Source organism: Cervus elaphus, chromosome 19, assembly GCF_910594005.1.
Source record: "Cervus elaphus chromosome 19, mCerEla1.1, whole genome shotgun sequence".
Classification (NCBI taxonomy): domain Eukaryota; kingdom Metazoa; phylum Chordata; class Mammalia; order Artiodactyla; family Cervidae; genus Cervus; species Cervus elaphus.
This window is the reverse complement of record NC_057833.1, coordinates 77,642,494-77,779,430: the sequence shown is the minus strand read 5'-3', so window position 1 is coordinate 77,779,430 and position 136,937 is coordinate 77,642,494. Positions and strand designations below refer to the sequence as shown.

The 136,937-nt window shown below is 44.9% G+C and overlaps 1 protein-coding gene and 1 long non-coding RNA gene across 2 annotated transcripts; one reads left to right on the top strand and one right to left on the bottom strand.

Annotated features, from left to right (window-relative positions):
* Positions 1 to 50,330: 50,330 nt before the first annotated feature.
* LOC122676065 lies at positions 50,331 to 64,598 on the bottom strand. Its single transcript, XR_006335409.1, has 3 exons — positions 64,491 to 64,598; positions 64,250 to 64,251; positions 50,331 to 50,370 (listed from the first exon to the last, which is right to left on the bottom strand). It is a non-coding gene; the product is annotated as an uncharacterized LOC122676065 (long non-coding RNA).
* PCP4 (Purkinje cell protein 4) lies at positions 55,143 to 120,512 on the top strand. Its single transcript, XM_043875372.1, has 3 exons — positions 55,143 to 55,239; positions 85,285 to 85,336; positions 120,101 to 120,512. The coding sequence occupies exons 1-3, from the start codon at positions 55,231 to 55,233 to the stop codon at positions 120,226 to 120,228; spliced, it is 189 nt and encodes a 62-aa protein (XP_043731307.1). The 5' UTR covers positions 55,143 to 55,230; the 3' UTR covers positions 120,229 to 120,512.
* The last annotated feature ends 16,425 nt before the right edge of the window (positions 120,513 to 136,937 follow it).

The following is a 136,937-nucleotide window of genomic DNA, read 5'->3' as shown; positions in this document are numbered from 1 at the left end:
TTCTGCTGGGTGTCACAAACCTTCAGTCTGTAAATGCAATATCTATGAAGCACAATAAAGCAAAGCATAATAAAATGATGTGTATCTGTATACTATCATGATATAAAATACTTTTTTTTATCTTAAATTACAGTCAGCCCCTACCCTGGACCCTCTTCTATGAATTGATGACTAACTCAAGGGAGATTTGCTGGCACAACATGGGACTGTGTTCTGCTCTGTACCTGTTCTGAATGGCTGGTTCCCATATATTATCCATTCTGATTGGTTGATGTACTTACAAATATCCTTTCTGATTGGGTGGTTCCCATGCACTATGCATTCTGATTTGTTGGTGTACCTAGACTAATTATTCTGATTGGTTGGCTCATCTACCCTGTCCATTCTGATTGGGTGGCTTTCCTGCTTTCAGTTCAGTTCAGTTGGGTTGCTCAGTCATGTCTGACCGTTTGCAGACCCCATGGACTGCAGCACTGCCATGCTTCCCTGTCCATCACCAACTCCTGGAGCTTGCTCAAACTCATGTCCATTGAGTCGGTGATGCCATCCTACCATCTCATTTTGTCATCCCCTTCTCATCCTGCCTTCAGTCTTTCAGGTTGTCAAATACTTTGAATATCACCACTACTTAGAAGATCCTGAAAAAAATACCTCTTATAAGACTGTGTCCCTAATGTGAGGGAATTGGTCACCTATGTTCTTGAAGGGTGAAACTAAAAGTGCAAAATTTCAGAAAGCCATGAATATTGCTATATCACTTTCCTGAGAGTCCTTTTAATGAGAAAATTAAATGTTTTTAATGAGAAACATTAATTGCCAATACAACTGCTTAAAAATGAGACTCTTGTTTATTATCAAGACTTCTTTACTTCCTGTCAACATGATTCTGTCTCCCGCCTCCATCCCTGAATGAGAAAGAATAAAGACCAGAGTGTTCAGGAGACCCTTTAAGCAGAGCTGTTTGATGAGTAAATTCTGTATTTTCCACTTCATGGTTTGCTTTCCTTAAATTGCCACAGAATTTGGATCCTGGGACAAGGCAAATATTATGTCATTTACGCCTTTTGTAGCCTCTACAGAATCTAGCATTCTGTAGGCATTGAGTAAATACTGACATCAAATAGGTCAATATTGAGAAAGATAGTATATGGACATCTAATGAATACTTGCCATCTGTCTTCTATAAGAATCATATTCTTGTGTTTATTTTAGGAGTTGGGGGGGTGTTGCATGTAGAATACAATTGAACTTTAAGTTTTAAACTCTGGAGAATGATGCCAAATGATCTCCATAGAAATCTCTCCAACTTGCTACATGCTTGGTGAATCAGTCTATAATATTTTTTTCATTCATTAGATTCTGGGAAGTTTTCCTATATTATGAGTAAACAGGCTCTAATAGTAGCTTATTCCGTGAGTTAGCTTTCTCAAAGGGATCTTTGGCTAGTTTATTTAAAAAAAATATTTGTTTATTTATTTGGCTGTGTTCAGTCTTAATTGCAGCATAGGGGATCTAGTTCCCTGACTGGGAAGGAAACCCAGGTACCCTGCATTGGGAGTATGGAGTCTCAGCCACTGGACTACCAGGGAAGTACCCTGGCTAGTTGTTATTTTACAAGAGGTATGAACATTTTACAAACGGAACTATCTAGAGTTGACCTATCCAATACCATAGACACATGTGGCTATTTGCATTTAAATTATTTGAAATTAAATGAGATATGATTGATTTCCTCAAACCCAGTGGCCACATGTCAAGTGCTCAATACCATGTGTGGCTAGTGGCTGCTATGTCCGACATGTAGGTTACAGATTTCATTGCTGCAGAAAGCTTCTTGGATAGTGCTGACCTAGAACTATCTACTTGGAAATGACCTTGGTGTGTCAAGGATGGGCTGTTTTACACAAACACGCAGTCTGTGTTTGCTCTCAGTGTTATGTCTGTGTACTTGCCAGCTTCTATTTAGGAATCCTGCAAACCCCAGGGCAGCTCTCAACTGATAATGGGATTTTGCTGATGTGATAAACCTCTCTCACCCCTGCAATGCACAGAGCTGAAGCAGGCTTGGGGGAAGGGGTGAGGGAAGTTAAAGCATCGTATCCAAGGACGTTTCTCTGAAAGATACATATGCCTCTCTGCCAATGAAAGACCAATGAAGCTACAGATGCATTTAAACAAGTGTCCCTCAAAGCCTTGAGTCACAAAATGATACCCAGGGAGACCACACCTGCCCATCCTTTCAGGTTCTTTGACATTGGTTACACTGTCAGATTCCAAGCCTGCCCCAAGGAGTTAAGGATTTTCCTTTGTTTACTTAGGGCTTCCCTGGTGGCTCAGCTGGTAAAGTAGGACTCAAATCATTCAGGAAATCAGCCTTGAATATTCATTGGAAGGACTGATGCTGAAGTTGAAGTGCCAATATTTTGGTCAGCTGATGCGAAGAACGGACTTATCAGAGAAGACTCTGATGCTGGGTAAGACTGAGGGCAGGAGGAGAAGGGGATGACAGAGTATGAGATGGTTGGATGGCATCACTGATTCAATGGACATGCGTTTTAAGTAAACTCAGGAAGAGAGTGAAGGACAAGGAAGCCTGGTGTGCTGCAGTTTGTGGGGTCACAAAGAGTCAGATATGACTTAATGACTAAACAACAACAGCAACATGCCCTTTGGGAAGAACATGTGTCCTGTGCAAAGACGGAGGACAGTCCTCTTTGTGGGTGGACTGACCCAGGTGAGACGCAGATGAGAATGTGGGTCTCAGACGGAGGAAGAGATAGGCTATTCCAGGGGAAGGGGTTCGGCCAGGTAGAATGGGATAGATGGTGATCCAGCAGACCCTTGCAGGACATTTAGGTCACCATCCACAGGACTGATGGGGCACGAGAGGTGGCCAGGCCTGCACAGAGAAGGCCCCTGACAGTTGCTGGGCCACAGGTAGAGGGACACAGCCAAGCCATGGACAACTGTCTGGGAGGGAGTCAGGTAACAGACACTGTCTCCTCACTCTGCTGCTCACCGAGCCCGACCAGAGCCAGGACTCCAGAGAGCTTGCTAATGGCATCCACGCAGGATGGAGAGGGGTGAGTGTGGCTGATGGATGGGAAGGGCAGGGAGAAGACTCCTGATGACATTTAGGGAACAGAAATTGAGGCATCGAGAATGTGCTTGTGATGTCACAGGGAAAGATGTTGAGCCTGGCAGGGTTCCACTTCTTCTTGGGGTGAATCCATTTACCCCAAGAGGACACATATTGGAGGAAAGGAATTTGGCTGCATTGAACTTTAGTGGGTTTTATCTTTGGTGATGCGTCAGTAGAACAAAGGGGTTGAACGGTGAACCCCTGAAGTCCCTTCTGGAGATGCCCACCTCCCCACTCCCCTGACCTGTGCTCACCAGACATGGTCCACTTCTTAGGACCGAGGTCACCCTGCTCCGAGTGCGTGCAGACTTTCCTTATCCCTACAGCGTTTGGAAGGAGCCTCGTTCCCCTGCAGTTGGTAAATATTTAATTCTCACCCTGCACAGCCTGTAAATCATGCCACAGGCGGCGGCCTCAGGTGAGGCTCACGCTGTAACACTTATGAAGCAGGTGCTCTGGCTTCTTAACTTGGGAAAGGCAGAATTTGAGGCAGCAGTCTGGGTCCAGAGCTGAAACAACCCCACAATCGTCTTCTTTTGTTGAGTGAGACACATTATTTCTAAGACTATAATGAGATTCTGACCCTGTGGGCTGGTGGGAAGATTTGTGAGAATCATCGCTCACCCTATGGCTTCAGACGGAGCGGTTCGTGCCTGGCCTCATAATCATACTGGGTTGACAAAGCAGACAATTTATAAGATTCTAGTAACGTCTATGGGGGATGTATTGATGTATTGATTATGTTTCTCTACAGAAACCTTAAGAATGTAGGATGTTTCACAGAGTAACTTAATTTAGCAACTCTTGGTAATGCTCCAGTTTCATGGCTAATAAAGTCTAAGGTAGTTCAAAGAATAACAATGATTGTCTAAATCAAAAACCAATTTAAAAAATTACAGTTGATCTAGTTTTGTTTCACTCAGAATGGACAAATTGGACTGAACTAAAAGGCCGTGTAGTCAGCCTGGAGGCTTAGAGCAGCCTCTTCACAGTTGTGCTGTGTGTGTGTGTGTGCTGTGTTTGTGTGTTTATTTGTATGGTGTGTATGTGTGTGTGCTGTTTTTGTATATGTGAATGTATCTGTTTGTGTTCTGTGTTTGTGCATGTGAGTGTGTGATGTGTGTGTGCTGTGTTTGTGTTTTGTATGGTGTGTATGTATATGTGCTCCTGAGTCAAGTTCAGCTGCTGCTAAGTTCTATATGGCCCATGAACTAAGGATGGTTTTTGCATTTTTAAATGGTTGAACAAAATCAAAAGAAGAATAATGTTTTATGAGGTGAAAACTATGTGCAATTCAAATGTCAGTGTCCACAAGCGGGGTTTTATCAGAAGCCAGTCGACGTGGATGTGTTTTCTGGGGCTATATTCAGGCCTGATGACAGAGTTGAAAAGAGCTGTGACCGAGACCACTCGGCCCGCAGAGACCGACACAGTCGCTCTGTGGTCCTCTGAATCAGCAGTGTGCTGACCTACCTCCACACAAGGACACTTTCCTGGGTTGTGTCAGTGAGTCCTCGCTTAGTCCAGCGTGGTTCCAATGAGCCAAGTGAAGTCACAAGATACAGTCACAGACAGACCCGTGTGCCTTCTGACCCCAGGCCTTTCAGGCTCCAGGGAAGGTTCTCTGCCTGCTGTGTGTGCTGGGCGACTCTCCCCTGCCTCTCCATCGCTCTTAGGATGAAATCTCAAACCCTGCCATGGCCTCCGAGGCCCAGCGGGGTATTCCCCCAACCCTCCCTGGCCAGGCATCACTCTCCACATTGGTCACTTCAGTGCAGAAGGTACCACAGGGATCTATGGGTCCACCCACTCCAGGGCCTTGTACCTGCTTGGATCATCCACTCCCCCCTTCCTTCACTTTATGCGACTCCAGCTGATCCTTCAGCTTCTCTTTGGTGAGGCCTCTGGACACTTCTGCACTGTTAGTTGGTGACTCTGGCTGCTGTGGTTCCAGGTGGGAGCTGGCCACACAGAAAGATGCCTGCATTTCGGGAGGTGGACATGAAGGCCCAGTGACGACACACGAGGAAGTCCAGGTGCCTTTGGCCTTCACCCCTGCCGAGGTTGGCCTGCTGCCAGCCCTTCTGGCTTGCCCATGACCTTTTCCCCTGCTTCTCTGGGTCCTGGCAGGTGCGTGAAGCTCTGCAGGGAAGGTTGCTGGCTTCTGCAGGGCACCTGTGTCGTTGGGGTGCTCGAGCTGAGAGAAAGGCTGTGTTTCTTCCCAGGTTCTAGTTCATGTGGCTGCTGACTATCGCTTCTCATCTCACTCCTCTGCTGTGGCCCGACTGCAGGGGCCATGCTCACCCGGGCTTCTCAGCTTCCCCTCACAGGCCCTGCCTAGGGCCTCTTTTCTGACCCTCCAACCCTCCCCTTCTGGGCCTTTCCTTCCCCAGCATGTCTGTGATGTGGGAGGTGGAATTCTGATGATTAATCCTTTATTCTGATGTTTGAGAATCTCTTGGACTGCAAGATCAAACCAGTCCATCCTAAAGGAAATCAGTCCTGGATATTCATTGGAAGGACTGATGCTGAAGCTGAAGCTCCAATCCTTTGGCCACCTGATGCGAAGAGTCGACTAATTGGAAAAGACCCTGATGCTGGGAAAGATTGAGGGCGGGAGAAGAAGCGGGTGACAGGACGAGATAGTTAGCATCATTGACTAAACGGACATGAATCTGAGCAAACTCCAAAAGATAGCGAAGGACAGGGAAGCCTGGCATGCTGCAGTCCAAAGGGTCACAGAATTGGACCCAACTGAGCGACCGAACAACAGCATTCTGTAACAGAGCTTCCTGCTTCCTTGATGGAACTCTGACTCCTTCCCTGCTGGGTTAATGCCTCGACACAATTAATATGTCACCTTCGCTGTCTCCTTCATTGCACTAATGACGTAATTGTATGATTAATTACTGACTGGCTACTCGCCCACTAAATTCCATGAAGGTGGGCTGGCTCCTTACCCACCAGCTGCCTATGGCCCTGGAGTTGTTCCTATCAGGGCAGGCATGTTCCACGTGGTGGATACACTCCTGCAAAATGAATGCTTCATTTCAGAAGCAGCGTGGGCACATGGAAATGGGCTTTGCTCTTCTGCTGTGGCTCACCTTGTTTTCAGAACCTCCAGGCCCTCCAGGCCCATTTTGACTAATGCATGTTAGTGGCCACTCTCTCTTCCTTGGCTCACCTGGTCCCGCAGTATCTCCAGTCAAGGGGACATAGGCACCGAACTGTGGCTCAAAGAAATCGCTGTGATTTATTTTCTTTTGGGGGAGTCATTACTGAGTTAAATTTTCCCTTTTTTGGAGACTAAAAAGTGAAAGTGAAAAGTGAAGTCACTCAGTCGTGTCCGACTCTTTGTGACCCCATGGACTATAGCCTACCAGGCTCCTCCCTTCATGGGATTCTCCAGGCAAGAGTACTGGAGTGGGGTGCCATTTCCTTCTCCAGGGAATCATCCCAACTCAGGAATCGAACCCGGGTCTCCTGCAGTGCAGGCAGACGCTTTAACCTCTGAGCCACTAGGGAAGACTAGAGGCCTCCAGAAGCCTGGTGCAGGGGAAACAGCCTGCAAAGAAGCGACTGCAGAGGGTATGGAGAGAAGGGAACCTTCCTACACTGTTGGTGGGAATGTAAATTGGTGCATCCACCATGGAGAACAGTATGGAGGTGCCTTAAGAAACTAAAATTAGAGGTTCCTTAAAAAACTAAAAATAAAGTTGCCACATGATGCAGCATTCCTGCTGCTGGGCATATATCCAGGGATTAATTTAACCTGAGCCTATTTTTCACTATAAATATCTCACAATAAATACAATAATAAAGTATATTTATCATGCATGTAAAGTACATTGACTTCTCTATAAACACAGTTACCTTGACAATCAACAGAAGATTAAAGTTGGTTTAGGGAGGAGCTTCCTCAAGACTTGTTCGCCATTCTGGAAAAGTGCATCCCAATAGCACCGCTATTCTGAGTATTTGAGTTGCTCATACAGTGCCCAGGGATCCGTCTGGATTTATAGCTGCTGCATCCTGGTAATTCTCAGCGTGGACTCAGGGATCTGATGACTTCATATGTCTTCTGGTTTAGTTCTGTGTTTGTGTGCTCAGTCATGTCTGATTTTTTGCGATTCGGTGGACTGTAGCCCACCAGGCTCCTCTGTCCATGGGGATTCTTCAGGCAAGAATACTGGAGTGGGTTGCCATTTCCTCCTCCAGGAGACCTTCCCAACCCAGGGATTGAACCCATGTCTCCTGCACTGCAGGCAGATTCTTTACCTGCTGAGCCACTGGGGGGTCCTACCAGGCCTTATTTCTATAGTCTTATAAATGACTTCCCTTTTATATCACCTTAATTAGTTAAAAATTTATCTGATTAAAGTATAGTTGATTTACAACGTTGTGTTAATCTCTGCGATACAGCAGAGTTGTTCAGTTATACATATACACACATTCTTTTCCATTGTGGTTTATCACAGGATATTGAAAATAGTTCCCTGTGCTATACAGTAGGACCTCATTGTTTATCCATTCTATATATAACAATTTGCATCTGCTAATCCCAAACGCCCAATCCATCCCTCCCTGCTCCTTAGTAAGCACAAGGCTGTCCTCTACATCTGTGAGTCTATTTCATAGATAAGTTCATGTGTGTCATATTTTAGATTCCACATGTAATATCATTTGATATTTGTCTTTGACTTCACTTAGTATGATAATCTCTAGGTCCATCCATGTGGCTGCAAATGGCATTATTTCATTCTTTTTTATGACTGAATAGTATTCCATTGTATACATACCACACCTTTATGCATTCATCTGTCGATGGACATTTAGATTGCTATCATGTCTTGGTTATTGTGAATAGTGCTGCTATGAACATAAAAGTGCATGTATCTTTTTGTTTTTTTCTTTTTAACTTATTTTTTAATTGAAGGATAATTGCTTTACAGAATTTTGTTGTTTTCTGTCAAACCTCAACATGAATCAGCCATAGGTATACATATGTCCCCGACCTTTTGAACTTCCCTCCCATCTTCCTCCCCATTCCACACTTCTAGGTTGATACAGAGCCCCTGTGTGAGTTTCCTGAGACACAGCAAATTCCCGTTGGCTATCTATTTTACACATAGGAATGTAAGTTTCCGTGTTACTCTTTCCATACATCTCACCCTCTCCTCCCCTCTCCCCATGTCCATAAGTCTATTCTGTATGTCTGTTTCTCAATTACTGCCCTGTAAATAAATTCTGAAGTACCATTTTTTAGATTCTGTATATGTGCATTAGAATATGATATTTATCTTTCTCTTTCTGACTTACTTCATTCTGTATAATAGGTTCTAGGTTCATCCACCTCATCAGAACTGACTCGAAGGTGTTTCTTTTTATGGCTGAGTAATATTCCATCATGTATATGTACCACAACTGCTTTATCCATTCATCTATCTAGGTTACTTCCATGTTCTAGCTGTTGTAAATAGTGCTGCAATGAACAATGGGATACATGTATCTTTTTTAATTTTGGTTCCCTTTTTCATAATTTTTCAGTTATGCCTAGGAGTGGGATTGCTGGGTCATATGGTGGTTTTATTTCTAGTTTTTTAAGGAATCTCCATATAGTCTTCCCTAGTGGCTGTATCCATTTCATCTCTTCCCATCTGTCATTTTTCTTAACTGTTTACATTCTCCTTGGAATAATTTTGAGTGTTGGAGAATTATCAGGGATATCAGAGCCTCATGGTATTTATAGTTCTGGGCTTGATGTTTCTTGTTTGTGAAGCTTATTTCTTCTGGTGCTGAATTCAGTATTTACATGCAGCAAACACATCACTTAAAATTGTATGTGGGTCCCACTTCTGCCTAGGGTGGAGAAAGCTGGAAAGAACATCACTCAGACTTTCTGGAGAAGAAGCCAGATAAGTTTTTCCTGAACTCATCTTAGGGGCAATCGAGTAGCCTCAATTTCAAGGGGCGAAGTTCTTCCCTCCAGTCACAAGTACTGCCTCAGAACAGAGATGAAGTCACTCCTGTCATCAGAGTGTTCCAAAGAAGTCAGCAAAATTTTTAATTAATTGCTACAAACCTAGTGTGGACTAACATGGCAGCAAAGAGACCCCTAGACTTAATGGGACTTGGACCCACCCCCAGACTCTCTCCTATGGAACTCCATCAGAACTCTCCAGGCAGACTGGGTTAGGCTGGAGAGAGCCCAGTTGGTGATGCAGGCCTGCAGACTATATTAGATACCATTGCAGGGGCAGAGTGAGGGGAGGGGAGCAGTAAACCCCACCCTAAAGCCTGACCCATCACTTGAAGCCTTAAACCGATGTGTTCAGTTGCTCAGTCACGCCCAACTCTTTGTGACCCCATACCATAGCTCGCCAGGCTCCTCTGTCTGTAGGGTTTTCCAGGCAAGAATACTGGAGCAGGTTGCCATTCCCTTCTCCAGATAGGAAAGGAGGCAATGGGGTTTGTAGCCTCCAAGATGCAGGTACACAACGATTGATGCTGAAGGAAGGAAAGAAGTCAGACCCTCTACCTGGAGAGACAGCTCCTCTACCTGGGAGTTGTTGTTCAGTCACTAAGATGTGTCTGACTCTTTGTGGCTCTGTGGACTGCAGCATGCCAGACTTCCCTGTCCTCTACTATCTCCAGGAGTTTGCTCAAGCTCATGTCCATTGAGATGGATGGAGAGAGCACTGGCCCAGCATCCTACACTGACACCACTAGCATCTCCTGTCGCTGGGGAGGGCAGGGAGTGCTCTTGTAGGACTCATTGGAGATATAGAGCAGCTGGACCTTCACAGGAAGGAGGTTCAGGGATACCCGCAAAGCTCCACCCTCAAGTCCCAAGCCCAAAGGACGATCTGAGGCTGATGCTGGGCTGGGCGATGAAGACACTCAATCACACCTGCCAGCCCAGCAGGGACAGGGAGCAGGGGAGGGAGCAAGAGCTCCCAGAAGCTCGGGAAACTCAGAGAGGCAGGTGTGCAGGGTCGGGTGAAAGCTGAGGACAGGGCCTGAACACAGAGGAAAACCTTTCTGCACTTCAGCTCCTACCTGAGCGCAGAGCATCTTAGGGATTATCAAGTCTTTGGTTCCTTCAAGGTGATGGGATCAGTCAGCTTGGTCTGCCATAACAGAGTACCACCGACTTGGTGGCTTAGAACTACAGACCTTTATTTTCTCACAGGTGTCAATGGGGATGGTTTCTCCCGGGGCCTCTCTCCTTGGCTTGCAGATGGCTTTCTTCTGGTTGTGCCCTCAGATGGTCTTTGTTCTGTGCAGGAGCATCCCTGGCACCTCTTCTTCTTCTTCTTCTAAGGACACCAGTCAGGTTGGATTAGAGTCCACTCTTGTGACTTCATTTAACCTTTATTACCTCTTTCAGATGCTTCCCTGGTGACTCAGATGATAAAGAATCTGCCTGCAAGGCAGGAGATGCAGGAGACATGAATTTGAACCCTGGGTTGGGAAGATCCCCTGGAGGAGGAAACGGTAACCCACTCCAGTATTCTTACCTCGGGAATCCCTTGGACAGGGGAGCCTGGTGGGCTATAGTCTGTGGGATCACAGAGTTGGACATGCATCAGTGACAAGGACGCATACACACACACAAACCTGTAAAAGTCCCATCTCCAAGTGCAGTTGTGTTCTGATTTACTGGGGGTTAGGGCTTCCTTTGTAGCTCAGTCGGTAAAGACTCTCCCTGAAATGCAGGAGACCCGGGTCTGATCCCTGAGTTGGGAAGATCCCCTGGAAAAGGAAATGGCAACCCACTCCAGTATCCTTGCCTGGAAAATCTCATGGACAAAGGAGCCTGGTGGGCTGCAGTCCATGGGGTTGCAAAGAGTCGGGCACGACTGAGCGACTAACACTAGGGCTTCCTCAAATCGGTTTTTTTTTGGGGGGGGGAGGAACAAATCAGTTCATAACGGTAACAATAACTGAGAAAACCCAAAGCCAGTTCAATCCCAGAGCTACTTGATCCTTCATCTTTTAAAAAAAAAAGCACCTACCATTATAACTGTTTTTCTTGTTGCTGTACAATCTTTGAGTTGCCATGTTTAATGGCTACATAACATTTCTTTTTCTGGCTTTGTCATTCTTACGTCCTTTACTGTTGTTGCACACTTTAGGTTAGTTCTGTATATTTTCTTGCAAGGAAAATTCTCTATGTACATGTTTTCACATAATTTGGAATCATTCCTTTGGATAGATTCTGTGCTCAGTCGCTTCAGCAATGTCCAACTCTTTGCAACTTATGGGCTGTAGCCCTCCACGCTCCTGTGTCTATAGGGTTCTCCAGGCAAGAATACTGGAGCGGGTTGCCAGTGACCTCCTCCAGGGATAGATTCTAAAAAGATACATTATAGTATCAAAGGGCATGATGCCTCTCATGGATGAATTGTGTCTTCTTCAAAATTCTTGTGTTGGAGCCTTGACCCTAACATGATGGTATTTGGAGGTGGGGCCTTTGGGAGCTAATTAGGGTTAAATGAGGTTGTAGGGTGGGGCCCTAATCTGATGGATTGGTGTCCTTAGAGGAGGAGAAGACACCAGAGAACGCTCTCACTCTGAGCACACCTGGCAGAGGAAGGGCCGCAGGAGAATAGGGTGAGAAGGCAGCCATCTGCAAGCCAGGAGGAGCGGTCACCAGGAATCACATTTCCTGGCACTTTGATCTTGGACTTCTGTTACCAGCCAGGGTTCTTCACCTTTCCCAATTGGTAGAAATTGACTAGAGGCCGCACAAGAAATTCAGGCAGGGCTTTGCTGGGGTCTCTGCTGCAGCAGGGAGGAACGAGAACAAACCACAGTTTCCCTTGCTTGTTCTCTCCCTGGGAGGGGGGTGGCAAGCTTGTTTCTTACACCCGGTGAGGGTAGAGGTTTGTTCAAGGATCAGGCTGCAGGGGTGGCTTAGGGGTCTGCCCACTCCTTAGGTGGTGTCCAGAGCAAGGGGCACACACAGTACTTTGCTTTTGCTCTGGGCTTTTTAAAAGTAGCAGTGTGGTTTTTTGGTCTCTTTGTGTCTTTAAGGTACAGAATTTGCCCCAACTGTGCATACACATGGCTATTTTTAATCCCAGAGAGCTTTCTTTTATTTTGTTCTCCACGAGAGGTATGTCCAGGTGCAAACACTGCCGCACTGCTGCAAAGGGTCCCAGGTCCCAGCCTGTCTCACTTGCAGCCTCTAGAACTGGGAGAAAATAAATTTCTGTGGTAAGGGCCACCCCTTCTGTGGTCTAGTGTATGCAGACTGAGCAGACTATTACAGTCCCTTTGTACATATGCACTACTTACCTGCAAGGGTCCCAGTTCACATTAAAAGTCATCTGCTTTTCTTTTTTTTTCTTTTTATTATATATATTTTTCCATTTATTTTTATTAGTTGGAGGCTAACTACTTTACAATATTGTAGTGGTTTTTGCCATACATTGACATGAATCAGCCATGGATTTATATGTATTCCCCATCCCAATCCCCCCTCCCACCTCCTTCCCCACCCCATTCCTCTGGGTCTTCCCAGTGCATCAGCCCTGAGCATTTGTCTCATGCATCCAACCTGGGCTGGCGATCTGTTTCACCCTTGATAATATACATGTTTTGATGCTGTTCTCTAAAAACATCCCACCCTTGCCTCCTCCCACAGAGTCCAAAAGTCTGTTCTGTACATCCGTGTCTCTTTTTCTGTTTTGCATATAGGGTTATCATTACCATCTTTCTAAATTCCATATATATGCATTAGTATACTGTATTGGTCTTTGTCTTTCTGGCTTACTTCACTCTGTATAAGGGGCTCCAGTTTCATCCATCTCATTAGAACTGATTCAAGTGAATTCTTTTTAACGGCTGAGTAATATTCCATGGTGTATATGTACCAACAGCTTCCTTATCCATTCATCTGCTGGTGCGCATCTAGGTTGCTCCCATGTCCTGGCTATTATAAACAGTGCTGCGATGAACATTGGGGTACACGTGTCTCTTTTGGATCTGGTTTCCTCAGTGTGTATGCCCAGGAGTGGGATTGCTGGGTCATATGGCAGTTCTATTTCCAGTTTTTTAAGGAATCTCCACACTGTTCTCCATAGGTGCTGTACTAGTTTGCACTCCCACCAACAGTGTATCATCTGCTTTTCTTATGACTATTTACAGAAACTTTTCTTCTGAATGGACTTTTCTGTCATCTGTAAACCTAAGATATTCAAATAAACTTTCCTCCTTTAAATAATTTTTGGAAATCTGTGTCAGATCCTGACACTGATATTCCATAATTCACAATTATAAAATTTGTATCTTTAAGTTTACCAATAACAAAGTCATACCCTAATTCTGATATTTATTTCTCCCCTTGTTTTAGATTATCCCTTTTACATACCAGGAAACAAAAAGATGACCAAATGAACAAATAACAAAAACAAGAAACCCCAAACACCCCCAACCAAACACTCTAGAGTTATAGGAATTCATCCTTAAACTCTATAAATATCTTTTAAAATAGACATTTTCCAAAGTATATTTTTATTTCTTAATAATAAAGGACTATTATTTAAATACTTGTTGCTATGACATGATTTGTGTTCATTCAAAAAATAGGGGAAAACTTTGGTAAAACATTTTTCTGCCATGTGAATCAGCAAACATGGTAAGCAAGAGATATATAAAATTTACAAATGAATAGTTGAGGGGGGATTTATTTAGCATCCCTGAGTGATCTGACTTTTGAGATAAACCCTTGGCTTGCTCTTAGACTTCTCTGGGACTACAAAATTATCCCGCTAATGGAGGACCAAATTTGCTTCAGAACCTTTAATTTGCTATCTTTAATTGAAGTTGAAGAGTCAGTCAATAAGCATTCATTGATTTTTCCAAGGCTGCTTAGGACACAAAGAATGAGATACTGTCCACATCAAATTTTCAACTCACTGGCTTGTCAAAGTCTTGTTTTAAGGTTGGCTGCTGCTTATGATGGTCTCCTTGTGGACCTGCATTTTGGCTCTCATAAGCGCTAATATTACCTAAAAGACAGAAACATCTTTGCCTTTTGGGTCTGTCTACTTTATATTTTTTCAAAGAATGGCTATAATGCAGATGTACAGGCCAGGACTTTTCAAGGAATTAGGGAAATTATCAGATAATCCAATATTGTCACTTAAAATTGGCTCATAAATTCAGTTAACTAAAAAAAAAAAAAATCAGTTAATTCCTCACCCAGTTTCTTGACTACACGAAACTGATGGGGAGAAGGATAGAGTTTTAGCTTAAATCTCTTCCACAGCCAAAGAAGGTGATTCTAGGAGTCAGGAGTTAGGGAGTGGGGAGAGGGAGGCAGGGGAGGGGAAGCGAATATGTAGGTATGGATGTCGCCAGGCAATGCAGGAGACCCCGGGTCACCATGTAGGGCAATGGACTGCCAATCTTATTACTTTTCATTGTGCATACAGATGATTATATCATAACTGCACTGGATCTAAAACAGACCTGCCACATGGTCCTGTGAGGTTATCCTCTCAGGGTTTATTTGAAATAAACTTTGTGAACATGGGCTTCCCTGATAGTTCAGTTGGTCAAGAACCCACCTGCAGTGCGGGAGACCCCAGTTTGATTCCTGAGATGGGAAGATCCGCTGGAGAAGGGATAGGCTACCCACTCCAGTATTCTTAGGCTTCCTTTGTGGCTCAGCTGGTAAAGAATCCACCTGCAATGTGGGAGACCTGGATTCGATCCCTGGGGTAGGAAGATCCCCTGGAAAAGGGAAATGCTACCCATTCCAGTATTCTGGTCTGGAGAATTCCATGGACTGTAGGGTCCATGGGGTCGCCGAGTTGGACATGACTGAGCGACTTTCACTTTCACTTTCATGCATGCATGCTAAGTCACTTCAGCTGTGTCTCACCCTTTGTGACCCTATGGCCTATAGCCCTCCAAGCTCTTCTGTCCATGGGATTCTCCAGGCAAGAACACGGGAGTGGGATATTCAGGGGATCTTCCTGACCCAGGGATTGAACCCGCATCTCTTAGGTCGTCTGCTTTGGCAGGCAGGTTCTTTACCACTAGCTCCACCTGGGAACCCAGTCTCAACTATAAAGCCAGCCGAGGTGCTGCTGAGCTAGAAGGGCCAGACTGGGAGCTCCTTGGAGGAACCCCTGGAAAGACCCCTCTCCCTGAAGGACAGGAGGTTGCAGCTCTCATTCCCCTACTCCATCCCCATGATGGGAGGGTTAGTTTTTTCCTCCTCCTCTCCCAGCTTCTGAGAAGACCCTGAAGCACAAACAGGAAAAGATAAAAAGTGACTGCCTGACTCAGGAGGAGTGGGGGCTGCAAAGCACAGGATGAGTCAGAGGGCTCCCCTAACTCCTCAGATGGGTGGACAGTGGGTTGAGGGACTGGGACACAGGCACTGGAAGGCATCTATGCCAAGGAGCCGCATCTCCCTTTTCCTGTTGATTGACTGACTTCACAATCAAAGACATGAAGATCAGGGAGGAGGAGAGGAGGAGGACTTGGAAAATCTCAGATTTGATGAATACATCTCTGATCCCCAGAGTTGAACACTAAGTCTTTCTGCCTTTTTGGCAAACTGCCAAGGAATTGTGCAGAGCTTGCAGCTACTCTTTGATTGTGATAGTTCTGAGGAAACAAATGAATGAAGATGCCCCCAAGGGTATTGATGAACATGCTTCCCTTGTCACTGAGACACAAATGGTTCTCTCCAAGGCCCATGGGAGTAACTAGACCCAAAAATGAATGAATGAGACAGGCTTTAAACTTGCTTATCTTTTCAGGGTCAACGTGGGCAGCTGGAAGAGCCACCTGCAAAATGCAAAATGCTAATCTCTTCTCTGAAAAATGCATGACTCTAAGCTTCAATGACCAAATGGAAGACTGTGGTGAGAGCTCATTGGCTACAGTTGGTCTTGTGTTGGGTTATCACCAGTGTACTCTTTTTTAAAAAATATTTATTTATTTGGCTTCTTCAGGTCTTAGTTTTGGCACAGAGGATCTTTGATCTTTGTGGCATGTGGGATCTAGTTCCCTGAAAGTGAAAGTGTTAGTCACTAAATTGTGTCTGATTCTTTGCGACTGCATGGACTGTAGCCCACCAGGCTCCATGTCCATGGAATTCTCCAGGCAAAAATACTGGAGTGGGTAGCCATTCCCTTCTCCAGGGGATCTTCCTGACCCTGGGATTGAACCCAGGTCTCCTGCATTGCAGGCAGACTCTTTACTGTCTGAACCACCAGGGAAGCCCCTACTAGGGCTCAAACCCAGTCTCTTGCATTGGGAGCACAGGGTCTTAGCCACTTGACCACCAGGGAAGTCCCAGTATAAATCTACTCTTGAGTTTTTATTTCATCAAGATAAAAATAGTTAACATCTGTCTGAATGTGACACTACATTGCATAAAGATGTGATTGATGCTCTCTTAAAAGATTAAAGCAGAACAGACTGAAGAAGTGAGAGACTAAATAATGTAGTATCTATTGTGTAAACATTTGAATGAATGTTTTAAAAAGTGAGATGTTAGCCTCATTACCAAGTAGCAAGGTTGTGAGTGAGGACAGTTGACTTTGGGAAATGGGGGCTGGAAGATTTTGCTGTTGTGTCAAATGGCAATAAGTGCTTTGGAAAAAAATGTATCTCAAGGGCTTTTCACATTTAGGAAGAGATAATAATCACAGTGGGGATCAAGGATGGCTGAACTGGGACTCCAAAGATGACTCAGGTATGGAACTGTGGCCAACAGTCCATCACACACGTTTTCCAGAGAACACGTCATTTAAGCAATCTAGGAGAAGGCAATGGCACCCCACTCCAGTACTCTTGCCTGGAAAATCCCAAGGACAGAGGAGCCTGGTAGGCTGCAGTCCATGGGGTCGTGAAGAGTCGGACATAGCTGAGCGAATTCACTTTTACTTTTCAGTTTTATGCAATGGAGAAGGAAATGGCAACCCATTCCAGTGTTCTTGCCTGGAGGATCCCAGGGATGGGGGAGCCTGGTGGGCTGCCGACTGTGGGGTCACACAGAGTCGGACACGACTGAAGTGACTTAGCAGACAGAGTTGTTGTTAGAGGGTAGGGGAGTTGTTGTCAACGTTAATAATGTTGAATGAATGAACAGAGAGATGGTATATGAAGTGAGGAAGCCCAAGGGAAGGCTGGACATAGTCAAGGAAGTGGTGGGTTGTGTACTGATGCATGGTGGGAGTGGGGAGGGCTCCCAGGGGAGAGAAGTTGCAGGAAGAGGAAGAAGCATTGCTCATGGACCTGGATGTGGCCCAAGAGATGCTCTGGAAGCAGACACATGGTCTAGGATGAGCCGGTTCCTATGAGAAACAGGATAAAACTTGGCATGGACAGGGTGGGAAACGTTACCAAGGACCCACCCTTGGGCCTGGTCTTCCATGATTTGTGGGGCATGGAGATCTTCTCAGGGAGAGCTTTTGTATGGCCAGATTCTCTTCGGGGGACATTGACCATGAATCATCTTCCATTCTGTAATGGAAGGTGCTGAGTTTTACCTCCCATTTTCTTGGTAGTAAGGTTACTCACTGGTGACCTGAGCAGAATCTGTGTGGTCAGAGTCCCTGCAGCCCCATCTAAGGGCACAGCTCCTGGTTCCTGCTGGAGGAGCTGCCTCTCCTGTGCTCATGTCTCCTTGAAATATTTAAGGAGACTTCCCCTCCCCAGAGTCCTGGCCCATGGATGGAATTAGAGCTGTTTAGTCACCTTCTCCTGAAAGGCCATCAGAGATCATGTCATCGCTTCATATGTTCATCTCATTTAGATCAGCCTCCACCAGCAGGCTAAGCCTTTAAGGTGGTCTGTTTTTTCCCTGTCTGATTTGTGTCCTGTAAGTTTCTTTATATCCCTTAATAGGGTTCAGTCTCCTATCCCTTCCTTACCACTCAGAACCTTTCTCTGTGTCCTCTGGAATCAAGTCTGTCACCCACAAAATTCCCTGATGCCTCATCTCTTCTCAGAAAATTCCTTTCTTTCTAAGAATGAGATCTGCTCTCCCCTAAGGACACTGGAGTCCTTGCAGTGTCCGTTTCTTCTCCCATTCCCCATGGAGCACAGGCTGGGAGGTGGGATAGCCTCCTTTCTGCTTCTCATTGTTTCTTCCTGACCATTTTCTCCCTACTTTCTTAAAAACTTCTGGTCTTTTGAGGTAACTGCCATTACCATGTATATTAATCTTGGATTTTTCCAGAAAAGCAGAACCAATGAATATATTTGTATATTTATATCTCCTATAGTAAAATGTATTATCATAATATAACATTATATATATTCAATATTTAATGTTTTATTTTAAATATATAGCATATATTTACTATATATATATATATACATATACACACACACTAAAATTTACTATATATATATATTCTAAAATACTTATGTATATTTACTATAAGGAATTTGCTTACACCATTGTGGAGGCTGAGAAGTTCTAAGATCTGCAGTAGGAGAACTGCAGACCCAGGAGAAGTGAGGGTGAAGTTCTAGTTTAAGTTCGAAGGCATGAGAACCAGGAGAGCTGCAAGATCCTGTCTGGATTTGAGTCTGAAGGTGAGAGGAAATGGCTGCTCCAGCTCAAAGACAATGAGGTAGAGGGAAGGGATTCTTTCTTACTCAGCATTTTAAGCTGTTCAGACACTCAGCAGATTAGATGAGGCCCACCCACAGTGGAGAGCAACTTGCTTTACATCTAACTGCTCATTCAAAATTTTCCTCACTTTCTCACACATACACTTATTTCTCCTGTCCTATTAGATATATATGTATTAATTGAAGATTCAAGGGATTAGATCTGATAGACAGAGGGCCTGAAGAACTATAGATGGAGGTTTGTGACATTGTACAGGAGGCAGTGATCAAGGCCATCCCAAAGGAAAAAGAAATGCAAAAAGGCAAAATGGTTGTCTGAGGAGGCCTTTCAAATAGCTGTGAATAGAAGAGACACAAAAGGCGAAGGAGAAAAGGAAAGATAAGAAAGCCTTCCTCAGTGATCAATGCAAAGAAATAGAGGAAAACAATGGAATGGGAAGACTAGAGATCTCTTCAAGAAAGTTAGAGATATCAAGGGAACACTTCATGCACAAATGGGCACAATAAAGGACAGAGATGGTATGGACCTAACAGAAGCAGAAGATATTAAGAAGAGGTGGCAAGAATACATGGAAGAACTATACAAAATTATTCTTCATGACCCAGATAATCACGATGATGTGGTCACTCACCTAGACCCATACATCCTGGAATGTGAAGTAAAGTGGGCCTTAGGAAGCATCACTATGAACAAAGCTAGTGGAGGTGATGGAATTCCGGTTGAGCTATTTCAAATCTTAAAAGATGATGCTGTGACAGTGCTGCACTCAATATGCCAGCAAATTTGTTAAACTCAGCAGTGACTGCGGGACTGGAAAAGGTCAGTTTTCATTCCAATCCCAAAGAGAGGCAATGCCAAAGAATGCTCAAACTACTGCACAATTGCACTCATCTCACACACTAGTAAAGTAATGCTCAAAATTCTTCAAGCCAGGCTTCAACAGTAAGTGAACTGTGAACTTCCAGATGTTCAAGCTGGATTTAGAAAAGGCAGAGGAACCAGAGATAAAATTGCGAACATTCATCGGGTTATCAAAAAAAAGTGAGAGAATTTCAGAAAAACATCTATTTCTGCTTTATTGACTACACCAAAGCCTTTGACTGTGTGGATCACAACAAACTGTGGAAAATTCTGAAAGAGATGTGAATACCAGGCCACCTGATCTGCCTCCTGAGAAATCTGTATGCAGGTCAAGAAGCAACAGTTAGAACTGGACATGGAACAACAGACTGGTTCCAAATCAGGAAACGAGGACTTCAAGGCTGTATACTGTCACCCTGCTTATTCAACTTATATGCAGAGTACATCATGAGAAATGCTGGGCTGGAGGAAGCACAAGCTGGAATCAAGATTGTCAGGAGAAATATTGTAAGAACGCTGCGACAAGACGAAGAGAGCGCCGGAGTATCAAGAGGCTTTTACTGGGCAATCGCTCCCGGGCAGAAAGCGGGAGTCTGCAACCTGCGGGAAGCGGGGGTGACACCTATATACCCTGGAGGATACGGAAGTGGCGGGACCAGGGTGCTGATTGGACTTCTTGGTCCCGTGTCGGTTTTTGATTGGCTGGAATCTTGGCGCCTTCGCGTCCATCAGTCTGCCTGGCAACGGGCTGTTGATTGGTGGATGTCTGTCCCTGGGACTTATCTGGGACTTTTCGGTGGGGGCTTTTCTGTCAGCATTTTCCGGCTGGCGCTTTCCCGCCTACGGTCAGCGTGACCTTTCAAATATCAGTAACCTCAGATATGCAGATGATACCACCCTTATGGCAGAAAGCGAAGTAGAACTAAAGAGCCTCTTGATGAAAAGTCAAAGAAGAGAATGAAAAAGTTGGCTTAAAGCTCAACATTCAGAAAACTAAGATCATGGCATCTGGTCCCATCACTTCATGGCAAATAGATGCGGAGACAGTGGAAACAGTGGCTGACTTTATTTTTGGGGGGCTCCAAAATCACTGCAGATGGTGACTGCAGCCATGAAATTAAAAGACACTTGCTCCTTGGAAGAAAAGTTATGAGCAACCTAGACAGCATATTGAAAAGCGGAGACATTACTTTGCCAACAAAGGTCCATCTAGTCAAAGCTATGGTTTTTCCAGTAGTCATGTACAGATGTGAGAGTTGGACTATAAAGGAAACTGAGCACCGAACAATTGATGCTTTTGGACTGTGGTGTTGGAGAAGGCTCTTGAAAGTCCCTTGGACAGCAAGGAGATCCAACCATCCATCCTAAAGGAAATCTGTCCCGAATATTCATTGGAAAGACTGATGCTGAAGCTGAAACTCCAATACTTTGGCTATCTGATGAGAAGAACTGACTCATTGGAAAAGACCCTGATGCTGGGAAAGATTGAAGGCAAGAGGAGAGGGAGATGACAGAGGATGAGATGGTTGGATGGCATCACCGACTCAACGCACATGAATTTGAGTAAGCTCTGGGAGCTGGTGATGGACAGGGAAGCCTGACATGCTGCAGTCCATGGGGTCACAAAGAGTCGGACACGACTGAGAGACTGAATGAACTGAACTGATTAATTGAAGTAGAGTTGATTTACAGTGTTGTGTTAATTTCTGCTGTACAGAAAAATTATACATATTATATATACATATATAGGTGTATATATATATATAGTTGTTGTTTAGTTGCTCAGTGTCTGACTCTTTGCAACCCCATGGACTGTAGCCTGCCAGGCTCCTCCATCTATGGCATTTTCTGGGCAAGAATACCGGAGTAGGTTGCCATTTCCTTCTCCAGGGGATCTTCCTGACCCAGGGATTGAACCTGTGTCTCCTGCATCTCCTGAATTGCAGGTAGATTCTTTATTGCTGAGACACTGGGGAAGTCCTATATACTTAAAAACAAAAAAAAAAATCTCATCTAAAAACACTCTCAGAAACACGCCCTGAATAATGTTTAACCAAATGTCTGAGCCAAGGGGTGCTTTATTGTATGTTGACACATAAAATCAGCCATCACACCACACTTCCTTCTCACTATCCTTCTTGTTCACTGAAGGTTTGAACACTTAGCTCTTTCTTATTATCTGGGAAACTGTAGAAAAGATATTTTTACATTTTTATACAGAGTTTTTTGAACAAATTTCACTGAAATTTGGGACCTGTGCTAAAGATCAACGCTTGGAAGATGAAGGGTGATGAGAAAGTGAAAGACTTTCCTGAGAGAGCTGCCTCCCTGGAGGGGTGTGTTTATTTCAAGGTGGGGTGAGAATTGGGACCTTTGCTTGTCCCTGGGTTCTAAGGTTGGAGACATTCACTTCCTCTCCTCCTCGGAGTCATTTATTTACATTCCAAAGAAAGAATTCAGGACACATTCCAATGTGAGTTTATTTCCCTAGGGAGTGACAAAGATCTTCTCCTTAACCATTTTTATTTAGACTCCTGCACCTTCTAGATCCATCTGTGCCCTTCCTTCTAGGAGCCAGTTTTGGCAAGCAACTTGCTAAGTTATTTTAACCAGAAGCCCCCCGCCTTGACATATGATCAGATTCCTCATCTTCTACTGTCCCCCAGATAATGCCTGATCATCCAGACTGCCTTCAGAAAGAGTCCTGAGAGGTTAATTTATTCAGAGCTCCCCTGGCCCCTGATGCTTCCTTTTAGTCATTATCCCTCCACTGCCTGTACCTGCTCCTTGGCTGTGACCCCCAATTGCCCGTGCTGTACTCGGAGTTGAGCCTGGTACTGAGATCTCCCTTTTTGTAATAGTTCTGAATAAAATCTGTCTTACCACTTTCCTGTCCAGCTCTTCTTACCTCTGAAAATTTAATTCTAAGCATATTCCTTTCAAACACCACATTTCTTATCTTTACTTGCTTGAGTGCTATGTCCACAATGCTGAGTCTATACTGGGGCCATCCATTTATTTGTCCTCCTTTTTCACTGAGCATTACTCTTTTTTAAAAACCCAGTTTAGAGTTCTTGGTCCTTAGCCATAATTACTCCCTTGTGAACACCCTCAGCTCTTGGCCCTTCTTGGCTTTGCTTGGCAAAACTCCAGCCTTGGCTAAAGTAAATTTTCTGACTCTAACACCTGCTTCCAAGCAACCAAATGTGTGAGAAACAATTGTCAGCAGTGACAACTGGTCCCGCTTTGAATTCATGACATAACCTCACTAAATCCCTCAACGCTACCCTGCTACCCTGTTACTTCCTCTGGTCAATTCTTTCTGTCACATCCAGAGAGAACTATGTCATACTTGCGCCCCCCTCCTTGAAACTGCTGATATCTTTCTGCTTCAGTCAGTTTTTACTGTATAACAAGCGAGTACAAAGTCCCCATGGCACACAGCAGTAAGAATCTGTGATTGCACCTACCAATCTCTGGATCAGCTTGGTTGCTCATTCCATGTGTCTCTTTTTGTTCCAGAGGACCAGGAAACATTTTTTTCATAACAATGGAAGAAGCAAAGAGATCAGGTCCAGCTGGGCAAGGTCATTTCACTGTTCTGTTCACCTCACATTCACTCAAGTTGCATTGGCCAAAGTAAGTCACAATGTGATGGGAAAGTCTATTCCTCAGATAAGGGGTCTCCCCTGGTGGCTGAGATGGTAAAGAATCCACCTGCCAATGTGGGAGACTCAGGTTTGATCCCTGGGTCAGGAAGATCCCCCAGAGAAGGGAATGGCTGCCCACTCTAGAAATTCCATGGACAGAGGAGCCTGGCAGGCTACAGCCCATGGGATCACAGAGAGTCAGACATGACTGAGGACTAACACACACACTCCTCAGATGGAGCTGTTGGGGGAAGTAAATATTTGCTGAAGGATAATCACTCCCAGTTGATGATCTTGCTTTGTTTCACAGAACAGTCAAAAGAGAACTGCCTTGTATTTCCCCCAGTGAGTTGCCAGCCCAGCAGTAGCCTCTGCCTGACTCATGCCCTTGGCCTTCTTTCTTGTGATAAAGGGTCTGCTGTGTCTAAACCCAGCCTCTCCAAGATGCCCTGGATCCTCTCTATTCTGGCTATGGTGGGTGGCTTCCCTGCACCATCAATTTTTCCTTTTCTCCTGGATCATCCCCAACAGCAGACATGCTGACTGGCTCCCACACCGAAACATTGTCCTGCTTTGATTTGTTTCATCCCACTCTTGTCTCCAGCTCAACTTGCTGATCTTTATAGCAAAACTCCTCAAAAGAGTTGCCCAAATTACAGTTCTCACTGTCTCACTTTCTGATTCCAACAAGCTGTTATCTTCCATGTTAAGATCATGGTGGTCAAGGTCACCAACAACCACCATCTTCTCAAATCTAATGGACACTTGCAGCCTTCACCTTGCTGGACCAGCTGGTGGGATTTGGTACATTGCTTACTTCCTCCTTGAAGTCTCTCATTTGGTTTCCATGAGGCTCCCTTCTCGTCCTCCTGCTTTACTAACTCCTCTTCCCATGGTGTTTCTTATTTGTTGTTTACAATTCTTCTCTTTTTGTGATGTCTAAATGTTGGTTCATTTTGGACTGAGCTTTTGATTTCCTTCTGTGTCTACAATTGCTCCCTAGGTAGTTCACATTTCTCATAGTCTTGTGGCTTTAAAAGACATGTATAAGTTGATTGTTCCACATTTTTGTATTTGTCCTTGACTTTCCCCCTAAGCTTCAGACTTGTTATCCAATTTATTACATGGCATCTCTCTTAGATATTGAATAGACACCTAAATCTACCCATCAGTATTAGATTTTTTCCTAAGCCCACTGCTTCCCATTTAAGTAAGTGATGCCACCTAGAGTCAGGCCATCTGGTTTTGGTTCTCCTCTTCACATCTTTCTTCCATTGTATTGTTGGAAATATCTTTCAACTATATCTGGAATCCACCTATTGTGACCACCTCTGTGATTGAAAGAATAATGGCTCCTCTTCAAAGATGTCCATGCTCTAATCTCCAGAACACATGGACGTCACCTTACATGGCAACAGGGACTGTGTAAATGTGATTAAATTTGCAGACCCTGGATGGAAGATTATTTTAGATTATCTGGCAACCCAATCTAGCCATGTGAGTCCTTACAATTGGAAGAGGGAGGTAAAAGGGGGTAAGAAAGATGTGATGTGAGAAAGACTTAACCACAGTTGCTGGCTTTGAAAATGAAGAGAGGCCATGAGCTGAAATATGTAGCAGCTTCTAGAAGTTGGGCACAGCCCTCATTTTACAGCCTGAAGGAAACAGAGACCTTGGTTCTTTAGCCACAAGGAAGTAAATTCTGACGACTTAATTGAACAGGAAATAATTTCTTCACTAGAGCCTGCAGAGAGGAATGAAATGCTGCTAATACCTTGGTATTTGCATCATTAGACTATATAGGACTTCTGACCTAAGGGACAGTGAGGTAATAAATTAGTGTAGTTTTAAGGCACTAAGTTTATGGTAACTTGTCACAGAAGCAGTAGAAAACTAATGTGACCTCTCCTAGAAATCTATCCAGAGAAAAACATGATCAGAAAAGATATTAATACACACACCTCAATGTTCACTGCAGCACTGTTTATAATAGCCAAGACATGGGAGCAACCTAAATGCCCACCAACAGAAGAATGAGTAAAGAAGATGTGTGTGTGCGTGTTCAGTCACGTCCGACTCTTTTGTGACCTTATGGGTTGTAACCTGCCAGGTTCCTTTGTCCATGGGATTTCCCAGGCAAGAACACCGGAGTGGGTTGCCATTTCCAACAATAGAATATTATTCAGCCATTAGAAAGAATGAAATAATGCCATTTGCAGCAACATGGATAGACCTGGAGATGATCATACTAAGTGAAGGAAGTCAGACAGAGAAGGATAAATATCATATGACATCCCTTATATGTGGAATCTAAAAAGGAATAATACAAGTGAACTTATTTACAAAACAGAAAGAGACCCACAGACTTAGAAACTGAACTTAATTACGGTTGCCAGGGATAGTTATGGAGTTCGGGATGGACATGTACACACAGCCATATTTAAAACGAATAACCAACAAGGACCTACTGTCTAGCACAGGGAACTCTGATCAATGTTATGTGACGGCCTGGGTGGGAGGGAGTTTGGGGGAGAATGGATGCATGTTCGGGTATGGCTGAGTCCCTTTGCTATTCACCTGAAACCATCACAGCATTGTTAATTGGCCATACCTCAGTACAAAATAAAAAGTTAAAAAAAAAAAAAAAAAAGAAAACTGGGACTTTCCAGGAGTCTGGTGGTTGAGACTCTGAGTTTCCAATGCAGGGAATACAGGTTCGATTCCTTGATCGGGGAACTAAGAGCGCACATGCTGTGCAGTGCAGCCAAATAAAAAAAAAAAAAAAAGAAAACTAATACAATCTTTGTTACTATCACCCTATCAGAGGCACCACCATCCAGTTGCTTCCACTTTGCAAAATAACCAAAGTAATATTTTAAAATAGAAACCAGGTCATGCCATTATCCTGCTCCAAAGCCATTCTTCTGCTCTAAAATCTTCTCAACACATTTAGGAAAAATCCAAATTGTTTGTCATGACATACATATCTCTACATATCTGATGCCATGTAACTTAAGAATCTTGAATTCTTTCATGCTTCTTCTTTCTCATTTTGCTCCAAACACACTCATCCCGCAATTTTTAAAACAGACCAGGATCATCCCTGCCTCAGAGATTTTATCCTTGCAGTAACTTTTCTTTTAAATCTTTGCTCTTTTCCCAGGTATTCACCAGGTTTGTCCCTGCATTTTATCCGGTTCAGTGCCAACAAGGCACCTGCATGGGCAGGACTCTTGCTTGGTCGGGTCTGTAATCATCCCATCTTCCACTCCTGCCACCTCTGCTTCTTCACCTGTTATATTCTTTTTGACAGCATTTGTTGATATTCAAAATGAGTTTTATAGTCTCATTCCTTTGCTGGTTTATTGCTTGTCTCTGCCACTAGAAAATAAACTTCACAAGGGGTCACAAAAGTTTGTCTTGCATGTTGCTGTTTTGTGCTTTGCTGGATAGAACACTTCTGGCACATAATAAAGGCTCAGCATATTTTTGTGATGACTTAGAAGGGTGGCATGGCGGGGTGGGAGGAAGCTTCAAGAGAAGGTATATGTTTATACTTACGGCTGATTCATGTTGTGCAGCAGAAGCTAACACAACATTGCAAAGTAATTATACTCTAATAAAGATAAAATAAAACACACAAACAAAAAAGAAAAAAAAAACCTTAAAAAGAGTAAAGGGCAGATTGCAGCTAGGCATCTGAGGCTTTGATTCAGTGAATTCATCTCATCTGCACCTCAGATGCTCAAAGAGGGAATGGAGATAGAAGCTCTCAACTTCTACATGATTACTTCTTTACCAGACGGGTCGGCATGTCAGTGGGCTTGCTGGGTGAAGGGTCTCCCATCCAAGTACTAACCAGGCCCGACCCTGCTTAGCTTCCGAGATCAGGTGAGATCGGGCGTGTTCAGGGTGTTATGGCCGTAAACAAGGTGAAGGGTCTCTGAAGAGCTTGGAAGGCAGTGGAGCTGGACTGGGCTAGCATGTTGCTTGTGTCTCAAAACAGATTCAGAGCCCAAGGGAAAAGGCAAACAGGCAGAGCATCTGATGTGGCTCATCAGCTGCTGTTTCAGAATTTGGGGACTCAGAGTTGCAAGAGGTTATAGTATTTTGCTTGCTTCTTTAGTTTTCTGCTGAACATACATAGTTTTTGAATATAATGATGACAGGAAGAAGGTTCTCTTCTCCTCCCACATACAGAATGATCTGCTACCATGCTGTTACAGCCTGAGGGAGAGGTCACAGAGCATGACCTGCCAACTCAGTCACACATCTAGCATCTCTCATTTTTGATGATGTTACTCAAGTGCTGAGATATCAGAACATGTGATATTAAAAAAAGGCTTACTCATAGAACAACTTCTTCATCTACAGAGATTAGTCCTTGGGTCCACCTGACCCACAGAGCTCCTCCAAATCACCGTGTGCTTCCTCCCACGCATGTTTTAGGACCCAGCTGACACAGCAAGACTCAAGCTTCTGTAGCTCCTTCTTTTACATCATGAGTCTTCTAGGTAGTTTTGACCAAGTGTTTCTTTTTTTTTTTTTTTAACTATGATTCAAAAATAGAAATTTCCATTTTTAAAATTAAAAGATACTTTGTTCTGGTCAAGTTCCTCTGCTGGTACCCATTTCCTGGATGAAGTAACATTTTGGAGTGCAAGTTAACTTTAGAATTTCCATCTGTAGCAACCTACAGCTTAGGAGTCACATGGAGCTGCACAGGAGGCATGCTCTGTGATGGCTAATGACACATCCTCTCATTCACTAAAGCTTACTCTGTGCCAAGCTCTGTGCGAATAATAGCACTTTATAATCATAGTCCTTCCTCCTCAGGTCTCCTTTGATCCAGTCCAGCTTCTCTCCCCAGCACAGCAGGGAAACAGCTCATGGCAAGGTCACCAATGACCCCCATCTTGTCAGGATCCAAGAGATCCACATGGCTCCCCTCACAGGTCCTCTTGGTGGTATTCGATCCAGTTGACCACTTCATTCTCCTGAAACTCTTTCTTCTCTGGTTTCCAAAATGATTCATTCTCTTGATTTCCACCTCCCTCAAATTGCCTTCGTTAATGCTGATTTTTACCAGATGACATGTTGGCGAACTCCTGGTGGTTGGCCTTCCTTCTTCCTTCATTTGAATTTTCCCCTTAGGTGGTTTGTTATGGTCCTATGACTTTTAAGACCATCTAAATGCTAATGACTTCCAAGTTATGTTCATCCCTGAATTCTTCCTTGAGCTCTAGCCTCATATATGCAACTGCCCCCTTGACATCTCTATTTCAATATCTTTTAGGCATCTAGACCAAAAAATCTGAAACAGAACTTTTGATCCCTCATTATAATAAGAAAAAAAAAAAACTAGAACTAATCCTTGATTCTTCCTTTTCCATTATTGACACATCCAAATCCATCATCAACTCCTGTCAGATCTACCTCCATAAGGTACTTCCCCAAACTATCTACTTGGTTTGTCCCCACAGGTCCCATGCTGGTCCAACCACTTAATGGTTTCTTGGAGTTGATGAAGTCAAAATGAATTAGAAATCATCACTATCTTTGAAGAAGTTGCAGATGAATAAATGAATGATCATAATAGTGTTTAGTAAGGGCTGTTTGTCATGGGCAAACACAGGGAATCTTCTTGGGCATATATTAAATCAGGTACGTCTTGGACTCTATAGCGTGAGTCTAATAGGATGAGAAACGCTGGGCTGGAAGAAGCACAAGCTGGAATCAAGATTGCCAGAAGAAATATCAATAACCTCAGATATGCAGATGGCACCACCCTTATGGCAGAAAGTGAAGAGGAACTAAAAAGCCTCTTGATGAAAGTGAAAGAGGAGAGTGAAAAAGTTGGCTTAAAGCTCAACATTCAGAAAACTAAGATCATGGCATCTGGTCCCATCACTTCATGGAAAACAGATGGAAAGACAGTGGAAACAGTGTCAGACTTTATTTTGGGGGGCTCCAAAATCACTGCAGATGGTGACTGCAGCCATGAAATTAAAAGATGCTTACTCCTTGAAAGGAAAGTTATGACCAACCTAGATAGCATATTGAAAAGCAGAGACATTACTTGGCCAACAAAGGTCTGTCTGGTCAAGGCTATGGTTTTTCCAGTGGTCATGTATGGATGTGAGAGTTGGACTGTGAAGAAAGCTGAGCACCGAAAAATTGATGCTTTTGAACTGTGGTGTTGGAGAAGACTCTTGAGAGTCCCTTGGACTGCAAGGAGATCCAACCAGTCCATCCTGAAGGAGATCAGTCCTGGGTGTTCATTGGAAGGACTGATGCTGAAGCTGAAACTCCAATACTTTGGCCACCTCATGCGGAGAGTTGACTCATCTGAAAACACCCTGATGCTGGGAGGGATTTGGGGCAAGAGGAGAAGGGGACGACAGAGGAGGAGATGGCTGGATGACATCACTGATGGGCATGAGTTTGAGTAAACTCCAGGAGTTGGTGATGGACAGGGAGGCCTGGCGTGCTGCGATTCATGAGGTCGCAAAGAGTCGGACACGACTGAGTGACTGAACTGAACTGAACTGAACTGAATAGGAGAATGTTAGATAATCATAGATGAGAACCAGAACAAAGGGTATTTGCAGTCTTCATCCTAAAGGCATCAACTTCCCATAGATTCTTCAGCTACAAAATGGTACAGAAAGTGTAGCATGCACTTCACCAAGTGAACTAGAGTAGAGACTACTCAATCTAAATTTTTCTTGAGCACTTATACTGTATGCCTAATGCTGGGCTAAGGCAAGGTCAGAAAAATGCTCCTTTGATCTCCTCCATGTCTGCCTTGTATGAATGTTCACCTCCTAGTGCAGCACTGGTAAAAATATGGCATATTGCACCCATGGTGTCTGTTGCATCACTAAGGGATGGTGGTCTTTTTCATCTTTGCATATGGTACCCGTGGCTCCAGGCAGACACTACCAGCCAATAGGAGTTGGTGTTGGAAACTAAACCCATTTGCTATTTGTTTGCTTCAGGTCTCTGCGTATAGGAAATTTAGGGGGTCTATTAGTGTCTGCTGTTTGGAGGGAAGAGAAATTGGGGGATAGGGAGTGACATCAGAGAGCCTGTCCTCTTGGGCTTAGATCATGGTAAGTCAAGACTCCTATCTCTTTTGTTTTTCTTTCTGAGTTTATAATTTCTCTGTTTTCATACTATGTTTTGAGAGTAAAAAATTCAGTGTGCTTACCCCTGAAAAGAAAAATTATTGGAAGGCAGGCTTTGATTTGCTTGATGAGCTCACACATTTGTTGGTGTCTTGTTCATCTTTCTATTCCAAGCTCCCTCCTGTCACAGCACCTGAGACATGAGAAGTGTTCAGAGAATGTGAGCTGGATGAATGACTGAGTTGATAGGAGGCCGGAGTCTGGAGCCTCCCTATTTGGTGAAATAACCGATGACCAGTCAAGGAGGAAGACTCTGAGACACAATGACTCCTCTGTGGGAACCAACATGTATTCATTCAGTAAATATTTATCCTTTACTTTTCTAGTTATTAGAAATAAATAGATTATTTATTTCATCTGATTATGGTTCCTTTACAATGTTGTGTCTGTTCCTGCTGTATAGCAAAGTGAATCAGCGATGTGTATATGTATATCCCCTCTTTTTTGCATTTCTTTTCCATTTAGATCACTACAGAGCACTGAGTACAGTTCCCTGGCTTGAAACTCAATATTAAAAAGACTAAGATCATGGCATCAGGTCTTACCACTTTATGGCAAACAGAAGGGGAAAAAGTGGAAACAGTGACAGATTTTATTTTCCTGGGCACCAAAATCACTGCGGATGGTGACTGAAACCATGAAATTAAAAGACACTTGCTCCTTGGAAGGAAAGCTATGACAAACCTAGGCAGCATATTAAAAAGCAGAGATATCACAACAACAAGTGTATATATGTCAATCCCAGTATCCCAATTTATCCCATCCTCCTTCTTCCCTTGGTATCCATACATTTCCCCCTCTACATCTGTGTCTCTATTTCTGCTTTGCAGATAAGTTCATCTGTATCATTTTTATAAATTCCACATATAAGCAATATTGTATGAATAAAGGTTAATCTTTTAGGCTAGCAGCATGATCCCCAGTCCCTTGGAACTTCCAGTCCAGTTGGGGAGACAGACAAACAAACACATAATTATAAACTGATTAATCAGGAAGGATGCAGCTTCGACGGTTCCAGAATCGGCTGGTGTGGAGGTGGGTGGAGCTCTGCACTCCGTCACTCACCCTGCCATCCTCCGAGCCGTGTCACAGGTGCCCGGTGGGAAGAGCCCAGGGGCGCAGTGAGCAGGTGCTCAGTAGAGGCGCTGGATTCTGAATGTAAACTCCATGAGTGAGAGACCTGCTCTCTAACAGGCTCCGTTGGCACAGCCAGCGGTGAGAGTTAGTGTACTTTCTGACACCATGAAAATTTTATCTTCCCAGGCTTCAGTTCCAAAGAGGCAATACACTAAATATTTAAGAGTGCCCCAAATTAAAAGTGACAGACAGACCCAAAGAAGTCTCCTACTTTGTAATGATAAAAATTAGCATAACGTCTACACCATAAAAATGTACACTTACAGGCTTTATCGGTTTTCATTTTATGGTGGCTTAGCTAAATCTGAGCCCTCAGAGGGTTTTTTAAAGTTTTGTAAAAATAATGACTTCATTCTCTTCTTTTTAAAGCTTTAATTTATTTTCTCCTTCTTATGAAGTGATGGTCCAGTCTCCAAATCCTCCTAAGGCTTTGGAATGCTTATTTGGTTTGATAGGCTTCCTTTCTTGAGGGTTCATCTCTCTGCAGAATATAAAATTTGAGCCCTAAAATAAAACCGCAAAAATCAAGCAGTTAAAAAAAACTGCTAGAAAATCAAGCAGTTAAAAAAACAGTTAGAGCCTGTATTCTCTTTACTAACACATTCCATTAAGTATTTGGAGGATACTGCAAAGAAGACCGCATAAAGCCCTCTCTACCAATATGCACTGGAAGGACTGATGCTAAAGCTGAAGCTCCAATACTCTGGCCACTTGATGTGAAGAGCCAACACATTGGAAAAGACCCTGATGCTGGGAAAGATTGAGGACAGGAGGCGAAGGGTCGACAGAGGATGAGATGGTTGGATGGCATCACCGACTCAGTGGACACGAGTAAACTCTGGGAGATGGTGAAGGACAGGGAAGCCTGGTGTGTTGCAGTCCATGGGGATCACAAAGAGTTAGACACAACTTAGTGACTAAAGAACAGCAACTGTCAATAAGGATATCATAGAGACCAAAATGTTTAAAGATTTTGTGTTAGTAACCCTCCATTCTCATGACCATAATATTGATTTCAAAAAAAGAAATCAGCATTGTTAGTTTTCCACCTGCTGTTGTATAGTCTTCTCTTATTTTTCCTCCCTGGTCTCTGAGGTCTGTGGCTCCTTTCCTGTGTCATTGGCTTTGAACGGTGTTTCCCAAATTTTCCTCTCGGAGTTCTCTTTGCAGAAGAGAGAGAGATGTGTCCCTGAGCTTCTGGGGGATAACCCAGAAGGGCTTGCCAAAAGCACAACATTTTGGGGTAATCTCCTATTTTATCTTGTTGCATGGCATGCAGGATCTTAGTTTCCTGACCAGGGATCAAATTTGTGCCCCTGCAGTGGAAACATGGAGTCTTAACCACTGGACCACCAGGGAAGTCCCTGTAATCTATTATAGTTTCCCATCTACCCCTTTGATTTACATTCTTACCTTATTCCCACTTGTTTTACTATAAAAATGTGTATTTCCCCAAACTTGCAAGTCACATTGATGTTTTCGGATATTTTATCGAGCACACGTGCCCTACAGCTGTGTGGGTGGGGGTGGGGGTACTCAGCCCGGATGAGATGCATAGTATCTGGGGATGAGTTTTAGCACCAGGTGTACTGAGCGCTCCATTCAACAGGGTGAGGCCCAGACTCTGGCTTTCTCTTGTCACCCCAAGAAACTAGCAACAGTTTGCCCTGGTAGTTTTTTCAGTCTCCTCCTGCATCTCCAAATACCTTATCCTTCCTGAGGTCTCCATTGCTACCCCAGTTAGAGGCAGAATCTCCCTTTCCTTCACATCCATGTGGCAAAAGCAAAACAGAACAAAATGAAAGGAGGAGACAGAATTAGATGGCAAATGATGGAACTAGGAAATCCTTATTTGGCAATTATCACTCTAAAGAAATCAGGTGAAAGTCATGGGATGAAAAATTACAGGGCTATAGGATAGACACAAAGACTCAGAATAACACTCCTTGGTTATTCATTAATTGCAAGGGGAAACTTCCCTTCACAGCCCTGGCATCCATCAGCATCAGTGTCATGGGAGGAGCTGACATCATGGGCTCTTGCTCTGATGCAATAAGAAGGGCAGAGCATCAAATATTTAGCTTTTCAGTCGGATTTATTTTAACCTGAATCTAACATTGGGGACACAGTCAGATTCAATCAGGCTGTAGGACAGTCAGCAAAACAATTGGCCTGAACTCAAAAAAGATGCTGCCAACAAAAACCAAAAATAAAAACATAGACAAAGGCTCTGTTCTAGGTGGAGGGTGGATAGAGAGGCACAAAGATTAAATACGCTGCATAATCCTTGACAGGGTCTTGAACTCCTGAGACATTTGAATATGGATTATATATTTGATGCTATTATCAGTATTAAATTTCTTGGATGTTACAATGAGAGTCAAGTTATGGGGGAAAATATCCTTTTCTTTAGAAGAAATATTTGGGGATAAAAGATTTGGGAATGAAATATTATGAAGACTTCAACTTTGTTTTTTTTTTTTTTTAAAGCTGTTAAGTATTAACCCTATTTATTTTTGTTTTATCTTTTTAAAAAATTTTAATTGAAGAATAATTGCTATACAATACTGTGCTGGTTTCTGCCATACATCAACGTGAATCAGTCACAGGTATACATAGGTCCCCTCCTTCTTGAACCTCCCTCCCACCTCCTACCTCAACTTACTTTCAAGTGATAGATAAATAAGTAGGGGGAGAGAGAGAGCAGGAGAGGGAGAGAGGGAACGCCAGAGTTGGAAAGATTTAATTGGTGAAATGGGGTCCAAGGTGTATGTTGTAATCTTTGACTTTTTCTGTAAGTTTGAAGTATTTCTTGCTTCTGCACACACACAAAAAAAATCCACATAGCAATGTCCATCTATAAGTGTCATTTGGCAATTTTAATCTTGTACTCTAGTCATTTGTGGGTGTTCTATTGTCTCTAATGAAAAGTTGACTTTCCTAGAATGAAGACCCAACTCGTACATTCTATAGGCAACTCAGTTCAGTTCAGTTCAGTCACTCAGTCGTGTCCAACTCTTTGCGACCCCATGAATTGCAGCACACCAGGCCTCCCTGTCCATCACCAACTCCTGGAGTTTACTCAAACTCATGTCCATCGAGTCGGTGATGCCATCCAGCCATCTCATCCTCTGTCGTTCCCTTCTCCTCCTGCCCCCAATCCCTCCCAGCATCAGGGTCTTTTCCAAAGAGTCACCTCTTCGCATGAGGTGGCCAAAGTACTGGAGTTTCAGCTTCAGCATCAGTCCTTCCAATGAGCACCCAGGACTGATCTCCTTCAGGATGGACTGGTTGAATCTCCTTGCGGTCCAAGGGACTCTCAAGAGTCTTCTCCAACACCACAGTTCAAAAGCATCAATTCTTCGGCACTCTATAGGCAACTACTGAGGCTAATTCATGGCTTTCCACACCATGTGTGTTCAGTACATATCATATCACTTACATGAGTGTAGCACACTAATTCCTTGAAGACTGAATGAACGAATGCACCTCTCGGCCACCCATCCTAGAGCAGTGCAATAGTCTCTGTTGGAGGGTTATGAAGATCTCGTGAGTGCTTCCAGGATGCAAGCCCCACATTTAGGACGCTAGACTTCTTGGCCTTGAAAGCCTGACCTTTTATCTATACAAGATGATAGGATGTCTGTCTGTGTGTGTGTGTGTGTGTATGTGTGTCTTGTGTGAGGGAGCTGTCCAAATAATTTGAGAGCTTTGCAATAAAAATGCTTTTATGATAGAGGAGGATGGTATGCAAAGTTACAGATGATAAAGTTTTTATGAAGTGATGTTTTAAGGATATAGGGCATGAACAATAGAAAGGAAGTACGCACTGAAGTCACACTTTTCAGATGGTATATGTATATATCTCCAAGGTCTGAGAATGCTGTGTTTTATCTCACATTCGTTTGATTTGGGAAGCCCTGGTTTATCTTCCAGAGGGTCTCAGAATTGGGGAAGAGAGGCTGTAAGGCTTCACATGGCCGTGACCATGTTTCACTGAAGCCGTAATGGATGGAGATGCAGGCGGAGTTTCTTCACTGAAAGGTCAGGTGGATTTCAGGAGATGCTCCCTTCCCCTGAAGAGGTTGGTCTTTCTTCATTCAGTGTGGTCCCTTCCTGAGGCTTGGATTCTGAGAGACGCCAGATTGATCTGGATGCTGGTGAAGAAGACTGCTGTTACTGAGGCCATGAGGGGAGGGTCAGCACTGTCCAGGGGGTGCACAAGAAAGCAGACTCCCCACCTCTGGTTCAGTCTGACCACCAGCCAGATGGGCAGTTGACTGCCTTCCTAGCTCACCTGTAAAGCCAGCACCCCACCAAGGTAAGTGCTGTTTCTTCTTGGTGACAACGTAGTTGGTCTCACCCAGTGACGTCACGTCACTCCTATTACAGGACCTCCTCATGGCTTCTTGCAAAAAAATGAGCTCTGGCATCACCGTGCTCAAGTTTGTCTGGCTTCTTCCCAGGACCAGCTTCCATCACAGGTGCCTCCTTGCTGGCTGTGAATAAGTCTCTCTTTGCTCACAAGGAGGAGGACGCAGCTCCAGTAAGATAGTTTTACCTCCAAATCTTCCCCCGTGATTGTGCAGTGGCAGCTGCAGGGGATATAAAAAAGCGACACCGTAGCCCCACACTATGTACCACTGTTTGTTTCTGTTTTTCCATTTTGATTCCATTTTGAACTGTTGGTTCTACTTTGGGATGTGGAGAGAGTGCTCCCTTCTCTGCCCTCTTTGTAAACATGACGGGGAGGGGCAGATGGATGTAATTCCACAAATCACACTGTTGTCTCTCTCATTCTGGGTCCCACTGTGTCCCAATGACTGACCTAGATGAAAGTTAAATTTTCCTTTATATTAATTTATTTGAATAGGAACTCCATTTGCATGACTTGAACATCAAAGTAATACAAAAGTGTACACTGACACGTCTCCACTCAACCTACCTCCTACCCATCCTCTGCCCTCCACTTGCCCTTGATGGTCATTCTCCACCCTCTGCTCTCTGCTCAGCCTGGAGGCTGCCCATGTAGCACACTCATCAGCTTCTCTGCTCTGTTTAGCCAGCGGGAGATGGTGACACAGTCTCCTGAAATGTTGGCCCTGGTGGTTGACTTCCTCTGCTGCTTTGTTAATTGTGTCTACAGTTGGGTACACCATCTCAACAGTAAGCCCTTGTCTGTTAAACCCATCTGAGTGAATCAAGAGCTTGTGGTCAGACCCAAACTGACTGAAGGAGGAGAGGCAGGGCTCAGAGGGGTCACTTGGCTCTCTTAAAGTCACACAGCTTACTTGTGGAGCAGAGTTCTGATATGAACTGGATGTTTGTGTCCACCCTTATCCCTAATTCACATGTTGAAGCCCTAACCTGTGATATGATGGTATTGGGAAGTGGGGCTTTGGGGAGGTGATTATGGTTAGAGGGCTTCCTTGGTGGTTTAGTCTGCCTTCAATGCAGGAGACTCAGGTTCGATTCCTGGGCCAGGAAGATTCCCTGGAGAAGGCAATGGCAACCCACTCCAGAATTCTTGCCTGGAGGAGCCCATGGTCAGAGGAGCCTGGCTGGATATCATCCATTGTGTTGCAAAGAGTTGGACATGACTGAGCCAATACACTTTTAAGGTCATAAGAGTGAGGCTCTGTGATGGGATTCAGTTCAGTTCAGTTCAGTTGCTCAGTTGTGTCTGACTGTTTGTGACCCCATGAATCGCAGCACACCAGACCTCCCTGTCCACCACCAAATCCCGGAGTTCACCCAAACCCATGTCCGTTGAGTCAGTGATGCCATCCAACCATCTCATCCTCTGTTGTCCCTTTCTCTTCCTGCCCTCAATCTTTCCCAGCATCAGGGTCTTTTCAAATGAGTCAGCTCTTCGCATCAGGTGGCCAAAGTATTGGAGTTTCAGCTTCAGCATCAGTCCTTCCAATGAACAGTCAGGACTGATCTCCTTTAGGATGGACTGGTTGGATCTCCTTGCAGTCCAAGGGACTCTCAAGAGTCTTCTCTAACACCACAGTTCGAAAGCATCAAATCTTTGGCACTCAGTTTTCTTTAGGAAGAGGGAGAGACAAGAGAGTTCTCTCTCCACAGGTGTGCTCTGAGTAAAGGCCGTGTGAGGGCTAAGAAGGTGCCCCTGCAAGCCAGGAAGCAGTTCTCACCAGGCATAAATCTGCCTGCACCTGATCTGAGACTTCCAGCCTCCAGGCTGTGATGGATCAGTGTCCACTGTTTAAGCCCGCCAGTCTGTGGTATTTTGTTAAGGTGGCCACAGTGACTGAAACAATCCTGAAAGTCAGGAGGCCCTGTGTGTTTGCCTGACTTAGGAAACTCTGACTTCCTGAGAAGGGCATTGGGGTCAACAGGGGCTTGGGGTTCAACATGAGATGCTCTGGAATCAGGAAAAAGCCTGGGGCCTGGTGGTGGCTCTGTGGATATGTGAGGGCCTTGGCCAGAGGACGCAGGGCAGAGTCCTGGAGGAGGTGGCGATGGGGGAGGTGGACAGGACACTCAGGCAGCTGGCAAGGTGAGGGGGCTGCTCCACGCTGAAGGACCCGCTCATGGGTGCACACATTTCTCTTCCTTCCAAGGGAAGGAAGCGTCTTTGACCCCAGTGGGTGGCTGTCCTCTGGCTTCACCTTTGCAAAGCTTCCTCCTCAGTCCTTTGGTCTGTAAAGCTTGAGCCCTGGGGAGTCCTCAGTTCTGTAACCTCAAATTGTGCTGCAGGTCCAGCGGAGGAGCTAAAAAATGACCTACATTGAGGTCTAGCAAGTGAAAAAGATGTTTTTGCTATATTCAACCCAGGTTCTAATTTATTCATGGTGTGGATGGCCTCTCAGCATGTTGCCATTTGACAGGGCTCCATCAGCTTCATTGGAGAAGGCAATGGCACCCCACTCCAGTACTCTTGCCTGGAAAATCCCATGGATGGAGGAGCTTGGTAGGCTACAGTCCATCGGGTTGCTAAGAGTCGGACACGACTGAACGACTTCAATTTCCATTTTCACTTTCATGCATTGGAGAAGGAAATGGCAACCCACTCCAGTGTTCTTGCCTGGAGAATCCCAGGGACGGGGGAGCCTGGTGGGCTGCCGTCTATGGGGTCGCACAGAGTCAGACAGGACTGAATCGACTTAGCAGCAGCAGCAGCAGCTTCATAGGAGGGACTGGAAGTCTTTGACCTCTTTGTCTCCCTGCCCCCACCAACTTTCCATTCTCAGTGGCTGATTTACTCTATCAAATAAATGTTACCAGTTCGATTTTTCTTCCCAGGAAAGAAAGGAAGAAAAGAAAGGACTGGATCTGAAAAAATGGGCAGAATATCTCCGAAGGAGATTTTAGAGAGAAAAAAAAATTAACTCACAAATGTAAATAACTGGAAGAGCAGTAGAGAAGCAACACTCTCCCCTGGGTAGCCCTGCCACGTGAGGTCTGTAAGGTGATGAGAGAAGAGCTGGCCTTGTGTTCCTACCTGGGAAGGTTTTTCTTTGAGCTCTAATAAGTTGGATGGCATCACTGATTCAATGGATAGGCACTTGGGCAAACTGCATAGTGAGGGACGGGGAGGCCTGGCGTGCTACAGTCCATGGGGTCATGGAGAGTTGGACACAAGTGAGGGGCTGAACAACAGCAATGACAACTTCTTTATTTTTATTTATTGGCTGTGCTGGGTCTTCATTAGGTGCAGTGAGCCTGCTTCTTACTGAAGTGGCTCCTTTTGTTTGGAGCACAGGCTCTAGGGCATGTGGGCTTCAGTTGTTGCAGCATGGGGACTCAGTAGTCACAGCATGGGGACTCAGTAGTCACAGCATGGGGACTCAGTAGTTTTGGCTCCCGGGCGCTAGAGCTGTGTAGGGCACAGTAGCTGTGGTGAACGGGCTTAGTTGCTCCTCGGCATGTGGGATCTTCCCGGACCGGGGGTTAAACCCTTGTCTCCTGCAATGGCAGGTAGATTCTTCACCACTGAGCCCCCAAGGACAGCCCTCTAGCAACTTCTGACTGTGGAGCTGACTGTGTGGCCTTCCTAGCTGCATACAGAAAGCCAAGCTCTATGGGGAGCAAAGCAGGAATAAACTTTAGAAAAGAACAGTCTGGAAGGGAGTCTAGGTGGGGACCAGCTTCCTAAGGTGACCAGCCCACCAACAGCTTCCCTTTCTGCTGGGCCGGGGAGTGGTGCCCTTCCTCCTGAAGTTTTCGACAATGGAGCTGTTAAGAGCCTCATGATCTATGGCCTGAGCTAGCGGGGCACCACAGTGGGGTCTTTAAATCTCCAGCCCTCCACCAGGAGCTGGGAACAGCTGCCCTGGCACCCAGGTTTCCTGAAGCCAGAAGGAAAAAGTGGAGGCAGAGATATACTTTATCATCACCCCTTTTCTAAAAGGCAAGAAATAATTATTGAGGTCTTTTTTAAACACATTAATTCCCTTGTCTGAATAGAGATTGAAATTTGTTAACCGATAATTAATGTCTTTTTTACCTTTTAATTAAAAGTTAACTGCCAGTGGAAAGTGCCAAGAAACATTCTCTCGCTGTACCCAGGCAATTTATGCTCTTGGATTTTCCTGACCTGCCGGTTAGTTGGAGGGCCAGAAGGTGGCATTTGTATGCAAGTGATTAGGGACTTGGGGAGCTTGAGAAAAAAGATATTTCTTTTATGCAAACTGATGTGAAAGGTAAGGCTGAGACGATTAAAAATGAAGATCATCTCCCGATCCAGTCCCTTCGGCTACAATCCCAGCCCCGCTTGTCTGATTCTGGAGGGGAGAAGGCTTTATTTTGTCTTGCTGGGGCTGACTGCTGAGTCACCACAGATAATAGCTTCCTCCAGTATCTTCCATAAACGGAGGGCAGCTGGCCACCACGCTCTATGGCTCCGCTGGGATGCCGCCTCCTTGTCTCTCTTCTGAGTGTCATGAGCTGTCACAGATGGCATTTAACTACAATTTCCCCAAAGGGCACTTTCTTCCCACCACTGTTTATAGCTTCATGGGTTGTATTCTGTCCAAGGCTGGGGGGTGGGGCACAAAGTCCTTACCTAGAAGTAACTTTTTAATTGTATTTTGCACAATCCAAGATTAATTCGCATCCTTGTAGGATTTCTATGTATCATTTATCGAGCTCTTGTAATGTGCCAGGCATGGTACTAAAACTCTGCGATGTTGGCCTGAACCCTAGGAAATTGCAGATATCCAACTCCGCTTGCCAATGCAGGAGATATGGGTTTGATCCCTGGGTCGGGAAGATCCCCTGGAGTAGGAAACAGCAATGCACTCTAGTATTCTTTCCTGGGAAACCCCAAGGACAGAGAAGCCCAGCAGGCTATAGCCCATGGAGTGGCAAAAGATTCGGACGTGATTTAGCAACTAAACAACAACTGAAATTGACCTACAAAACTAGACATTTCCCATGGTTTAATCTAATACTTAATTGCACTTAATTCTCACAATAAGTCTACAGGGAGGTATCATTAAATTGATTTTTTGGATGATGTGAAACCAAGGTTCAGGGAGGTGAGTGTATTTGCTTAATTTTGCAGAACCAGGAGGCTGGCAGAGACTGCTGTCTTATGCTAAATAGCTTGCAGTATTCTGCACCTTATTCTGGGGCTTGGGGACCATATCGGGTGTTTCAAGAAGTTTGGACTAAAATTCAGTGCTTTTCAATAGCATGCAGTGCTGTCCTCTGAGAAGGCATTTAAAACAAAATTTCAGAGTCACGGTGATGGGGGAGGTGTCCCTTTGGCATTTACTGGGTGGGCCAGGGGTGCTAAGCATCCTATAAGGAGTGGGGTGGTCCTGACCCACATCAGTCATTCTGTTCCAAGGGCCAGTTGCTTCCTCCATAGGAACATGGGCTGGGGTAAACCCCAGGTTTCTTTGGCAATAGAACCCAATCATTCTGAGTCTTCAAAGGGAGTGTTTCTTTCTGTGCATAGCTGATGAGCTGTCTGAGCACCCCCTTAGGATGCGCTGGTCCTGTCAGGCCCAGGGTGGGCTCCTGGGGAACATGATTCTGGTATGTGACTGCATCCTAGGCATAGCTGGTTCATCCAGGGGTGGACACCTAGCCAGACTGATTCTGGGAATACATGTACAGACAGAGACCACATGCAGCTGGGACCACTGCACATGAACCTGGGCTTGCAGTGGTCGTCTTCCATCCACATGGGCCTTCAGCAGCCAAGAAGCTCATTTTTTCCCCTTGAAATCCTTCTTTGAAATTAGTCTTGGTATTTGTCTGGAAATAGATCCAGTATTCACCTATTTGTCAAGTGGCTAATTTTAACAAAAAGGACAAGCATAATTATAATTGGACAACAATTCAGAGTAAGAGCATGAATATTTTCCACATCAAGTGACTATGATCTGTGGGTGTTTTTCATCTCATTGATTTTATTGTGGGCACTGAGAGCACCTCTTTTCCTTGTATTTCAATTGTTACCTCTTAAGAATCCAGCTTAATTATCTTCAAGGTTTTATCTTCATAAAAGCCACTAAACTGCTTGGAAATAATACTTTCAGCATTATATGTGAAAGAATTCTATCCTCAGACACTGAAAGTAATGATGACAGCAAAAGACATCTACACGATGCTTCTTTTCTTTTCATAATTATAAGTATTAGATCCCATCATTATGAAAAATAATATACTTAATTTATTTTTAAAAATGGATTGTACCTGTTACATAATGGGAAAGAGATTCTCAGCTCATCAGTCACTGGGGGAAATTCTTTGAGATATGAGAATTTTCTGGAGCTTTTTTTCTGGAGTTGACTTTCAAGGTGAATTGTCAGGATTTCAGATAACTTCCGGTGTTTTGGGACTGAGCCCAGCTCCTGCAGAGGGCCTGGCTTCACTCCAGGTCTTGATGTGGGTTATTCATGTCTGAATCTACTTCATTCATGATCCCAAACCTCACCATGGCAGCAACATGTAGGAAACAATAGGGAACCAAGATAGATGGGTCACTTCAATTCTCTGAACCTTATGAGTTTTTTTTTCGTATTTAAAATGGGCTAATTATGCCTAGATCAAAGTGGGATTAAATGTCATCAGGCAGGTGAATGTGCTTTGGAAATGAAAATAAGGCGTCTGGCAGCTGAAACCTTGGCAATCTGACCTCTCTGTGATGCTGAGAGGTCATCAGGGTGTAACCATAGAGCAGAAACACAGGCATCCATTGCTTGACTTCTGGTTTTCATGCTGATGCTGTCCCTTTGGATTTGTGGGGCTTACGTCTGAAAAGCAAGCAGATGAGGACAAGGGCAATGCACACAGACTCTGAAGATGAGCAGGCAGGCTGCCAAGGCCCCTAAGCCAAGGCAGAGTCCCACAGTGGTGACCTGAGGCTTTGGAGAGGACCAACCCGCATTGAACCAACACCCGCTGGCTCTGTTCAGTGGGCTGTGCTCAGCGGTGGCAAGCCTCACCTTTCTATTCTTGGATGCCACTTACCTAGTGAGGATGTGGTGAGAAGTGAATGAGATTGTGTGTAGGAGAGCTGGTCATTTATTACCTGCTTCCTGGAACAAGCTGCCACTCCCACTCTGGCCCAGGGTAAATCAGGGATGGGGGTGTCTGGCGGCTGTGTGAGTGGGGATAAAATGGTCCCTTTATCTCTCTGGGGGATGTGTCAGAGATGTGTCTGCTCCGGACATGCACTCTAGTTTTCTTGATTTCTCGATGCGAGTGACCCTAGCTCCTGCCTGGCTCCAGTGATAACCACTGACCCATGCCCTGGATGGCCACAATGGTTAGTAACTGAAGATGCATTCCTGGGGAGTGTTCTTTGGGTCAGCTCTCAGGCAGCCAGTGCTAATGCCCAAGAAATCCCTCCTGGGCAACCCCTTAGCTCAGCCCAGTTCTCATCTGTAAGGATCCTCCACGAATAACAGGACAATCCAGTGTCTCAGAAGCTGCAACTTTTCCTCGTTAGACCAAAGTCCAGAATTGCCTCCTTTCTCTACCTGGCTGCCTGACTCCAAGGTCCTGATTTCGCTGGCCCTGCCTAACTCCCCTCACTTGAGGCACGATGCATTTACACATAATCTCCAATCATTTCCATTCCTTGGCTCTGGACCTCTTTCCCTCTCCTCTGGCACCCAGTGATTCTTTAGGGGACCTTCTGGGGAAACTTCACTTGCTTCTTCCTCCTGTATCTTGACTCTGCCCTCCCTCCAGCCTCTCCTGGTCTTTGGTCCTCCCCAAGACAAACTTTACACAAGGTGAGAGCCATCTTCCTCCTCATTGCTAGGGGTCCTCCCTTCTTCCAGGGGTAAGTCCCTTCCTGTAGCCATTCATCAGGTCTCTCTGTCTCTACCCACACTAGACTGGTATCCTGCCATGTTTCTGGCTGCTCTTTCAATAGTTCAAGTACTTCAAGAAGTTTTAGATAGTTTTCCATGGCCCTAGGGATCAAAGGATGCACAGGCTCTGGAAGAATTACGTGTCCCCAGAGATCTTATTGATATTGAAGAACTGATGCTTTTGAACTGTGGTGTTGGGGAAGACTCTTGAGAATCCCTTGGAATGCAAGGAGATCCAACCAGTCAATCCTAAAGGAAATCAGTCCAGAATATTCATTGGAAGGACTGATGCTGAAGCTGAAACTCCAATACTTTGCCACCTGATGCGAAGAACTGACTCATTGGAAAAGACCCTGATGCTGGGAAAGATTGAAGGCAGGAGGAGAAGGGGAAGACAGAGGATGAGATGGTTGGATAGCATTACTGACTGGATGGACATGAGTTTGAGTAAGCTCTGGGAGTTGGTGATGGACAGGGAAGCCTGACATGCTGCAGTCCATGGGGTCACAAAGAGTCAGTCACAACTGAGTGACTGAACAACAACAAGAGATCTTATTAAAGGCATTGCTATTACTGTTAAAAAATATGTGTTTATGGGAGAGTGTGCAGCAAGCTCGGGAGTGGCTATAAACGACATTCTGGCCTTTAGACTATTCAGGCCAAAATAGAGCCATAGAATAGAATGTTATCATTCAAAAAAACAACAAAATTCTGTAAAGCAATTTTCCTTCAATTAAAAAATAAATAAATTAAAAAAATAGTTTTGCTTTGTAGGCACCTGTTTGCAAAAGCTATTTTTCATCGGATGAATGAAACCTTTTATTCTGGTTAATTTCTTTACGTAATGAAAATGACCTTGCCTTCTGAGATCCAAGTATATGGTGGCATTCATGCATTTTTTAAGCTTCCTTCTCCACAATTATGCCTCAGTCAGAATATCTCATTTATGAGCTTAGTGACCCTGTGGCCACTCTGGTGGAAACATTGCCTCCACTCCTGCAGCTGCTTAACTAGAGAATTAAATTTTTCTAAAGACTTTATTTCACTGAATTTAACTGACTGAGATTTTTTTTTTTTCTAATTTTTGCTGTATCAGTATTAAGTTCTTTGGTGTGATTCAGTATTTGGAATTATTTAAAGCAAGGGCTTATATTAAATGGAGTGAACTTATCATTTTTAATGCTAATGTTTCGCAGTCTTGAAACGATTAAAACGGCAGGAAGGTTTTGCAGAGGTCAAGTGTGAATATCATTTTTGTGTTCATTTTGAAAGATTTTAGCACAATTACCTGTCATCTATTGACATATACATTAGGCCCAGTGAGTGGGCACCATATATAATTCTTCCATGACCCATTTAAATGGTGTTCAGTTTAGGTGGTACCTCTGGGAATATGTTATGATTGTGTACTTTCTGTCTTCCCTTTTCTCCAGCCCGTACCCTTGACACAGACAGACAGACAGACACACACACACACACACCCAATATCTTTATTTTATTGGTTGGACCAACACAACCCTGGTACAAGGAATGTACTCTATTGAGTTTTGAGGGGCTGAGACAGTGGGGTCCACAATTTTATACACTCAAGAAGAAAAACCATGATCAAATTTAAAAATTTTACTACCGTATAAACTATTCGTTTTCTCAAGGGCAAATAGTTGAATGGTCTGAATACAGGGAATTGAAAGAATGGCTGAATAGTAACAATGAAGTGACCTATTCCCTGGTATTTAATTTCTGGATCACTTGGGGTTTCTCATGGAGACACTGTGTGAGATGCAAGACCCATTTCATCCCGCGTGACTCATGAGGATGTCTCCCAGGTACCCTCGTGACCATGGGCTGATCATGTAGTATTCACAAATCCTCCTAACTTCTCACCCCTGACAGACATTTCCCCGACCCCAGTGAATCTAGGCCTGTTATCGTATTTTGGACACTCAGCACAGAGATTTCCGACTGGGCCAGCTCCCAGCCCCAGGTGAGTCTGCTTTCTCCCACTGCCCCCAGCTCTTGTGTGTCAGGCTGTACCTGTAAGCAGACTCTGAGGTGGAGGTTAGAATCCTCACAGGGTGATGGGGTATGACAGGTGTCCTGTTACCACAGCCATGTGGAAATTGTGACTAATGTTTGCCCTACCACATTGCTAAGCAGAGGATGCTGCAGTCATCAGCTCCCACAGCCACGCCATCGGTGAGCCCTGAGGGGACTCAGGATGAAGATAAACCGGTTGCCAAGCCCTCACCCCTGGCAGTCACCCTGACTGTGCACCCTAAGGGGATTCAAGATGGAGAAAAGCAAGATGCTGGCTCTAGATATTTAAAGTGAAAAGCGAAAAGTGTTAGTTACTCCGCCATGTCTGACTCTTTGCGACCCCAGGGGCTGTAGCCCGCCAGCCTCCTCTGTCCATTGAATTATCCTGGCAAGAATATTGGAGTGGGTTGCCATTCCTTTCTCCAGGGGATTTTCCGGACCCAGGGATCAAATCTGGGTCTCCTGCATTACAGGTGGATTTTTTTTTTTTTTAACCATCTGAGCCGCCTGGGAATCCCCCTAGATATTTAAGGTGCACACGAAAGGAGTGATCTCCATGAGCCTACACTCTTGCATGTTCCCATACATACAAGAGTGCTAAAGTTATCAGCCTGAGGTGTTATCTTTACTGAGCAGTCATCTTTTGATGTTCTGACTACCTGGTCTTTGTAGCAAAAACTCCTATATATCCTGGTTTTCCCCGTTACCTCTTCAGAGCAGTCCCTCAGAGCTATCTGAGATGCTGTGTCCCAGGCTTAAATGCTCAGCTTTGCTTGCCATGTAAAACGTAATTCTCAGTTTTTAGGTTGTGCACTTTTTTTTGGTCCGCAGAGTGAAGGCCAGGGTAGGACTGGAGTGGAGGATGTGGGCTGTGACTCCAGCAGACTCACAGGAAGTTTCAGAGCTGGGATGGAGGACCCTGGAGAATGGTCCCGAATCGGGCAAGGGGTCCAGGCCTTTGTCAGTTGTGGACGTGTCGTTAGAACAGCACTGTGTCTTGGGGTGAGGCAGCTCCCCTGGGCTGAGGGCAGGCTCCCAGGGGACTGAGGGCAGGGCTGGGTTCATCACCATCGTTGACACTCAGCAGCTGGGGAGTGAGACCAGTACTGGGAGGGCAGGGGTCTGAGGGCAGCCGCCCGAGCATCTTCCACAGAGAGAACCTCTGCCGTGGTCCAAGTCTGCCTGGATTTTCATGCTATAGGACCATGCAAAGGGTGGCTTAAACAGCAGACGTTTATCGTCTCACAGTCTGGAGGCTGGAAGTCCAAGGTCAAAGTGCCTGCAGGCTCAGTGCCTCCAGGGACCTCTCTCTTTGGCAAGTAGATGGCCATCCCCTCCCCATGCCGTCACGTGGCTGTCCCTCTGGATGTGTCTGTGTCCTGACCTCCTCTTCTCATAAGGACACCAGCCTCATTGGGCTAAGGTCTATCTATATGACTTCATTTTGCCTTCATCATCTCATTAAATGCCCCACCTCCGAAATATGTGGTGGGAGTAAGAGGTGGGTGGGGAGCACAATTTAGGCTGTAACACCAGGCAAGTGGGCTGGCTCTGCAGAACCACTGACGTGAAATTTCGAGGACAGTGTCTGGAGAGTGAACTGGGGGAGCTCACCTGTGGAGGAAGGAAAGACAGGGGAACTAATTAAGGGCTGAACAAAGCACAATTCCGAAAGTTGTCACTGTCGGCCTTAGAGAAAGGGCTCTTTGAACATAAATACCTACTGACCTTTCCAACAAAGAGTGAGCTGTGGGGGGTGGCACACCGGCTCTGGGAGCCTTCCAGGAGGCTTCACCCTGGGGGCTGACTCGCACATTTAATTGGGCGAAAAGGGACTGCAGGTTGTAAGATGACCTTTTCGTCTGTAAGCAGGGAGTGACTTAGACCTTGAGAATACTAGTGGCTGCAGGTGAGGTTGCGGCAATTGAAACTAGAAGATGAGATGACAGAGGTCCATGGAACCGTGGCCGAAGGACTCAATGCGTACCAATCCCATTCCCCTAGAATCTCCCTTTTCTCCTTCTCAGGGAGCCTTTGTAAGGAAAGAGTGACCTCATCAAGGGTCAGGCAGGGTGGAAGTTTGGATGAGTAAACTCACGTTATTTCAAGTGAGACTGAGAGACACAGGGCGGGTGGAAGGGAAGGGAAAGCACAGACAACAAACCTGCAAGGCCAGATGGCAGCCGTGTGACATTTGCTAAAACACTGGAAGACCACGACCAAATATTTCCATTAATCTATTTTTTTTCTTTAAAAAGGCAGTAAAACACAGGTCATGAAGGTTTACAACAGATTAGTTATGCCAGCAATTTATTTATTTATATTTGTTTATAGTAAGTTATAACTTGTTGGTTATCTATTTTATTTTTTAATTAAACTTTTTATTTATATTGGAGTATAGCCAATTATGGGCTTCCTTGATGGCTCAGACAGTAAAGAATCTACCTACAATGTGGGAGACCCAGGTTCCATCCCTGGGTTGGAAAGATCCCCTGGAGAAGGAAATGGAAACCCACTCTAGTATTCTTGCCTGGGAAATCTCATGGACAGAGGAGCCTGGAGGGCTATGGTCCGTGGGGCTGCAAAAGAACTGCACATGACTTAGGACTAAATAACAACCACAAAAACTCAAGGAGAGACTAACTTTTTGCAAGCAGCACATACATGAATGAAGCATCACGATTAAGAAATGCTTCCAGGAGAGGTTTGTCGAATAAGGTTGCATTTCCACACTTGTAAATACAACAGATCAAAGGCAAGAGGAGAAGGGGCTGAGAGAGGATGAAACAGTTGGATAGCATCACCGACTCGATGGACATGAGTTTGAGCAAGCTCTGGGAGTTGGTGATGGACAGGGAAGCCTGGCGTGCTGCAGTCCACGGGGCCACAAAGAGTTGGACAAGATTGAGCGACAGAACTGACTGAGATACAACCAGGATAACCTCCTGGTTCTGGACCACATGACATCTAGAGGTTGGAGATAGGTGGACTCTGTAGGAGGGATTGTTAATAAAATTGAAGGCAGTAGGAAACAAGGTGGGCGATTGAAGACTGGAGCCCACTAAGGCCTCCCATTAAGGTGGAGATGCTCAGACTCTCGGTTGGGGACCTCTAGTCACCAAGGGACCATAGTTGGCTTGTAGTTGGGGAGCAGTAAAGGCAGAAGGAAGGGGGCAAACCAGTCACTGTTGCTCCATCAGAGTGGCACATTTCCTGTCTGTCCTGAAACTTTCCATGGTTAGGGATTAGGACAAAGCTGTGACTGCAGATGGTGGCCACCAAAAGCCACGAAGGATGAAGAGGCAGAGAAGCGAAGGAGGAGAAATGAAAGAGGAGATGGATTTTCTTAAAGTCGTCACACCTCCTGCCATTGTATGCCAATGATGCGTTGGGTATGAAAGTCTGATGAAAAGCCTTAGGTCATCAATATATAGTCTCCCTATAAATAAGCCCAAAGGAAGATTTGAAAGATTGCCTGGCCCAACTCTGCACCTTCAGGCAGGCCCATGCTTCCAAGAAAATGAAAATAATCTGTCCATATTATATATTTTTTCATAAATTGCAGAACCACATGTCTGTATTTTAATTCAGCAAGGCTGAAGAATTCCCTCAGATCTAATATATGAAGCTGTAGATCTAATTCTCCTGAAGTTCTTTCAAAATTTATTTCCCTGCTCAATATATTTAGTGTATATATTTTTGCTTAGGTTGGCAGATGTGAGGTTTTAATATTTCTATATTACTAGCGCAGGAAATGAGACGCTGAGGAATGTGGAGGCTTGGCCAAGGTCATAAGGCAAACAATTGCTCACATCAAGGATTAAAGTTCTAAGCTTCTGTTTCCTGGCTCCATCTACCATGTAATATGGTGTTTGGTTGACCTAAGGAGAGTCATTGGATAGGGATGTGTTGAAGCTATTTAAATAAGATTGTTATTAATACATGTAAGAGTCAGCAACGACTATGCACATCCTAACAGGCGATAGGAGAAGTAGAGGCAGGTGGTAAGAGTGAGCCTGAGAAGTCAGGAAGGAGTGAGTGAAATGTGTGTGTGTGTGTCCTCTCACTGCTTCAAGCAGTGATTCTCAAACTTGGCTGCTCATCAGAACTACATTATTGATGTTCAGTCACTCAGTCATGTCCAAATCTTTGTAACCCCATGGACTGCAGCATGCCAGGCTTTCCTGTCCTTCACTATCTCCTTGAATTTGCTCAAACTCATATCCATTGAGTTGGTGATGCCATCCAACCATTGCATCCTCTGTTGCCCCCTTCTGCTGCCTTCAGTCTTTCCTAGCATCAGGGTCTGTTCCGATGAGTCGGCTTTTCACATCAGGTGGCCAAAGTATTGGAGCTTTAGCTTCAGCATCAGTCCTTCCAATGAATATTCAGGGTTGATTTCCTTTAGGATTGACTGGTTTGATCTCCTTGCAGTCTGAGGGGCTCTCAAGAGTCTTCTCTAGCACTACAATTTGAAAGCATCACTTCTTTAGTACTCAGTCTTTTTTATCGTCCAAGACCATACATTTATTATCTATTACCCTTGTCCTGGGGGAGTCCAAGACAAGAGTCATGGAGTCTTTGCCATCCTTGGTCTTATGGCTGATTGTATTGGGGTGCCACAGCCCCAAGAGCATAGATGCGGCTGGCTGGGAGTTGTGGTCCAAGAGCCCATCTAGGGACGTGATGGAGGAGCACTCAGTGCCAGGGTGCTCATGGAGCTGGCCAGTGAGCATGATCAAGATGTGTGGGTTGCACCCTCAGATGTGTCCTGTGTCACTCGTGGGCACTGACTTCTTACGGATGGCTTAATTTTCCCTCTGTGGCCACATTCAGCATCTGCCTTGTGTCTTCTTAAACAGACACAACCTCACAACTCATTAACAAGAGATAACTATTTTTCTAAAGATGCCCTGGGGAAACAGTGGTGGTGGTGGTGGTTTAGTCGCCAAGTGGTGTCTGACTCTTGTGACCCCATGGACTGTTGCCTGCCAGGTTCCTTTGTCCACTGCATTCTCCAGGCAAGAATACTGGAGCGGGTTGCCATTTTCTTCTCCAGCCCTGGGGAAATGAATAGTGTTAAATTGTGTGCCATGTCCACACAATGAAACTCCCCATAAGGTTCTTCTAGCCATTCCTGGAGAGTCTTCCCCAGGTGCTTGTTAGGTCATCCATGTACTTGGTTGAATCATCATAACAACGTACCGCCGGGTGGGAGGCTTAACCAATAGAAAGTTGTTTTCTCTCAGTTATGGAGCCTGGCAGTCTGAGATCAAGGTGTGGGCAGGGCTTGTGTCTCCTGAGGCCTCTCTCCTTGGCTTGTAGATAGCCATCTTCTCCCTGTGTCTTCCTCTCTGAAATGGGACCAGGTCTAAATTTCCTCTTCTTATAAGGCACCAGTCCTGTTGGACTTGAGCCCACCCATATGATCTCAATTTGCCTTAGTTACCTCTTTCAAGACCCTATCTCCAAGTATAGTCACATTCAGAAGTACAAGAGGTTAGGATCTTAATATATGAATTTTGTGTCTTTGCTTAATTACTAAGTCGTGTCCGACTCTTTGTGACCCCATGGAATGTAACCTGCCAGGCTCCTCTGTCCATGGGATTCTCCAGGCAAGAAAACTGGAGTGGGTTGCCATTTCTTCTGCCAGGGGATCTTCCTGACCCAGGGATCAAAACCACATTTCTTACATCTCCTTCATTGACAGGTGGATTCTTTACCACTGTGCCACCTGGGGAGCCATGAATTTTGGGGGGATACAATTCAGCCTATAACATCATTCATCCTCTCTTTCAGTTCAGTTCAGTTCAGTCACTCAGTCATATCTGACTCTTTGTGACCCCATGAACCGCAGCATGCCGGGCCTCCCTGTCCATCACCAATTCCCGGAGTTTACCCAAACTCATGTCCATTGAGTCAGTGATGCCATCCAACCATCTCATCCTCTGTTGTCCTCTTCTCCTTCTGCCCTCAATCTGTCCCAGCATCAGGGTCTTTTCCAATGAGTCAGCTCTTCGCATCAGGTGGCCAGAGTATTGGAGTTTCAGCTTCAACATCAGTCCTTCCAATGAACACCCAGGACAGATCTCCTTTAGGATGGACTGGTTGGATCTCCTTGCTGTCCAAGGGACTCTCAAGAGTCTTCTCCAACACCGTAATCCCCTCTCTGGTTTGTCCCAAACAGTTGTAGGTTCTACTCAGTAAAGCCACAGCCCACAGTCTGGGCACCACAAATCCTAGCCCCTCTTCTTGAAAGCTGCAGCAACGACGTACTCACTGCTTCTCCAACCCCAAGCTCTTGCGCTTCTGTATGTGTTTCTGCACTAGAGCCAGGGCAGCAGAACACAGGTTGGTCCTCCGTGGCCCTTCTCTTGTCCCCTCTGTCTGCGCACAGCCTGCAAAACACGGGACCCGCCAAGACTGCCACTGGGGGAGCTCCCCTCCCCATCCAGGCACCGGGTGCTCAGAATTCCCACCCACTGAGGCGTCCCTGCAGAGGGTGTGGTTCTGCACCTCAAGGGGAGGACGGAGCCCTGCCCTCCCTCCTCCAGTCGGCGGTGCATCAGTGGGCAGCACTGCGGACCTGGTTCTTGACCTTGACCCTCCTCTTCCCAACTCACCTTCCTAAGCCCCTGAGGAGTCCTAAAAGCAACCTGCCTGGGTTCTCCCATGTGTGAAATTAGGGACAGAATTTTGAGGAGTATGCTGTCAGAATGGACTGGCAGGCAGATGCTTTGAGAGCTTGAAAAGTGCTTCGTGTGGTTAGGATATGTATGTATATGCTTAATTTATACATTAAACCCATTTATCTTGCTCTGTGAAATAGAAATTATTATAATGAATGTACCAATTTTCCCACTGAAAGGGGACTTTTTATAGACACAGTTCCCACGTAAAGTGACCATAAATGAAGAAGGTGGGTTCACAAGCCATAGAAGACTCCTGCTTCTTTCTTTGTTGTAGTCTTGCTCACTGGTGTTCACAAGGCTCAGATGAGGGCTCGGACCCAGTGCTTCTGTGTCAGCCTCCTTGGGCAGCCTGTGCTTGATGGTTCTGAAGTTTCCATCCAGCACTCACACTGCTCATTGTATTTATCTGTTCTGTTTTCATCTTGAAATGTGCATTCTGGCTCCAACTCTCTGCAAAAACCATGTACAGGCCTCTTCTTAGATGGTGACCAGAGGGGTTCTGTTCTCTCCTTTTACCTCACTTTTATTCTTTGATATGAAGCTCATCAACCCTCTTCTTGGGAACTGGGGAGCTGCCAGCAGAGCCAGGACCAAAGTGACCCAATCCTGGTGCCCAGGGCACACAATTTAAGGAGGCAACAGCTTTCAGGTTTGAGCAAGTGCAGCGCTGGCATTTGCAGAAACCTGAGAGTGAGTGCCTCCTTAAATCTTGTACCTGCCCTGCAGTCGCCACTTTTTACTTCCTTCTCCAAACTCAGAAAGTAGCTTCTGTGGATCCAGCTGGTGGGGATTCAAACAGTAGGTCACCCAACTATTCCTAGGTCCCCCTAGGGTATCTGCATTTCAGGTCTCTGCTATGAGGCAGAGTTGGGGGGACCTCACCCCCAAGCAGTCACTGTGGGTCATCCCCAGGCAGTGAGTAAGGATGATCGGGGAAGAACTTGGAGAGGATTAGGGTTTACATGATTGTTGGGGTGGAGAGGATGGGGTGCCTGGTGGGAACAGAAAGCCTGGAGAAGGAGGGCATACAGGTGGTATGAAAGCCCTCTGGGGTGTCAGGTGAAAGAGGGAGGGGCTGTGGAGGGGCATGTTGGAGGGAGAGGTTGCTGGGGTGACGGCTGGATAGAAACCGATGGAAGAGAGTTCAGAGACAGGGCTCTGATTAGCATCAATTCCATGAGCAACTGTGGATGGAATGTCTTTGCTCTGGGTGACAGGTGAAGCCCATGGAGCATCTGAGGATCATACTGCGGTACCCAGGTCCTCATTTATTTGTCTGCACCAGCTGTTTGGTAGCCACCACTTGGATATCTTGCAGCTCTGGTGGGTCCTTTGCATGTGAGGAGTTACTCTTATTCTTTGAAGTATTTGCCATAAGGCATTCTTGTTAGCAACCTGAGGCTCCTACTTGAATCTGGACCCAGTTGAAGCCAGCAAGTGGCAGGCAGGTGTCCTGACTACTGATGGACCAAGGAGACAGGCAGCCACATGTATCTCAGGTCTGAGGATTGGCTGCATTCCCTTCTGTAACATCTGCCTTGTCAAAGTCAAGGGCCCACACCGATGCTGCTCAGGATCTTAGCAGTCCAGTTCAGTTCAGTTGCTCAGTCGTGTCGGACTCTTTGTGACCCCATGGCCTGCAGCACACCAGGCTTTCCTGTCCTTCACTATCTCCTGGAGCCTGCTCAAACTCATGTCCATTGAGTCGGTGATGCCACCCAACCATCTCATCCTCTATTGTCCCCTTCTCCTCCTGCCTTCAATCTTTCCCAGCATCAGGGTCTTTTCCAATGAGTCAGCTCTTCGCATCAGGTGGCCAAAGTATTGGAGCTTCAGCTTAGCAGTCCAGACCTGGGCAAAAGGATCTTCACTGCCAGGCTGGATGGGCAGATTCCAGGGTCAAAGCCAAGTCTTCTCCAGCACTGGTGAGGCTATCACACCCACAGGCATAGCTGGGGAGAGGGGGATGCTCTCCTCTGAGGAGTCACAGTGTGACTCTCCAAGTCCATGACCCTAACTGCTCACTTCCTCCTGCCGGAGATGAGTACCTGGGGCGCAGGCAGGCTGGCAGATTTGGGGTTGGAGAAGGAGGAGCAGAAAATGTTCAAATCTGAAAGCTGAGACTGTGCTACGAAGCGCAGGTGCCTCCCAAGCAAACCTGGGGGTTGTTGGGTGACTGGCATCAGGATTTTCAGAACTGCTCTTCCTTCCAAAAACAAACCTTCTGCTCGCTGACATTGAAAGTGCATTTTCCACATATCTAAATCCTGTACCCCTTGGAATTATGAAGAGTGACAAATCTGTGATGATCTCTGTGCTTCCTACTTGGACTACTTTGTCATCTGTCCTTTCTTTCCCTCCCTGGCGGGGCTTGGAGCCCTGACCCAGCCCGCCTTTCTCCTTTGCTCCACTAGGTGGCCCTGGGAGCTCTCAGATATCTGCCAGGCATTCAGACAGGTGAATGAATCTCATTGGCTCAGAGGAAGCATGATGCCACCCGGCAGCCCTTTTTAAGAGAAAAGCCAGAACGGGGAGCAGCGACCCCTGAGCAGTGCTCTCCGTGTGGCCGGTGGGGATACGGAGCTGCCCGTTGTTACAGCATCATGAGTGAGGTGAGTGGGGCTTCCACTCTGGGAGGGAAACCTGGGGGTGAGATGGGGCAAAGTTACACTCAGAAAATGTGAAGGTCTTCCGAGTGGTGAGAGCACGTCGACCCTGGAGCTATTTACCTGGAAGACTGACTCTGTTCCTATCTGGGTTTGCATGGCAAGTGCAAAAATTGGTTAAGTTGCAACTTTTACAAATTCAAAATGAAAGGGATTCATTGTTTGCTTCTGATTGAATTGTGAGTTGGAAAGTGCTTTGGGATTTAGACCTCAGGAGAGAAGGCTGAGTGAGTGTTTTTTAGTCTCTTGCAAAGATTTGTCCTCTTGCAGTGTGTGGGTCTTCACATGTCTTCCTCGATGGGTACCTTTCAGAATGTGAGCAGGCTGGCCATCTGGTGAAAGTCAGCCTCGGAAGAGAAGCAAGGGAAGGTTTGCATTGCTTGGTCCTGTGGAAACCTTGCCTGTACAAACTACATCTGCAGTTAATCAGAGTAAAATCAGGAGAGAAATGCAAGTCCAATGAACCACGAAAAATCTGTGTGTATGGGTGTGTGGGTCTAATATAGGAGAGACCCTGGGGGAAGAGGGGCTACAGTTTTCAACTGAAAGTCACTGCGCTGCATCTGTTTACGCAGAGGAGAGTTTGTTGGGGGGCAAACTGAATGTTCACTGAATTTTTAAAAAGATTGTATTCTCTGTCTTTACAAAAAAGGCAGATTTGGTATTGTATAGCATCACCTTCTAATTTGCACTTGGTAACCAAGACAAATCCACTTTCATTTCCTTTTGGTTGGCACTTAAATCGTTACTTTTTAGATCTTTTATTTTGTCTGTCTTCTTTTTTTAACAGACGGGTGAACCTTTTTTGGAAATCTACAGTAAAATTAGCAACTTCAAAAATAAAGTGCCTCTTTCCTGCTTTCATATGTCTAATGGGTGACTTTTGATATAAAGGATTGTCTGCAATGCAGGAGACCTGGGTTTGATCCCTGGGTTGGGAAGATCCCCGGAGAAGGGAATGGCAACCCACTCCAGTATTTCTTGCCTGGAAAATCCCACGGACAAAGGAGCCTGGTGGGCTACAGTCTATGGGGTCACAAAGAGTCGGACATGACTGAATGACTTACATATATATACATACATATATGTATATATATATACAGTAAAATTAACAACTTCAGCAATAAAATGCCTCTTTCCTGGTTTCATTTGTCTGATGGGTGACTTTTGATATAAGCACGACAGGAAGACGGAGCAGGCAAAGCGTTATAAGATTTAGGAATTGGGTTTGGGATGGAGCCAAGGGCAAGGAAGAGGGCAAGTATGGGTGGAAGAGGGGAAGGCAGGGTTATTCCAGTAGCAACAATGGTGACCGCCATGGCAGCTCCTGTTTGCCCAGCATCCTTAGAACCAAGCGGGGTACCTAGTTGTCTTATTTGAACTTCCTTACAGCCCCGTGAATTAGAATAGAATTACCATGTGCGTGCTAAGTTGCTTCAGTCGCGTCTGACTCTGCGAGACACTATGGATTGCAGCCTTCCAGGCTCCTCTGTCCATGAGATTCTCCAGGCAAGAATACTGGAGTGGGTTGCCGTGCTCTCCTCCAGGGGATCTTCCCGACTGAAGGTCTTATGTCTCCCGCATGGGCATGGGGGTCCTTCACCACTAGTGCCATCTGGGAATAAGTGGGTGCTGTTATGATTCCCAACTGATGGATGAGGAGACTGAGGCACAGGTCAAGATCAGTTGGCTCAAAGCTACCAGCTCGTGAAGGGTCGAGTCAGGACTTGGGTGGGTCTTGATGTCCAAACGGCACATGGAATTTCCTGGGCCATGTGAATGATGGGTGCCAGAGAAGGAGAAAGAGGTGGAGGGCGGGGATGAGGGTGGGGGGCGAGGCCAGGAAGCTGGGCCTTCTGGTCCTGAATGCTCAGATGCGGGGCTTTCTGCAGACTCAACGGAGATTCCAGAAGCTTCTCTGTTTGCACCAGCTCATCTTGCTTGCGAATAGCTGGAACAACTGTGTGGAGTGGGGTTTTTATATACAACTTAATAGGTTCATGTAGAAGGGCTTGGAAACCTGTGCAGCCACGATCCTCCCTGTGTTCGATCAGGTTGGCTAAAGGGGACTCTTCAGGAGTGGGGAACTTTCCGCTGGTTCTCCCCTCTGGTTGTCACTCCATCTTCAGCAGAGCCTCCTTGCTCAACATCTGGAGCTTTCTAGAATGCCTCAGCTTGGTGGTGGTCACTTAACTGTGGGTCCTCAGGGAGACAGCAAGTATCCCAGAGCTCACCCATCATTAGGATCACAACCTCATTTCTGCTGAACCTGTAATTAGGGCAGTTCTGCAGCCACGGCCCTGCCCCCCAGCATCTGTCAGATGCCTTGCCAGGCTGGTCCAAGAACTCTGCCTCCTTCCTTTAATGTTGATAAAATCCCACAGCGTCTCACACCTTGACCTCCCTTTGCTGCCACCTGCCTCAATCCAGCTCCCCCACCTTCCTCCTTCCCACGCGGATTCCCTGCTCGGGTCACGTGCAGCCCCGTCCTCTGGGTGACCAGCTCCCTAGCTCATCTCCCAGTTTCTCGGGAGTGTTCTCTTCGGAGAGTGGGAATTGGTCCTTTGACTCAAACTTAAATCTACTTAACACATTTAATAAAGTTGAACAGAAGCTCCTTTTTGGGTAGAGGACTGGATCTCCCCTCCCTTCTCAAGCTTGTCTTTAGTTAGATGAATTTCATGTGGCTCCCGCTTTTAATAACTCTCAGGAGGGTGTGGATTTCAAATGATCATTTACTTACCCATGTAACTAATTACCCCATAGAGCCAAAGCAGTGGATTTTCTCAGACTTTCCTATGACTTTGGGTTTTATTTGAGTTTGATGGGCACCTCATTCCTGCTCCAGATGTTCAGGTTTATCTCCTGCTCTAGAAATTCTGAGGTTCACAGCTGGGCTGGGAGGAGAGGCTACCCAATGGCTAAATGCTCCCCGGAGTGGGCTCTCTCAGTTCTTGCAGCCTTTCATGAGGGGATTGAGCCTACAGCTTGCTTCAAATTGGGTGACTTTAGGACAATACAACATCTTCTTTTTTCCTTTTGACAATGCTTTATGGGGGAAATGGCATGTGATTGAAAAGAGCAGCTCACGTGTAGTGAGGCAAGTAAAGTCCAAATTTAGGGCAACGTGACAGAGAGGAGGTGGTTGGCGGGGGTGTCTAATTTGCATTTTGGTATTAAAGTGTGTCAGAGGTGCCTAGAGCAATCTACGAGATGAGCTGCAAGATCACTTAGCAGGGATCAAGATGCAGGTTTAGGTACATTTGCTGGATCAGAAATCCTAACCACCACGGCTGAAGTTTACAAAATGCATTCTCATCTTTCCCCACCGGATTTCCCACACAGGGGGAAGAAAAAGGCTCCCTTTGTTTAGTGACCTAATAATACCATTTGAAATAAGTTCCGCCAATGATGACAGTCAGTCCCATTTTCTCATGCAGGTGTCTTTTTAAGTTGCTTTTCAAAACAACTGCTTTAGTAGAGCCAGGAGCAAGAATGTAACGTATAATGGCACATGTTTGGAGGGTGGCTTTGCAAAATGACACGTTCTTTTTGTGAGGCGGTAGGGTGTTCCCCACTGCATAATACATCCTTGACAGCTGTGAAACCCCTTTGGGAAAGTGTTCTCCTGACCCTTTCATGTTGCTGTTTATGGTCTCTTTCCTAGCATCGGCTTTGATGGGATGTTGCAATTTGGTGCCAGGTTTCTGGGCTTTTCTCCCATCTAGACATTGGCCACGACAAAAGGACTGCACTGTCCAGGCCTGGTTTGAAGACAATGAGGAATTAAAAGGGCAAATCTTTAAACCCTCATGTGTATCCCAGGTGGTGCTGGTGGTAAAGAACCTTCCTGTCAATGCAGGAGACGTAAAAGAAGCAGGTTCGAGCCCTGGGTTGGGAAGATCCCCTGGAGAAGGAAATGGTAAACCACTCCAGTATTCTTGCCTGGAAAATTCCACGGACAGAGGAGCCTGGAAGGCTACAGTTCTTGGGGTCACAAAGAGTTGGACATGACTGAGCAACAGACATACACAGTGTGGCCTTAGCACTGAATCAGAAGCTACTTGTCTGGTACACTAAATCTCTGAAGCAAGAAGCAAGCAGTGACTAGCACTGTTTTGGAAAGAGACTGCAAGGGGGAAACTATGCCGCTTGTATCAGGGGTAAAGAGGATGGGCAAGACATGACTTTATTTTCAAAGGTAGCCATTGGTTTAAAATTTGCATATGACACTGGTTTAGGGTTTACCTAACCAGCATTCAGGGTAATTAATCCTTTGGAGAGAGAAATAGTAAGATGAAACAGGTCTAAAGTGAAAATTAGCATAGTTGTGTTTCCTATGATGTAATAGTAAGCTGAAACAGATGCCAATGTGTGAGTAATAGATTTGCAAGGAATTGTATAATTTAGACCAGCTAAGTACAGATACTGAGGATACCTGCATAAAATGTGGATTTTGCAACTGGCTCCAAGGGCTTAACAAGAAAAGGCCAAATGAAAATTCAACCTCTTAGGCAATTTTAATCTCATTTGGGGATGGCCCTGCAGCTGAGATACAGGAAGACCCAGCAAGATGCATATAGTTTTGCTGGATCATAGAATGATAGATGTTCTAACTGGGGACATTAGGTCTAGAAAGACTCCAATTACAACTTGGGTCTGAGGCTCAACATTTCCTAAGTAGGAAGAGGCCAGTGAAGCAAGAAAGTGTGTTTGTTGGGCTGATGATGGTAATGGATTGCTCTAAGATTGATTTCCCCAATCCTGCATTTCATTAACGGAGGCTGTGGGATTAAGAAGTCTCCTTGTTTTTCTCTCTTGAATTCTAAGAATGACAGAATACAAGATGTATGATATTTTTTAGAAAGAGAAATTGAATAAATGACTCACAATTAGAGGTTTAGTGGAATAATGTGATCAAGATGAAGAGGAAACATGGGCTTTTGTAATGGAAAGTGCCTTGAATTTATGATGAACACGTTCTCTGCATTATTTTTAAAAATTCTAATTTCTGCTCTCAGAACTCTGTCAGAAGTGTTGTCAGAGGTGGAAGGCATTCACAGTTTGTTTGGGTTTTTTCTGTTCTTGGTTCACTGGGCATACCGGACTGTTTGAACATCTGAATAACATCATGAACCCAAGCTTGGGGCTTTCCATTAATTTAGAATGACTTTCTAGAAAAGGCTTCAGAGTGGGGAAAAGAAAGATTTTAGGGGAATGCATATGCACAGGTTTATATTGTATTTGATTTTTTATAAAACAGTGCATTAAAGATCATGCTGTTAAAGTGCTATCTTAATCTGTCTGGACTGCTGTAATAAAATACCACAGACTGAGTGGCTTATAAAAAATAGAAATTTATTGCTCACAGTGATGGAGGCTGGTAGTCTGAGATCAGGGTGTTGGCATCCTCAGGTGATGGGTCTCTTCTGGGTTGCAGATTTCCCACCGTATCCTTACCTGGTGGAAGGGGCAAGGGAGTCCTCTGGGGTCTTTTTGATAAAGGCACTAATTCCATTTATGGGCTTCGCAGGTGGCTCGGCAGTAAAAGAATCCACTTGCAATGCAGTCAAGAATACTGGAGTGGGTTGCCATGGTCCTTAGAGCGTCCCTATTATACTGGGGTGTTTAAATATGGCTATTAAATCCTTGGGCTTCCCAGGTGGCACTAGAGGTAAAGAATCCGCCTGCCAATGCAGGAGACACAGAAGATGTGGGTTCTATCCCTGGGTTGGGATGATCCTCTGGAGAAGGAAATGGCAACCCATTCCAGTATTCTTATCTGGAAAATCCCATGGACAGAGGAGCCTGTCAGGCTATAGTCCATGGGGTTGCAAAGAATCAGACACGGCTTAGCAACTGAACAACAAACTGACAAAATCTCAAAATCTCATTCATGAGGGCTCCAACCTCACAACCTAGTCAGCTCCTAATGCCATCACCTTTAGGTGTTATGACTGCAACATTTGAATTTTGGCAGGACACAAACATTCAGACCATAGCTAGTATGCGCTGCGTTTTATGTATTAGAGTTATCCTACCTGGACTGTGAACTTTCTGATGTCATCCACAGACCCAGATCCTGGTTTGGCACTTGGGGATGTTCAGTTACTGGATGAAATCAGATCAAATGGCTTTTGGGGTGTGGATTTATTAGTTATTATAACTAACAGACCAGTACCCTGTTTTCTAACTGTTGAGATTTGTGGTCTGGGTAGATTTGGAAAGAAAAATTTCTCTCTTTTGTTCTTTACCTCCAGGTTTGAAACCTGTGTTTGCCATTTAAATCCTTTTAAATTGGAAATGGGTGCATTGTTATACATGTCAAATAAACGCTTTCATGGCTGGCAAAGAAAATGAGAAAAAATCAGAAGAATCTCAATAGAAAGAACTCTTGACATTTGGGAAAATGTCAAGGAAATTAGGGAGCTGACGGAAGAATGGAGAATTCTAATATCTTTCAGTTTGGGGCTTTTCTCCATTGAAACTATTTTGCTGCAGATAAGGTCTGTGAAATTCAGACAAAAGCGATGATAGCCCAAGGTGGCAGAGCTCACTTCTACCTTGAAGAAGACCCATTGTATTGAAATAGAAAACCAATTTGACAGTTAGGGGTTAAGGGTGAATAAGAAATAGTCCAAACTGATCTTTAGTAAGTTAGCTCCATACGCCCAATCATAGCCAAACCATAAATTCTGGAATATTGTTGAAGGCGCATTATAGAATACAGAAAGCAAGCTGCGTATTTAAATATTATAATTAATACTAAAAATGAAGCCCCAATGTTAATACTAAATAAAACAAATAGTTCAATTATAGTTGCATATTCATACCATAATAGTTAATGGAGTGCCAATGTTAATATTCATTAAAACAAATATTTTAATTGTAGTTGTGTGTTTACATTTTTCAGAGTACTTTATATTTGAAATAGGAATATAGGACAATTCATATGCAAAAGACATCAATTCATATTTGTTCTCCTGGAAGCTGAATGTTGAATTGTGAATCCAGGACACTGTGCAGTCTATGGGGTCTGCATCCATTTTCCTATATTCCTCACTCATAAACCACTTATCATTCTTCCAGTCTTTGGAATGAAGTGAGGTATAAATAATGAATGGCAAAATGCTGTTCATTTGATTTAATATAGGTGCCTTTTGGGTATGGATACATGGATGTATCAGATGGCACTGTGGTAAAGAATTCTCCTGCCAGTGTAGGAGGTGCAAAAGATGTGGGTTCAATCCTGAGTTGGGAAGATCCACTGGGATAGGAAATGGCACTCCTCTCCAGTATTCTAGTCTGGAAAATCCCACGGACAGAGGAGCCTTGCGGGCTACAGTCCATGGGGTCACAAAGAGTTAGACACGAATGAGCACACACACGAGAATGTTGTATAGCTCATTGTTCTGTGTCATAAGCCAAACAAGCTTGCCACACCCATCAAAGGGCCAGACCTATAAACCAGCATCTATTTCAGGGTTGTTTAACATGAACAACGAGTTACCCATTTCAGGCATCAATCTGCTTGAATGTCATTTGTGCCTTGCAAATTGCCCTACATTTATGCTTCAGAATCTCACTGAAATACTTCTCATTCATTTTTGAAAGGGAAACGCATGGCCATATTTATAACATTGTCCATGGAAAAATCAATCACCCACTAAATGCCATTATTTTCTATTTTACTCTCAAACTGCCACTTTATAAATAAAAGGAAGACAAAGTAGAATCATAAAACAGGAAGGTAATCATCCACAGATTGAAAATGGCCTTGCAGGACATCTAAGGGGAAGAAGCCAAAAAGTATGAAATGATGGAACTTTCAAATGGGGCCGTTTTCATACCATAATGGAGCTATAACGGAGAACAGGGGGTCCTTTTCTCTGAGTGGTTTTCCCTCTCCAGTTTGAGGACAATGGTGGGTTTTCCAAGACTGAAATATGTCAAGTCATCCATACCGCAATCTTTTGCCCAATGGCCTGGAATGTCTTCTGCATGTTAGTGTTTTTAATACTTGTTTGTGATGATTTGACAGGTGAGTTTGTATCTGGGTTGACCAGAGACCATGCTTTTCCAGCTAGTACAATCCAAAGCTGCTGTGGAATGACTCAGCAAAAGAGATGGTCATTTGCCCCCATAATACTACACCTGTGCCATAGCCAAAGTTCTAACGAAGTGGCTAGTTACTTTGCTGTTGTCTTTGGTTATCTATTTTAAATATAGAAGTGTGTCCCAAATATAGAAGTCAATCCCAAACTCCCAATTTACTCTTCCTCCAACCCTATCCTCTTGGTAAGCATTCAGTTCAGTTCAGTTACTCAGTCCTGTCTGACTCTTTGAGACTCCCGGAGCTTGCTCAAATTCATGTCCATCGAGTCGGTGATGCCATCCAACCATCTCATCTTCTGTCATCCCCTTTTCCTGCCTTCAATCTTTCTTAGCATCAGAGTCTTTTCCAATGAGTTTGTTCTTCACATCAGGTGGGCAAAGTATTGGAGCTTCAGCTTCAACATCAGTCCTTCCAATGAATATTCAGGACTGATTTCCTTTAGGATTGACTGGTTTGATTTCCTTGCCATCCAAGAGACTCTCAAGAGTCTTCTCAGTAACCATAAGCTCATATTATATTTTAATTTTATGCAATGCCTGAGACGAGAACACCAGAGATTGACAATAGACTACTCATTAACATTGATCTGAGCCAAACAGGGAGTAAAGATAAAGAAATAAGTTCTTTCCTATTCTCAAGATCTTTTTTGAAAATTTTTTTAGCCAATCACTTTTCTGTACACCATGTGGCTAAGTTCCAATGTTTAAAAACTAATTTATAAATAACACTTATTTTAATTTAGGATTCTTAGGTATCAGTTCAGCTCAGTCATTCAGTCATGTCTGACTCTTTGTGACCCCATGGACTGTAGCACACCAGGCCTCCCTGTCCATCATCAACTCCTGGAGTTTACTCAAACTCATATCCATTGAGTTGGTGATGCCATCCAACCATCTCATCCTCTGTAACCCCCTTCTCCTCCTGCTTTCAGTCTTTCCCAGCATCAGGATCTTTTCAGATGAGTCAGCTGTTTGCATCAGGTGGCCAAAGAACTGGAGTTTCAGCTTCAACGTCAGTCCTTCCAATAAATAGTCAGGACTGATCTCTTTTAGGACGGACTCGTTGGATCTCCTTGTAGTACAAAGGACTCTCAAGAGTCTTCTCCAACACCACAGTTCAAAAGCATCAATTCTTCTGTGCTTATCTTTCTTTATAGTCCAACTCTCACATCCATATATGACCACTGGAAAAGCTATAGCTTTAACTAGACAGACCTTTGTTGGCAAAGTAATGTCTCTGCTTTTAATATGCTGTCTAGGTTGGTCATAGCTTTTCTTCCAAGGAGCAGGTGTCTTTTAATTTCATGGCTGCAGTCACCATATGCAGTGATTTGGGAGCCCCAAAAATTAAAGTCTGTCACTGTTTCCACTGTTTCTCCATCTATTTGCCATGAAGTGATGGGACCAGATGCCATGATCTTAGTTTTCTGAATGTTGAGCTTTAGGCCAACTTTTTCACTCTCTTCTTTCACTTTCATCAAGAGGCTCTTTAGTTCTTCACTTTCTGCCATAAGGGTGGTGCCATCTGCATATCTGAGGTTATTGATATTTCTCCCAGCAATCTTGATTCCAGCTTGTGCTTCATTCAACCCAGAGTTTCTAATGATGTACTCTGCATATAAATTAAATAAGCAGGGTGACAATATACAGCCTGATGTACTCCTTTTCCAATTCAGAACCAGTCTGTTGTTCCCTGTCCAGTTCTAACTGTTGCTTCGTGACCTATCATTTCCTTATTAGGTAGTATTCACTGTTTCCTTGATGCTCACTCTTGGTCTAGTGGTTAGGATTTGGCTATCCCACTGCTGTGGCCAGGGTTTGATTCCTGGTCAAAGAAAACTATTTTCCTGGGCTTCCCAGGTGGCACTAGTGGTAAAGAGCCCACCTGCCAGTGCAGGAGACATAAGAAACATGGGCTCAGTCCCTGGGTTGGGAAGATCCTCTGGAGAAGGAAGTGGGCAACCCACTCCACTATTCTTGCCTGGAGAATCCCTTGGACTGAGGAGCCTTGTGGGCTACAGTCCACAGGATTGCAAAGAGTTGCATGCGACTGAAGAGACTTAGCATGCACTGTTTAATTATGAGTTGTTAGGAAATTATCACTTTATTTTCTTGAGCATGGCAAGATGGCTAATTATATGTAGGCTTTTCTTTTTCACATTTCCTCATACATGTTTGAGGAGCAAAAGATTCCCTGAGGTCATAAATTGGTCAAATTGTGAGCCTGAGAACATTCAATATGATGGTCTCCTCATTTGGGAGGGTGAGACATCAGTAGTAGACAGGTGTTGACACAAACCTGCCTACATCCAAGATGGAGGCGCATGTTGAGCCCTCTTTGAGAATCCTCTTATTTCATGTGTCTCAAAGAGCTATAGATGGAAATGCAACAAGCAAAACTTCAAACCGTTATGCTATATGAACTCCTTCCTGACATAGTTCAAGGTGATTTTGAAATGATTCTGTTCTCTCCCTAGCGAAACTATTGCTATCCTGTCTTTCATTTCTTTGACTTTTCCACCGTTAGCTGTTGGTATTCTAATAATAACCATCCACAAGTGTTTAAAGTAACACTCAAAGCTTATCAGCTTCTGGGAAACCATCTCTGCAGCCCTCCTGTGGATCCATGACAGAGCAATGGAATGGTGTCCATGGTGACCGTGGGTATCCCTCCTCAAGGAGGGTAGTCTTCAAAGGTTTTGACAGTGCATTCTCTCAGGAAAAAGGTTGGAGCATGCATTCACAATAATTTTTTACTTACTTATTTTATAATAATTTATCCAGTATTCTTGCTTGAGAAATTCCATGGACAAAGGAGCCTGGTGGGCTATAGTCCTTGGGGTCGTAAGAGTCAGACATGACTGAGTGACTTTCACTTCACTTAATGCATGCTTATGTGCTCATATAGTAAGTGCAACTATAAAACATACAAAAATAAACCTTAAAATGAACAAGAATATGATGAGATAAACTAGATATTTTGTTAATCATGATGGATGGCTTTATTAACCCTAATCAGGATTTCCAAGTACCATATATACTTGTGAGAGGTAATTGCTGGCGTAAAGTATAAAAATCTTTAATTCAAATAGTGTTGTTAACTTCACTTCTTTTGAGCTGAATTTGTTGATTGTGTTTTTAAGCTCATGTTGGCACTTGTGAAGACATTCTGATAGAAGAATGGTTAGGTAGCAATTCCACTGTTTCCTTTTGTTGGCAGTATCAATATTATCTTCAATCTGTGAAAATTTTATGTGGGAATTTTTTTTATTCCGGTAGAGAATACATATCATAAAATTTACCATCTTACTCATTTTCAAGTGTATAATTCTGCAGTGTTGTCTATTTACATTATTGTGAAGCAGATCTCCAACTTTCTCATCTTGTAAAACTGAAATTCTACCCTTTAAACATCTCCCCCTTCCCCTTCCTCTCTCCCCTGTTAACCAGCTTTCTGCTTTCTCTATGAGTGAATTTGACTACTTTAAGCACCACAGAAGTGTAATTATACAATGTTTTTTTTGTGACAGGCTTGTTTTACTTATCATCATGTCCTTAGGTTCCTCTATGTTGTATTGTGACTATGCAGGAATTTTTAAAGACACTTACCCACTATGGGGAGATTAGGTTGGTTAACGGTAAACTGTATAAATATAAAAATCCTCTTACCAGAGCACAAGGAACTGCATTGCAGCACATAGTGCTATTCAGAGAGCAATTCAAGAGTAAGGGTGTTGTAGAAAGCAAACTCATGGTTACCAGAGGGGAAAGCGGGGTGAGAGTGATATATTAGGAGCTTAGGATTAACAGATACACACTACTATATATAAAAGAGACAAACAACAAGGTCCCATTGTATAGCACAGGGAACTACTTTCAATATCTCATAATATTGGAAAGATTCTGAAACAATATAACAGACATCCACCCACCCACCCACACACACACACACACACATAATATATATAGTAGTGGTAAAGAACCTGCTCCTCTCCAGTACTCTTGCTTGGAGGATCCCATGAACAGAGGAGCCTGGCAGGCTACGGTCCATAGGGTTGCAAAGAGTCAAACCTGGCTGAAGCAACTTGTGTCTGAATCACTTTGTTGTACACATGAAACTAACATAACATTGTAAATCAACTATACTTCAATTTGGGCTTCCCTTGTGGCTCAGCTGGTAAAGAATATCCCTGCAATGAGGGAGACCTGGGTTTGATCCCTGGGTTGGGAAGATCCCCTGGAGAAGGGAAAGGCTACCCACTTCAGTATTCTGGCCTGGAGAGTTCCATGGACTGTATAGTCCTTGGAGTCACAGAGAGTCAGACACAACTGAGCAACTTTCACTTTCACACTTCAATTTACGTACCCCAATGTTCATTGCAACACAATTTACAGTAGCCAGGATATAGAAGCAACCTAGATGTCCACAGACAGAAGAATGGATAAAGAAGATGTGGTGTGTGTATATATATATATGTGTGTGTGTGTGTGTGTATATACATGTGTGTATATATATATATATAATGGAATATCACTCAGCCAATAAAAGGAACAAATTTGAGTCAGTTGAAGTGAGATGGATGAATGGGTGAAACCAATGCAACATTATAAAGCAATTATCCTCCAACTAAAATTAAAAAAACTATACTTCAGTTAAAAAAACAGGGTGGGGGAGAGTGAGGTAGTTCTGAACAACCCTTAGTTGTGGGATTCCCACTGTTTCCCACACACAAATGATGATGTTGGTATCAATCCAGGTATTAGTTATTGATAAAATCTGATTTCCTTCTTACTGATCTTAGATCCTAAAGCGATATAAATAGACATTCTAGAATTCTCTTCACCATGCATGGTTGCAAGTGCTGAGGCACCCTACAACCCCAGAGGGGCCACTGACACCACACTTCGTGTCAATGGCATTCCCTGGATTTGCACAGTGCACAACCTGTGCGGCTGAACATGGTGGCTCTGCCCTTCCTGAGGTGCGACCAGCTTGCTTAAAGACTCTGGACCTAGAGAAAGATGATCATTTCTATGGCCTTGCTTAGAATTCAGAGAATTAAAGGAGGCCCTATATTCATTTCATTCCAAATAGTCATTTAAAATAGGGAACTGAGTGCCCCTAGGCTAATTTTATTCAAAATCACAGAGCTTCTTAAGGAAAAGTCAGGCTAGGTTTCACTCACACATTTCCTATCCTATTAAATTTCTCATTTTCTGACATATCCTAGATATAGCCCAGTTTCTTTTATACCTGTCCCAGTTCCATTTAGGACTTGGGCATGAAATACATTAAAAATAATATTATCCTCCCCTACCCCCCCCCCCAACCTGGTCTTGAGTTAAAAAAGAACAACCACAGAAATCTTGAGAAAGTCATTCTTTTCTTCACTGGGGCTTCTACTTTGCTTGTAGAGTTTCAACTTTCCACTTCAACCCCCTCAATCCTCCCACCCCAGTCACACATGAAGTTGGTAAATGTCAGTATTGCTACTCTTGTGCAATATCATGGAGGTCTCTGCCCACAAAGTTTTCTTCTGCGTCACCTGGCAGAGTTTCCCCGACTTTGAGCTTATACCAGTGGCCTTCATTCCTTACCTTAACTCCCTGGCTCTGTTTGAATGTGTAAGACCACTCTGAACTCTCTATAAAAACTCTTAGAAAATATTTGTTCAGGGAACAGAGTCCCTTTCTATGGTCAAAACTACTGCACATACAGGCAGTCCTTGGAGGTATTTTAGGTTCAGTTCAGACCATCGTGATAAAGCAAAAATCTCAATAAAGCAACTCACAGAAACATTTTTGTTTCCCAGTGCATATAAAAGTGATGTTTACACTATACTGTGGTCTATTAAGTATGTAATAGCATTATGACTAGGAAAAATTGCATACCTTAACTAAAAAGGTGTTGGTAAAAAGATGGTAACCATTAACTGAGCCTTCTGAGAGTTGTAATCATTTTGCTATACTCACATCAAAGATGACTGATCACAGATCACCATGACAATATAGTAGCAGTAATAAAAAATTTGAAACATTGTGAGATTTACCAAAATGTGACACAGAGACACAAAGTGAGCAAATGCTGTTGGAAAAAATGATGCCAATAGACTTGCTTTATGCAAGATTGCTACCAACATTCCATTTGTAAAAAGTACAATATTAGCAAAGCATAATAAAACAAGGTATGCCTGTAGTCAGTAATCACTTATCTTGTCAAATTTCTGTCTGCCTTCTAGATTATAAACCTTTAAAAGACAGATATTGTATCTTCTACACTCTTTCATCTCCCCAGCACATACCATTGAACCACACTGATGAAGAATTCATTATACGTTGGACATTATGCTGGATGAATGGACCCCATTCCTCAAAGAGTTTATAGACTAGAGGGGGAGATAGGATCACATAAAGTTAACTGGATGAAAGGGGCCATACAGAGTATAGGTCTACTCACTGTATAAACCAAGTGCCAGGGAAGCATTGGTTAAGGTCATCGCGCTGGCCTGGGAAAGGGAAGAAGGACGTGATCAGGAAAACTTCCCCAAAGAGTCGGTGCTGACAAAAGCAGGGACTCAATACATATTGGTTGAATAACTACCTAACTAATGGTTCATCTTAAAAGTCATATATGTTAGAACAGTCATGAAGTCCAATGAATAGATGCATATCCATTAGGATATCGTTCAGTTATCCCTAGGTATCCAAGGAGGATTATTTCCAGGACCACCCTGTGCACAGATGGTTACCAATCCAAAGATTCTCCTTATATAAAGTTCCTTATATAAAATGGCTTAATATTTGTATATAAGCTATACATATCCTCCCATGTACTTTATATTATTTCTAGATTACTTATGACACCTAATAAAATGTAAATGCCATGTCAATAGTTATAAACACAATATAAATGCTAAGTAAATAGTTGCTGGCATATAGCAAATTGGAGTTTAGCTTTTGGGAACTTTCTGGAATTTTTAAAAAATACTTAAAACCTGCGGTTGGATGAATCCCAGATTTGGAACTGTTGGATATGGAGGGCTGCTAGTAGTTGATTTCTAACTCCTGCTTAGTGATATAAATTGCTTTAAACATGTTGGAATTTTCCCCATCCTTATCAATAACGAGTTAGGTTCTATTGAATTATCGCATCTTCCTTTAAAAGTGTGAAGTGAAAATAAATCTGTTCAGTAATTTAGAAGCAGATTACATGAGGACAGTCAGTAAGATTTTTGCAATTGTGACTATTGTGTGTATTTTTTTATGTTCTGTGTTCTAATTGTTAGAAATGCCCACGTGAATTTAGACATTCCTGTAATCTATCTTCCGTGAGGGTATTAGAGTTTGTGCATGGCAGAATATCAGTATACACTTTGTATCTGAGCTCCTGGTGAACTTTTTTTTTTTTTTTGCCATGTGATGTGGCTTGTGAGGTCTTAGTTTCCCGATCAGGGATAGAACATGTGCCCTCTGTGGGGGAAGCATGGAGTTTTAACCACTGGACTGCCAGGGAAGTCCCCCCTAGAACTTTAACCATTATTATTTTCTTGTCTTTGGAGTTTGTTCAGGGCATGGCTCATGCCTGTATTTATAGCTCAGTTTTCACATATGCACAAATCTTGTCAAAATATCGAGGTAATACAGTGGCACATCGCAAATATTATTTCTGGCAATGTTCTATACTTCAGAAAGCTATTTTACTTCTTCTTTGAGATATCCTCTTAAAATACATAGAGCAATTTGTCAATTTGTATTGCCACCAAATCCTTCCTGCAAGTTCACTGTTATTTTTTCCATCTAGATTTAATCTTTCCCAGCTTCAAAGCGGATTTGGTTCATTTTGGGGGCACTATTTTGTGAATTTCCATGTCATCCTTTTCCTGCTGCGTTCTTGCCGAGAACCAGATTTGGCTGATCTACATTGGAGAGTGCCCTCACAGTTGAATTTTGGATGAAGAGTTGGGGTTCTCACCTGAAAAAAAAAATGAATGCAGTGAAATGTAGCTGTTGGATTGTGAGCAGCCCCCTGAGGGGACCCTACTCTGCTCCTGTGTCCCTTCAGTGTTACGACCAGGAGACAGGACGAGAGCACAGGAGTTGAGCAGATCCCCGTCAGAAATGAAAAAATCTAACGGCACCCACTCCAGTACTCCTGCCTGGAAAATCCCAAGGACGGAGCAGCCTGGTAGGCTGCAGTCCATGGGGTCGCTAAGAGTCGGACACAACTGAGTGACTTCACTTTCACTTTTCACTTTCATGCATTGGAGAAGGAAACGGCAACCCACTCCAGTGTTCTTGCCTTGAGAATCCCAGAGACGGGGGAGCCTGGTGGGCTGACGTCTATGGGGTCGCACAGAGTCGGACACGACTGAAGTGACTTAGCAACAGCAACAGCGCTCCAGCATTCTTGCCTGGAGAATTCCATGGACAGAAGAGCCTGGCCAGCTACAGTCCATGGGGTCACAAAGAGCGGGACATGACTGAGTGACTAACACTTTCATTTTTAAAAACAAGCCACAGCCCTGTCATCACTTGCTTCCATCCACTTCTGCCATGAACCTCTTTCAAGGTGACCAAAGCTCAGAACTGGGAGGCCCAGGTGAGCCTGCGATGGGGAGGTGGGGACAGGACCATGGACACAATTTGGGTGACAGTGAAAAGTAGAAATGTGGTGTTCCATGTTGAACGTGGTGAAGAGTTTTGAGAGTATGACACCAGTGCGGGCCCTGCTACGGGAGGGACCCTGGGTGGGTTGTTCGGCCACAAGGCTAGCCCCGTAATGTGGGGGCAGGGACGTGCGGAATGGGGGCTGCCTGACTGCTTTTTAGCAAAAAAAATCAAACCAAACCAAACTGAGAGACAGAGTGATAAAATGTAATTCCAATAGTCCTCTGTCATGCCTAGAGCCTTTTACATATAATTTCTCTCCATCCAAGCAGAGCTTTAGGAATGGCCCACGCCTGACCGTGGAAGCAGGTGGCTTGCGGGTCTTACCCAGGAATCAGATGGAGTTTTCAGGCCAGCTCAGAAGAAGCCCACTCAAGGACACGCTTGAACAAGAAATCAGTGATGCTGGCTGACCCCACAGGACCGTTCTGAGGATGGAGTCATAAAGCTGGTTCAAAACACTTGGAAAGCATACATTTTTAAAAGATCGTATAAATGCTAAGCTATAACCTCAGTGTGGAAAATTCCCCCAATTAGGATTCCAAATATCTTTACTGAGTGCGGTTGTTGACTCTGATCAATACTCCGAGCTGCCTATTTTGTTCAGAGACTTTTCCCATGCTTAAGCCCTCTGTCCTCACCCTTCTCTCCTTGCCTGTGTGATGTCAGGGGATACAGAGGGCAGATGTGTCAAGGGTCAATTAAAGGATGATGTTTGCACTTGGGAAATAAAAGTTCTCACCATAGTAGGATCCAGGGTTGGTATGTGCAGGCATGAAACAGTTTGGCAGCATCAGTTCAGTTCAGTTCATTCGCTCAGTCATGTCCGACTTTTTGCGACCTCACGAACTGAAGCACACCAGGTCTCCCTGTCCATTATCAACTCCTGGAGTCCACCCAAACCCATGTCCATCAAGTCGATGATGCAATCCAGTCGTCTCATCCTCTGTCATCCCCTTCTCCTCCTGCCCTCAATCTTTCCCAGCATCAGGGTCTTTTCCAGTGAGTCAGCTCTTCGCATCATGTGGCCAAAGGATTGGAGTTTCAGCTTCAACATCAGTCCTTCCAATGAACACCCAGGACTGACCTCCTTTAAGATGGACTCTTTGGATCACCTTGCAGTCCAAGGGACTCTCAAGAGTCTTCTCCAACACCACAGTTCAAAAGCATCAATTGGCAGCATCAGTTTCCTTCTTTTGTAACAGCCCCCTCCCTGTAAGGCAACCTTCAACTCAGTTACATCTGGGCTGGTTTTCCAGCAAATTAAGTTGTTCTGGATTTCTGAGGGACTTGAAAATAAAATTTGCAGCAATATCAGATGTGAAGGAAGTGGAGGCGTTAGACTGAGTTGGTTGGTGCTGCTGGATGGTGGGGGCGGTGTTTGCTAGAATTTTCAGCTTTCCAGAGGGCAGCTGATCCAATGGTTTATATAGCTTTTTCTCTTTTAGTCATTTTATGTATTCATTTTGTATTGACACATAATTGATTTACAATGTTATATTAGTTTCAGGTATGCAACAAAGTGATTCAGTTATATATGTCTTTTTCAGATTCTTTTCCCTTCTAGGTTATTACAAAATATAGAGTTCGCTGTACTATACAGTCGATTCTTACTGGTTATCTATTTTATATATAGTATAATTTTTCTACCATTTTCGGATCTCTCTTGATTCACTTTTTTTGGTTCATTCTCTTATTTGTATTTTATATCTGTATATATATACTCACAGACTTCCCTGGTGGCTCAGTGGTAAAGAATTTGCCTGCTATTGCAAGAGAAGAGGGGTTGGGAAGATCCCCTGGAGGAGGAAATGGCAACCCATTCTAGTATTCTTGCCCAGAGAATCCCATGGACTGAGGAGCCTGGTGGGTTATAGTCCATAGGGTCGCAAAGAGTCAGACATCACTGAAGCTACTAAACAGGACCAGCAATATGTACTCACACACACATATGTAAAAATTTATTATTTGTAATTATATTATTTACTCTATTTTTGCCTGCTTCATAGATTTTCTTACTGTGCTGTGCTAAATCTCTTCAGTCGTGTCTGACTCTGAGACCCTATGGACCGTAGACTACCAGGCTCCTCTGTCCATGGGATTCTCCAGGCAGGAGTACTGGAGTGGATTGCCATGCCCTCCTCCAGGGAATCTTCCTGAACCAGGGATCAAACCTTCATCTCTAACATCTCCTGCATCGAAAGGCAGGTTCTTTACCACAAGCACCACCTAAGAAGGCCCAGATTTCCTTACTATAGGTCCTCAAATATTCATCCAAACTCACTGAAGTGGGCTAGGATTCAGTTCATTTCTTGAGCCTTGACCGCTGATTTAGGACAAAGCCTTGCCCTCTCTTCCCAAAGTACACAACCTCAGTCGTGTATACCATGTTCTGAAGCTATATTTGTTTTAGTTGAGTTGGGGGGAAAAAAACAAACCTGGCTGCTTCTTTATTACCAGAAAAGAAAGACTCTAGCTCTTAAAGCCCGGAACAACCCCTCTCAGAGAGGCACTCGGAGTAGCAGATGGGGCTGAATCAGCATCTGTGCTTCCTCACGAGAAGTCAATGCATGAGACTAAGCTTTGCCTTTCTTACCAAGTGTCCAGGCAAGAGTCTGTGAAGTTAGTTAAGCACATAAAATAAGTCAGGACACCCGGACAGAGTGAATTATGGAGAGAGAGCTGTCTGAAGGGTCCCGGAGCCCCGTTCTAGCATCCTGCATACCTGTGGGGTTTCCAAAGGCGGCTGAGTCAGGTTGAGTCGACCCACATGTCCTTTTATTCAACCTCAGACTCAGGGAGAGTCTGCTGATCAGGTAAGAGGCACACATGTAAAGGGGGCTTCTGTCCACCTTCCTTCTTTGATCATATCTACTCTCTTCTTGCATCTTCTCTTTCTAGAAAAAAATAAAAGCAGTGATTTATACCAACCACACAAACACATGCACAGCAGAAGCAGAGGAAAATTCAACTGAAATTCACAGTCTAACGACTAGCAGATGAAGGCTGCATACTTTATGAAAAAAAAAAAAGATCATAAATACCAATATTCTGTCTTTGGATTCTCACATAGACATGTGAAATACACGCTTAATTTAGTCATATTTATTTGAATTCTCCACGAAGAGGAAACTGAACAGGTGCAGAAAAAGCCGAGGGAATCCCTTTTTTCAGGGTTCATCTGGCTGCACACGAAGGCTGGGCTTCTTCTTTCCTCAAGTTTTACTGAGCTTCCTCCTTCCTCAAGTTTTGCTGAGCTCCTTGGGTCGCTGCAAGAAAAATACAGTGGGAACAAAGAATCAGTTGTCTTTCCAAGCCTCTTTTGCATTACTTTGCAGGCTGACTTTTTTTAGGGATCTCCTCCAGGCAGTGTGAATGTTTTAATCTCATTGAATTCTCACAACTTGATGATGTGGGTGTATTATCATCTTTGGCTTATAGAAGCAGAAATTGAGGCTCAGAGATGTCCCGTGTCATGTACAGGGTCACACAGCTGCTAAGTGAAAGGCTTGCAGAGCCTGGTCAGCCTGAAAACAGGACACTCTTTGCTTTCTTTTTTAAAAATCAGTTTTATTAAGGTATATTTTATATACAGTAAAAATTATCCTTTTTAGTTGTATAGTTGGTGAGCCTTGACATGTTTATAATCTTATAACTGAGGTTTAGACTATCCTAAAAAAGAACTTCTGAGGGTGATAAGATAGTTAACATAGATTAACTCCAAACAGTTGGATTACAAGTGTTTTTCTTTCTTCCTTGTGTATTTATTTTCTAAGATTTTCGTTATGGCCCTATCTCACTTATATAAGTAGAAAATAGTATTACTGAAAAAGAAAATGGGCATGGAGAAAGTTTTTAAGGGTAGAAAATACTCATTTAAAATATATAGCTATAGGATAAAGTACAAAGTGAATTTCAATAAAACAAACTGCCAGTCCCTAAAAATGAGGGATAGATGGCCTGTCTCACCAGAGCCATGCTAATTGCTTCTATTAACATAAAGGTCAAGATAAAAATGCTCCGAGCTGAATGTAGTATCAGAAGGCAGAAGAATTAGGAAGAATTATAAAGGTTAATGCCTTTGTCATGAAGATCCCATCATTTTCTTTTTAACCAACTTTTGGACTTTCTTTGAAATCCTTCCAGTTGAAGTTCTCTTCTGACCTCTAGGGATTAAATTGGTGGATTTTTTAAATGTTCAGTGTTTGGAGTATTACCAGGAGAATCATAGATGATTTTAAAATGATCAGTGCTAAGATATTACATCAGTTCTGTTCTGATCACACAATGTTGGCAGGAGAGTCTCTTCTGCTCTTCAGACAAATTCGGGGCCTTTGCTTTAAAAGAGGCCTTTCATGTTGTGCCTTTCATGTCACTGAGAAACCACTGATTTCATGATGGTGGTGGCCCCCAGCACACATCAGCGACCTGTGCTGGCCAACCCAGCTGTTAATCTTACTTCACTGTGCGATCGCCATGGTTCCCCATCACTGTCCATTTAAAATCTGATATTTCATCTAAAAGACTCACAATCTTTCATCAATAAAAATTAAATATAACACCATAGAAAAACGCCTTAATATAATACCATAGAAACATTTCTGTTTCATTCTTTATAAACATGGTCATCAAAAGACATCTTCGAAGGATGGAATGAGAACTCTGGGGCCCTTTCTCCATTTTGCCCTCTCTTCTGTGTGCAGGATATCGATTCTGCAAAGAATATTGCAATTATCTGAGCCTTCATGTTCCCTGAGAGTCTTCTAGCCCCAAAACACACAGATTGTCATTTTCCCCCTTGTTTATGACCCATTTGAGGATCTTCTTGTCATGATGCTAGCATATAAGGGGTGCCAGAATCCCTGAGCCACTAGTAATCTGAATATCGGGATGCAGCCACACAAAAGGAAGACAGAGTCTTGGAGAAAAAACAACTTCAGAGCAAAGTCATTACCAGGGGATAGAATGTATGAAGGAGCACTTGCTGACAAGAGCTTCTAAGCAACTCAGCGGGTGGGGTGGATTTTTGTTTCATTCTTTTGCCAAATCTCTGTAACTTCTTGGTTGTTGTTGCTTAGTCACTCATTTGTGTCTGACTCTTGGAGGCCCCACGGACTGCAGCACATCAGGTTTCCCTGTCCTTTACCATCTCCCAGAGCTTGCTCAAACTCATGTCCATCGAGTCGGTGATGCTATCCAACCATCTCATTCTCTGTCACCCTCTTCTCCTCCTACCCTCATCTTTCCCAGCATCAGGGTCTTATCCAATGAGTCACCTCTCTTCATCAGATGGTCAAGTACTGGAGCTTCAGACAAAGTCCAACAGAGGTCAGACATTGGGGACAGAGGGGAAAACGTTAAAAAAATGCCTTGAAACACATACTTTCCTTTCCCTTGAGACAGTGATACCATCCACTTGATAATGCCAAGTAATGTCTCTTTTGGAAAACGCTGTCACTGATGGGTACATGGGAGAGTGAACTTGCTGCATGGCAGGTCCTTAATGTGACAGTAGGAGCCGGAGGTCACCGTCTTTCCTTCTCAGGAGGGAACTTGGTAAGGCGTTTCCCCAGCTCTGCCCAGCTTGTGGGGTCATTGTGACTCATTTCCCCCCTCAAAATGTGGAATTGTCCTTGACCCCCTACTCACTCCAGTGTGAGCTGGGGGACCCTAACCCATGGCCCTGAACTTGGTCATCTTGTGTCCTATCTTACCCACCATCTGAGATGGTTGGTTTAGTCTCTCTCCCTCCAGGCTGTGACCAACCAAAGTCAGAGCATATCCTCCTTCTCCTGGGGACCCTTAGGGCCTGGCCCAAGGAAAGAGGAGTAAATTGTGAGTCCAGGAGCCAGTCACCCCCTGAGTTGCTCGCAGACTCTGTCTGGCACTGAATCCATGACTTCACTGCTAATAGTTTTGCACAGTGCTGAATATACCTAATTTTTTTTAAAAATAAATAATGTTTTGTTGGAAAACAGCTAGTGTTTGCATATTGTCTATGGCTACTTCCTCATTACAACTGCAGACTTGAGTAGGTGCAACAGAGACCACTTGGCCTGTGACTCTAAAATATTTACTACCCAGCCCTTTAACAAAATTTCAGCTGGCTCTTTCTTTAGGAAGTTATTTTTAGAGCAATTAGGAAGTGTTAATTTAGCTTCCTTTGGAAACTCTCTGGAGCTTCTTATTTTCTTATTGTGGATCTGAGTTTCTGTGTGGTGCCATCTTCCTTCTGCATGAAATCTTTTATTTCTTAACTTGGGTGAGACCAAAGTCCTCTTACAGGAATTTTCCTAATGCAGCAGCATGGACAAGCTGACCCCAGGGCTGTGAGAAGCTCACTCACATCCTCTCCTACCTTGATGGCTTGATAAGGAGGATGAGAAGAAATGCCTTCAGGAGCCAAAGACTTCTACAGGCCCTTCTGTCCTTTGCCCCCTTGGATCTGGTGCCATGAGGGTGGTGGTCTTTTCTCCAGTGTTGCCAAAGCAAATTTATGCATGCAGCTCTTTCCAGAATTTTGTGGCACAATGGGTGAGGTGCTTGGGGAGATGAAACAAGGAGGGATGGAGAGCTGGGGGACTCTGGGCACCCTGGGGACCCTGGGGATGCCCTGGGACCCTTACCGCTGCAGAAGGCAGTTTGTTCCCCAAGCCTAAGGGGTCTTTGAAATTAGTCACCCTCTAGTTGAGTCTTTTGTTGTTCAGTTGCTCAGTTGTGTCTGACTCTTTGTGACCCCATGGACTACAGACGCCAGGCTTCCCTGTCCTTCACCATCTCCCAGGCCTTGCTCAAACTCATGTCTACTGAGTAGGTGATGCCATCCAGTCATCTCATTCTCTGTCCTTCTCCTCCTGCTTTCAATCTTTCCCATCATCAGGGTCTTTTCTAATGAGTTGGCTCTTCATATCAGGTGGCCAAAATATTGGAGTCATAGCTCATCAAATTAAGGAGAAAGCCAAGTTTTTTAAGACAGGTTTATCCACTTAGTGGGTGCAGATTCAGAAAATATTCTTGAACTGTCATTTGTGCCCCTCTGGAATTCATTTCACATTTCATTCTCTCCAGCCTTCTGAAATGAAAGGCAAATGTCTTTTCATGGGAACTTGTGTTTTATCCTAAAGATGAAAGCAGTACATACTGGCTGAATGGATTTTCCAAACAGACAAAATCTTTCCAGGGTTCTGGGTCTGCTTTATTGAGGAAGCAGGTTTTAGTGATTCTCGGTCCTATACGACATATGATTGGCATGACCGATTTTATGGGTATTAACAGCGAAATATGAAAGGCGAGACCCTCCACTGCAGTATTCTAGAAATCATAGAATAAAAACTTGAAAAATGACAGCATGAATCATAACCCACAGTGTTGGCCCTTGAGAGCTGTAGAAGAAAAGTTTCAAAGACCGTATTAGAATAATTGTATAAATCCATGAAATTACTCAACTTCCTGAGTCTTTTATTTGCTTTAGGGAAACATGGCCAGCACCTGGGAGAGCCAACAAGAGTGTGGCAAAAGGAAATGTCAGTGGTTCCCATCTGTCTCATCTTTGTGCAAAATGTGGGTATTTTGTTTATCATGACTTCTTGCAGTAGTTTTGATTTTCTAAAATATTGCATTAATATTCGCCTTTTTTCCAGTTTTGTTGAAGTATGTTGTTTAGTTGCTAGGTCATGTCCGACCCTTTGTGACCCCATGGACTATAGCCTGCCAGGCTCCTCTGTCCACAGGATTCTCCAGGCAAGGATACTGGAGTGAGTTGCCATTTCCTTCTCTAGGTGATCTTCCAGACCCAGTGATCAAACCCACATCTCCTGCACTGGCAGGCAGATTCTTTACCACGGAGTACCTGGGAAGCCCTTTCTGGTGTATACTTGACAAATAAAATTGTGACATGATTTAAGTGTACAACTGGAAAATTTGACATACCTGTACACTATGAAAGGAGTCCCATTATCGGTTTAATTTCAACATCCATCACCTGAAATTTTTACCTTTTTTTTTTTTTTGCTGAGAGCTCGTAAGTTTCATTCTCTTAGCAAATTTCAACTTTACAGTAGAGTGTTATTAACCATAGTCACCATGTAACACATTTGATCTTCTAACCTTGCTCATAACTAAGCTTGTACCCTTTTACCAGCTTCTCCCCTTTCCCCTACCCCAGTTCCTGGCAACCACCATTTCACTCTCTGCTCCTATCACCTTGACTTTTTTTTCTCCTTCAGATTCCATGCAAACATGATCCCAGGCAGTGTTTATTCTGATTAACGAGTTTCTTGATGTCATCTTAAATTCTGTCCCAAGGCGGGTGAACACTTCACTCTCCTTAGCCAGTGACTTGATAAATACTCAAAGAACACAAAGGTTTTGTGATAGATCTCACAAGCAAGAACAGAGGACGTGGGGGCTTGTGATGGTCACACCGTAGGATTGGGCTACAGTCTGATGGTGATGGGTAGGACGACAGCACACTTTCTCTTCCAACCAACACTTTTGAGACGGGTCTTACTGATGTGTGCATGGCCCCTGTTGTTCAATCACTAAATTGTGTCTGACTCTTTGCTACCCCATGGACTACAGCATGCCATGCTTCCCTGTCCTTCACTATCTCCTGGAGCTTGCTCAGATTCATGTCCATTGAATTGGTGATGCTTTCTAACCATCTCATCCTCTGTCGTCCCCTTTTCCTCCTGCCCTCAATCTTTCCCAGCATCAGAGTCTTTTCCAATGAGTCCCAGCCCCTAGATGTAGCAAAAAGTGACTGCACACACTCTGAGCTCAAAATACAGGAAGAAGTGGCTCCAACGCTGGTTATTTACCAGAAAATTGATGTGGCTTATTTCACTAGTGAAGTTTCTAATATGAAAGGACTGTGCGTGAGCTTGCAACTTGGTTGCAAAGACCCACCAGCCAAGTTGATGTGCTGAGTCAGACACCTCTCCTGTGTCACTTCAGGTCCCATCAGGGAGGGCCCTGTGGGTGGGCAGCCAGCGTGGGCTCTGCAGGCTTCAGGCAGGTTTAAGTGACTGTAAGTCACCTCCTGCCCATGCCGTGTGTCTCCATCTCCTTCCCAGGGGTGTCCTCCTTTTCCTTGGGCAGACGCCATGTTGGAGGCATGGCCCAGACTAGAACCATTGGGAATTAAGCCCTATAGTGCATGTCTTGGGCCAGTGAGAGATGGGAACTGATGGATCTTGGGAGTCTGTCCTTGAGCAGAGTTCGAGCATTGCTGGAGGGCGCAGTCTCGAGGTCTGGGTGCCCCTGGCAGTGCCTACCAGATGCCGTTTCCTTGCATGGCTGTCTGGGCCCCACCACCTGTCCTCCCCACTCATTCCTGGAACCTCCCTCCCCAATTAAATTGTAGCACAAACAGCTCTTGCCTGGCACTTTGCTTTCTGGGAAGCCAAGCTAAGACATGTTCCTTGTCATCTCCCTGTAGCCTTTGGTGTCAGGGGACTGACAGGGAAAATCACTTTAAGAATCATACTTTTGAAAACCAGTCCTGCCTTTTTATGAGTACTCAGTATTATGTTGAATTGTAAGAAGGAACTATATACGCTTATTCTTCACTTAGGCTCCTTTTTAAAAAATCATTTAGTTTTAATTGGAGGATAATTGCACTATAGTGTTTTGTTGGCTTCTGCCATACATCAACATGAATCAGCCAGAGACATACATATGTCCCCGCCTTGGACCTCCCACCCCCCTACCCCATGTTGTCAAAGAGCACGGCGCTGAGCTCCCTGGGTCATATAGCAAATCCCCACTGGCTATCTATTTTGCATACGGCAATGTATATGTTTCAGGGCTACTCTCTCAATTTGTCCCACCCTCTCCTTCCCCCACTATGTCTACAAGTCTGTTCTCTACTTAACTGGGATTTATCAAACTCTGAAATGCTATGCTTGTAATAGTTAACATCACCGAGGAAGGAAACCTCCCTGCTCAAGCCTCCTGCTTGTGCTGCAGAAGAAGGAGGCTCCAGTGTTGGCCCCAATGCTATCATATTAACATTCTGGTCTGCGTCCTTAGACAGGGCTCTTATACTTCCTGAGAAATTCTGCAGAGGCCATCAGTGTGTGTGTGCTCAGTCGTGTCTGACTCTCTGCGACCCCTGGACTGTAGCCCACTAGACTCCTCTGTCAATGGAATTTTCCAAGTGAGAATCCTGGAGTGGGTTGCCATGCCCTCCTCCAGGGGATCTTCCCAACCCAGGGATTGAACCCAGGTCTCTTGCGTATCCTGCATTGGCAGGAGAATTCTTTACCACTAGTGCCATCAGGGAAGCCCACACTTCCCATTGGTGATAGAAGCAGGGTATTGATGGTGATGCATTTTCTCTTAAACTATTTTTCTCTGTGGTGCTGTCTGCCCTCCACGTAGCAATCTCCCCACCTGCTGGTGTGTTGGGTGGAGGTGGGGTGGGCTCAGAAGGATACTAGGGGATATGCAGGCTCAGTGGTTCAAAGGTCAACTAAAGAGCCAGAGCCTCTGGGTTGGAGCTCAGGCTCTGCCACTTCCCAGTTGTGTGACCTTGAGCAAGTCCTCTGTGCCTGGGGATGCAGTATGTAGAGTGATGCTGATGAGGACCATGGTGGTATCTGCCTGGTTAAGGATGCTGTCGTAATTCACTGAGCCCGTAATGCGCAGGACCACTTGGAGCTTGTCTGGCCTCGGCACCCCAAGCCCCACCCTGACTCAGGCCCCCTCCAGATACTTGGTTCAGGGGAGTTTCAGCTCCTCCCCTAGTGATAAAACAATCACAGGTGATGACCCTGGAGACCCCTGGAACAGGAACAAGAGCCCTCTTGACTGCTCCCCTCACTGTTCTCAGCTTTGTCTTGAAAATGTCGCCAGGTCTGAAAGAATTCTGAAACAAAATGTTTTGGATGACTAGTTCTTTTTTGTAGGGATCGTTCTCTGATGCGAGACACAATCTCCTTATGACAGCTATCAGCTTCATTTTGCCTCCATCGAATAAGACCTGACACAAAACTCCTATCTTAGAAATTCTTAGAAAACGAACCCCTTTTCTTCCCCAGTGCACATTTCATTTTGGTTTCCTTCAGGTTTCTTAGAGGTGATCTTTTATGGAATGGAGTATTCAGGACATTTGAAAGGTGTCAGTGTTTAAGGTATTTAAAGATAATGGAGCTGGATGTGCACCTCTTTTGCACTTGTATGCCATTGAATTTGCTTTATTCAGCTCTAAAGCCCTGTCCTTTTATTCTGTGGAATTTGCCATGTCTTCCGAGTCTTCTATGAACTGTGTGGGGAAGAATGGAGGGTTTAAACCTTGGAGTGGTTCAACCCCTAACTGGCTGCTATGTCACTTTTGATCCTTCACAATGGTGACCAGATTTCCATCCTGTGCAGCAAATTTACCAGCTTTCTGTTTTAAAAAAATGAAACTGAGTAAACACAGGCAAGAATAAAGTGGCTTTTCACTTACAAATCTACTGTATTTAAGAAATGTGTAATTTGGTTTAAATCAAGATGATGATGTGTTACAAGTTGAGTGCGTTAGATAAAGATGTTATGATACAGGGAACGAAATGGGAGAAATTTATTGAAGATCAGTGGATGTTCGGCCAGTACCGCAACCTTCTTCTTCCATGGGATCATGGGCAGGTCTGGATTCTGAAAAAAATGTTTTAAATTAAATAAGAGGAAGGAACCCACATTTATCTAGGCTTTCTTTCCACTTCCTGCCAGAGAGAGGTGGTTTTTCTTCTTGGAATGAAGCAGAGTACTCTCCTGACCTGGGTGGGCATTTGCACTTCTCAAATTTGACTCCATTTGACTGAGATGGAGTCTGTGTGTACATGGGGTGTGTGTGTGTGTTTGTGTGTGGCATGTGTGTGGTGGGATTTGTAATAAACGGAAGGCTTGATTTTCCTCTCTCTGGAGTTATCATCTGCACCAGGTAGTAAGCGTACACAGGGATGGTTAAATTTGTTCACATAAGTCTCTATCATTCATTTGCCATATTTATTTACACTAATCAGAACATGCAAGCAAGATTTTTCCAGATGATCCAGCTTCTGTTAATCAAGGGTTGGCCAAGGGCCTGGGAATTTCTCATGACAACATTGGACAATAATAGGAACTAATAATTTTTTTAAATACTGCTCTAAGCTGAAGTCTTGGACTCAAATATAAATTTTAAGTTCATTCTGATCCTTGATGGGAGTCACCTATATTGATTTTCTCCTTGGTCAGTGCCTTGCTTCTCTTTCTAGGATCCCATCAGAGAGTTACATAATGATGACTATTCCTGCAAGGTACTAACCTTGGCAGGAAGTCCAGTCTCCAGTCTTGACTGTACCACCAATTAGCTTCATGAACTTGGACAAATCAGCTCCCTGCCTGGCCTCTTTTTCTGCACCTGAAAGCTAGAGACTTTACAATCACTTTGTTTTTCTTAACTTGAAGCATGTTTTCTGATGATGACCAGAAAACTGGACTGACAAAAGACTTCTCTCTCCATGGACTAGAACAATTCTGCACAGCATGTTATTTAAAGGTAGTCGCTGTATAAGCTTTGAGGAAATATGCTTAAATGCTTGCATGTGCAATACATTGCACATAGCTCCCCAGGCCACCTATTCAGAGAATCTTGCCCAAAGATTCAAGATTAACCATAAGACATTCCTTTTGGTCAACCTGGTAAATTGAAAATACACATGATAGGCATAAACATGGACAGAAAATTAACCTAATGATAGGAGAGATTCTGACCATTGACATGAGACTTTTAAAAATTGAATACCATATATTTGAAGATGAGACATTGAATATAGTGATTGGAATAAAATATGTGGCAGTGTAATTATTGACAAAAGTGATAGCTCTGATCTTGTTGCAGTTGGCGAAACTCTTTGCTGCTTCCCTCGTGTTTCTGTTGATGCTATGTTCCATCAACAGTCTCCTGTCTGCTATCCCTTGTGACTAGTGAACTGAATTCATAGAGCAGTGGATCTGGTCCACGGAGGCAGTCTGTGACATTTCAAAACATCCTGTCTTGGACTGATCTTTTCTTGGTCTCACGAACATCATGCCTTAACCATCTTGAGCTAAAGTGACATAGAACTTGCTATGATGCAAGAAGTATTGGAAACAATGAAAGAGATAAAAATAATCCTGAAAGAGATAAAAATAATCCTGAAAGTGACTGATAACAATTTCTTTCTTTTTTAATGCCTTTAGCGACAAGGAGCTGGGACGACCAATGGAAAAGACAAGCCATCTGGTGAAAATGGTAAGACCCCACGAATAGTCTAACTACTTACTTACGTCTGTAGTTTTGGGCACATGGCAGGTGTGGATCATAACTTTTAGCCAAATCAGCCACTGTCTATGCCTGCACTTTGGTGTAGAGTGGATTTTAGCAATTCAAAGTGGGCACCATGGTCTGGTTTTAAAACAACAACAACAAAAAAACCTGAGCTAAACACAGTGGATAAGATCAGTTTCCTTCTCAAAGGAGGACGCCCATTCTGGGCAACATGATAATTACGATGCAAATATAGTTCTCTGCTTTCTTCATTAGGGGTGGTGAGAATCACCCGAGTTGTTGTGAGGATAAAATGAGATCAAATGAGAGAAGTGCTTTGAAAACTGTGAAGCGCTCAACTTCACAGAAAAGGAGGTTTAAAACTCGCTTTGCTCTCCCTCGTACGTAGAGCAGGGTGTCACTGCACGGACTCACAGAAGATAAAAGTAATAGCAGAGAGCAGAGCACGTATATTCTCCATTCCAGTCTCCACCTCAGCCTTCAATTGTAGGAAGGATCATTAAATTTTATCGTTGAAACAGACTGGCAGCGGAGGAGCTGGGATGTGGCCGGGAAAGGGAAGAACACGGACTCTGAAGGCGACAGAGCTGGGAAGAAGCCCAGCTCCCCACCCTTAGTGGTTGTAATGGAGGATGACTGGTCACCAGAATAAAAAGCCCAGGGCTGGGGTTGTGGTCCTGGTGAGGTTGAGTTCTGGGTGTTCCTGTATGTGACTCAGTTGTGACTCAGTCACTCAGTTGTGTCTGACTCTTTGTGACCCCATGGACTGTAGCCCACCAGGCTCCTATGTCCATGGGATGCTCCAGGAAAGAATACTGGAGTGAGTTGCCATCCCCTTCTCCAGGGGATCTTCCCTGACCCTGGGTGTTCCAACTTTTTGTTTATTACAAAATGAACTCACCTTTCATGGAAAACTATTCCTTGCTTCCTGCTGGATAGAATTTAAGCTGATGCTGCTCATCCAGTTGTAGATAATGTCAATCTCAGATCCTGGCTGTAAAAACTCCTTAGGGTTCTGAAAACCACTTAGGAAGCTCCGTTTCGAATCTGAGTAGGGCCTGAGCAAGTCTTAAGTTCTAGAATATTTCTTGGTGGGCCACTCATCTGTGGCTGCTGACTCACTCGCCTGTTTTGGGCCTTTGTCCTGGAGAGGGACTGTGTGGTGGTGACCCCTGGGGTGAAAAGTTCATTGTATTAATAAAAAGAGGGACTGGTACCCAAGAATGTCTTGATCAGACCTGGGGGCTTGGGGAGGGTGGGGGAGGAAATGTGCTCTTTCGCAAGCCTTTGCTGATGCCCACAGCTTTTCCCATTTTCTCTGTGTGGGTGTGGGTTGGTGGGTTTATTAGCAAGGCATTCTGAGAGCAGAGAGGAGCAAAATGAGAACCGCTCAAACAGAGAAGGATGGAATGTCTCACAAGAGTTTCCTGATTATCTGGGTTCATAGATTCATGTCCATCTTGTCAATGGAGTTAACATCCATGGAACCTGCCAACCTTAGTATCATGGGATTTAGTGTCAAAAGGCTTCTCAGAGATGCCCTCATGAAGCGGTTTTCAACCTTTTGGCTCTCACAACTTCTTTTCATTCTTAAAAATTCTCAAAGACCCCCAAAGAACTTCTGATTTGTTGGCTATATCTACTGATGGTTCTCATATTAGAAATTAAAATGGAGAAATGGTTAAAGGGTTTACTTTTTTGTTCACTAAAACTAAAGTGACAAACCTAAAATATGTTGACATAGATAACATTTTAAAAATAAAAAGTAATAATATTTTCCGAGACAGAAAAAAATACTTTTGCAAGACAGTGGGAGAGTTCTGTATTTTTGCAAATGGCTGTAATGTCTGGCTGCGTAGAAGACAGCTACTTCCACATTCAGTCAGTTGTAATATCATGTGTTGTGTGGCCTCTAGAAAATTCCACTGTGTACCTATGAGAAGACGAGATTTTAAAAAAGCAAATAATACCTTGCTGTTGTTGTTTGGTGGTACTAGTGGTAAAGAACTTGCCTGCCAGAGTTGGAGACATAAGAGATGTGGGTTCCATCCCTGGGTTGGGAAGATCCCCCGTAGAAGGAAATGGCAATCCTCTCCAGTATTCCTGCCTGGAGAATCCTAAGGACAGAAAAGCCTGGCGGGCTACAGTCCATAGGGTGGCAAAGAGTCGGATACAACCGAAGCAACTTTGCGTGCACACACGTTGTTGTTCCGTCCCTCAGTCATGTCTGAATCTTTGTGACCCCACGGCCTGCAGCATGCCGGCCTTCCCTGTCCTCTACTATCTCTTGGAGTTTGCTCAGATTCATGTTCATTGAGGCAGTGACGCTACTTAACCATCTCATCCTCTGCTGCCCTCTTCTTTTACCTTCTCTCATTTCCAGCATCAGGGTCTTTTCCAATGAGTCAGCTGTTCGTATCAGGTAGCCAAAGGACTGGAGCTTCAGCATCAGTCTTTCCAATGAATATTCAGGGTTATTTCCTTTAGGATTGACTGGTCTGATCTCCTTTCTGTCCAAGGGATTCTCAAGAGTTTTCTCCAGGACCAAAATTTGCAAGTATCAGATAATATAATACCTTAGTACCATAAAGGTGATTTTGATTTTGTGGGCTCCCTGAAAGGAAGGAAGTCCCCTCAGGGTAACCAGTGCATTCTTTGAGAACTGCTGCCCTAGGTAACTCATGGCTCACGCGTCACGCGGGAGGAGACTGGAGTCTGTGGTCTGGCAGAGTGGTGGTCAAGGCAGGACTAGGTCCCTTGTGCTCAATAGCTCTGCAGCCTGGCTTTCCCTTGGCATCCACAGGTCCTTCAAAGCAAGTCTATGTGCTCAGCGCTTTGCACCAGAGGTGGTTATCAGCTGTTACAGAAGATACTGCTTTCTGGTATTATAAAGCATAAAATTCATTTCCAATAAAAACTGATTCACTCTAGTGAAAAATGCATATGTCTTTTCTGGAAGTGTAAAACTAAACAGAAAGGAAAAATTCAAGACACTACAAATAAAGCTTTTCTTTATATAATTCTAGATATTAGAGGATATTCATTTGACAAAGACTATTTGATAGTTAAAGATTATTTTATAGTTAAAGACTCATGGCTCTGTATACATTCAAATTGTTATTAACATGTTCTATCTTAATTTCAGATATAACTGCTCATGTGTGATATACATACATGGTATTTTATTAAAATATTGAATTTGGGGTAAAGTTTTCTAGAAGTAGTCTAAATGTTTTCCTAAAAATCTAAGCTGCCTATTCCTTATTCTTAAATATGCAATATGAGAAGATCATCTTGGAATTTTTGTTTTAACCTAATATTACATCCCATTGAAATTCAATTCATTTTATTCTGTCATCATGGGTATCTCAAGAGATCTTTTATCTTAATGTATATTTCCTATTAATACAAATGAAACTGTCTACATGTTTTGAAGAAACAGGGACCCATGAGAGTAGAAATATGAAGCACAGACTATCAAAATATTATGAGATCGGAATAGTAGTCAATTAATTGTAAAGTGAGCATCCCAAAATATCATTAGTTGACTACAATTTGAATATTATAAATTTACTTGAGGTCTCCATTTAGCACAAAGCAATGAAGACTATAGGGGGTTCCCTGGTGGCTCAGTCGATAAAGAATCTGCCTGCAATACAGAAGACTGCCTGGAATGAAGGAGACATGGGTTCGATCCTCAGGTTGGGAAGATCCTCTGGAGAAGCAAATGGCCACTCACTCCAGCATTCTGGCCTGGGAAATCCCTTGGACAGAGGAGCCTGGCAGGCCACAGTCCATGGTGTCACAAGACTCAGACATGACTTAGCAACTAAACCACCACCACCAACGAAGACTACAGGGCTATGGGCTTCCCAGGTGGTGCTAATGGTAAAGAATCTGCCTGCCAGTGTGGAAGACATAAGGGACGTGAGTTTGATCCCTGGATCAAGAAGGTCTCTGGGAGCAGGAAATGGCATCCCGCTCCAGTATTCTTGCCTGGAAAATTCCATGGGCAGAAGATCCTGGTGGGCTACAGTCCATGGGATGCAAAGAACTGGACACAACTGAACAACTGATCATAGACATACACATAATGAAGACTATGGGAGTGAAGTCTGGGTGCCTTGAGATTCTAATCTGGATTACAGGAGACACAAGTCAGATACATTAAACCCCATTGGGATCTAAATTCTTGAGCTCTGCTGAAATACTGTTAAATATTATCTCAAAAGGGTCATTGGCTAGGAATCTGGATTCTTCTAAGATTTATTTTTGTGTCGTTGTTGTTGCCGTGGTATTTATTGATGTGAAATTTAACATATATCCACCCCATATGATACAGAACAACCTTGAACTTGTCCTTATTCTCCAGTACACCAACCTCTGGATACACAACCCAGATGGTCCTCATCTTACCTGCAGTGTGAAGACATTTTTTTCCCCCAGAAATACTAGAGTTGTATTATTTTTTAATTAAAAAAATAAATTCATTAGTATCTTGATAATTCAGAGATTTTCATTCTTATCTGAACAAAGTGCCTTTGTGATTGAGTAGTCTTGGCCAAGAACTTCATCTGTTTGCACATAGGACTTCCCTATGTGCGTATGTTAGTGGCTCAGTCATGTCCGACACTTTGTGACCTCATGGATTATAGCCCACCAGTCTCCATTGTCCATGGGGTTTTCCAGGCAAAAATACTGGAGTGGGTAGCCATTTCTTTCTCCAGGGGATCTTCCTGACCCAGGGGTTGAACGTGGGTCTCCTGCAGTGCAGGCAGATTCTTTCCTGTCTGAGCCACCAAGGAAGCCCCTATAACTCTCCACTTGAGTGAAACGCCACTTCAGAGCTCTGGTTACAATTCATCTGCTACATTCAATTCAAACATGACACAATCATCTGAATCGGATTATTCACCACTAGTCGCCAGTTTGCTGTTGTTGTTCAGTCCCTTAGTTGTGTCTGATTCTTTGTGATCCCATGGACTGTGGTACACCAGGCCTCCCTGTCCTCTGCTATCTCCCAGCGTTTGCTCAAAATCATGTTCATTGAGTCGGTGATGCCATTCAACCATCTCATCCTCTGCCACCCCCTTCTCCTTCTACATTCAATCTTTCCCAGCATCGGGGTCTTTTCCTGTGAGTTGGGTGTTTGCATCAGGTGGCCAAAGTACTAGAGCTTCAGCTTCAGGATCAGAATCAGTCCTTCCAATGAATATTCAGGGTTGGACACAACCAAAAGGTTTCATTTTGTAAGAATAATTTGGCTGTGTCTCTTGATTTATATCTTGATGTTCATTGTTCAGAGAGACTGTAAGAGTTAAATTTCTTTATTGATGAACAAAAGTGGGAAAATACTGGAAAGAGAGTGGCTGCTGGGTGACTTCCAATCTGAAGGAAAGATTTATGAGTAATAAACTTCTGATGGAGCTTACTTTTAGCGCTTGAGGGCTTACCCAAGCTAGATTGAATTTCTAAAACTGGAATGGATTTCTCTTGACTGAGTGAGCAGTGATATATTTGTTTCCAAAGTCTGTACTTGGAGGTGAAAGGCATATGGACATACCTGAGTTTGATAAGAGAATCCCCCCACCCAGTCCTGGCTGTAGGTAAATACCCAGAAGGAAGGTATTTTTTCTGAAATACCTGTGGGGCTCACTCCAGCTGTTGTCTCTTTGAAATGTGATTTGTTGTGTTGTGTGCGTGCTCAGTCATGTCCGACTCTTTGTGAGACCACAGACTGTAGCCCACCAGGCTCCTCTGTCCATGGGATTCTCCAGGCAAGAATACTGGGGCAGGTTGCTATTTCCTTCTCCAGGGGATCTTCCTGATCCTGGGATGGAACTCACATTTCCTGCATCAGCAGGTGGATTCTTGAGTATCTGAGCAAAAATACAGCACCATACTTGGATAGGTGCTTCTTCCTTGGAAAAGAGGTCATGGCTTGAGAAGTTTCTAGTAGGTGTGGGATTGTACTAGAAGCATCCAAGATTTAGTTTGCTTTGTTGTGATTATAGTTACTAACAACGAATAAGGTCAAAGATGGTGGTACTGGGTACTCTACTTTCCTTGTTTTGAATAAAGTTAAAAATCACATTTAAGTTTATCTCACCTTTGATTTTGAGGGAACACAGACACACACATTGCAATTTTATTTTTCTGCTATCAAGTATGTGGAGAGAGAAACTGACTGAGAAGGACCTACATTCATAGACATAGAGACAGATAGAGTAGCATTAATTTGAGCCTGATTTTTCAAATAAGAACTAAAATTCAAATATTTATTCCCAAAACAATTTGCATGCTGCCCACACCCACCCCCTTGGCTCCAGGGCACCCAGCAGATACCCCATTTTTCTTTTGGTATATTGTTGACCTTTCCATGACCGCAAATTTACATGGGCAGATTTTGCCTGGGCTACATTTCCTCTGTCTCCTTTCCTTGGTTTGTGGAAGTGTGTGGGGCAAGGTCTTGTACACAGGATGGATGATCAGCCTGGAGTAGGGAGAGACAGCTTTGGAACTGGGAACAAAAGGGAGCTGACTGAATGCTCACTACCAAGCTTAAGAGAGAATGTCAGTTCTGGCAGGAGATGCTGCGGGGCTGGTCTGATTCCTTGGTCCGGGCAGGTTGGGCTGGAAGGCAAGAGGAGGAAATGCAATTTCCAGAAAGGCTATGGAGAGATCATGCGTTGTTACTGCCTATGGCAGAGGTGTGACTGGTTCTGCTTCAAATACGGGATATGATGGTGCCTGAGGCTGGGTGGAGGGTTTTGGACGTTTCAGCAGGCTGCTCTTTGCGGGGATCTGGAAGGCAGGGCTCTGCACAGTTCTCCTCTACTCTGAGGATGTAATACGCCAATTCTGCATGAATCTCAAGATGAGTTCAGGTGGAAGCTCAGCGTGCTGAGCCTCTAAGCCCTTTGAAACAGGGAAAATGGTAACTTGGACTGCTGAGCGGCCACGGGTCTCAGAGACGTGCTGGTTAAACTGCATCTGGCTATGGGAAAAACATGTCTCTAAATAATCAATCACTGAGGTGTGCAATGATTCCCAGAACAGAAAGCTTTAAATCTGTTTTCTGTTAGAGCAGTAAAACCTGCAGGAGGCCCTGAATTCACCTGGACTGATGAACTGTGCGTGCTGCCCTGAATGCCGCAGAGCTCTCAGGGTCAAACATCACATCACTCTGGTCTCCAACAGGGGTCCCTTGGCCCTTTCCTCCTCCTTTTTCTATATTTGAAGTAACCAGAAAAAAATTCAAAACAAGAATGGATGAAATATTGTACTAACATGACTCTCAAATACTATTAACAGGACGTGCCCTTTGTATTATGAGCTCGGAATGCTCTGAAGCTTCTCTATTCCAGAAGGAAGCTATGGATGGATACACAAGGTTGCTCCTGATATTGATCCAGATGGGGAAAGAATGAAATTGGAATTGCTTAGAAGGCCAGGCCTTTAAACCATCAGGGTATCCACACAGGCCTGGTCAATGGGTAATATTGTTCAACAAGTGAATCGATTCTTTGCAAAGGTTATTTTAGGGATTAGGGATGACAGGGAATTTATTACTGCAATCTCAACTGAGTGACTGATTGATTGATATTCCCCCCCCCCGCCGACTCCTGCTTCAGGTTGAGTCTTATAATATAACTTCAGTGTGCTAGTAAATACCGTGAATAAACACGATGCTTCTAATCCACTGTCTTTGGAGTAAATGTGCTTGAAGCATTGTTAGTAGATGTGGAGCTTTTTACCTACTTCTGGTTCTAGTTCTCTACATCTGTGGGTGTTTGCATAGCCTAAAACGCTCTCATGCGCAACCGATTCCATGGCAGACTTGGGAAGGGAGATGGGGAGGCTATGTCAGCCCAAGTTCCTTGGGGAGTCCGGAGATAGGCCCCAAGGTTGCATAAATCACAGGAAAGATGGCGGGTCATCTGGCCTGCGGTCCAAAGACTCCAGCTTGTCCCCATGTTCACGCTGTCCTGAGTTCTCTCTTGACTAGGGGTCTGGGGTGTAAATGGGCAACTAGGTTGGGCTGTGGTCTGAGTCCATAGCACTGAAGGAGGTTAATAGACTGACATCTTGGCCAAGCTGGAAACCATGGTCTCAACAGCAGTATCATCTCATCAATTTAGTTAACTAGCTTCTGGCACGTAGGTATGGTCACAGACTATTATAGGGACAGCCTGTTAATTTTCAAAAGTAAAACACTGAAGCAGTATTCTAATTTGTGGGCTTATCTGTATTTCCTTCCTCCTTCCCTCTAGGCTTCCTTTCTTTTTTTTTGAGATTAAATTTTAGATAGCTTTAGACCAACTGAAAATAGAATTTGGAGAAGGCCCATGTGTTTTAGTGAAAAAAATGAATTTATAAATTATGCTGAAAGAATTCCCACTGAAGATCTTTTGAAGCCTATGAATTATGAGCTTGCACCAGGAGAGTGATGATCTGTCTATCCTTTGCCCTCATCAGGAGACAGGAATGTTTCTTATTCTGCTTATCAATTATTTGTATGAACATAATACTTCTCAGGTACTTGAATATGTTTTGCTTTTTTAAGCAGGTGATACATTCATAATTTTATGTAAAAATTAATTTGCACAACAAGCAGCTTTTCAGAAGAGAGAATCCACTACAACTGCAGCCTGAGCTCCATGATAAGATGTTGAAATCTGTAGGGTTCCCATCAGAGCGGTGCATCTGTGATTGCAAAGGCATTAGCGAAGCTCACAGCTCCTGTTCCTTCTTGGGAGTCAGTGTGTTCAGGCAAGACAGCGGGCTGAGTTGCCTTCAGGCACTGGACTTCCTCTTAGGCGGGACCTGCTTTCCTGTCCCAGATTTGCAGAACAAGGAAGTCCCCCATCCCTGTGACAGTCTGCAGGTGTCCTCAGAGCAACCACAGACTCACCCAGACCTGCAGGCAGACATCTCCCTGGTCTCACCTGAAAGCTCTCATCAGCGATCCCAGAACGTGGCTTTAGGGAGAGCCCCAGAGGGTTGTTGTGAGTTTCTGTAAAATCCACGCAACACAATTGGTTTCTTCCAACGTTCTTAATCAGTAATGAGTTGGCATTTCCAATCAATAATAATTAACTGCCAAGATTTGGCTCAATTTAGACAATTCAGCCAGGAAACGGTACTATTTCACTCCAAGTACAATTTTTATTCTTTCCTAAGTGGGTCCCTCATACTCAGGAAGTGACCACTTTTTATTCACTCTGACAAGCTGAGAACAAATTAGCTCTGAATCCTCTTTAAATTTTTTTTAATTGAAGTAAAACTAGTGTACAATGTTATGTAAGTTACAGGTGTACAAAATAGCAATTCACATTTTAAAGGTTATACTCCATTTGTAGCTATTATAAAATATTGCCTGTATTCCCTGTGATGTACAGTATATTCTGCAGCTTATTTATACCTAATAGTTTGTACCTTCTCATCCCCTACCCCATGTTGCCCGTCCCCCTTCCCTTATCCCACCAGTAACCACTAATTTGTTTTCTATATTAGTGAGTCGGCTTCTTTTTTGTCACATGTACTAGTTTGTTGTATTTTTTAGATTCTACATATAAGAGATATTTTACAGTATTTGTGTTTCTCTTTCTGACTTAATTTCACTTATCATAATGCCTTCCATGTCCATCCGTGCGTGCCTGAGTGCATGCTTATTCATGTCTGACTCTTTGCAACCCCATGAACTGTAGCCCACCAGGCTCCTTTGTCCATGGAATTTTCCAGGCAAGAATACTGGAGTGAGCTGCCATTTCCTTCTCCGGGGGATCTTCCCCACCTAGGGTTTGAACCTGAGTCTCCTGCTTCTCCTGCATCAGTGGGTAGACTCTTTACCGCTGCACCACCTGGGAAGCCCTCCCAGTCCATCCGTGTAGCTGCAATTGGCAAAATTTCATTTCTTTATACGGCTGAGTAGTATTCCTGTGTGTGTGTGTGTGTGTGTGTGTGTGTGTGACATCTTCTTTATCTGGAATCCTTTTTTTAAGAGTGACTTCAGAATGTGATAGTGGATTTTGTTGGCCCTGTGCTAAAACCTCATCTAGCAAACAGGCTGCATCAGTGTGGTTTTGCCTCACTGAGGGCAGGTGCCTTCCACTTCAGAGGCAGACAGGGGAGCAGAGACCGCATAGCTGAGTTTGTCTCAAGGTTGGCATGACATCACCCAGCCCGGGCTCTGGAAGACAAGCCCCTACAAGCTCAGCCTTAGCTCTTCTTCAGTTGCTGCCTCCTGACCTCACTTGCTCTCTACCAAGGACCAAGGACAGGGCCAGTTGTATCAGTTGTAGGGTTCAGGGGAAAACTGAGGACCTGGGCTCCTTGGATTTGCCTGGTGGTGCAGTGGATAGGAATTCGACTGCCAATGCAGGGGCACGGGTTTGGTCCCTGGTTTGGGAAGGTTCCATATGCCTCAGAGCAACTAAGCCCGTGAGCCTCACCTACTGAACCTGTGCTCTAGAGCCCTGGAGCCACAACTACTGAAGTCTGTGTGCCTAGAGCCCGTGCTCTGCAACAAGAGAAGGCATCGCAATGAGAAGGCCTCTCTAGTTGCAACACAACTAGAGAAAGCCCACGTGTAGCAACGAAGACCCAGCACAGCCAAGAAAGAAAGAGAGAAAGAAAGAAAACCTGGGCTCCTTGTTAAAAATTATTAAGCAGATCATTCAGTCAAGCCTGGTCACTTCCTAGGGTCCCTGCACATATTGTCTACCATGTAACTGGCCTGAGTGGTACCACATACAAACTCCTATTTAAAAACAATTCAATATTAACTTCCCTGACAGTCCAGTGGTTAAGATTCTGCACTTCCCCTGCAGGGCTCATGAGTCAGGGAACTAAGATCCCATTTGCCATGCAGCATACCCCCCCACCAAGAAAGCCAATTTATTATGTATTATTCATTTCATAATATCAATACATTTCACCCCCAGCACTTTCTAAACTGCTACCCTGGTTTAAGCACAGCAGATAGATCATGGGGAACTTTTTAGGCATGAAAATTTGCATCTAAGAACTTTTCCAAGTCAGGGGCTTAAAACCTCCCTCTCTTTAAAGTTTTCCTTACTTTTTAATGGCCTTGGCACATATTCCTGGATCCCTTTGTGTGTTGGTTGTGATTTTGTATGATTTCTGGTTTGGGGTCAGACTTGAAGAGAATGGAAGATTGCTGCAGACTCTCTGGCCCGTGGAGGGAGAGTTCTAAGTCCCTCCTCTTGCTTCAGGGCAGCTGAGGCTCCTCAGGCCAACAGCATGCAGCAGAGGGGGACCTATGAGTTTCCTGGCTTGGACCTTAGGAAACTGGAAGCTTCTGCTTTTTCCCTCTGGGAATGTTTGCTGTGAGAGAAGCCAGTTGCCACTTAAGAAGTTCCAGTAGATGGGAAGGAAATCCAAAAAAGAGGGGATGCATATACATGTATAGCTGATTTGCCTGTCTGAACAGCAGAAAGATCACTTTGCTGACAAAGGTCCGTATAGTCAAAGCTATGGTTTTTCTGGTAGTCGTGTGCTGATGTGAGAATTGAACCATAAGGAAGCCAAAGAATGGATGCTTTTGAACTGTGCTGCTGGCGAAGACTGTTGAGAGTCCCTTGGACTGCAAGGAGCTCAAACCAATCAATCCTAAAGGAAATCAAACCTGAATATTCATTGGAGGACTGATGCTGAAGCCAAAGTTCCAATACTTTGGCCACCTGATGTGAAAAACTGACTCATTGGAAAAGGCCCTGATGCTGGGAATGATTGAGGGCAGGCGGAGAAGGGGGCGGCAGAGAATGAGATGGTTGGATGGCATCACTGACTCAATGGATATGAGTTTGAGCAAGCTCTGGGAGTTGGCGATGGACAGGGAAGCCTGGCGTGCTGCAGTCCATGGGGTCAAAAAGTGTTGAACACGACTGAGCCACTGAACAACACCAACAACAAGAAACTAATACAATATTATAAAAGAACCATGCTCCAGTAAAAATTTAAAAAATAAATTAAAAAAGAAGAGCCACTACCTTAAACTGCCATACTGTAAGGAAGTCCAGCTAGTCCATGGACAGTGACCTGGAGAGGTGCCCACCCAGTCAGACTCTGCTGGCTCTCCCCTCCCAGATGGCAAGAATGAGGGTGAAGGTTGTTGGGTGACCCCAGCCCTGGGACCATCCGGCTGCACCTGTGTGGGAGGCTCCATCAAGAGAAGAGAAGCTCAGCCAAGCGTGCTAACCTACAGCACTGGGGGGAGAGAACACTCAGTTCTTGTGCTGAATCTGCTAATTCAGGGTGATCGGTTCTGCAGGAATAGTTATCTGGAACACAGGTAAATTGTTCCTCTCTGCTAACGCCTTGGTTCCTTCTCCTTCTCTCACTCCACTATTCTTCAAGAACATCCTGGATCGCTTTCTGTTCTTTGCTGGCTAGAGTAGGATCGCTTCAGGATGCAGACTTTTGGGTCCTTAACTACCAGAAATGGGATGCTGCAAAAGCACTCTGGACTCTAGCTTGGTTGTGCTCATTCGTTTATCCGTTCATTCAGGAAATATTTGCTGAGCACCTAGTATGTGCTACCCCTGGGTTGGGAAGATCCCCTGGAGGAGGGCATGGCAACTCACTCCAGTATTCTTGTCTGGGAAAATCCCGTGGACAGAGGAGCCTGGCAGGCTATAGTCCTTGGGGTTGCAAAGAGTCAGGCGTGACTGAAGCAACTTGGCATGCACACACACAGTGTATGCTACAGCTGGTCGTCAGAGCTGGGGATGGGAAACTTTAAAAAAGTGATGCTGGGAGAGTGAAGTGGGATGCCCTTAGTGACGAATGTATCAGTCATGATTCTGAGGGGAACCAGAAGACAACTTCCACAGGAGTCGTTTGAAGAAGGTCAACTCCAAAGGACCATTTGCAAGGGTGCCTGCAATGCCGGAGACCCCAGTTTGATTCCTGGGTCAGGAAGATCCGCTGGAGAAGAGATAGGCTACCCACTCCAGTACTCTTGGGCTTCCCTTGTGGCTCAGCTGGTAAATGATCCACCTACAATGCAGGAGACCTGGGTTTGACCCCTGGGGTGGGAAGATCCCCTGGAGAAGGGAAAGGTTACCCACTCCAGTATTCTGACCTGGAGAATTCCATGGAGTCCATGTAGTCCATGGGGTCGCAAAGAGTCAGACCTGACTGAGCGACTTTCACTTTCATGCAGAATTTAGGGAAACCCACAAAGAACAGTGTAGCATCTCACACTAGGAATAGCAGAACCTGCAGAGAGGCACCAGAAACCAGAGAGGATGCTATGTGGGGAGCAGCCTGACAAGGTCTGTGGTCTTCTGTTGAAGGGCACAGCTGTGCTTCAGGCTACTTATTTATTTGGCTGCACCGGGTCTTAGTTTTGACACGTAGGATCTTTAGTTGCAGCATGTGGGATCAACTTCCCCAGCCAGGGATCAAACCTGGGCCCGCTGCACTGGGAGCACGGAGTCTTATCCACTGGACCACCAGAGAAGTCCCGGCCTCAGGCTGTTTTACAGACTTTCATGGTTGCCACATTTCAGCACATAAAAATTCAGAATACTCAGTTAAATTTCAATGTCAGATAAGCCAAAAAAAAAAAAAAAGTGTAAGTATATCCCACGGAATATCTGGGTGCATAGTTATACTAACTTTTTCTTGTTGTTTATCTGAAATTCAAATTGAACTGAACAGTCTGTGTTTTACCTGACAATCTGAGCAGAGAAGGAGGCAAATGAATACCCAGATCTTATTTCTTCTGTCTTCTGATCACCTCTAGTACCACCTATGGGGTGAATCCACTAAAGCCACAGCACGATGTTTAGGGAAAGGGTGGGTGGTGAGTCAGGAGGGGCAAGAGGGGAGGACTGTCTTGCTTTTTACCCCTGCATGTCTCCCCCTGGGCTCTTGGCCAGGCCCTGAGTGTTCCTCTCAGCCTCCCTAATTAAAAATGTCAACTGTTAGACTGTACGTGATGGCAGCTTTACAAAGATGGTGAAGGTGTGATTTTTGAACCCCGATACTGCATTGGTTTCAGGGAAAAAAAAGAAAGAAAAGCAGTGTATCAGTATCATCCTTTTATTTTAACTGCTGTGTCATTGGTTGGTTTCATATTTTTTAAAAAAGGAAAACTGTCAGATCTTTTGGGAAAAGTGAAAATGAAAGTCGCTCAGTCTGACTCTTTGTGACCCCATGGACTATACAGTTCGTGGAATTCTCCAGGCCAGAATACTGGAGTGGGTAGCCTATCCCTTCTCCATGGGATCTTCCCAACCCAGGGATTGAACCCAGGTCTCCCACATCGCAGGCAGATTGATTGCCAGCCGAGTCACAAGGGAAGCCCCTTTCGGGAAGGAGGACATATTTGACATTCTTGGAGCAATTAGGCTCTCCTGTAAAGGTTAATGTGTGTTTGTGAAGTCAGTTTTAGCCCTCCAGCCCAACCTGGGTGTCATTCAGGAGGTGGCCAGAGATGCGGGGTACTTAACTGGGGATGTGGCCAGGGCGGTGGTACAGGTGGACGCAGGCTGTGAGCATCTCAACCCCGTCTGAAGGGAAACCCTGGTGGATCCAGGCCAGCCGGAAACGGGGGTGGAGGCAAAGCAAGTCGGTTGCCCCCAGAAGTCCGGGTTATTAGAGCAGGAAGGAGAGGGTGGCAGCTTCTGCCTCCTGGGATTTGGGGCCACCAGGGTCCAAACATGGATGGGGCGGTGCAGGCTCCCTTCAAGGAGCTGGCGCTGGAAGCCACACGGGTTTCTAGAAATGCTACTTTCTATGTGTGGAGTCCACTGTGTCTCTGGATAACTCACCCAGCCACCCTGGCCCAGAAAGGTCGGAGATGGGGAGCCGCCAGGATTCCAGGTGTCCCTCCGGGCAGCCTGGACAAGCTGCCATCTGGCCTGGGGCCAGGGCTCTTGATCTGGGATATACTGTACTTTGCTCTCCCAGCCAGTGATGCAGGGTAGAGATGCTAACTTTTGCTGTTACTGTCTTGGGGAGATGTCAAGGAGCACATCTGCTCTTGGATTCCTGGACCCCAGAGCTTTGAATTCAACTCTGGGCTCATGACTGTGAGATCAGCTGTTTAAAAACTATGAGAAATGACCATTTCTTTCCTTTGATGACATACAAATCAGGAATCGAAATCTTCATCTCTCTGCTACTTCACACAACCAGGGGAACTGTTCTTTGGCAACCACAGTGAAGATAGTCCCCAAAGAGAAGATAATTTGAGCCCCTTTAATATAAGCCAGGCTTTGAAAGTTCAAGAGGGAAGAAGATTAACCCATGCTGTGGGATCATTGAATTTAAAGGGCAATTATTTATAGACTGGGCTTCCCTGGTGGCTCAGATGGTAAAGAATCTGCCTGCAGGGCAGGAGATCTGGGTTCGATCCCTGGGTCAGGAAGATCCCCTGGAGGAGGAAATGACAACCCACTCCAGTATTCTTGCCTGGAGAATCCCATGGACAGAGGAGTCTGTTGGGCTATAGTCCACAGGGTTGCAGAGTTGGACACGACTGAGCACTATCACTTTCACTTTCATTTACAGACTTGGCATTTTCCAGCATTAATGTGACAGAGTATTTACTATTACCCTTCATAGGGTTTGCTACCTATGAGTGATAAGCCTAATTACTTGCAGATTACTAGATTTAATTCAATAAGACATGAAAAAATTATGTTTTTCTTGAAGACTACCCCTTTCTCTCAATAAGTGAACCGAGGGGTGGATGCTTCTTGTCAATCCTCTGGTTTTCTTTTGGGTTCTTGCCACAGTTGTGCTGTCCCAGCTGCCACGTTCCTTTTGCCTGTTGGGATCTGAAATTGAATCAACCAACAATCAGCTGAAATATATATTGATTCCATAGAGCCAGACAGTTGGGGGATGGGCAGGGGAAGGATGGGAAATGGACAGACAATGGACGAGATGGGCTCAGTCACAGTGTTTATGGGAACACTCCTTCCAGTAATTTGTGATTATGTGAAATGAAAGCTTGCTACTATTTTTGTGCTTGGCTTCTTCAATATTTCCAAAGCACCGTTTCCTCTCTCTACTCTCCCCCCATCCAGACCCTGAAGATAATTGAAAATTGAACTGCACTCTGGCATTCATTTAGAGAGCAGAGTCTCTCATGTCAGAGAGATGCTTTCGTGGCTTTGGTGCTGATGCGAGGGAAATCATTCTCCCTTTGGGCTCACCCAATCACAATCAGCTCAGACCCAAGCATCCTACACGCAGGACGCACTTCTCACAGCACACTGATTGCTAATTGTGTTCATTGCAGTGAGACGAGGCTTCTTGCATCCAACTTTTCTTAGGCTTCAGGGTTTCAGGGTTTCAAGGCAAACATTAACCTTTTGACAGCTTGAATTGATGTGTGCTCACCAACATTCCATTTCCCACCAGTCCATAAAGACCTTGTTTTTATAGTGAGCTTTAAAAATGGGCTGGGTCGTCAGAAACAGCTCATGAAGATGCCTACTGTAGGTGATAATACATTTCTTGGCCACGGAAAGTGCTCTAAATGTTCCTACCAGGTAGTCACACTTGATAATTGTTTCCTAGGGATTCTGAAAGGAATAGGGAAATGTTTAGCGTCCAATTTTCACTGGATCTGCCCTTGGAAGAGCTGACACCTCACTGCCTCCTCTGGAGAGCTTTGTCATGTCTGACTCTTTGCAACCCCACGGACTGTAGCCTGCCAGGCTTCTTTGTCCATAGGATTCTTCAGGCAAGAATACTGGAGTGAGTATGTCATTCCCTTCTCCAGGGGATCTTCCCCACCCAGGGATTGAAGCTGGGTCTCCTGCATTGCAGGCAAATTCTTTATCATCTGAGCCACAAGAGAAGCCCTTTTCCATCTTAGTTGATTGCTTTGAAGGTTCTTTACATTTTAGCCATTCCTCTTACTGCAGGGCCTCTGGACCTCCTTGCCTGTCTGGTCTGCCCAGAAAACCCCTTCTGAGTCTCAGCTTCTTCGTCAAGGGTTGGGGGAAAGGATGAACCCCCAAAAGTTTCTGGTCCTTGTCCTGTGGTTTGGCCATTTGCTGGAGGTTCACTCGTGGTGAATCATTTCACTCTTGGGGTTCCAGTATCCTCTTTGTGGGACAACCGTGTCTTCAGACTCTTTCTCTAATCTGGACACTCTCTGATCCTATCTTTCTCCCGGAACACTACAGAACACTCGATTTCTCTTGATTTTACTGTCTGTTCACATCAAGGGAATGCTGCCTGTGAGTTCAAAGGAGAAAAGGATGCCATTTCTTGGTGGAGGCAGTAGAGGGGAAAGTAGGTACAATGGACAGAATCAGAATCGGATTCTCACCAGCTGTGAACATGTGATAACAAATAAAGTAACTATTTCCAAAAAATGGGTGAAAACGGAAAAATTTGGCCTTTTATCTGGACAAACTGCATTTCCAAGTAGCTGACTGCCAAACATGGAGAGAGAGCTTATTTCCCTGGATATTTCTGTGGTGTGCATTCAGGCTGATGGTGAGGCTGCCTGGCCGGGGACCGGCCTCCATGCGAGGACAGGTGTAGATGAGTCTGTGCGTGACAGGTGGGGGGGCCTCCTAAGGCTGAAACGGGCACACCTGTGCACATAAAGAGGCTGCTGTCAGCTCCCCCCTTACCCCCTAAAACTAAATTGTTATTGTGCTGTTGCAGCCAGAAAGTATTCTGATTTTCTTTTGAAACTTTGTAACCCTTTCCCTTCTGGTGCCCTGCATATTTGGGATGATGGAACCTCAGGTTGTCAGCCGGTATCGTCTCTGGTGCCTTGGCAATTAAATATTGAGTTGCAGCTACTTCTGGAAAAATGTCTCATTCGCATTTTCGTTCTTCTTTTAAATATCTTTTTCTTTTGGCCACATTACATGGCATGTGGGATCTTACTTCCCCAACCAGGGATCAAACCTGTGCTCCCTGCAGTGGACGTCTTAACCACTAGACCAACAGGGAAGTCCCTCACTTGCATTTTCTATGCATCCAGGCCTTGACATCTTAACTGACAGTAAGGCATCATTTAATAAAAATTCCAATTCTTGCTGGGAAAGATTGAAGGTAAAAGGAGAAGGAAGTGGCAGAGGATGAGATGGTTAGATAGCATCACTGACTCAATGGACGTAAATCTGAGCAAACTTTAGGAGATAATAAAGGACAGGGGAGCCCGGTGTGCTGTAGTCCATGGGGTCGCAAAGAGTTAGGCATGACTTAGTGACTGAACAGCAACAAATTTTGAAATTATGAGCCAGATTCGTGTCAGGAAGGCTAGCGTAGGATCTCTGAAAACATTATGAGCAAGTTGCAGATAAAATGTTCAGTCTTTTCCTGTTCATACATCTCAGAGGTGAACAAAGCAAAGCACATCTTTCCAATTAGGTATCTGGGCTGGAAGCAGCCTGCTGGGTCTCCCTGGCCATTTGCAGCTGGCAAAATAAAAGTCCCTGCTGTGCCAGTCGTCAGTTCGGAAATGACTTTAGTGAAAGGTCAGATGCTGTGGCTCTGGGGAGGACTTCCGTTCTCTAACAGACTGACGTTAGACCCTTTCTCCCCGCTAACATCCTATCTAAATGGGTTTCCTTCATCAGGTTCTTGTCATCGGCCTCTATTTAATGCTCCCTTGAGCTGCTGCCCCCCAAAATGGATATTTTATCACTGCTTCCATGTGTGATCTTAGACAGTAATGCTTCTACCACCTCTGTTGATGATTAGAATGCTTCAAGGGATGATCGGTCAGTGCGAATCCTTTGAAATACGTTTTGTTAAAACTTTATTTCAAACTTGAACACTTTTCCATCATGCTGCCTGACACTGGAAATTATTTCCTTTTTGGAATTCTTTTTTTAGAAATTAATTAATTAATTTTTAGCTGTGCTGATCTTCCCTGCTATGCAGTATTTTCTCTAGCTGCAGAGAGAGGGGCTACTCTCTAGTTGTGGTGCAAGGGCTTCCCAGTGTCGTGGAGCACGGGCTCTAGACCTCGCGGGCTTCAGTAGCTGTGGCACATGGGCTCGGCAAAGTTGCCGCTCCCGGGCCCTAGAGCATAGGCTTGATAGCTGCAGTGCCCGGGCTCCGTCACTCTGAGGCATGTGGGATCTTCCCAGACCAGCGATGGAACCTATGTCTCCTGCACTGGCAGGCAGATGCTTTCTCACTGAGCCACCAGGGAAGCCCTAGTTTGGAATTCTTGAAATAAAAACATTCTGCTTCTGGATGGGGGGAGGGGCCAGGTGGTCTGTCTGTGGAAAGTGCTTTCCTGTCCCAGAGCTGCATAAAGGTCCTGGTTAAACACTCACAGTGGCTCGTAGGACCAAGCACAGCTCACGTCTGAATTCATCCCAGATGCTCTTCATCTTAACCAGGAGGAGAGGAGCCTGGAGCTTTAGCACTTTTCCACCTACTTGGGAAGCACTTCTTATTCTATTGCTTCTTGGGATTACTTGTCAGAACATCACTACTAAATAATGCTTAAAAGTAAAACCCAGGCTCTACTGTGAACTAGTCCTTGAGAATCTGAGATGCTCTATGTGGTTGAGTTACTTCACCCAGAAACCACATCACTTTATCCTTCCTTGGGTGTTCAATTTTGTTCTCTTTTTACAAATATGTGAATCCATCTTCCTGGTAGGGAGCATAACAAAGCCCAAAACTTAAAATGACATACCTCTAAAACCACTCTTTCCAACAAATCAGCAAGTCCTTGGCTGTGGGCTCTCAAGATAGTGTCACTTAAAAAAAACAAGTAGAAGGGATATAGTTTTGTCTAAAACCTACAGAAGGAAGAAAGGCAGGAAGAAAGGAAGGGAGACTGAGCCTGTGCAGTCAGGAGATAGAATGCATGGAGTTAAACCCTCGGGCCAGCAGTTCCTGGAGCTTAATGCATGTCTTTGATGACACATAAATAGACGTTTATGACCAGAAGCACACACCTCTGTGAAGAGAGCTGGTCCCTGTCATTAGGACACTCAGGAAGCACAAGACGCATGAGCAGATGGGGAAATCAAGGCTGATCGCACCTCAGGTTTGAGATGGTGAGCAGAAATGGGCATATGTCAGTCCGGCTGCAGCTGGACCCATCAGGATCCAGGCTCTAGTTTGGCTTCACAGATCCCCCTTTCAAAACTTTGCACCGAAATTCTGAATACACAGTGGATGCATCTGTCCAATACTCTTGTCTGTCTAAGAAAGCTTGTAATCCCTGGAAATCCACCTGGGAAAACATCTGTCCGCCTGGATTAGAGGTGCAGGGCTGAAGAGCCCAAGTGGGATATTTCCTGGGAGACAATACAGCCCCTTGCTCAGCTGCTGGCGGAGCGCCAGGAAGGATGAAGACACACCTGCCACGCTACTGGAGAGAGACATCTCTAATCAGCCAGTGCCTGGTGCAGAGGGCAAAGGGGAGGAGAGGAGAATCATGGTCCTAAAGCCTGGAAACAGCTTCGGTCCTTTCTGGCATCTGCGTGATGATTTTTCAACTGACGTTGCTGTTTGCTCTCCACATTTTTCATAAAGCTTGCCTAATTCCATGAGAGCCCTAAGGCTTGTCTTGGCCTTTCTCCTATTCAGTCTTCTTTCTCCTGCACAGAATGGAATGCATTCCATCTGCCTTAATGCCTTCCTTTCCCTTTTAAAGTCAAACTGTCTAGAATAATGGAGCAATGGAAGTTAGATACTCAATGGGCTCAAGTGAGGTTTTTAATATCGTTGTTTTTCAGTCGCTAAGACATGTCCGAATCTTGGTGGCCCCATGGACACACCAGGCGTCCCTATCCTACATCATCTCCCAGAGTTTGCTCCAACTCATGTCCTTTGAGTCAGTGATGCCTTCTAACCATATCACCCTCTGTTGCTCCCTTCTCATCTTGCCCTCAATCTTTCCCAGCATCAGGGTCTTTTCCAGTGAGCTGGCTTTTCACATCAGGTGGCCAAAGTATTGAAGCTTCAGCGTCAGCATCAATCCTTCCAATGTGTATTCAGAGTTGATTTCCTTTAGGATTGACTGGTTTGATTTCCTTGCTGTCCAGGGGACTCTCAAGAGTCTTCTCCAGCATTACAATTCCAAAGCATTAATTCTGTGGTGCTTAGCCTTCTTTATGGTCCAGCTCTCACATCAATACATGAATACTGGGAAAACCGTAGCTCTTACTATATGGACCTTTGTCAGCAAAGTGATGTCTCTGCTTTTAAATATTAGATGAACTAATACTTTGAGGCTACTTGAACATGTCCTGTGATTATGATTGTATTTGACTTTTCTATTTCAAACTGGGGAACTTTAGAGAATTCTCCATTGTGGTGAAATTTTCAGAGTTTAATCCTTTAAAACTAATATTTTGAAGTTTAAAAGCTGGGGGAAAAGAGCCTGAGGAAATTCCTCCCTTCTGAAACGGTAAAACGAGGTAACATAAAAGAAAGGAAAGCACTCAAATTTTTCCCAAACTCTGAAAAGAAGAAAAAAAAAATGAGCCTGGAATAGAATGGAAGGAGTGAGCTAAACCCTGATGGGAAAATGCATGCCTAGGAGCCGCACCTCACTCAGGTTCATTTCCTAAATTTTAGGGAGTGGAGGGAGGAAGCTGATGCCCCAGGAGGAGAAAAATAATAAATGAGTCAGGGACACCTGAGAATGATGGTTGGCAAAGGTTACTACATATGCAGGCAATATTTCTATAGAAATAAAACCTGAGGTTTTAGAAGTATTAAGTGCTATAAAGAAATGGCCATCCATATCAGAAATTGAACAGATGTGTATATCAAAAAAACAAGCATATAGTTAAGTGAAGCCAAACTATGCACAGGGATGTATATTTGAATTTTTATTATCAGCTTGAGACAAAATGTTTTCAAATGAACTATACACATTATTGTGTATGTGTAAGTAGATAAAGTTTATCTGTAAGAAGCTGAAACCCTTAAAATAGAAACAGCTTTAACTATACTGTCTATTCCTCACTCTTATAAAAGGAGTCTGAAGATAGGTAGCTGATAACAATCAAGATGATTTCAAGGTGCATTAAGCATCTGTATTACTGCTTTGTCATCCTTAGCATAAGACTTATGCTCCAGAATGGCTGCCTGAGCACCAGCCATTGCATCTGCATTCCAGCTAGTAGAAAGCAGATAGCAGTAAGTAAAAATGGCCAAGGGTTAGCTTCTTTCTTTTCTTCCTTTCTTTCTGTCTCTTTTTTTGGCCCTGCTACTTAGGATTTTAGTTCCCCCAGCAAGGGTCAAACCTGGGCCTAACAGTGAAAGTGCTGAGTCCTCACAACTGGACTGCTACAGAATTCCCAGGTTAGCTTTCTTTTAATGAGATTTCTTTCTCCCATATTGTACTGACCAGAACCTAGATCACCCAATTTCAAGGAGCATGGAAACCTTGTTTTGGGTAGTCATGTGCCCAACCCCAAGTCAGGGGTTTTATAACTAAGAAAAAGGGGGTAAATAGAGGTGAGAAATAGACCTGGCCACAACACATTTCTGCTGATGGAATTTCTTTAGCCGTTACTTATGTGGCTGGCTTGCATGGAGAGCAGGTCTAAGCTGTCAGATGACTCTTTGGTCCTCCATCTTCCCAGTCATTTCAAAGTCTTCAGAGTGTGAAGGAAGGCAAACGGTGGCTTTTCTGAGTGGTTCACTGTTAAGGAAGTTAGGTGTTAATTCCTGGGAAGGAATTTTCATTTTTTCCACGTGCTCTGAAGAGGAAAGGAACATTTGATGTGTTATCCTCATCTCCCAGAGGTTTCTTACTTACCTACTTTCATTCAAGTTGCTCTCCAGTGCTTACTAAAGAATCTTCTATGCAAATGAAACGGAAGTCTGCTATCTGATCCCTAGATGCACAGGATCATCTCTTTCATTACCTAACACTGCTCTCCTCCCATAGCCCCAGGTAAGCCAGGCATGCCTGCAGGAGATAGCAACATGGACCACAGACACCACTTTTGCAAGATTCAGCCGAAACGGGTTTATTATAAGTGATCCATGTATTACAGAATTTCTGGGAGGCAGGGAAACCAGTCCTAGCCGTTCATAGCCAAGGACAATGCACACGGAAACACGCAGCCACATGGCAAGTTCTTCCAGCAGAAGATCTTCCAAGAACTGTTGCTGTTGCTTGGTCCAGACACAAGACAGGGGGTGTCTGCTGGCTGCCCCGGGAAGCGGTGTCTGCTGGCTGCCCCGGGAAGCGGTGTCTGCTGGCTGCCCCGGGAAGCGGTGTCTGCTGGCTGCCTGGGGAAGCCCTACTAGGTGTTTCTGCTTCTGTGCCTGCAAAGGGGGCTCTTGCTGTATTTGGTTGCCTCCCTGGTGCTCACCTGTTTTCTCAGACCCTGCCACACTGCACCTGTTTGAGTGGTCGTACACCTGGACTTAGGGCTTCCCACTTGGCACATTGGTAAGAATCTGCCTGTCAATGCAGGAGACTCAGGTTCGATCCCTGGATCATGAAGATTCCCTGGAGTAGGAAATGGCAACCCACTCCAGTATTCTTGCCTGGAAAATTCCATGGACAGAGAAGCCTGGTGGGCTACAGTCTATGGGGTTGCAAAGAGTCAGACATGACTGCACACGCGTGCATGCACACCTGGACTTAGTGACTAAACAGCAGCAACAATAGCTGGGCAGCAGAATTCTACTCCCAGGGCACCTGCGGTGGAGGGAGGAGGTGGCAGGAGGGGTGCTGGGGGAGCCAGTCTGCAGGCCCCCATCTATTACCACCAGGGAATAACCCTGCATTTGCCTTTGCCTTTTATACATTATGAAGCAGCCAGGTACACTCTCTGGTAAATATCTTGCAAGAGAAACAAGCCTCCATTTATTATTATTCCCATTTCAAACACAGGAGAGGATGCGAATCCCAGAAAGGCAAATCTGACCACACAGAGTCAGTTGGGATTTGAATCTGAGGCTTCTTTAGTGAAGCTGTTTCTCATCTTAACTCATCGGCCTTTCTTTATTTTTATGCTAGGAAATGTAGGCATTCTGGCTAGTGTCACGGGCTGAATTATGTGTCCTCCTCAAATGCTTCTGTTGAAGCCTTAAGCCCTGGTGCTTCAGTATGTGACTATATTTAGAAATATGGCCTTTAAAGAGGTAATTAAGGTAAAATGAGGTTATTAGGGTGGGTCTTCATCCAAGATGTCTGCTGTCCTTATAAGAAGAAACCAGGACACAGATACACAGAGGGATGAGCGTGTGAAGACTTGGGGAGAAGACGGCCATCTGCATGCCAGGCAGAGAGCTCGGAGGACCCAAGCCTGTGGAGACCTTGACCTTGGACTTCCAGCCTCCAAGACTGGGAAGAAATAAATGTCTTCCATTTAAGCCGCACTGACTGTGGTAGTTTGTTACGGCAGCCCTAAGCAGACTAATGCAAATAGGAACTGAGTTTGCCTTTCCAATAGAAAAACTGTTTTCAACAATATTTATATCTTTTTGTTTTGTTTTGTTTTGTTTTTCTCTTCCTAGACCTAATGAGTTTGGGGAAATTTTTTATCTCACCAGTGCTTATTCTTTTCCATTGAGTCCCACAGATGTGCACTTATTTGATTACCTAAATGCCACAGCTCGGGAGTAATCTTATTTGAGCAAGGTGCATCCAGGTAGGGGTCAGAGAAATAAGATAATGAGATCGAGAGAAAGGAGGGGTGGGGGGAGCTTTGCATCCACCAAAGCCTGAGGTGAGCATTGGAGACTGGGATTCAAAATGCCTCTATTTTAGGACAAAAGAGAATTTCTTTCTCTTGCAAAAAGCTGTAAGGACCAGAAGGGTGCTGACTTGGTAACGGGAAAGTTAGGAGAAATGAGAACCGTGTTTTCATTTGATGTGAGAGGGAACATGGTGAATGCAGAAAGCCCCCCTTGCCGGCTGCCACTAATGCCTGACCTTGCTCATTAATCTCTGCCGCTTAGCAGAGACCTGGAAAATTGCAATTCTCCGTGCCAGCAGCCCTTGTTCAATAAATCCCGAGCCAGCAGGCAGAAGCAAGAAATGGCCCGAAGCTCGGAGCTGGCTTGCCGCATTCCACGCTGCCACCCAGCAAGGGAGACTCTGTTTTAACTCGGGAACAACTGGCTGAGGAAGCTGGGGCCTCTTTGTGTTCATTTCCAGCTTTTAAAAGAACGTGTTGTCTTTGTTTTTATTAGCGTCTCATGGGATGCTCTGTGCCAGCATTGTGATGAACTAGGTATACGAATTTATTTTTATTACGATTTTTTTTCCTCAGGAGGAGCTGACCTTTTCTCTAACACTAGCTGCCTTGTTCTCTGGGTGTATTTTGATCCAAATTTGAGGCTTAAGGGATAAAAATCCCAATTCTTGCTTTTCTTATTTGTGGCTCTGTTTTCCCTGCCTGGAGGGCTGGGTTTGGGTCCTGGTGAAGGAAGGCACCCTAGCTGTTCTGCGTCGGTCTGGAGCCCTGGTGCTGGAGAGGGTCAGTGGCCATTTCAGAGGCCTCTGGAGCCCAAGTACAGTCTCTGGGTATCAAGGGCAGCCCAACTGACAGATGTTAATTCTTTCCCAGTTAACATTATACTTTGAAAGAAGGTAGGACATTCTAAGAAACTTGGCATTAAAATACCCCATTTGCAAGGCATACTTATGTTAAATGACTGTTATTTCTTGATGGCGTACTAAAATTTAGGTTCTTTTATAGTACGCTCTGTGCTTTGCCTCCTAATCAAGGCAAACTCCCACTCAGGACAATTATATCCCAATTTACTGCTTATGTGCAAATTTCTGATCTAGGGGATTAGGCCTTAGGAGGTAATTTGTTTCTACAAAATAAATCCTAAAATATGAAGGGTTATAAATGTGTAAGCGAAAGACTTTACATCTGTGTGTGTGTGTATGTGTGTGTGTATACACAAGCCCCTGTGCTCATGAATTAGTGCCAGTATCTCTAGGCAATGACTTTGAATCATCACAAACTCAGAAACAAATATAAGAGCCCTTCTGATCAAGCGTGGGGGTTCATATATTTTGGAATGAGGCTGAATTTCAAACTTTTAAAATCACACCCGGAGCTGTTGCAGGATCCCTGAATAGCTCTGTTTTGCCCTGGATGACTGCGTGTCTTTTAATTTTGGAAGAACTCATGCTAAGTGAGTGAAGTCTGCCACTTGGATGGGGACTGGGTGGATGAAGAATACTTTTTCAACCAGTGAAGAATAATTTTTCAAAAAGTGTTGTATTTGCCATCCCTCTTGTCTGGGCCAGTGAGTGTGAGGCTAGCTTTGGGGATGGCCTCCCCATCCCCTTCCTAGAGGCCTTTGCTGTTGTTGAGTTATTTCAGTTGTGTCTGACTCTTTGTCACCCCATGTACGGTAGTGCACCAGGCTCCTCTGTACATGGGATTTCCCAGGCAAGAACACTGGAGTGGGTTGCTCTTACTCCAGGGGATCTTCCCGACCCAGGGATCGAACCTGAGTCTCCTGTGTCTCCTGCATTGGCAGGCGGGTTCTTTCCCTCTGAGCCACCTGGGAGGCCCTACCCAGAGGCCCACTAGGCACATTAAAGCAACCACATTCCCTCTCCCACTCAGCACCCTGTTTTATTTGAGGAATTTCTGAAATTCTATTGCTTATCTATACATTTACTTTTTTATTTTCTGTTTCCCCAGAAGAGCAGGGTTTTTTCTTCTGTTCTCTCCCAGCCCCTAGAACAGGGACAGGCCCACAGGAGGCCTTCTGGGCCATTTATCAAATGACTGAATTTGGCATATGAATTCTCCTGGAGTGCCTGGTAAACAGACAGATTTTTTGAACTGGTAGACCGAACCATGTGTTTAGACTTGGACTGTTTGAGACTTCTTTTCCCTCCCTGGGCAACAGTAACTGGTCCATACAGCCGGCTGTCATCTAGGGCTCTGTCTAAGGAATTCAAGGTAACAAGACACCGGGGAATAAAAAGAAGATTTGGAGCAAGACCTGGATTCTGAATCAGCCCATGGCCAGCTCTCACCGGGTGCTCTCCAGTGAGGCAGGTGATGGTCTCTGAGCCTTTGTAAAGTGAGGACCATGGACGTTTCCTGCAGCTCTCCTAACTGGCCAAAGAAGCCAGACAAGGCATACAACATGAAGCTACTTTAAAACCTAGCACTGGATGGGAGAGGGGTTTGGGGGATAAAGGACACGTGTACGTATGGCTGAGTCCCTTTGTTGTTTACCTGAAGCTGTCTCAACATTTGTTTGTTAACTGGTTATACCCCAATGCAAAAGAAATAGTTTCATTAAAATATTAAGTGGTTATTAACAGGTACGTGCTGAGTTGCTTCAGTCATGTCCAACTCTGTTTGATCCATGCATTGTAGACCACCAGGCTCCTCTGTCCATGGGATTCTCCAGGCAAGAATACTGGAGTGGGTTGCCACGCCCTCCTCCAGGGGATCTTCCGGACCCAGAGATCAAATTCACATCTCTTATGTCTCTTGCATTGGCAGGCGGATTCTTTAGCCCTAGCACCGCCTGGGAAGCCCGTTGATAGGTAACAGAAGAAATAATAAAACCTAGAAAGCCCCAAAGTTACATCAGGTGCTGTTATGTGTTGAATTGTGTCTGACCCCAAATTCAGATGCTGAAGCCCTGTACTCCCAGCCCCCCACCACATCATCCCTCAGAATGTGACTCTATTTGGATATAGGCCCTTTATAGAGGTGATTCAGCTAAAATGGCTTAGCAGGTAAAGAATCCACTTGCAACACAGGAGACACAGGAATCTCAGGTTCAATCCCTGGGTTGGGAAGATCCCCTGGAAGAGGAAATGACAACCCACTCCGGTATTCTTGCCTGGGGAATCCCAGGGACTGAGGAGCCTGGCTGGCTATAGTCCATGGAGTCGCAAAGTCAGACACGACTGAGCGACTAACACACTACTACAGGTTAATACGGCTGCTCACCAAGAAACTTTGATGGGCTGGAGGGCTGATCTGTGTTTTATCAGGATGAATTCACACAAAGGGAATTTTTGTCTCTCAAACCGTTTTCCTATTCACTGGATTTTCATGACCATATCAGAGGCTTGTAGAATCTATTTGGGATTGTCTTCACCTGGTAGCAGTTCCTTCCTTTTATGTTTATGATTCTCAATTTTCCATTTGCCATCAAATGATCTATAAAAGAAAATCCACTTACGTCTATGAGGGAGAATCCATGTAATGCTTGGTGAAGACTGGTTCTTATTACAACAGCATCTTCTAGAAGGGCTCCCTCAACAATTCTCTGATGGTGTAATAAAATGCAGACAGCAGGGCCATTCCCTGTCTCAGTTTCTGCAAGGAGAAGGCTGTATTTCAGGGAAAGAGTATGAGAAATACCTTGTTATTTGTTTCAGTCGCTAAGTCGTGTCCTACTCTTTGCAACCCCATGGTCTGTAGCTTGCCAGGCTCTTCTGTCCATGGCATTTTCCAGGCAAAAATACTGGAGTGGGTTGCCATTTCCTCCTCTAGGAGATCTTCCTGACCCAAGGATAAAACCCATGTCTCCTGCATTGGCAGGCAGATTCTTTACTACTCAGCCACCAGGGAAGGTCTAGAGCCATGCAAAGTGTAAGTCTGACTAGAAGGAGGTTCCTTCCTGGTGGGGAGGTCACGGAAGAAGCCTGAGCTGCAGGGAGCATTGGTTCTTCATCAGGCTGGGCCATCAACAGCGCTCTGTGCTGTGCCTCAGTTGTTTGATGATGTTTCTGCCTGGGGAAAAGAGTATAATTGTTTGGGATGGTTTTACAGCTGTACCTTTCATTCTGAGAGGGAAGATGGATGGGAGCACAGACAGACGGGTGACACAGATAGGTAGATACTGTAGTTGAGACTGCCGCTGCCTTGCCTGGTAGACTGTGAGCCTCACCTCCTCAGAATTGCTCGTGTCTCTGAGACCCGGTGCTCCAGGTAACGGACTTTACCGCGTTTGGGTGAAGTCTGAAGGGCTCATGGGGAGTCCTGCTCACACCTCTTGAGCTCCAAGATCAGGAAGGTGGTTTTTCTCTCCTGCTCCAGAGGAGCTGGCAATCAATATCTTTTTCTATCAAACCAGCGGATTGGAATGAGTCATCTGTTAACCATTCTCCTATTCAGCTTTAGAACTCCTTCCTGGAGGGCACACAGAAATGCTAAAATTCTAGGACCCCGGAGAGAAACAAATGATAAGAACTGCACAGTCCCGGGCAGTTTACACGGTGCTTTGGTGACATGCTGCCCTCTCAGCCTCAAAAGCTACTGTCAGGAGCCGGGTGGGATGGGTGCTGTCCACTCCAGGCAGCGGGACTCTAAATAAAAATGCCAGGTGCAGCCCACCCAGTGCAGATGTGAGCGGCCGATGGTCTTCATGGAGCGGCAGTGCGCGGAGGACACGGGAGGAGGGGTGGCTGGAGGGAGGTCTGGAAATGAGGGTGGCGTCGGTCCCCTGCGTGGCTTGCCTGAATCTACGGTCCCTTCGGGTGGAGCAGTGTGCAGAGCCTGATGCCCCCAGGGCCTCCCAGCTGTGGGGACTGCTGACCCTTCTCTTGTACTGTTCCGGGTGTGTATTCACAGGACCCAGAAGTCATCTTTAGGTGGAGGACTCTGTGCCTTGCCCTGCTGGGTGAGGACCATCCCAACGCAAGCCAGCAAAGGCCACCTGCCACCCCAAAGACTGGGTGGGGCCTGATGCCCTGGGGCTCCCGCCTGGCGGTGTTTGGTGGTCACGTGGCTGGCCCTGCTGGAAAGCAGCCCCTCCCTCTTTGCATCGGGGCCCAAACATCCCTGAGTCTCACCACTGAGCAGATGGCCAGGCGGAGAACCACATGACTGCCCACATCCTCTGCTGACTTAGCAAGTCCTTCCCCACCCCAATGGGTCTCAGTTTAATTTACACCATGGCCTTGAATTTGCTCGTGACTAGCTGGAGCAGGCTTTGAGTTTTTATTTTTATTTTTTCTGGCCACACCACACGGCTTGCAGGATATCGGTGCCCAGACCAGGGATGGAACCCAGGCCATGGCAGTGAAGGCTGGGAATTCTAACCACTAGGCCACACTGAATTCCCAGGGCAGGCTCTTTAAAAAACAGTTTTACCTCTCCATTTTTGAGATGTGCAAACTGAGGCTCAGAGAAGCTAGGAACCTTCCTGAGGGTCCCAGAGCAGGCAGAGACACCCCTAATCCACCCTTATCTGGACCTACACCCCTGCTTCTGCTGCAGCCTTATCAGAGGTGGGAGGGTCTGGGGGCTGGGAGACGGTCAGCCCAGCCCCACGGCAGGCTGGAGGCGCTGTCTGCCTGCCTGAGACCTCCTTTCACTATTCCTCTGGACTGGTGCTAGGAATAGGCACTGTTCCGGCACATTTTCCATTCAGGAGAGAAACCTTGCCTCTTTTTCACCATGCTGCTGGGGTCAGTGCCCCATAGAGGCTTTGTCGTGCCCTGCTGCCCAGACCCCTCCTTAAGAGCACTGGGGTGGAAGAGGGGGCTGGGAACTCCCTGAAAGGCCTGCACTGGACAGCAGCCTAGCTTATCAGTCAATGGACTCATTTGCAATCAACCATTGGTTACTTGTGGAATGCCTGCTATGTGCTGGGCCCCGTGTGAGCCGCACAAGAAGGCTGAAGCCCCCGACCTTAGGGAGCTCAGATGGGTTGATGGACCACCAAACAGGAAGTAGAGCAGGGAGTAGAATAAGACAGAGGTAGCTCCATGAAGAGTAGTGATGCGGGGGGAGTGGGTAGGGTGTGCCCCGGAGGGAACCCACTCCTTGCAGGGCCCTTCCTGTCCCCCTCAGGCAAGGCCAAGTTCCTACCTTTGGGTTTCAGCTGATGCTGCTGGTCAGCATCTCTCGTCTGCCCTGGAGTGATGGCAAAGGGAGGTTTCATATAGCCCTCCTGCACCCTTCCACTGTCACCATCACCCAGGTCAAGGGAGGGAGCCTTGGCATCAATGAGGGGATGTCCACTGGGCGCCGGCTGTGGTCCCTCAGTTGCCCCTTCTCCATCATTCCCTCACTCCTGCTGAGTGTGGGGTGCTTAGAGCTCCTTTATCTTCTAGCTCCCAGGATGACATGGACCCATTGCCAGGCCCTCAGATCATTTGCATTGAACCCTGTGTCCCCAGTTCTAATTGTTTCTTTTCCTCCACAATCTGGGTCCTGGATGCTCTGCACATCCCTGGGCAGCTCAGCAGAAGCACTAACCATGGCAGACCTCCAAGAAATGCTGGACTCTACAAAGTAAAGACTCCTGAAACATCAGTGGTTTTCTTTTTTAAACACTGAAATATTTTTCAAAGGAGGGAGGAATCTATAAATCACTTTGGCTGAAGATATTAGTCGAAGATATAATTGTGAAATCCATTTTTATGACCCGTCTTTACTGTCTCATTACATATTCCCTAAATATACATAATTTTCCACATCTTCATTCATCATGTGTCAAAAAATAATATTGCTGTTTTCTTCCGTCATTGTAAGAGGGAAAAGACGAAACAGGCCGCTCAAAAGCTTCAGGCTGCAGCAGCATTTTAACTCTGAAAGAGAAAATCTCCCATCTTCTTTTGAGTCAGATCTCATTCTCCCCCTTTGCAATCAGGGTACAGTAGATAGAAGGGTTCCTCTGGGAGGAGAAGCACCTGGGACTCCAGACCTTCCGGTGATGATTCTTGGTGCACAAGATACTGCTTCTGCTCCATGCCGAGGACAGATGAGCTGAGCCATCATGCGCTGGTTTGATATATGCTTGCGCTCCAGTCACAGGCTCTTGTGATAATCATTTTTTTGTTTAGTTGCTAAGTTGTGTTCAACTCTTTTGCGACCCAGTGGACTGTAGCCCGCCAGGCTCCTCTGTCCATAGGATTTCCCAGAGAATACCAGAGAGGATAGCCAGTCCCTGCTCCAGAGGATCTTCCCAACCTAGGGATGGAATCCACATCTCCTACATTGGTAGGCAGCTTCTTCCCACTGAGCCACCTGGGAAGCCTGTGATAACCTCAGCGAAATGTTTTTAAAGGATGAATTTGAGCCTCAGGAACCTCCTATCCTTCCTGATGTTTCTGCTCCTTAGAGAATCTCTGAAGAAAGGGACTTGGAGTGGGGATTAAAATGTGGATGACTACCCAACACAGTAAGAGACAATCCCACGATTCTCTGTATCATCTGGGGTCTCATGGGTTAAAAAATATCACTCACAAATAATCCATGGACATCAAGATACTCAAAATCTCAGTGGTCAATCTGAGATAGAGGGAAACAATTTTACTGATTTCGGTCATGGGCCAATCAGTCCAGTAAGGCTTATAAAGCCAGCGTCTTCTCCTCCCAGATGGAGGTGTGATTGGAGGGCTCCAGGCGCAACCTGCTTGGTCTCTGAGAAAACTGAGGGGAGAGTGCTTAAGGATCTGCAAAGGAAAAGTTATTCAACCAGACACGTCTCTCTCTCTCTCATCTATCTACCTATTCTATCTATCTATCTAATCTATGGGCTTCCTAGGTGGCTCAGTGGTAAAGAATCTTCCTGCCAATGCAGGAGATGAAGGTTTGATTCCTGGTTCAGGAAGATCCCCTGGAGGAGGAAATGGCAACCCACTCCAGTATTCTTGCCTGGAGAATTCCATGGATAGAAGAGCCTGGCGGGCTACAGTCCATGGGGTCACAAAGAGTTGGACATGACTGAGTGACTGAACACACACACGTCTATTTAACCTATCATAGCTATTTATCCACCTATCTAAACTATCATCTAACATTATCTATCTGTCTATCTAATGGAGAGAGAAAACAGATCAGAGTAAGCAGGAGAGAAGGGACCTGTGTCACTTGCATGTGACCCCAGCATCCCTGACTCTCTGTGCTGGGGATACTGACTGAATACTGTCATCCGAGGGCACAAAGTAAGACAGACGGAGAAGGGCTGGACCACGCTCAGGTTAAGTGATGACCTCAGGATGCTGGTGATAAGGTCAAGGAGTGAAGCCCTGGCTGTGCTCCCTGGGTGGGCTTCCTGTCCTGCCTCCTATGCTCCCCGTGCTCCACCCCCAAGCTGGGTGTGCTCCACACGCTGTCCTGACCTCTGCTCCAGGTGCAAGCCCAGGATGGCGGGGATATTCTCAGCCCAGGTGCCAAGTGGGGGGGTTCTGCCTCTGGTTCTTTCAGGAGTTAACCCCAGGGCCTTATTTGTTACTTCATCTTAAGCCAAGTAGCTGGATCTCAACCCTAGCTGCATCTGGAAATCACCTGAGAGCATTTTTTAGAAAGTAGGGCTGTCTGACCCTATGCCCAGGGACGCTGATTACTCTAACTTGGTCTTGTTTGAAGGAGTGCTTCCGCTGTGGCCGTGAAGAGGCACCCCGAGTCTGGGGTGGGTCCTCATGTCTCTGTTACAAAATAGTGCCTTTGATGATTCTGATCATCAGCTGTCACTAAACTGAAGGAATATTAACGATTCTTCCCTTCTGTGACTAGAGGGTTTGTTTATTTATTTTTCTTATCTTTGGCTAAAAGTGTACACAGCACAAAGGCAGCCTCAACACAGGTAATCACTTCACCATGGCTCCTATCCTATTTTCAAGGATCTTAACTGTGAATGAGTTCAGCCCCCTGCCACAGCAAACAAATGCGAAGCCTACGTCATTGAAACAAATTGTTAAGATGTGCAAGTCCAGCTTGATTGTGAAGGTCGGATGGTATCATCCACCTGTGACAGTGGTAGAAACAGAAGGCCTCATTCAATCAGTAAATCTCACGTGTGTGTGCGTGGAAGCTCAGTGCCTCTGTTGGTTGGAGCTGTCCTGAGCAAGAGTTACCACTCGGTCTATTATCTGCAGGACTGTTTAAATTGTATCTCGGGAGGTTCAAGAAGGCGGGGAACATATGTACACCTATGGCTAATTCATGTTGATATATGACAGGAATCAAACCAATATTGTAAAGCAATCAGTAATCAATTAAAAATAAATATAACCAAAGATAAAAAAAAATACGAATCAGTAAAAACATAAAAAAGAAAAAAATTGTATGTACATGAGAAAGAGGAAAATAATAGCACTGTTAGAGTTTTAAATTTTTTTAATTGAAGTACAGTTCTGCACTTGTTTCAGTGTATAGGAAAGTACAAACACATACACATATACGTATATTCTTTTTCAGATTCTTTTCCATCATAGGTTATTGCAAGATGTTGAGTAGAGTTTCCTGTGCTATATAGTAGGTCCTTGGCATTTATTTTACATATGGTGGTTTAGTCACTAAGTTGTGTTTGACTCTTGAGACCTCGTGGACTGTAGCCCGCCAGGCTTCCCTGTTCATGGGATTTTCCAGGCAAGAATACTGGACTGGTTTGCCATTTCCTTCTCCAGGGGGGGTCTTCCAGGCCCAGGGATCAAACTTGGGTCTCCTGTATTGCTGGTGAAGTCTTTACCAATTGAGCTACCAGGGAAACCCTATCTTATATATAGCAGTCTATGTACGTTAATCCCAATATTAAATGGGGCCCCAAGGAACAGAGACTGGTACAGAAAGTGTCCATGATGCCGACTGTGTTTCTGACTTTCCTCGTCCCTCCCTGGCAGGGGTAGCGACTCGGCAGTCAGAAGACGGTTGCTTCTGAGCTCTGAGGGAGCCCAGGACACGCTCTGCTGGCCGGTACCTTGCAAATAAGGTCTCGTGCTGGGGGAGGTGCCACGTGGCGCTCGGAGCCTGGCTTGATCCAGAGCCGCTGTCTTCCTGCTCGCTGCTCAGTGATCGCCTTCTGTTTGTGCTTTTCTTGCTCCAGATGGGCAGAAGAAGGTTCAAGAGGAATTCGACATCGACATGGATGCGCCAGAGACAGAACGCGCGGCGGTGGCCATCCAGTCTCAGTTCAGAAAATTCCAGAAGAAAAAGGCCGGGTCCCAGTCCTAGCGGGAGAGTCCCTTCCTAGTCTGCCAGGAGACACCAGCTTCAGCCATCATCCATCAAGAAATTGAAAAGGAACAGCGCCCTCAAGAGAAGTCCTCATCACATGATACCCATGTGCACCGCAGTCCCGCAATGCATGCACAGAGACCCGTGATATTTATACCCTTGTAGGAAGGTGTAGACAATGCAGTTGTGAGCAGCTTAATCTCTGTTTATCTTCAGGATCATTCCTCCTGCAACTAATTATTTTCCTTGATGTTGTAATAAAATGGAGTTAAGATGTGTGATTTAAGTGTCTGCCTCTGTCTCCCCTTTTACATTAACTTGGAAAGTTACTGCTGTTAGAAGGGGCTACAGGCTAGATGCCTATTTTCCTCTCCCTCCAAGAGTCAGAGCTGAAACGCGGTGCCTTCTGTGAGCAGTTTTCCTGCTGAGAATGGGAGATGTGTGCTCAGCTGTGCCTGTCTAGTTCAGAGATGGGCAATGAATTTTCTTCTTACTGTGGGGTTAGAGCCCTGGATCCTGGTGAGTCAAAGAATCAGAGGGCTCCCTGGGGAACTGTGACTCATGCAGAAGAACTTGAAGTGGGAGGGCAATACATCTATTTGGGCGTGTCACCCAGGTTTAGGCAGCAGGCACATTTCAGTTCCCTGGGGGGGATGTCCCCACTACTGACAGCCATTCCACCACTCACCTGCCTCTCCCCACTCATGTGGGGCTCCATGGCCAGGTGATCCCCCGCCCCCCAACTCCTTACACTCCTCAGATAGTAATTTGCCACCTGTTAAGACTATTTAGCACATCCTGCAAATGGGAGAAGCTGTGGGTTCTCTCATGCCCCATCTCTTCCCCTGCAAACCTTGCAGATGAATTGCTTCCCACACCCAAAGGGTAGGCAGGAAGGAGAGGGCTGTCACATGCAGAGGACAATCCTCCGAGTTGAGAGACAGGTGTATATTTGCCTTGGGGCCCCGGGAGGCAGGGGCCTCCAGCCCCCAAGTCTGGTGTGGTTTGGGCTTTGCCATGTGAGACCCTGATCTGGAAGCTGCATCTCATCTTCATCCCGAGATGCTTGGGGGCAGCACAGGGTACCGCTGTGGGCCGATCAGCTTCTTTCCTTTGCCAGCAATTAACCAAGGATGGAGGCAGAGAGTGGGGAATAGTGGAGAGAGGAGGAATGTGGTGTGTGTGTGTGTGTGTACATGCCCTCTCACATACGTGCACCTGGGATTGTGTGTGTGTACAAAGTACAACGCATGGTGGGAGCAAGCAGTGGGCAGGGCCATGACTTGTAGCTTCTCTGGCAAGGCCCCATTCGATGTCCCCAAGTACAGACTGAGAAAGACTGTCTGAAAAACTCATCTGCAAATGTGTTCATTCTCTTGTGTATGCAAATCCCTTTTACTGGACACCTTCTGGGGCTGTTATGGTCCAGGAGACTTGGGCTCCTCTGATGTGTTTCCAACTAGAGAAGCACAAGTTGGGATCGTTGTGGCTTGCCCAGCAACCAGCCAGGGCCCTTTGGGGCTCCTGACAACCTGTGGTCCCCACTGAGAGGAGGACCGTGGGTTGAGGGGACCCTCCATAGAAAGTGTCATGAAGACAGTGGATTATGAACGTGACCCTGTCTTCTCTGGAGTCACAACACGAGGAAAGTTGGGAGCAAAAACAAGCATTTAATCATTCACATGAATTCCCTCTACACCTGTCCTCCCAGCAATCCCACTGCTCCCTCATTCTCTGAATCTTTTACATAAAGGAAGTGGGGTTCCCCCTTACTAGATGAGTCTGGACTTGATGGCCAACACTCTCTCTGGCTCTGAGAAATCTAGAAACAGGACTTCTCTGGTGGCACACTGGATAGGAATCCGCTGCCAATGCAGGAGACATGGGTTCCATCCCTGGTCTGGGAAGACCCCACATGCCATAGAGTCACTAAGCTTGTTGCACCACAACTACTGAGTCCTGCAGGCTCTAGAGCCCAGGAGCCACAACTATGGAGCCCACAGCCTGCAACTACTGATGCCTGCCCATCTAGAGCCCGTGCTTTGCGATAAGAAAAGCCACCTTAATGAGAAGCCTGAGCACCACAACTAGAGAGTAGCTTCCACTCACAGCAACTGGAGAAAAGCCAGTGTAGCAGTGAAGACCCAGCACAGTCAAAAATAAATAAATAAAATGCAATAAAAAAAAAAGAAATCTAGAAACAACTGGTTTTATAGTGAGGATGCTCCCCCTAGAGGGGATTCTCCATGCACAGTGGGGAGTCCTAGGGAGGGACTCCTGGACCGGAAACACTCCTTCCACACTGACAAAGCCCCTGGAGGCAAAAGGAGGAGGGTGGGGTGATGACTGGAGAGGCCCCTCAAGCATTTTGATTCACCTTCTTGGTTCAATCACAGGATGAGGGTGTATGTGACTTTCTATGGGTCACTGGAATGAATTTAATTTACTTCCCAGGTGGATTCATGAGAGTCTGAAATGCCAGTCAACAGCAGTGCTGCTGCTGCTGCTAAGTCACTTCAATTGTGCCTAACTCTGTGCGACCCCATAGACGGCGTCCTACCAGGCAATGGGGAGACTCCAAAATGCCCCGCTCTGTATGGGAATTGGGTGCATTAAGCCTATGGCTTCGTAGAGCCAGAGGAAGGAGCAGAGGCTCGTGGCTCCAGCCTCTGGGGACCTTTCTGCTGCTGAGGCTGCAGTGTTCACCGCAGGGAGGAGGGGGACTTTCCCTTCCCAGGCTGTGTCCAAGTGGGGCAACATGTGGTGTCAATTTCATTTCACACATAGTTATTGAACTCCTAGTGTATGTATGTACTTGGCACTGTCACGGTGGTGGCAGACTGGTGGGGAGGAGGCAGCAATAAGTAGATGGTAAAATGGAGAGATTTGTGCTCCAGTGGACCAGAGGAGAGACAGCTCATCTGAGCTTGGAGAATTACTGAAGCCTTCCTAAGGAATTGCAACCCACAGTGGTCATCCGAAAGAGAGTGGGGGCCACTGTATTTACCAGGTAATAGTGTGGGGGGTAGGCGGGTGCAGGAGTCAGGGCAAGGCCTAGGAGGAGAAGGGGCTGAGCTCTGCAGACCCAAAGATTCACTGGATTAGCACACCCGAGCCAAGGGGCGTGCTGTGTACTCAAACTTGTGCAAGCCAGGAGGCAGGACTTGGAACTAGATTCATATCTGACCTACAGGTCAGCCAAGTGACCACAGAGAAGCTATCTACCTCGAGCAGCTTGTTTCCATACCATCCAGGTGATGATAAAGTCTACTTGGCAAGGTGGATGGGAAAATGTTAGGAATTTAAAATGTCTCCATGTGGGTATCTGATGAGTGAAAGATTATTAATGGTAGCGCACGTGTGCATGCTAAGTCGTTTCAGTTGTGTCTGACTCTGTACGACCCTATGGACTGTAGCCCACCAGGCTCCTCTGTCCATGGGATTCTCCAGGCAAGAATACTGGAGTGGGTTGCCACGCCCTCCTCCAGGAGATCTTCCTGATCCAGGGATGGAACCTGTATCTCTTTTGCCTCTTGCATTGGCAGGTGGGTTCTTTACCACTAGCACCACCTGGGAAGCCAATGGCAGACCATGAGGTAAAGAGTCAGTCTTTGCCTCCATCACCAACACCCTTTTTCCTGACTCAACCTAATTCATGGGACTCTGCTTCTCTGGGTTGTAGCAATCTGGGTAGGTGGTGTGTGCTTGACTCAAGAGGTTCAGTTCAGTTCAGTTCAGTCACTCAGTCATGTCCAACTCTTTGTGACCCAAGGACTGCAGTATTCCAGGCCTCCCTGTCTATCATCAACTCCCAGAGCTTGCTCAAACTCATGTGCATTGAGTCAGTGATGTCATCCAACCATCTCATCCTCTGTCATCCCCTTCTCCTGCTTTCAATCTTTCCCAGCATCAGGGTCTTTTCCATTAAATCAGTTCTTTGCTTCTGGTGGCCAAAGTACTAGAGTTTCAGCTTCAGCATCAGTCCTTCCAATGAATATTCAGGACTGACTTCTTTTAGGATAGACTGGTTTGATCTCCTTGCTGTCCAAGGAACTCTCAAGAATCTTCCCCAACACCACAGTTCAAAAGCATCAATCCTTGTGAGTCTTAACCAATAGTCATGGACCTGAGCCAATCAATGGGAAGGAGAGTAAATGCTGAAGCTGGTTAAAGCTGACCCCAAATCTTAAATTTTTTTTTGGCAAGAAGCTACAAAAGTTCATTTGGAGAGAAATGCCACGGGATGCATGTGAGGACCCAAGACCCAAAATGTATGGGCCCACAAGAGATGGAAGGGTAGCTTAGGTTGACTCATTCATTGAAAAGAGAAGAAACCCACTCTTTGTTCTTATTCAGTCACCAAGCTGTGTCCAACTCTTTGTGACCCCATGGACTGCAGCACACTAGGCTTCCCTGCCCTTCACCATCTCCCAGCGTTTGCTCAAACTCCTGTACATTGAGTTGGTGATGCCATCCAACCATCTCATCCTCTGTCCAGGGGGCTGTAAGAGTCTTCTCCAGCATCATAGTTCTCTCTAAAAAAAAGAGTTATTAAGGTCTCACAGACATCCAAGAATAGAACATCTAAGTTATCTCGGATGCCATGGACAGGCAGAATTACATTGAATTTATGGCCACACTGGGGCATAGTGAGGGAAGAATGGATTTCTTTATATTATTGTCTTTATAGCATTTTATGACTTTCAGTCAAGTCTTACAGTTTTCTTCACATAGGTGTTGCACATTTCTTTTCAATTTCCAGGTATCTCATAGTATTTGTTGTCCATTCAAATACAGTCTTTCCCCACAGCGATCTCTAGTTGGGTTTGCTTTTTTTCTAGGATAACTACTGATTTCTGCATATTAAACTTGTTCAGTTCAGTTCAGTCGCTCAGCTGTGTCTTAGCGACCCCATGGCCTGCAACACTCCAGGCTTTCCTATTCACCACTAACTGCCAGAGTTTACTCAAACTCATGTCCACAGAATCGGTGATGTCATCCAGCCATCTCATCCTCTGTCATCCCCTTCTCCTCCCACCTTCAATGTGTCCCAGCATCAAGGTCTTTTCCATTGAGTCAGTTCTTCACATCAGGCGGCCAAAGTATTGGAGTTTCAGCTTCACCATCAGTCCTTCCAATGACTATTCAGGACTGATTTCCTTTAAGATGGACTGGTTGGATCCCCTTGCAGTCCAAGGGGCTTTCACGAGTCTTCTCCAACACCACAGTTCAAAAGCATTAATTCCTTGGTGCTCAGCTTTCTTTATAGTCCAACTCTCACATCCATACATGACCACTGGAAAAACCATAGCTTTGACTAGATGGACCTTTGTTGGCAAAGTAATATCTCCACGTTTTAATATGCTGTCTAGGTTGGCCATAGCTTTTCTTCCAAGGAGCAAGTGTCTTTTAGTTTTTATGGCTGCAGTCAACATCTGTAGTGATTTTGGAGCCCCCCTCCCCAAAAGTCTGTCAAATCATATGTAATATCTGATCATTTTCAGTGGATTTGTTCAGATTTCCAACTAGACAGACCTGTCTATCATCTGTAAATAACAATAACTTTCTATTCTGTGTTTTGAGCGCCTTTCTTTATTCTTGTCTTGTATTATTTAATCTCTATCCTTGCATTTTGAGGGAGGTGTAGGGATTTTTTCCATCTCAAGTGACAGCAAGAGACCATCTCATGCCTGAGGTGAGCATTATTTTTCTTTTACATATTCTTGAGAATCACTTGGACAGCAAGGGGATCAAACCAGTCAATCCTAAAGGAAATGAGCCCTGAATATTCATTGGAGGACTGATGCTGAAGCTCCAATACTTTGGCCACTGGGTGCAAAGAGCCGACTAATTGGAAAAGACCCGACTAATTGGAAAAGACCCAGATGTTGGGAAAAATTGAAGGCAGGAGAAGGGGACAAGAGTTGGATAGCATCATCAACTCAATACACATGAATTTGAGCACATTCTGGGAGATAGTGAAGGACAGGGAAGCCTGGTGTGCTGCCGTCCATGGGGTCACAAAAAGTCAGACAGAACTGAGCGACTGAACAACACAACAACATATATTCTTTTCCATTGTGGTTTATCACAAGATATTTTTTGTTTGTTTTTTCTATTTATTTTTATTAGTTGGAGGCTAATTACTTTACAATATTGTAGTGGTTTTTGTCATACATTGACATGAATCAGCCATGGATTTACATGTATTCCCCATCCTGAACCCCCCTCCCACCTCCCTCTCTACCCGATCCCTCTGGGTCTTCCCAGTGCACCAGGTCCAAGCACTTGTCTCATGCATCCAACCTGGGCTGGTGAGCTGTTTCACCCTTGATAATATACATGTTTCGATGCTGTTCTCTCTAAACATCCCATCCTCACCTTCTCCCGCAGAGTCCAAAAGTCTGTTCTGTACATCTGTGTCTCTTTTTCTGTTTTGCATATAGGATTATCATTACCATCTTTCTAAATTCCATATATATGTGTTAGTATACTGTACTGGTCTTTATCTTTCTGGCTTACTTCCCTCTGTATAATGGGCTCCAGTTTCATCCATCTCATTAGAACTGATTCAAATGAATTCTTTTTAATGGCTGAGTAATATTCCATGGTGTATATGTACCACAGCTTCTTTATCCATTCATCTGCTGATGGACATCTAGGTTGCTTCCATGTCCTGGCTATTATAAACAGTGCTGCGATGAACATTGGGGTGCATGTGTCTCTTTCAGATCTGGTTTCCTCGGTGTGTATGCTCAGAAGTGGGATTGCTGGGTCATATGGCAGTTCTATTTCCAGTTTTTTAAGGAATCTCCACACTGTTTTCCATAGTGGCTGTACTAGTTTGCATTCCCACTAACAGTGTAAGAGGGTTCCCTTTTCTCCACACCCTCTCCAGCATTTATTGCTTGTAGACTTTTGGATAGCAGCCATCCTGACTGGCGTGTAATGGTACCTCATTGTGGTTTTGATTTGCATTTCTCTAATAATGAGTGATGTTGAGCACCTTTTCATGTGTTTGTTAGCCATCTGTATGTCTTCTTTGGAGAAATGTCTGTTTAGTTCTTTGGCCCATTTTTTGATTGGGTCATTTATTTTTCTGGAATTGAGCTGCAGGAGTTGCTTGTATATTTTTGAGATTAATCCTTTGTCTGTTGCTTCATTTGCTATTATTTTCTCCCAATCTGAGGGCTGTCTTTTCACCTTGCTTATAGTTTCCTTTGTAGTGCAAAAGCTTTTAAGTTTCATTAGGTCCCATTTGTTTAGTTTTGCTTTTATTTCCAATATTCTGGGAGGTGGGTCATAGAGGATCTTGCTGTGATTTATGTCGGAGAGTGTTTTGCCTATGTTCTCCTCTAGGAGTTTTATAGTTTCTGGTCTTACATTTAGATCTTTAATCCATTTTGAGTTCATTTTTGTGTATGGTGTTAGAAAGTGTTCTAGTTTCATTCTTTTACAAGTGGTTGACCAGTTTTCCCAGCACCACTTGTTAAAGAGGTTGTCTTTTTTCCATTGTATATCCTTGCCTCCTTTGTCAAAGATAAGGTGTCCATAGGTTTGTGGATTTATCTCTGGGCTTTCTATTCTGTTCCATTGATCTATATTTCTGTCTTTGTGCCAGTACCATACTGTCTTGATGACTGTGTCTTTGTAGTATAGTCTGAAGTCAGGCAGGTTGATTCCTCCAGTTCCATTCTTCTTTCTCAAGATTACTTTGGCTATTAGAGGTTTTTTGTATTTCCATACAAATTGTGAAATTATTTGGTCTAGTTCTGTGAAAAATACTGTTGGTAGCTTGACAGGGATTGCACTGAATCTATAGATTGCTTTGGGTAGTATAGTCATTTTGACAATATTGATTCTTCCAATCCATGAACAGGGTATATTTCTCCATCTGTTTGTGTCCTCTTTGATTTCTTTCATCAGTGTTTTATAGGTTTCTATGTATAGGTCTTTTGTTTCTTTAGGTAGATATACTCCTAAGTATTTTATTCTTTTTGTTGCAATGGTGAATGGTATTGTTTCCTTAATTTCTCTTTCTGTTTTCTCATTGTTAGTGTATAGGAATGCAAGGGATTTCAGTGTGTTAATTTTATATCCTGCAACTTTACTATATTCATTGATTAGCTCTAGTAATTTTCTGGTAGAGTCTTTAGGGTTTTCTATGTAGAGGATCATGTCATCTGCAAACAGCAAGAGTTTCACTTCTTTTCCTATCTGGATTCCTTTTAATTCTTTTTCTCCTCTGATTGCTGTGGCCAAAACTTCCAAAACTATGTTGAATAGTAGTATCACAAGATATTGAGTAGAGTTCCTGGGCATATATAGTAGCACCTTGTTGTTATTTATTCTCTATATAATAGTTTGTATCTGCTAACCCCAAACTCTCACTCCATCCCCCCACCCCTACCTTGGCAACCACCAGTCTGTTCTCTAAGCAGGCCTCCTCCTGCTTGCTGTGTCCTCACATGGTAGAAAGAAAGTTCTAGTGTCTCTTTTTCTTTTTGTAAGAGCATGGATCCCAGGCTTCCCTGGTGGCTCAGTGGTAAAGAAACTGCCCACCAATGCAGGAGACATGGGTTCGATCCCTGATCCGGGAAGATCCCACACGCTGTGGAGCAGCTAAGCCGATGTGCCGTGACTATTGAGCCCGTGCTCTAGAGAGCCTGGGAACCACAACTTCTGAGGTCACGTGCCACAGCTACTGAGGCCTGTGTGCGCTAGAGCTTGTGCTCCCCAACTGGAGAAACCACTGCAATGAGAAGACTGCACATCGCAATGGTAGGGTCACCCTCACTCTCCAGAACTAGAGAAAATCCCACGTGCAGCAATAAAGACCCAGCGCAACCAAAAGTTAAATAAATAAAAAATTATTTTTTTAAAAAAACAGCACAGATCCCATCATGGGGTCCACCCTCATGACCTGCTCTAAACGCAGTTGCTTCCCCAAGGCCCCATTACGTGAGGAGTTAGGGTTTCACCCTATGAATTTTTGGTGGGACACAAACATTCAGTCTGCAGCATTCACCATCTCAGGAGCAGAGCTCACCAGTTCTGAAAGCCCTTTACTGCAATGTGAACAGACAAGAACTCATTGGACTGGCTCCACAACCCCGCTGATTGACTGCAGGACTCTGAGGTGTCCTTACCACCTCTGTTTCTTCTCGGCTGCTGCTCTGATGTTTTCCTTGTGGCTGTGGCACTGGACTCTACTGCCTGTCACGTTGCCCTTTTCCAAATAGTTTGTCCTTTTGCTAACAGATGCTTAACTGAATACAAGTGAAGCCTGCTCTGCTGGATGTGACCTCCTGGGAGGCAGGGGTCCACAGGGCAGGGATAATGACGGGACTTTATCAGGATTGATGGATAAAACAACCAGAGGCTAGTCAAGAGCATGACACTGAACATGTCCACTTTCTGCTCCTTGCCCTGTGAAATCAGACCTGACGATGGAGATTTCTCTCCTTATTTCCATGTGCCAGTGTTGCAGGGGCTCGCTGACTAAGAGTTTAGAAAGATGTCATCACAAGAGTTGTGATTGCTCACAAAGGGGGAGTGGATGGAGGTTTCTCTGTTAGTGCTTTTGGGGTTTCAGGTGAGGTTCTTTTCCTTATAGCCCCTCAACTAAAGAGAGCTTCCCAGGTGGCACTACTGGTAAAGAATCCACCTGCCAAAGCAGGAGACATAAAAGACGAGGGTTCAATCCCTGGGTCAGGAAGATCCCCTGGAGAAGGAAATGGCAACCCACTCCAGTATTCTTGCCTGGGGAATCGCATGGACAGAGGAACCTGGCGGGCTGCAGTCCATGGGGTGGCAAAGAGTTGGACACCACTGAGCGACTGAACAACAACTAAGGAATCTTTTCCTAGCCCACCTCTGGGATGAACTACACAGCTCCAACAAGATGACTGTCTTGTCCCAAACCAGGTTGTCATTGATGTGTGTGATGGACTGCTGCATGGAGATGCCTGAATGGAGATGAAAGTACGTTAGTTGGTAAGACTGGGAGGAATCTCCACCTCTGTGTCCCCATATGAACTTCACTGATGCCAGAAACATCACCCTGACCACAGGTCTCCCTCTTCTGCTGCCATGACCACCCACGTCCCAGTCCTCCGTCTGTCCACTCTTCCCTGGAAGCCACACAGAGGAGCATGGCCAGCTTGAGACAGGAGATTTGTGCCAGACCCTCTAGTGATCTACTGGTCCAAAGGGCTAGATCAAGCTGCTAATTGGGAGGGAGCCACGCCACTCTGCGCTGGGATCAGCTCATTGTTCCTCCGATTCCTCCACTTTGTGCCCACAGTCCTTTCTCGAGAATGTTCCCCTGTAGCAGCCAGAGCATTCTTGTACAAATGTGGATCTGACCATGTCACCTTGTCTTCCTGCCCCCACACTTGAAACCTTACACTGGCTTCGTTGTGTTCTTAGGAGAAAGACAATCTCCTTGATGTGTCTTGGGGAGACCTGCCCTCTCTCCCCCTTGTTTTCTGGATGTTTCAGTTCTTCAAACATACTTTCCCACCTTCCATGTCAGTGCCCCTTAGTCTTTGCATTTGTTTACTTCCTATCACGAGCTTCCTTGGTGGCTCAGATGGTAAAGAATCCGCCTGAAATGCAGGAGACCTGGGTTTTATCCCTAGGTCAGGAAGATCTCCTGGAGAAGGGAATGGCAACACACTCCAGTGTTCTTGCCTGGGAAATCCCAAGGACAGCAGAGCCTGGTGGGCTACAGTCAATGGGGTCACAAAAAGTCAGACATGACTTAGTGACTATCATACACACACACACCTCCCATCATGCCTTAGTTCTGAGCTGGCACATTCCCTTCTGGAGCAATTGAGATGAAACTAACTGCTGGAAGAGATCAGCCTCCAATCGTGGAGGCTGCACCTGAGGGAAGTTCATTTTTCACTCACTGCAGAGACCGATGCAGGTGTTCTGAGCCAGTCCTCTCCATGTGGAAGATGACATCAAAGGTGTGTAATGGGCCAGGTCAAGAAGTGACTCACAGAAATTCCTCCAGTCTGAACACAGGCAAGTGGCCACACCTATTTTCAAGGGAAGCAGGAAATGTGTCCACCCATGTGCTCAGGAGGTGTAGCATACACACCACCGTTTCTGCTGCAAGCTCCGCCCCAGCATCCCCACCCCTCTGTAAGGTCCTACTCTTGAAGGTTCTTATTATAGCTTCAATTTCACATGCATTTTTGTGCTTCTGTGATTGGTGTCTTCACTCAGCTCCGAGGTCAGGGACGTCCATTTGATGGCAGGTCAGCTATTCAGTAAATATTTGTCAGGAGAGTGAATTAATAAATATGTATTCAAGTTGTGAGCACTCTGAAGAAATCAGCTCCCATTGTATCTGAGGACATGGACATCCACACTTGAGAGACATAAATAAATCTTGTGTTCCCATTCATCAACAGCCAAGAAAGACTGATCCTGACTTGGTCAGAGTTCAAAATCAGCCCATTTTTCTTTTTAAAGAGGGTTTTAGAAAGATGTTTGGTGGATTTTTTAAGTCATTTCAGCTGACAATGGATAGATATACAATTGAATCAGGACAGATGGGCATCAAGACATGTACATTTCTAAGCCACCTCTTTCCTAAAAAAAAAAAAAACAAACAAATCCCCAAGCCCATGGTGGCCACAAGGACAGCAGGTGTCTGAGCACTGCAAATCCAGGATCCTGCTTATAATATATTTTTGTCCTTTCTTCCATGGGAATCAGAGATCCTTCTTTCAACCTAACCTCCCAGGAGCACCTGTCATCAGGAGAGCCAGGCTTGGGCTCTGACTCAGTTACTACCACTGATGCCATCCTGGGCAAGAACCATAACTTCCATTGACCTCAATCTCCTCCTCTGTAAAGTGGGTCTAATAAGCTCCCCAGAGTGGTAGAGAGGGAACAAAGACCTTTCTGTATGTCAGGCTGAAGCAAGCCACTGAGCACTTTATATATATATATAAAATATGTAGTGTCTACTTTGTAAGATTATGATTAAATGAGATTATATACATATATATAGTCTATATATTATAGATTATATTAATCTATATAGTATTTATAAGATATAATAGTCATATATTTAATAATAATCTTATATATAACATAATAATCTTATAATAGTCATATCTTTACAAGATCATTAAGATTAAATTAGATTATATGTGTGTGTGTGTGTGTGTATATATACACATATATATATATTATTACCTGATGATTCAGCAGGTAAAGAATCTGCCTGCAGTGCAGGAGACACAGGAGACGTGGTTTCAATCTATGGGTCAGAAAGATCCCCTGGAGAAAGAAATGGCAACCTACTCCAGTATTCTTGCTTGGAAAATCACATGAACAGAGGAGCCTGGTGGGTTACAGTCCATGGTATTGAAAAGAGTCAGACATGACTGAGTGACTAATACTTTAACTTTCATATATTTTATATATTAACCTATATAATCTTTATTATATACTAATCTATTAATTAAATGAGATTATATTATTATATATTATTATTTTTTTAAAATTTTTATTATTATATATTATATAAAAATTTATCTAATATAGATTTATATCACTGCAGATGGTGAGTGCAGCCATGAAATTAAATGACACTTGCACCTTCGAAGAAAAGCTATAACAAACTTAGACAGTACATTAAAAAGCGGAGACATTACTTTGCTGATGAAAAGTGATGGTCTGTCTAGTCAACGCTATGGTTTTTCCAGTAGTCATGTATGGATGTGACAGTTGGACCATAAAGAAAGCTGAGCACCAAAGAATTGATACTTATGAACTGTGGTGTTGGAGAAGACTCTTGAGAGTCCCTTGGACTACAGGGAGATCCAACCAGTCCATCCTAAAGGAAATCAGTCCTGGGTGTTCACTGGAAGGACTGATGCTGAAGCTGAAGATCCAGTACTTTGGCCACCTGATGCGAAGAAATGACTCAATGGAAAAAACCCTGATGGTGGGCAAGATTGAAGGCAGGAGGAGAAGGGGACGACAGAGGATGAGATGGCTGGATCGTATCACTGACTTGATGGACATGAGTTTGAGCAAGCTGCAGGAGTTGGTGATGGACAGGGAAGCCTGGCGTGCTGTTGTCCATGAGGTAGCAAAGAGTCAGACACGACTGAGAGACTGAACTGAACTGACTAGTCTATATAGCATAGGTTATACAGATTAATATATATATATAATATAATATAATTTAATCCATAATATAGATTATATTTCGCTGGTAGCTCAGCTGGTAAAGAATCTGCCTTCAATGCAGGAGACCCTGGTTCGATCCCTGGGTTGGAAAGATTCCCTGGAGAAGGGATAGGCTACCCACTCCAGTATTCTTGGGCTTTCCTGGTGGCTCAGCTGGTAAAGAATCCACCTGCAATGTGGGAGACCCTGGGTTTGATCTCTGGGTTGGGAAGATCCCCTGGAGAAGGGAATGGCTACCCACTCCAGTATTCTGGCCTGGAGAACTTCATGGACAGAAGAGTCTGGCAGACTATAGTCCCTAGGATCACAGATTCAGATAAGAGTGAGTGACTTTCACTTTCACTTTTCATAGATTATATATATTAATATAATATATATAATCTCATTTAATCTTAATAATATTATAAAATAGGTGCTGTATCTCCATTTTACAGGTAAGAAAACTAAGACTCAAAGAGGTAAGGAAAAGTTTAGGGTCATGCAGCTAGTGAAGGAGTGAAGTGGAGTTTCTCATCTGGGTCTGACTTGAGAGCCTGCAGTCTTTGACACCTGAATCCCCCAGGCTTTGAACACCAATTATCCAGATAGTGTGCCTTAGGGTTCTACAATCTTCAAGGGTCCCCATGATGCTTCCCTCATCCATTCAATCCCTTAGGAGGCTCTTTTGCCTCTGAATTCCAACAGGGATGGTCAGTAAAATAATTGTTCCCAAAGATGTCCATGTTCTTGTCCCAGAAAATATAAATATGTTACCTGACATGGCAAAAAAGTCTTTGCAGACAAGATTAAGTTAAGGGTTTTGAGGTAGGGAGATCATACTGTTTGTCTGGGTGAACCCAGCATAATCACAGGGTCCTTATTAGAGGGAGGCAGGAGGATCACATCAGAAAAAGACATAATTTAGATGGTAGAGAGGTTGGAGTGATGTCTTTTGAAGATGGAGGACGTGGCTGTGAGCCAAGGAATGGCAGTGGTGTCTAGAAGCTGGAAAAGTCAAGAAAACAGCTCTTCTCCCAGGGCCTCAGGCCTCAACTTAGCCTTGCCCAAATCTTGATTTTTCAATCCGTAAAATGCATTAGGGATTCCTCACCTCCACAACTGCAGTAGTAAATTTGTGTTGTTTCAAGGTACTGGTTTGTGGTATCTTGTTACAGTAGCATAGGAAACTCATAGAGTGATGTTTTCTGTGCTGTTTCTTCCAACCCTTAGCACTTGGTGTGGTCTTGTAATTTACCTACTATGCATGTGTTAATTATTATCACCCTAGCTAATGGAGACAACCGAAGTACTGAAGAACTGATGCTTTTGAACTGTGGTGTTGGAGAAGACTCTCGAGAGTCCCTTGGACTGCAAGGAGATCAAACTAGTCAATCCTGAAGGAAATCAACCCTGAATATTCATTGGAAGGACTGTTGCTGAAGCTCAAACGACAATACTTGGGCCACCTGATGCGAAGAACCAACCCATTAAGAAAGACCTTGATGCTGGGAAAAATTGAGGGCCAGAGGAGAAGGGGGTGACAGAGGATGAGATAGTTAGATAGCATCACTGACTCAGTGGACATGAATTTGAGCAAACTCTGGGAGATAGTGGAGGACAGAGGAGTGTGGTGTGCTGCAGTCCCTGGGGTCGCAGAGAGTTGGACACAACTTAGGGACTGAACAATACAGCAACAGCTATTGGAGAATCTCTTAGGAGAGGGAGAGGGAGACCAGAGCTTATGCTCACCAGGACAGGGCAGACACATAAAAGCATCGAGTAGAAATCTGTTGAGGTTCAAGACTGTGACCCAGTGGTGAGGCCATTGAGCCAACTGGCAGATCATTATGTCACCAGGGCAGGCAGTCTCTGGGATGGAAGCTGCATGGCAGCATCACATCCACCCCCACCTGGGCACCCCTCCAGGTGGCAGATGTGGGCTAAAGTGAGCTGGGAGTGTCATGGCATCGGCGTGCCCACACAGCTACGCACATAGTCCACACCCAGCCACGTCCTGCTGCAGAGGCTGGTCCGGGGCCAGCACTGGTGTCACCTGGATCTTCTGGGGTTCAAGGGTCACTCGTCGTGTGTGATCTGTTTGCCAGCCAGCCAGCATCCTCTGCTGCACCAGGGCACCAAGCCAAGTCAATGAACACAGTGGCTGAGGGAATGGATTTGCGGCTGCAAAGCTGCAGGTGGGGAGGGGGTCAGTGCAGACTCTGCATCATTTGTAATCTCCCCAGCCTCGCTGACCTCCACTGCAGTCAGTTCTGAGTGCATCCTCCTTGTGGAGATGAATGGTGGATGGGACAGCAGGAATGAGGATCCTTTGTGAATTTGCTAACCTCCGAGGCGGGTGTGTGATGGTGACTCCAGGGAGCTGTTTGTGGAGCGGTTTTTGTGACTGTCTGGGTCTAAATGAACTCTCTGGTTCTTAATCCAGCACTCGCTTACTCGGTCCTCCCACGCCCAGCTACGGCTTCCAGCTTGTAAATCAGAGAGCATTCAATGTTTCAAGCCTCCACAGGGATCTCAACCATCCCTGCATTTCATAAACAAATAAAGCAAAGACTCTAAGACATGGAGTTTTTAATCTGTGACTCCATGGCCAGGTCCAGAGTCCTTCAGGGCCAGTGCATCACCTGATGAAGCTTTACCCCAGACACGGATGATGTAACCCATGCTCAACTCCCCATCAGAGACACGGGGCTGTGCCAGGCCCCAGGAGGCCCCTCGCTGACCAGGTTGCACAACCTTTTGTTAAAATTCCCTGGGGATGGGAGCAGAAGAAAGCTCAGAAACAAACAACTACGGGGCCACTTCACTGTTACTTTAGTCCAGGTCTCAGAAGAGCAGAGGGGCGGGTGGGTGGCAATCAGGATTTCAGCTCAGCTGCTTTAACAAGACCCCCAATAAAAGTGGCTCCAACCAGAGGCTTGTCTCATGCTGACAGTCTGGGTGAAGCCTCCTGGGGTGCTGGGAGAACAGCTCCTGCCATCAGAAACACGTTCCTTCTGTCTCATTTGCCTCTACCCCGAGGTTTTGCCATTTTTCCTTCCTGTTTAAGATGGATCACCATGGTGTTCCAGTTCCAGGAAGGATACCTGGGAGGATAGATGTAGGATGCACAGTCCTTGCCACAAGGATCACCTAACTACAGAGACAGACACGTCTATGGCTCAAGTTCCCCAGACAGTTGGCCTTTGTCCGCTTCCCTTGGCGTGTGTGGCATGGGGAGGTGGGACTTATGTGACCAGACCGATGCTCTCTCTGCCTGTCTGTGTCTCCCAGCACAGATCACTTAAGTTAATGCTGATGGCCTCCTGCAAGTCTCTGCGACTCGCCAGGGGCTTCTCCCAGCCTACATGTAGCTCCTGGGGTATCACTGCTGCCCAAGGCAGTTCCCAGACAATGCCCAATGGAGCTTGGGGGATAACTCTGCCCATCTCCTTGCTCCTCAGGTGGGATCACTAGGAGTATGTACTCTCCTGCTTTCTGGAGAT

Bases quoted from the DNA above. Each gene is read 5' to 3' on its own strand.
- PCP4 (XM_043875372.1), top strand. The intron at 85,337-120,100 runs GTAAGACCCCAC...TTCTTGCTCCAG, and splicing joins CAAGCCATCTGGTGAAAATG to ATGGGCAGAAGAAGGTTCAA.